Source organism: Lissotriton vulgaris, chromosome 11, assembly GCF_964263255.1.
Source record: "Lissotriton vulgaris chromosome 11, aLisVul1.2, whole genome shotgun sequence".
Taxonomy (NCBI): Eukaryota; Metazoa; Chordata; class Amphibia; order Caudata; family Salamandridae; genus Lissotriton; species Lissotriton vulgaris.
Window position 1 is genome coordinate 762202789 of NC_141699.1, and position 144179 is coordinate 762346967.

A 144179-nucleotide genomic window follows, 5' to 3' on the forward strand; every position below is an offset into this window, starting at 1 on the left:
CCTCCCTACTATTGGTGACATTTCTTCGTTTCCGGCCTACCACACGTTTCTCAAACAAAGGATATTGAGGCAAATGTGGTGCATACTCTCTTCTTAACCTATTGTATTCCTTAACACAATCTAGATCCGCACAAATGTTTGTGACATCACACTCAATCAAGTACAATCCCGATAAACTTCTGACTCGTGACAATGCTACATAAGCCATACCCTCTTTGAACACAGAACTGCCAATATTCACCAAAGCACTGTCTACACTTAAACATTGTGATTTATGGATTGTCACCGCATATGCCAAGCAAACAGGAAAATGCTTACGGCGAACATATAAGTCTTTTACATGCAAAAACCTAGCTGTGCAATGACCAATTAGCTGTACTTCCTCAATGCCATCAAATTTAATTTTTAAAAATTCAATTTATCTCTATTTCTGTATTTCTAAAAATCAACAACATTACCCATTGATCCATTTACTAGACCTCTTTCAACATATAAATTCCTTCTCAAAATGATACGGCAATTTAAGCACACATTCAGAGTCTTTTCAAAACCAGCAGTTTTAGATATAGTCTTCTTTAATGAATCCAATTTAGATTTCAAATTCTCAGACAAAATAATTGTTGCTCCCATATGCTCTATTCTGTCAATAGCTTCCAGTTTCACCATCTCTTGGTTTTCTAAATTCAACTTTTTGTTGTTGAAGATGGAACATTCTGCAAGAGTTAGCATCAAACATATTCCAGATTTCTTCTCAGTAATTTTCTGAAAAATATTCTCTGGCAGAACGTCTTCTTCTGGATACAAATTTGACAGTAATCGTGCATGTAAAGCTTCTTTCCCATGCTCGGTCACTTTCCTGATTCTAACATCTTGTAGAATATTCTTGTAATCTTCATCCTTCGTCTGACGCATATTTTCACGCAGCTCAGAATAATTGAAGTTTAACCATATGTTAACGTTGCCAATGCTCCCTAGGCACTTCCTGGTATCTTCATGCGTAAGCAGTTTAAACACTGGTTGTCCTTTCACTGGTGTCAGCTGCAGAAGATCACCGAAAACAATGATGTGTTTGCCACCAAATAACACATCATACTCTGTTTTAAGAACTTCCTGCATTCTCAAATGCACAAAGGCAAGCATGACATTGGAAACCATGCTTACTTCGTCAATGATAAGAACTTTCATCTTCTTCAGGACTCTAGATACTTCACAACAAGCATCTCCAGATAACTTGTGGTATTGTAATTTGCTATCATGCTCCACTGGTAGCATCAGCACCCGATGCAAAGTAATACCTTTAATGTTATGTGCTGCCAGTCCAGTTGGAGCGGTGACAACACAAGACAGCGATGACTCAGTCCTTTTCTGCAGATAAAATGAAATTGCTTTAATGAGGAAACTTTTTCCAGTTCCTGCTTCTCCACTCACGTACAGTCGGACAGGCTTCAACGACGTACATGAGCACTCTTTCTTCTCATGACTTAATCCATGATCAATTTGGTTGGTAACTTCGTCATATATTTTCCTCTGCTCAACGTTGAGTTGTCTTTCCAAATCTTCCAAGTTAACCGCATCCTCCTGAGCATGTGCCATGGCTCTTTCCACTTCAATCATGGCAGTGGCAGCTTCATTTTCGATAACTGGTCCTCCTAGTGGATCCTGACTCAATGAAACAGAACTCTGACTGTCCTGAGAACTGTCTCTAGCAATCTCGGCTGCAATTGTTGCTTCCTGCTCGATTTCTGCATTCAACATTTCTAGATATTTTGGAAAAACAGGACATTCTATGGACTCCATGGCTACATTGAAAGAGTCTTCGTAACAGTCTGATGCACAGTATTTTCAGCAATATGTACACAGCGCCAGGATGCCCGTAGGGTTGCAGAAGCGCTCTACAAATGCTATAAATAAATAAATAAATCTCCAAGCAGTTCCTCTTCTGCACGCCAAGGCTTGAAAAGTTGCAAAAGAGCTAAATAGAAAAACTCTTTTCTTTCTTGCGATTCGCAATTCAATTTTCGATGATTTACCAATTGACATTTTCTTTGCTTGACCAGACATCCCTCACTTCCAATTACAGCATACACTCCTTTATCAATATCTTCTTTGATGTTCCTCTTGAAAATGTAATTTTGTAGAACCTCATACAGACAAACATTCTCCAGGTGACTGCTTCTATTTGGATAATATGTATCCAACATGTTGGTCTTCAAAATATCTGTACTGCTTGGCTCCTTCTCCGCCAAATACTCAATTTCCCGTACAGGTTTCAGAACTCGATTACGCGTTGCAGCAAGACCAAGACTCGCCCAAATGATACTCCTAGATTTGGCATAGAGACTTGTTGAAGATAACCGGTCAGAACATTCGTAAGCTCCGATTTCTCGATGCGACAACATCTTCAGACTGAAACTGTACAACTTCTTACTGAGGCTCTTTTCATGGGAAATGTCCTCCCACATATCCTTCAGTTCTGTCTTTTCTTTTTTTGTGATGTAAGACTTCACATACCGAGCCACAGCCATACAGTTGTCAGCCACAAACTGTATATCCATGTTAGTATTCCACATGGACAAAATCACTGGGTTGTAGTCGTTGATGTACTTGGACTCTTCGTTTCTTTTCAAATTGTATGTATTTTTGGGTGATTTCCTCGTCACATTATGTCGCAGCGAAGACATCAAATTGTTCACTCTTCATTTAGATATCACGGATCGTGGAAAACCAAAACGACATTTTGTGTAGTACTCGTTCTTGTTTCTGAATTTACGACGGCAGTACTTTCCACAACGATGGCTTTGAAACCGTAAAACTTGTTCTCTTAGACTTTTGTCTTCCTTTGTCTTTGGAACAGCACATGTAGAATACTGTTCTATGAAACTCATCACTAAGTCATCCGGATCTGTTCCAAATTTGGGTGTATCTTTGATCCATAGCAGCATATGTATATGAGGAGCACCTCTTGCTTGATACTCCTTTCTCCAGAAGAAATCCAACACCTCTCCAAGAGGTGGATTTTTCTTGTTCGTGATGAAAGACATCATAGCTTCAAATCTATGATTGAAGTACCTGCATACATTCACTGGATCCAAAGAGCACAGTTCTCCCGGTGTCTTGAATTCAATATTTTCAATGTTTCCATTTGCCTCTCGTAGAAATTCAAGTAAGTCTTCCCAGCCATACTCAGCACAGCTGAGAGTGAGGAACCATGTGGGAGCTCCTAAGTTCCTCAGCATACATTTTAAGTCACCATGACGACGGTACCAATACTCATTAGTACCACGCTGACATGCCATGAGATTAATCAGGTGAGAATCCAAAATACTGTCTTGCACATTGACTTTATCCATAAAGTCCCTTGCCGAGATATTTCGCAGTTGTACACCACTTTTCAAGATGTGGTTCACTGCATAAGACAGTCCAGACAGATCACTTTCAAACAGTAGATGAAACAAATAGGGAATGCATTGACGAAACCTAGGATCTTCTGCATACAATCGTAAAGTCCGGTATTCAGAAGCAGGAATTTGATCAGGTCGCTCATCATATCGTCCTCCTCGACCTGTGGGAAATAACTGCGGAAAACACTGAGCTTCCAAACTTTCCTCCCAAACACTAATGGGACTCCCTTTGGCTTGTTTCATTTGAAACAACTCAATAGCATTCCCCATGACTTCCTTGGAATGCAAAGGATGAACACTATAATGTTCATATATTTCTTCATTTTTAGAGGCTTCGACTTTCTCAATTTGTCCAGCACACAAATCGCTGTCCTCTTCTTCACTTACTTCCTCTTCTGCAACACATACATTCTTGTCATTGTTTTTTATCAAATACAATGTTGCCTTTTTGACTTTCCTTACATCCACTAAATCTTGCCAGATTTTCTTACTCTTTGTCGGAACCCCATTAACTAGGATAACCAGAGGTTCCTCTTCCACTTTCTCTACTCCAATTGTATTAATGTTTTCTTCAAATCTAAAGGCAAATAAACAACTCTTCCCGTTAATCCTCTCTGTAAATCTGATGGAGGCAATTTCCCTGTCTTTGGCTCAATTCGTACAATAGCCTGAAAGGGATGCACACTTTGAATCAAAATAGATTCATAAGTATTTAAATCCTTCAATTCAGAAGGAATGTCAACCAATTCCAGATTATTATGAACCGCTCTAGCAGGCATCCTGTTTTGGTTTAATTTGTTAAAACAATAAGTACACATACGTTGGTCCGATCCCAAATCAAAACAATTTTCTACCATCAAGTATGTGGCAAAATCCTTCCATTCACTATTGTTTTCCATTTCACTTTTTGCATATAAATCCACCAACTTAGTCTGATTCTTATAATAAGTCCGTGGACAACACACACAAGTGAAATTAGGCCTCTCACTTGATTTCACCTGAAAGATGGAAATTTCCTTGTGAAACTTATCTATATTAGAAATCTGTACACTCTCTTCCACATTACCTTCTTCTACTGGGTCAATTTCAACATTGTTCTCTTTACTAGCAAAGTAACAGAACTCAATTTCTTCACAAATATTCTCCACATGTAGTTCAGAACCATGCAAAAGAGCACTGCTTAATTGTTTAAGCATAATTGCTGGACTCTTAGCATAATACAACATTCTCACTAATTTCCTCACTTTATTATGATGCACTGCTTGCATCCTGAAATGATGAAAAACACTCTGGCATACTCTTCTGGAAAGACAAGCCAGTGAATGACCATGCAAACCTGTTACTTCTCTCACTCTGCAAGGATCTAATTCTTGCAACAACTTCATTTTCTGTTTTAAACTTTTCTTATTAAATGTACGAACAAAATCACAAAGCAAATTGATGGAATCCTGTCGCACACTACAAACACTACTACACTTCCAAGTGTACACTGGACCCTTAGAACGTCTTCCTAAAACCTCATCACCTAACACCTCTTCTGCATCTGCAGACACAAGTTTTTCTTTTTCAACCGGACAACCGTCTTTCACCTCATATGCTCGACCACTGGTGTCAACTGCATGCACCAAATCATTGTCCTGGAAGTAACTCTCCTCATTGAAAAATGCCTCACAACTTGAACTATGCATCCATTCTCCTGAGAAAACTTCACAAAAATTACTACGATTAACTACTCTCTTCCATCTACTATTTGATTTGAAATCATAAATTTCCTTGTTTAGTTTCCTAATTCTATTGATTACCAAAATAAATAACTTTCGCTTAATTTCGAAAGCCTGATCAATAATTTTCTCTACATTTTTTTTTCTTATAAAATGCCACTTTCTGTTGACCTTTCTTAATATTTTTTAACAAATTGACAATTATCCTGTTGCGGAACATTCGTCTACGAATGTCCCTGAACTGATTTTCCCTTCTACTGCCATGCACAGAGTTATCTCCTGCTCTAGCAGAAACTTTTTTGACAGGCCTTTCCTTTTCATTTAAAATGTCTCTCTTCTTCTGCACTAAAATATGTTCTGTAGTGGTATTTTTTTGTCTACAAATTCTTTTTAAAAATAATTTCATTTTCTTACCCGGAGCTTTTTTGGCGACTTGAAACGATTTTATAGTAGAGGACTGCTGCAAATGTTTACCAAGGTGGAGTGTAAGTCGCTTTGCTTCTTTTTTTCTCCTCTGCCTTGAGGGCATTTTTGAATTTTTCAAAAGATCTTCAGTTAAATCTGTGGAAATGTTTTTAAAAAATTGTTATTAACCACTATTACCAAACAGTAAACCAATAACAGTAGGCAAACAATTAACACACTAGTTGTCAATTCTACCTACAGTAATTTAACAACATAGACAAATTTTAAACTCTCAAATAGTAGCAATGGAATGGAATGCTTCTACATATGACCTGTGCTCTGTTATATGTTAATCTCAACTAATTTCGAGACTCTATTTCACAGTTATATTAAAGACACTTCACACAGGGTGTTTTTGAAAACTTTTATATAATTTTAATTCAACATCTAGAGATTGTTCCTCATCTAGAGATTGTTCCACATCTAGAGATTGTTCCTCATCTAGAGATTGTTCCTCATCTAGAGATTGTTCCACATCTAGAGATTGCTCCACATCAGACATTGTTGATGTTATTGTTATTGACTTAAAATTGCCAAGCACACATGTAGGCATATTTACAAGGCCCTTGCACCAGGAGAAAGTGACTTAAAATTGCCAAGCACACATGGGGGCGTATTTACAAGGCCCTTGCACGAGGGGGAAGTGACTTAAAATTGCCAAGCACACATGGGGGCGTATTTACAAGGCCCTTCCACCAGGGGAAAGTGACTTAAAATTGCCAAGCAGACATGAGGGCGTATTTACAACGCCCTTGCACCAGGGGGAAGTGACTTAAAATTGCCAAGCACACATGAGGGCGTATTTACAAGGCCCTTGCACCAGGAGGAAGTGACTTGAAATGGCCAAGCACACATGAGGGCGTATTTACAAGGCCCTTGCACCAGGGGGAAGTGACTTGAAATGGCTAAGCACACATGGGGGCGTATTTACAAGGCCCTTGCACCAGGGGGAAGTGACTTGAAATGGCCAAGCACACATGACGGCGTATTTACAAGGACCTTGCACCAGGGGGAAGTGACTTAAAATTGCCAAGCACACATGAGGGCGTATTTACAAGGCCCTTGCACCAGGGGGAAGTGACTTAAAATTGCCAAGCACACATGGGGTGTATTTACAAGGCCCTTGCACCACTTATGCGTCACTTTTAACATTTACAATGTGGAGCACCATGGGGCAAAAACGGGTCAGAAGCAAGTGCGATATGACTCCTGCAATGCACAGGGGCGAGCCATACATTGCATGGTGTGTCGCTCCTTACGCCTGCTTCAAGCAGGCGTAAGGATTTGATTCAGCAATGCCATAAAGCTGACTCAGTGAAATTTTGTAGATTTCACTGCGTTAGTTTTACAGGACTTTCATGCAAGGGAACGCCCACCCTGTGACAGAACGGCCACATGAAACCTGACGCAGGCTTCATGTGGCGCAGGGCTTTACAGCGTGACACATCTGCCTAGATGCGTCACGTTGTAAATATGTCGCAACATGGCGCATCTTTTGCGCCAACGCTGCGTCACAAAAGTGACGCAACGGCAGCGCAAAAGAGGCGCACGGCCATCATAAATCTGCCCCTAACATTTTAAAAGATTGGTTCAGGATGCCGATAAGGTGTGGCCTATCCAGAGGTTTGTTTGAGGTGAGGCCTACTCAGGGTTGCAGATGAAATTTAGGCTTGTTGAAGAGTACAGAGGAGATAATACATGTGCAGGCCTACAGATGAAGTGAGTCATGTCCACTGCACTCTTGAACAAAGGCCAGACCTCCTCTGTCTCCCTGGACAGGCCTAAACCTCATCTGCACAATGTGATGCGTAATGTTAGGAAACACAGGTGATGTAATTGAAAAACGTGCAAATATTTTTGCTCATTTCACAATCACATTACCTGTGTTTCCTCAGCTTAGGTATCTCATTGAGCAGATATAGTCTAGCATATCCAAGAGTACGCAGAAGGTGAGGACTGTATGCAGCAGTGCAATGTACATAACTCACCTCCTTTGACAATTACAGAAGCCTCAGCATATCCATGCCCCCTAAACAGTCCTAAATGTATATCATTATTATCATAGTGACTATGAAACTCTAGCAGTACATATTGTGAAACCTAAATGTCTTAAAGTAACGATTTTTTAACCGACAAACAAGCAAATTATTCTCCCAGATTGATGGTGAAAAGTGAAATATTTATTAAAAGAAACACACACCATTTTGTCCTTTTCATAAATGTAAAAAGCATTACTTTTCTTTATGAACCATTTTCATGTCATAATTCAAAAACACAGCACAGCTCCTATGTACAAGTACACCCTGTCAGTACTTAAATTTGCCAAGCACACAAGGGGGCGTATTTACAAGGACATTGCACCACGGTAAAATGACTTAAATTTGCCAAGTACTCATGAGGGTGTATTTACAAGGACCTTGCACCACCTTTAAAGTCACTTTTAAAGTGGGGAAAATGACGTGAATGTGGCTCATAAGCCTTGTATATATGCCCCTATGTTGACTATGTAACTCTTGCAGAACATATTGTGAAACCTAAATGACTTCAAAAATGAGTTTTTAAACCGACAAACAAGCAAATTATTCTCCCATATTCATGGTGGGAAGTGAAATATTTATTTAAAGAAGCAGACACCATTTTGTCCTTCTCATAAATGTAAAAAGCATTTTTTTTTTTTAAAACGATTTTCTGGTCATAATTTGCAAACACAGCACAGCTCCTATGTACAAGCAGACCTTGTCAGTACTAATACTTCACATTATCTCCAATTACAATTTGTAAAAGAAGCAAAATCTTTTTGTAAAACATATTGCAAACACTTGACACAAAACAACATTTTAAATGCACAGCTGGCTTCCTTATTTTCTCCAAAAAGCATACTAGTCTCTTTCTAAATTAAAGGAATCTTTTCTCACCTTAGCACGATTTTTAAACACATCATGTAAGCAAATTAGTCTCCCAGATTCATGGGATAAGTGACTTAAAATTGTCTAGCACACATAGGGGCGTATATACAAGGCACGTGCACCAGGGGAAAATGACTTAAATTTGCAAAGCACTCATGAGGGTGTATTTACAAGGACCTTGCACCACCTTTAAAATCACTTTTAAAGTGGGGAAAGTGACGTGAATGTGGCTCATAAGCCTTGTAAATATGCCCCCATGTTGACTATGTAACTCTTGCAGAACATATTGTGAAACCTAAATGACTTCAAGAAACGAGTTTTTAAACCGACAAATAAGCAAATTATTCTCCCATATTCATGGTGGGAAGTGAAATATTTATTTAAAGAAGCAGACACCATTTTGTCCTTCTCATAAATGTAAAAAGCATTTCTTTTAAAAAAAAACGATTTTCTGGTCATAATTTGAAAACACAGCACAGCTCCTATGTACAAGCACACCCTGTCATACTTCACATTATCTCTAATTATAATTTGTCAAAGAAGAAAAATATTTTTGGAAAAGATAATGAAAACACTTGACACAAAACAACCTTTTAAATGCACAGCTGGCTTCCTTATTTTCGCCATAAACTATACTAGTCTCTATCTAAATTAAATGAATTTTTTCTCACCTTAGCAAATGCTTTTTGAATTTCAAAACAGTCTCAGAAACACACAAACTTTTCTTTAGCAGAGCAAAGGGTATGCACTCCAGAGGCTGCAACCAACAAAGGCACAGAAATGCTGTATTTCATCACACATATCTCTCATGGCACCCAATCAAAACTCTTCCCTCACTTTTTTCAAATCAACACCCTTCCCCCCTCTGCCCTTTCTGCCCTTTTTCCATAGCAATTACCTCCTGATAGACCTCTCATGTTTACAAGTTCACACAACAATGTTTCAAATGAACTCTGAATTCTCAGTACACCTGCTAATCCACTGCAATGTTTCTTAAAATCATTTTTTCTTAACCATTCAAATTACATCTTTCAAAGAACACATCCATGCACCCTAACTTTCTGTTTTCAGAAATGGAAATCCACCAATCACTGCTAGTGAATCGTTAGCACTGAAACTCCACAGTATTTTTTCTTTACAAACTCCTACTGTTTCAACTGCCATTTCATTCCCACACTTCATCTGACTGCAGCAGAACCTCCTCTCATCATGCTTTCTGTCTGGATTCTTGGACATAGTTACATCCACTGGGCTCACAGGTATGCTGATAACAGAAATTTACACAACCTCAATTTACAAAATGTGGAAATCAAATGGATTGGGCAGAGAGGATTGAGATCTCATCAATTGATACCATTGGTGAAAACCTTTTTGCATTTGTCAAACCCTGACCTCATAATAGTGTACTGTGGAGGAAATGATTTGGGCACTTTGACTGGGGTAGGTCTGGAAATGCTTTTAAAGGACACCTTTGAGCAATTGATTGCACTTTTTCCTCAAACTGCCTGGGTGTATTCAAATATATGCCAAAGACAGAAATGGAGGTGGTCCAATCAATTTTGTCCACAAATTGAGAAAGCGAGGAAGCATGTAAATAAGTCTGTTTCAGCTTACATGAGAGACCATGGAATGGGCTCCATCTACAACAATAACTTGCGTTACTACATGCAAGATATCTACAGAGAAGATGGTGTGCACTTCACAGATGAGGGAAACAGAGTTTTCATACAAAATTTAAGACTGTGTATTGGTACCTACTTATAAGTACCTAGAACTTACACAGAACCCAAAAGCTCTTTTCAGAGCTACCTTAACTATAATTACTCTTTAAAAATTTTGAATGTACCTTTTTTCACTAATTTTCACTTATGTTCGCTTCCCGGTTCGCGTACCGGCAGCTAACCGCGCGAAAAATTCCATTTTTTTTCCCGACATATATGAGCCTCCTCAGTCACCCTCAGAAAACCTAGGGGGTCAGGATACATCTCCCGTGCCCCCTTATACCCATTTCCCACATTGTTTTTCCTCCATCTTGTGATTAAATTCGACCGAAACACAAAATGGCGAACTCCCGTTACGCTACCGGTGAGCTACCCGGTTCGCGTACCGGGTAGCGCTTCTACCGGGAAAAATCGAAACTTTTTTAAAAAAAATGTTTGCCCCACGGGACCCTTTAATAGGCCCCACATCATTCCTAGGGGGTCAGGAGGGGTTTACCTTGCCCCCTTTCATTAATTTCCCCCTTCGTTTTTCTCCACCTCTTGTCTCTCGATCCTACCGAGAGACAAGATGGCGGCCGTTCCAGACTGTTTAGAATGTTGACAGACACCGGAGAGCCAATCAGCTTCACTTCGCGAAGTTCCGTTACACGTCAGGTACGCGAGCCGGGGCGCTAACCGGGACGCTGTCACATATATATATATTTTTTAAAACGTTTATTTCTCAAAATCCACTGGAGTTTTTGTTCTGAAAAAAAAAATCCACTGGAGCACATATATTGAGACATAACAAAGGTACGTCGGGCAAACCATATCTACAATTTTGCCCAGTTTCGTGTAAATCCATTCAGCCGTTCGATCTAAAAGTGAGTCCAACCGCCCTATGAAAAAATGAATGGGAAAAACGCGTTTTGGGACCCCCCTTTTTTCTCTGCCCCCCCTTGACGAAACCCCTCAAAATTTTCAGGGGCTGCTCAGAAACAAAATGTGCCATTTTCCTGAACATTTCAGCCAATTCCGTCCACAAACCCAAAGTTATTCGACATAGAATTTTCAGAAATCCCATAGGAAAAAAATCCTAACTATATATACCAATTGGCGACCGCCAGTAGGTAATATATATATATATATATATATATATATATATATATATATATATATATATATATATATATATATATATATATATATATATATATATATATATATATATATATATATATATATCCCAACACGATGCCTGTGTATAGAGGAGCCTCACGCCAGGATACTCTTTGCCACAATAAGCTTTAATGGAGGGGTTGAAGCCGGGAACACAACAGAAATGCCTCACAAATTAAAGTTCAGCCTGATGCGTTTCGTGGTCACTCCACTTTCTCAAAGGCCAATGAACTGAAGAGGCAGCGGCACAGCACTTGATAAGCACCACTCAATTGTCAGACCCTGCCTTCATGGGCGCTGCCACTCCAGTGGCACGCTGGTCTTTGTAGTGCTCCGTGTTTCTCCAGTGAGCAGCTGTGCAAACGCCCCCATTATGCCCAAAATTAAAACCACAGTGGGCCGTGGGACATGGCTCAAGTCCCCGCTTACAAAATCTTCCTCCAACAGCCCGGCTCCTGTCCCATAAGCAGGGGCGCATTACACGTCACTGCTGCAGTGCTGATTCAACACCGGGGCTCCGCCGCGGCTCAGGCAAGCTGCCATTACACCAAACACGATGCCTGTGTATAGAGGAGCCTCACGCCAGGATACTCTTTGCCACAAGAAGCTTTAATGGAGGGGTTGAAGCCGGGAACACAACAGCAATGCCTCACAAATTAAAGTTCAGCCTGACACGTTTCGTGGTCACTCCACTTTCTCAAAGGCCAACGAACTGAAGAGGCAGCGGCACAGCACTTGATAAGCACCACTCAATTGTCAGATCCTGCCTTCATGGGCGTGGCCACTCCAGTGGCACACTGGTCTTTGTAGTGCTCCATGTTTCTCCAGTGAGCAGCTGTGCAAACGCCCCCATAATGTCCAAAATTAAAACCACAGTGAGCCGTGGGCATGGCTCGAGTCCCCGCTTACACAATCTTCCTCCAACAGCCCGGCTCCTGTCCCATAAGAAGCGGCGCATTACACGTCTTAGCTGGAGTGCTGATTCAACACCGGGGCTCCACCGCGGCTCAGGCAAGCCGCCATTAATCCCAACACGATGCCTGTGTATAGAGGAGCCTCAAACCAGGATACTCTTTGCCACAATATGCTTTAATGGAGGGGTTGAAGCCGGGAACACAACAGCAATGCCTCACAAATTAAAGTTCAGCCTGACGCGTTTCGTGGTCACTCCACTTTCTCAAAGGCCAACGAACTGAAGAGGCAGCGGCACAGCACTTGATAAGCACCACTCAATTGTCAGACCCCGCCTTCATGGGCGTGGCCACTCCAGTGGCACGCTGGTCTTTGTAGTGCTCCGTGTTTCTCCAGTAAGCAGCTGTGCAAACTCCCCCATAATGTCCAAAATTAAAACCACAGTGGGCCGTGGGACATGGCTCGAGTCCCCGCTTACACAATCTTCCTCCAACAGCCCGGCTCCTGTCCCATAAGCAGCGGCGCATTACACGTCGCTGCTGGAGTGCTGATTCAACACCGGGGCTCCACCGCGGCTCAGGCAAGCCGCCATTAATCCCAACACGATGCCTGTGTATAGAGGAGCCTCACGCCAGGATACTCTTTGCCACAATAAGCTTTAATGGAGGGGTTGAAGCCGGGAACACAACAGCAATGCCTCCCAAATTAAAGTTCAGCCTGACGCGTGGATTGCGGCTTGCCTGAGCCGCAAAGGGAGTCCTGGGGCTGTGTTCAACCCTCCTGCAGAGACGCCAACCGACGTCCCTGCAAAGGTAGAAGATGCCGGTTCAGGGTGGAATGAACTAAGCAGCGATAGGAGAACGTGGCTGCACAACCCACTTGGGATTTATTTTAAAGTGAAGTATGGCTATGACAGCGCACTTTTGAAGGACTGGTACCACAAGTACCATGAAGCCACAGAGGTGGCCGCGCCCTGATGGGCGGGACTTCATGACTTCAAAAGTGGTAGCAAAGAATTGTTGTGCTATTTCCAGTGAAGTCCAGTGCCTTTAAAGAAGTGCATCACGCATGAAACGCGTCGGCAGGACTTACAATTTGCTGCAACCATGGCTTTCTTGCGCTGCTTTCTGCCCCGAATAAATGTTGGTAAACGTTATATCTTCGTAAATGACTCCCTTCTTACACAGGCAGACTGTTGAAATGGATTGCTGCTTGCCTGAGCCGCGAAGGGAGTCCCAGGGCTGTGTTCAGCCCTCCTGCAGAGACGCCAACCGACGTCCCTGCAAAGGTAGAAGATGCCGGTTCAGGGTGGAATGAACTAAGCAGCGATAGGAGAACGTGGCTGCACAACCCACTTGGGATTTATTTTAAAGTGAAACGCGTCGGCATGGCTTTCTTGCGCTGCTTTCTGCCCTGAATAAATGTTGGTAAACGTTATATCTTCGTGAGAGACTCCCTTCTTACACAGGCAGACTGTTGGAATATATATATATATATATATATATATATATATATATATATATATATATATATATATATATATATATATATATATATATTCACAGAAAAAAACATAGGTTTTAGGCCATATATAGTTAGGGATTAGCATTTACAAAACCTTAATATACTCGCACAAAACTATAGAAATTCACATATATAGTTAGATGCAATAACTATATATCGCGCACCCGCAACCCACTGCTGATGATGTCACATATTACATCATTCATGACATGGTCAGTGACATCACTGATGACATCACTGATGACATCTCAAATGACATCATTCATGACATGGTCAGTGACATCACTGATGACATCACTGATAATATTTCAAATGACATCACTTGTAAAATCACTGATAACATCTCATTTGTCATTACTGATCACATCACTGATGATATCATTCATGTGATAATACGATCAACCTCTTCAGACTCTAATATAACCTTAGATACAATCAGTGTAAACAGACTAGGATGGGCTTTTTTCAACCAATTAATCAATATTACAAACCAAAAGAAGCAATCACGTACGCTCTCAGGAAGAAAGTAGGCAACCAGTGATCTTGACATCCAGTTTTAATCCACACTATGCATTTCGGCGAAAGCATTGATCACGTGTGAAAGTGCACGATAATTCAGACACTGATAAAGTTACATGATAAAAATAAACATAAACAGAGGACAACGTTCTCTCACAATACCCCTCGTTTTGGCAGCCACCTTTGAATGGTACATATTCAATCAATGCTTGAACACAATAAATGTTGTATTCTGTGCGTTTAATGCGCATACCAACTGTATCAGTATAACTAGAAAAGTCAGTCAATACTTTGGCATGATAATAGTTATATATTGTGCGTCTGGCAACAGTATCTCTGGTAAATGCAAGTAATCAGAAATGTGCAACTATACCAGCCGAAAAATGGTGTTGTAAATACTGGAAGGTTGATATCCCTGCGTGCCCATGTGTGGTATATCTTTGTGCAAGAGCGCCAATCAGTCTTAGATCCAAGGTAAGTCAGGACAAATAAAGAATATTGAGGTTGAATAATGGAGGAAATTCCCAGACTCAATAGCTTGTTTGAGATATTTTTTATGCTGATGAGAAAACTCCTAATTCAGAGATTATTTTGAAAAGGTAGCCAACACGTGTTTCACCCCCTTCATCAGGGCATTAATATATACAGTGAGTCAATTCCCGTCCTGGCAAATCCAAGTTACGTCCCTAGAACTCTAGTCATGACGTAAGTGCTTGGCAAGTGCAAGTCTCTGAAACGAAAATCTGAACCGCTGTATATACTAACGCCCTGATGAAGCCCCAGGCCGGATGGCCATATAAGGGGGCGAAACCTGTTGGCTACCTTTTTGGAATAATCTCCTAATTAGGAGTTTTCTCATCCGCATAAACATATCTCAAACAAGCTATCGAGTCTGGGAATTTCATCCGTGATTCAACCTCAATATTCTTTATTTGTCCTGACTTAACTTGGATCTAAGAGTAAGTACACTATCTCCACCTCTGGGGCTCTTGGGAATGTGTTCATGAATCTGAAAACTCAAATCAGAAACATTAGAGAAATGCTTCTCTTCAAAGTGACGTGCGACCGGGTAATTAGGGTTGTGGTTGGTAATAGCCCTAAGATGTTCCAAGACCCTCTTTTTGGCAGTACACAAATGTACCAGAGGTTTGCAAAGGCACTCTATAGCATACATGACGAAGCTATTGCTGTATGTCAAACATTGTGTGATTTTCCTTGTTTTGCCATTGTATATCAAACTACCTCTGTACTTGCTGTGTCTACATGCCAATGCAATGACCGCATGGATGTAATCCAATAAGGCCATGGCTCATGGTGGTGGGGTAATGTGTGATGTCATTTTAACCACTAGATCACCAATGTTTCTATGCGTCTATATGTGATGGTTGGTCTCTCTGTAGTACTGCTACCCAGGACGCTGTCACTTTTAAGAATGTCCCAATGCTTAGCAAGTATGTGTTTCACTTTATGCGATTCTGAGTTATAGGTGAGGATCACCCATGTGCTGTCATTCTCATCATCTTGTGTTGGCTCTGTTCTATCACGGAGTGTATGGGTACGTTCTACTTCCTCTGCCCGATCTTTGGCCTTTTTCAGAACGCAATTGTGATAACCTCTACAGTGAAATCTCTCAATGATGTTATCTCTCTCTTCCGTATATGCCTCTGTGTTGTTACAATTCCTTTTGGCCCTCAGCAGTTCGCCATAAGGTATACTCCACTTGAGTGCCTCTGGGTGGCTGCTGAGGGCATGCATGATGCTGTTCCCTGCTGTGGCTTTCCGAAAGAGAGAGGTACAAACCATGCCTTGTTTTATTTCCAGACATACATCAAGGTAATCCGTCCTGTCTGCGCTGATGTTGCCTGTAAGTAAGATGTTGTACTTATTTGTGTTAAGTTTGTCAATAAATCTCTCAGCATCCTACTTGGTACCCATCCAGATGATGAAAAAGTCATCTATGTAGCATAACCACATGATGACTTTCTGGAGGTCTTCCTTCAGGGTGGTGCTCTCAAAGATCTCATGTTCCAGTAGCCCGTAAACAGGTTCGCAAAACTGGGCGCAAAGCATGAGCCCATTGCAGTACCAATAACCTGCCTGTAGAGGGCGCCATTGAAGGCACATATGTTATTTTTCAGGCAGAAATCTGTCATCTCAATAATCATATTACTATGTTCTCGAATTTCAGTGGCCTCCGTAGAAGAAAATGCTTGCACGCCTCTAATCCCTGTTGGTGGTCTATAATGGTATAGAGCGGGTGCACATCGAGAACAATGAAGAGAAATTCAGGATTTCAAACTAGGTTCTCAATCTTACACAGAAAATCCTTAGTATCTCTAAAATATCTGGGCAGCTGTATCACGAAGTCACGCAAGAATTGGTCTACATATTTGGAGATATGCTCACTAACGCTGCCAATAGATGATACTATAGGGCGCCCTGGTGGTCTAGTGCTGCCTTTGTGTAGCTTGGGGAGCAAATATAGTATCAGGAGTTTAGGAAAATCCATTTTCAGGTAACAAAATTCTTCCCATACAAAAAGTCCGTTATCTCTCCAAGTGTAAGCTTTTCCCAGATCTCAGTAACTCTGATCATAAATATCATTAGTGAGGGGTATGTAGAATTTAGTATCATTAAGTTGGCGTAAAGCCTCACTAATGTAATCCTCTCTGTCTAGGATGACAATATTACCTACTTTATCCGCAGGGCGGATCACAATGTTAGTATCCTCTTGTAATGATTTCAGTGCTTGTCTTAGGGTATAAGGCAGATTGTTGAGGGTGTCTCTATGTTGTTTTCTACTCTTCTGTCTAGGGTCCATGAGTAACAATAACATAATAAATTCCCTCATGGCCTCAACATACTTTCTCAAATGACATTGTTCATATACTCTAGAAAAGAACCCTTCAGATCAACACAGATACACTTGTTTCTTCAAGATATATTTGATATTTTATTGATTTTTTGGATGTATCTAAAAATTCTTTTTCTTCTATATATTTTATATTTTTCATCCATAATTTTTTTAGTCATATAAACATTAAAAGTGCAATTCATCATATACATATTTTACAAATCAGTTATACAAAAAAGATTTGTTATATAAAAAAGAAGAGAAACACACCCTGATATCCACACATCTATCACCATACATACATTATTCATCCATTCATCTACACACACTTCACTATGCAACCAGAGCAATCTCTTTTTTCTGTAGCTGAGGTTACACTGATAGTATTAGTGAGTCTCCACGCCAGGTCGATGCGTGTTTCAGTGGGTTTGTTCAACCTTCCTCAGGACCAACAGAGAAAAGTTTGCCTCCTTTGAGTGTGGACACAGGGAATCTGAAATCACAAATACAATGTAATGTATCCGTATCAATACATTTTTTCTGAAGGACAGCTGAACAAATCTAACATAGTATCAACTAAACAGAGTTTCATGATTCCTTAAGGGTACAATCTACACCACCGTGTTCTACTAACTAAGGGAGTGGCAAAGTTTCTAATAAAAGGCAAGGATCATAATTGATGTGATCAAAGATCACGGGCTAGTAGGTCATCTAGTCAATTAATTATTATGCAAGTCAGTCAGTGTGGTTGATACTAGCATGGATGTAGAGACAAAGAATGGGCCAATGTACAAATAGAATTATAACCCAGAGCAAAACAAAGCATTCTCACCCTCTATATATTGTCAGTGTAAAGAAGACTATTTGAATTTGAATTTGAATTTAAAGGTATTTGTATAGCACGCGTTTACCGGACGGTTTCATGGCGCTGTGGGGTAGCTCAATTCAGATTAAAGACTCCAGACTGACTCAGGTTGAGAATGCTTGTGAAAATAGAAAAGTTTTGAGTTTCCCTCGGAATTCCATGTAGGATACCGAGGTACGGATAGAGAGGGGTAGGGAATTCCAGAGGGACGGGGCGAGGACAGCAAACTTGCATCCTCCAGATCTCTTCCTCCTAAAGCGAGGAACCACCAGAAGAGAGAGGGCGGAGGATCGCAATTGTCTGCTTGGGGTGTAAGGGTGAATATGAGAAATCATAAAAGCCGGGGCTGTCCCAGCCAAGGCCTGGAAGGCGAGGCAGCCAAGTTTAAACAAAGCTCTCTCTTTGATTGGAAGCCAGTGGAGAGAGCGAAGAACGGGGGTGATGTGGTGAGATGACCAGGCGAGCCGCTTGGTTTTGCACCAGTTGGAGTCGGCACAAAGCGTAGTTGGGAATGCCATTATATAATGCATTGCCATAGTCTAATCGTGAGAGGACCATCGCCATTAGGATAAGTTTGAGGGCAGATACTGAAAAGAAACGTGAGATTTTACGAATGGTGCGCAAAACAAAAAAACAGGCTGAAACCACCGTGCTCACGTGTGAGTGAAGAGTGAGATGTTGATTCAAAGTAATCCCCAAAGTTTTAACAGAGAAAGAAGGGAGAGGGGGGGAACCAAGCAGAGAAGGCCAGAAGGCAGAAGACCAAGGGTTGAGTTTACCAACAGTCAGGACAAGCTCGGTCTTGTCAGGGTTAAGTTTAAGATGGTTGGTGTTCATCCAATCCCTGATGAATACCATCACTGACTGGAAGTTGGAAATAGAAAGAGAGGAATCAGATAAATTAAAAATAAGCTGGAGGTCATCAGCGTAATTAAACACTGTGACCTCCATCTGCTGTAACGCAAAAATAAGAGGAAAGATGTAAAGATTAAAGAGAAGGGGGGAGAGAGAAGAGCCCTGAGGGACACCACATTGTACCTTGTGAGCAGTTGAAGAAAAATCCACCAGGTGAACAGCTTGGGTACGGTCGTTGAGAAACGATCTGACCCAAGACAGGGCGGAGCCCCCGACGCCTGCCACCTCGACACGGGAAAGAAGGATGGTATGATCAACCGTGTCGAAGGCGGCAGAAAGATCGAGGAGAACCAGCGCCTGTGGGAGATTGGAGTCCAGACCCTCTCTAAGTGTATCCATAACGGATACCACCACCTTCTCGGTCGAATGCAGGGGGCGGAAACCAGCTTGAGAGGGGGCTAAGAACTTGCTAGTCTCAACAAAGGCACTGAAGATTTTAGTGACGTGCCGCTCAAGGACCTTCGCCAAGTAAGGGAGGAGGGAAATAGGGCGATAATTAGATAATACTGTGGAATCTGCCCCAGGCTTTTTCAAAATAGGGACGATCGTAGCTGACTTGTGCAAAGTGGGGACGATTCCCCTTCTTAAGGAGTCATCAAGAAAGGTCAGGGGAGGAAGAGGGCAAGTTTGAAAGATCTTACGCATGATGTGGGCAGGGCAGACATCCATCGGGGATCCAGATTTTACAGTGGGGAGAATAGAGAGGAAGGTCTCTTCAGATAGCAGAGTGAATTGATCAAGGTGACAAGTATTGGGCGGTGGAATGATGTCAACAAAAGCAGGGGAAGGAGGTGAAATGTTGGATTTAATATCTGCAATTTTACTTATAAAGAAATCATTAAGGGAATCGCATAAAGGTTGAGAAGGGACTGGTTTAGCTGAAGGCCACCTGATCGGATGTTGAGGACAGCCAACTGTTTATGGCCACTGCTTGAGATGGAGTGGACAAGTTCTTAATGGCAGGGCTTGATGTTAGAAGAGAGGAACACAAAGATGGAATATCCAGTTTACCCCAGTTGCGTGCCCAGGTGTTCTTGGGGAGAGACGGCTTCTTCGCTAGGCCCAGATCTAGAAGAGAGGAAATCAAAAAATGATCGGACCAGGGACAAGGAGAAACAATGGGAGCAGGGATGGAAATATCAAGGGACCAAATTTGGTCCAAAATATGACCTTGAACATGGGTGGGAATATGAATATGAGGAGTGAAATTCAAACTGCTAAGTAGATCGGTAAAGTCTTTGGAGGATGCATCCTCCGCTGGATCAGAGGGCCAGAAGTTGAAGTCCCCCAATACCAGGACCGATGAATGATTAACTGCAAGGGTTGCAATTAATTCCTGAAAGGCTGGGAGAAAATGAGCCATTTTTTGCGGTGGGCGGTACATTAGGACACTGGTGATGGGAGTTAGGAGCGATGTCGATCGAGCAACTAAAAAGTCGACATCCGGTATTGGAGGAAAGGAGAGTAGCTGAAACTGGAGGCCAGAGCGAACCAACAGGGCAACCCCTCCTCCCACTTTGCCAGGCCGATCAGCTCGCAAAGCATAATACGAGGAGGGTAGGGCAGCCAATAGGTTGGGCAGTGATTCCGGGCGGAACCAAGTTTCCGTAAGGAACAGTAGGTCTGGCTAGTAAGTGTCTAGAAAAATAAACAAGTCAGACTGATGCTGTACCGCCGAACGAGTATTCAGCAGAAAAGCTGCAATGGGCGGGGGAGGGGTCTCTGAAGGTGAAGAGGAAGGAATGGGATCGATGTGAGGGGGAACCCCAGCAGAAGGGGGGCCGGGTACCAGGGGAAATAGGTTGAGTGGTAGGGCAGGCAAGGACGGAGGGCGAGCGATATTCAGATGACTAATATGCTCCCTAGTGACAGAGTCTAAACTCCAAGGGCCTTCATAGGCATACAGCTGGTCAGGGGAATAATGATGAGAATTGGCATAGTGTTGTGCCCCTAGCCCCGTCTGGCCGCGGACGGGCGCAGACGGGCTTACCTTAGGCGCACCTTTGGCGCGCAAAAGGCGTGCCCGCTGCGCTTGTCCGCTGCGCTTCCGGTAACACATGGGCGTTTTATGGAGGACAGCCTCGGGCCGCTAGACCGCTGCCTGCAGTGTGCGCGCCCTTCCGGCTGCTTCCAATATGGCGCCCACTCTACAGCTGTCCGGCACGGAAGCCGCGCTGATGGAGCTGCCCTCCACGCGATCGGCACTGGGAGCCGCGCGGAACCGGGGCAAAGGGTGCCGAAGATAGGAAAAAACGGTAAGTAGAAATGCCAAACAAGTTTAAGCCAGGCGAGGCATCAAAGGCTGACAGTTAACAAGAATTGTAATTAAAAATGCGAGCAAGTTAAAACACTCAAACAGTATTAATCACTGCTAGTATTAAATGCACACAAAGTCAGCAGAGCTCTAATCCAACGTGAGAGCCCCCAATGAGCCCAGGAGCTGCCACCACCTGAGAGCCCACTATATTGCAATAGCTGATATGTCACAAGATTTCCGCGATGCTCCTTAAAAATAAGGGTATATTATCCTTTCTATTGCAGATGAGATACTTTTTTTATCTTCTATAGGCCCGATATTAAACTAGTTGCCTTGCCAAAAGGTGCGATCAAAAGGAGCATACAAATAACAAGCGTTGTCTTTTGGTCTTGCTATAATATTCAGCAACACAGGCATTCATGAGGATTTCTGCAACGAATACATATGTGTAAACCTCTCTGTTAATAAATCTTAATGCAAGGCACTATTTTTAGAGAATTATAAATTTATCCAAACTAACCTTTTTTCAATTTTAACACCTTCGCTGCTAGGTGTTTTCCCCTCCGGTGCTGGATGCTGCCCATTTCCCATTGTTTCATGATGAGCTCAGCTCGTCATCAGCACAGCTCAACTGTGCATCATGACGAGCTGAGCTCGTCATGAGCATGGAAAGGGTTATGAAAGGTCCTCATGAGTATATTCCACCAGATTCTAATTTGTAATCCAATTTGGACAATTTTAAACAAGCGACCTAAGTGGAAAAAATAAAAATAGATGTATGTTTTCTTTCTTATTCTTTACTATTGAGTCACTGACCTATTTATTAAGGATCATACATATTTAAACATCCTATCACATCTTACTTTTCATACTTAGTGTTCTAAATAAGGTCTCATTTAAAGTCACTACAAAGAATGCCAAAAGTCATGCAAATGCAGCATCAAAAGAACTACACAGCGACATAAGCATGGAGTATCCATTTTTTACAAGAACCCTCATAGTTATAGGTCAATGCTTCCATCTAATAATTAAACATACATCAGGAACCTTTGATCTTTGTACCATCAGAGAAACTGGTCATGTCACTAAAACTGTTGGCCAGACATGTTATTATGGTGGTATTATGGTGGTACTAATCTCTCATCTTCAGGCGATTGTATCTGATTTATTATAAGCACCATTCGTAATGTAATGCTAAGTATTAGACAACGTGCTAAAACATGCAGTTCTATTATCGAGAAGACTTTCCATATTATATTACACAGATTGAAGAGCAGAATCTGTTCTAAGAGTCCTAAGGTTTCTTCATTTGTGCCTGTGAAATCAATTGGGATATCATGAATATGGTAAAACATTGAAAGCGAAGGGCCTGTTTTCTAAAATTTAAAGGGCTCATCATATATGCCCACCATCGGAATAAAGCCTATGCTACAAGAAACAATTGAAGTAATTTTGTTCACAGCTAAGACGTTATACTGCACAATAACGACACTTACAGATTACTTCCTAGTTGAGTTGTCTCAATATTCCACCATATTCGTACCGCCGCAAAACTCCGTGTTGTGTGGCCTCACTCGAGAGCAGATTTAAATACCAGAAGTGGTGCGGGATCGAAAGCTCACGTGAAAAGTCACCCGGAAATGATACAATGTAGAAACGCCAGCCTGAGTGTGCGCAATGGAAACACCATTTTGGAATAGGTTTCAATTCATTATGGCCTGCGTTTTATTCTTTTCACACTCATTTTATATAAAGAAGAGGCATGCTGAATGTAATAACTCCCATTTTAATTATATTACCCTTACAGATTCTCTATTTATATGATAGAAATATATTGTCGTGAATACTAAAAGGGGAAAGATAATTCACGCTAGTCAATTCAATTCAAAAATCTTTATTCGAATTTTTTGCAAATTCATAAAAGCAGTACAGACAATCCCAATTCAAATTACATTTTACAATAATTAAAACAGCAGTGTTAAAAAAAAGAAAAACAATTTATAATTTATAAATATAGGTCTCAGATTTACTAAGGGTTCTCCATTGTTTTACGAACATGGGTAACAACTCTTAGAAAAGTGCTTGTGCGGAATATCAACTCTTCGTTATTCAGAGTCAACAACATCAAATTTGATTCCTCTAGAGAAAGTGGTCTGTGCATTTTAAAATACAGAGCTAAAAACCATTTAAAATATTTTTGATAAAATTTACAAAAGAAAAAGAAATGTAAATCAGTTTGCGCACTCACGTCATCACATGGGCACAAATTGTTTTCAGATTTTAAAAAGGTATAGCCTAATGGAAAACATAACAAAAATCTCACAGTCCCTGCCCTAAGGTGGAAATGCAAAGATCTTTCCCACTTTGTCATTGGAAGCGTAAGACACAAAGGGATTGGTTGCATATACAGATCTTTGTTCACGTAAGCCTGGATTGTAGGTTTAATTAATTCTCTTGCTGATCTTTCTTCTTTATAAAGTGCGTACAGTGCAAATTTTAAGTCGTTTTTGTCTTTGGGGTTGATTTTAGTTGGGTCAAGGAAAAGGTGTCCTTTGCCTACACTGCTCAGTTTTTTAAACACTCCAGAGAGCCAGGGGATTAACATCCCTTTATCACAGAGGAGGCAGTCTCTTATAATGTCCTAGTTACGCCAGCCATGTTATTCTTCCAAATGGCAAGCCAGAACATTGCCGGTCTGGAGGCAATAAAATCTGATATGTAATGTAAATTTAGTTCGCGATGGCAAATGTATGCCGAGGAGGAAATAGGTGCTCCAAGGATTTTCCTGCAGAAGCGGTTTTCCTCTGTCTGAATACTCGGTGTTTTTCCCAGACCCCAGATTTCTGCCCCATAATTGGCTACTGGTACACATTGTGATTTAAATTTTAAAAAAAAAGCTTTTATAGCATCTACTTTCCTAGGCCGTGGGAGACTAAGAATAGAGTTAATGGATTTTGAGAACTTGCTCGTGGCTTGGGCTAAGTGTCCACTCCACGAGCCGCTCGCAGCAAAAACCATACCTAAGTAAGGGAAGGTGCTGATAGAATAGAGTTTATCATCACCAATTGAAATAGCACTCAATTGTCTTTTACCTGGGCCACAGGACATAATAAAAGATTTTTTTTAATTTACTTTAAGATCAAGTTTTTCCATGTATTGCACAAAGTCTTTTACCAAGCTACACAGGGCATTTGGGGTTAGACCCATGAGAACAGCATCATCTGCATAAAGCAGAATCGGTAGCAGTCTCCACCTTATTTTCGGGACATCTGTGGTTATCGTTTTTAAGGATTTGTTTAGTCCATTTATGTAAATAATAAATAACAGGGGTACTAAAACACACCCATGCCTAACTCCTCTTTCAACTTTTATGGGTTCTGACACTTCCCCCCCCCATCCCGATCCTTACTTGTGCCCTTGTGTCAGTGTGCAAATACGCAAGAAAGTGAACAAGTGATTCATCCAAACCATATTCTAAAAGAATTGTCCATAATTTAGAGATATTTACTAGGTCAAATGCGGACGATAAATCCATAAAAGCTAAGTAGATTGGTGCAGACCGAGCGATAGTATATTTACCAATTACCAGATTTAAATTAAGGCACTGCTCGGTTGTTCCAACCCCACTCTTAAAACCCATTTGGCAAGAGCCTAAAATCCCTGTATCGTCTACCCACTCATTAATTCTGTTGTATAATACTCTTCCCAACATTTTAAGAGTATTATCTAGGAGGGAGATGGTTCTATAGTTCATTGGATCTGTTCTCTCTCCTTTTTTATATATAGGCCCTATTACGCTAGTAGACCATGTGTCAGGTATAGGCACCATAGGTAGGCTGTTAAATACATTTGTCAGGATGGGTGCCCAGAGTTCTGGTTTCCATTTAATGATGTCAATTGGGAGGCCATCCGGCCCAGGGGCTTTATTGCCGAGGCTTTGTTTGATACCGGCAATAACCTCTCCCAGACTAATCTCCAAGGAACGCAGATCGCCTAACACAAAGTTATTGTTAACATTTGGTGGTGTTGCATATACCTTGGAGAAATGGTTTTCTCATTGGTCACTGGAAATAGTACAGCTTAATGCTGGTGTTTGTGTACCCATATTGCGCAAGGTTTTTACAGAGGCCCAAAATATTGTACCCTTTTTACCAGAAGCTGAGTCTGATAATTCCTCCCAGCGTTCTGACAAAATGGTTGCCTTGCGTTTCCCTATTTCAGCTTCATACCTCTTTCTTGCCTCCCTGACCTTAATTTGACATCTAGGCTTAGCGTTCAGTGCCTTGCGTAAGGCCCTATTTGCGGCTGAGCAGTTATTATCGAACCACTTAGGGTCCGTCTTGGTTTTACGATTGGGGACAGTTAAAATTGATCCTATTACTAAGCACAGATTAGTAAAATCTGAGATCACCCTTTGGTGATTCCCATCAGCTATATTACATGAATCTATTAAATGTTGATGTTTGGTAGTGAGTTGATTAGTAATACTACCACTATCCACCTTCCTGCATTTCAATCTTAAGTTATTTGTGGTGGGGGTTATGTCTCTTGCCCCCATAGTAGTTTTGAATACCGGCGGGGGTCCCAATCTGATGCTTGCGACCAATGCATTATGATCTCCGAATACAGTCTCAATGACCTTGGCCATCATAAGACTGTCAATAACTTCGGATGACATAAAAATATAATCAATAGTCGAGGAATGGTCTCTACCTCGAAATGTGGGGACATAATCGTTGTTAGGAGTTGGGCTTTCATCCATGATGTTAGTTAGCATATGCTCACGGATAAGCAAGTCCAATTCTTGCCCCCCTTTGTCTGCTCGGTCGTTATAGGTATTTACCCCTGGTCGGTCTAAATTAGAAATTTTTGCATTAAAACCCCCAGCTAGAATAATCCCTTTATTTATAGTGTTTTCTAAGGGTTCAGTTAGGTTACTCAGGGTTTTGGATAATTCAATGAAGTTGATATTTGGGATTGAGTGGAAATCATTATAATAAAAATTAATAATATAAAAAGTGAGCTTTCTTTTATATTCAATAATCTGAATATTAGGGCTTTTAGTTGGTATTACCTTAATATTCCCGCCTGCAGTGACCCTGATGCCAAATAACAATCCACCCATCAGTCTACCAAAGTCAGATTTAGTCGCAATTACACTGTTACAATGGAAGCCCTCGATGTGCAGGTTACTCGTGGCCCATGTTTCCTGGAACATAATTATGTCTATATTGGAAATGATCTCTAACCAGTTTAGATCAGACAATCTACGCTCCAGGCCGGCCACATTCCAACTAAGGATCGATAGATCAGAATTAGGCTTAGTTGGTGTGTTAAGTGTGTTAGTACTGACATCTGGTATGATTTCAGTAAATACAGTCCTTTCTTCCGGGGTTTTTCTTGCAGATGGCAAGCTATCTATGCCCTGACTGCTACTTATTACTGGTGTTGTTATTTTCTGTGTTTCATTATTTATCCTCCTCGGAGAGGGATTGGGAATCTGATTGTCATTGCGTTGCTGATTATTTCTACTATTATGGTTACTATAGCCTCCCTGTTTTTTATATGGGTTGATGGTTGGTATCAGTCAGTCAACCATCTCTAAACAGCTATATCTATGGTCTGAAGCCCCATTAAATTATCCATGGGGCCTACATCTCTGCCCATATTTCCTCCCCAGTTGCCAATATTCCCTCCCCAGCTTCCCCATTCTTTGCCCCAATCTTGGTAACCCGGTCTGCTCCAACTCCTATCGTGGCCTGGCCAAACACGACTCCTAGGAGGATAGAAAAAAGAGAGTCTTTTTGTTTCTATGTGTTTGTAGGAACCTTGTGTGTTCCAAAAGCATATGTAGTCTACAGTTCGAGGATCCTCAAAGTTAATTATGACGCTGTCGTCCTGGATAGTCTTACGCTCTTTTCCTATCCAGGGTACTCTGCGAACGGTTAAGATCCTGCTAGTGTAGTGTAAAGGTAGTGGTCCGTTGACATTAAGCCAATATTGTACTTTATTTTTAAGCGACCAACTAGTTTCAGTAATGTGATCAGCTACCTCTGGGACCCCGGTCATAACTACTACCAATGAGCTGGCCTCCGGGGGTAGGTGAACCACGCGTCTATGCTCTTTTTCTCCCTTCTTCTGGTCCTTGTCCAGGGGCACAGGGGTTGCCTTAACTTTGCTTCCTACTTGTTTAGTGGGTTGGGGAGGTGCAGAATCATTTGTGGGTTTCGCAGGGTTTTTATTTACTTGGACTAAAGGTGTCTTTGTTCTTTCAATAGTACTCAACACTTGTGCTGTGGACTTCTTGGGTCCTGGGGCTAAGATGTTGTTGTTTCCAGTTTTAGTTTTAGTTTTAGTCCCACCTATCCGAGAGGGCCCGGAATTAGATAAGTTTGTGGCAGTCTTAGGGGTAATTTTAGACGAAGCATGCAACCCAGCTAGTTGTTTCTCGATAGTTGAGAGTCTAATCTCTAAAGGAGAGAGATACGTTCTAAGAAGTTCCTCCATTTTTACTAGCAGGCTGCTGGTTGCTTCACAACAGTTATGCGTATCCCCCCCTACCACAAGGGTTTCTACACTTCCTAGTTCCGAATCCTCTGTGATCTCACCAGAGATTACTGTGCTGCACCCATTTTTTACTTGATGATTTTTCGCTTTGCTAAGCTTTTTCGTTGGTGCATTTTTCTTTTTAGCTGGTGCCGTTTTAGCTAGTGACTTTTGCTTTGGTATAGCACCCTCTCTCTTACCCCGTGACTGTCTTTTCCTTACTTCATCTGGCATGTGATTAATAAGTAAATCAGGTGATTTTTCTAGAGCCAGACTTAGTTGGGAATCTGATAAGAGTTGGGATGCGGACAGGTCGACTATTTTTGGCAAACTGGGTGTTTCAGTCCTGACATCATTCATGACACATGAATCCTGGGTTTGTACAGGGGTTCTTGCTAGTGCGAGAAGTCCCAAGGATGAGCGCCTAGCTATTTGTAAATCTTGGGATACTCTGCGTTCAAGGAGAATGATGCCTTGGTCTATCGCTTCATTAGCCCTTGTAATGAAGTTATCCAATGGTCCGATTATCTGTCCTCCTCCTGCCGCAGTTTTACTTCTGCTTCCTCTTGTAGACATGTTTTCTACTGGAGCTTTGTAAGTATAATAAGGTTTTTAATTAACAAGTCTCCAGAGCAGATACGAACCCAAGAAACCAAGAGGGGGGGCCCGGTCCGGTCACAAACGGTCTCTAACGGGCTCAAACCGGTCCGCCCTTGGCCCGGGCTTCGTCCGGCGCTCCCGCGCGCTCCCGCGCAGCACAAGAGTATACTAATAATATAGGTGTGGTAATGGCGTCCAGGGGGCGGGGCAGTCTGGGGCGCAGACCAGATGCCAGAGGTCAAGCAGGGACTCCTGGGAGTGCGAGTCCCTGCAGCGCTCCACCCATGATTCGCCCTTACCTCCTTTCCAGGCAAACTGCAGTCCAAAGGCAGAGGGCTGAGGCAGTGTCAATTACACCGCGCAGCGGCACCCGCGCAGCGGCACCCGCGAAGCGGGTGCGGCAAGTCGTTGTGCGCGATTTGGCAGCAGGGTGACAGCGTCCCAACGTCCCAGGTGCAGCGGCGTGTGCGGTTTTCTAAAGTTCCCGCCAAGCTTCAGGTTCCGGTGATCTTTAAAGTGGTTTGTCGTCCAGGGGGCGGGGCAGTCAGGGGGCGCAGACCAGATGCCAGAGGTCAAGCAGGGACTCCTGGGGGTGCGAGTCCCTGCAGCGCTCCACCCCTGATTCGCCCTTACCTCCTCCCCAGGCAAACTGCAGTCCAAAGGCAGAGGGCTGAGGCAGTGTCCATTACACCGCGCAGCGGCACCCGCGAAGCGGGTGCGGCGTCGTTGTGCACGATTTGGCAGCAGGGTGACAGCGTCCCAACCTCCCAGGTGCAGCGGCGTGTGTGGTTTTCTAAAGTTCCCGCCAAGCTTCAGGGTCCGGTGATCTTTAAAGTAGTTTGCCGTCCAGGGGACGGGGCAGTCAGGGGGCGCAGACCAGATGCCAGAGGTCAAGCAGGGACTCCTGGGAGTGCGAGTCCCTGTAGCGCTCCACCCCTGATTCGCCCTTACCTCCTCCCCAGGCAAACTGCAGTCCAAAGGCAGAGGGCTGAGGCAGTGTCAATTACACCACGCAGCGGCACCCGCGAAGCGGGTGCGGCAAGTCGTTATTCACGATTTGGCAGCAGGGTGACAGCGTCCCAACGTCCCAGGTGCAGCGGCGTGTGCGGTTTTCTAAAGTTCCCTAGTCAGTAAACATGGTGTATAAGCAATTCTGAGGAATTTTGAATGTATATTTATATTCATTGGAGGCTGTATCTACCGTTGTCGTCGTATTCGCGATATTAATTCCAAATTAGGTCGACGGGCATGGGAATAGAAGAGGGACAACTTGTCCCAGCACGCATCCGCCATCTTAACTGTCAAAGCTAAATAACACCCTGCTGTTTTGCTTGCATATAGATATATCAACATTTCTCAGTGGAATGAATGCACAATATATGCATCACTTGTTACTTCTTTAGAATATAACATGTTAATTGGCCTGATGATAGTATTTAGCAAACAACATCCCACATTGATTTATAGATACAGTTTATAAAGGCTATTTTTTACAGCTACACCCACTCATGTTTTAGATATCCATTTTCTACTTCTTTCTAGTATGATGTTTCACCATTGACCCTTGACTCAAAAATGGGGGAAAGGGGGTCTGATCATATACAGACAGACAAGAGATAGGAAAGCACTTAGCATTAGTTAGTCAGATATTCTTCGTGACATACCATGCTATATTTTCATTTAATCCCTTACGGACACTATCTAAATGAAAAATCCAAAAACTCTCGTGTTTTTCACAGGTGTTTTCTATCATTTGTCCCATTTTGTGCTGTACTCTTTCTAATATACACCATTTCAGATCTGATTCACTGTGATTGTTGTCAATACAGTGTTGTACCATTGGTGCTGTCATTTTTTGTGTTCTTACAGCGGATTTGTGTTCGCTAAACCGTATCCTGAATTCGCGTCCAGTCTCACCAATGTATGCGAGACCACATGGACATAAGATTAAATAAATGACATTGTTGCTTCTACAATTGGTAAATGATTTCAGAGTGACCTGCACGTTGTTATAATTAATAGAATCAGTTGTCATTGCAGCATCACATGCATGGCATGCCCCACATCTGTGGTTGCCCTGTACCATGGGGAGGCCAGTAATGGATGTCTGAATTCCCCCTGATATTACTTTATTTCTGGTGTGGACCAGACGATCCCTCAGATTTCTATTGCGCCTGTACGCTATCAATGGTTTTGGATGTTGCGCTTTATCTTCCTCAGTATCTAAGATTCTCCAGTTCTTATTTATGATGTTTCTGATTTTATAATTAAGAGATGAATGATTAATGACACATGTCATTCTTTCTGAAGGTTTACGTTTAGTAGCACTCAGGAGAGAGTCACAGTCATAATATTTTGCTCTCTTAAATGCCTGACGTATTAGACGATGAGGATAGCCTCGTTTTACTAATATTTCTTTTAGTGCTTCACCATGTTGTTGATAGTCGCACAAGTTGGTACAGTTACGACGTATCCTAAGGAATTCTCCGAAGGGAATTGAGTTCTTCTGGCACTGTGGGTGGAAACTTCCAAATTGTAGGATGGTGTTTTTAGCTGTTGGCTTTCTAAATAGGCTTACTTCTAAAACACCATTCCTACCGTTGATTTTAATATCAAGAAACTCAACTTTCTCAGTGTTATAATTCAAAGTGAATCTCAGATTCGGATCACTTGAATTTAACCATACAATGAAGTATCCAAATGTGTCACCTCACCTCGCCATACAAAAAAAATGTCATTGATAAATCTACGCCACAAAAAAAATTCTCAAAAAATGGTGCGGCTTCGTTGTATATGTTCTTCAATTCCCACTCCCCCATGTATGTGTTTGCTACACTAGGGGCGCAGGAAGCCCCCACACTAGTTTCCTTAATCTGCTTAAATATGGAACCATCGTAGTCAAAAAAATTGTTAAGGAGAACAATCTCCAAACATTGCAGTATAAACATGTCAGGCCTGTTATTTGGATACCTTTGCAGGAGAGCAGCCACTGCTTGTAATGCCTGACATTGAGGAATGTTGGTGTACAACGCCTCAATATCAAGTGTTACTAAGATGTTTGTAGTTGGATTAAAAGCAATGCCCTCTGTTTTCGCAATCATGTTTCCTGTATCACGGATGAAAGATTCATACTTCTGTGTCAAGGGACACAGAAATTTGTCCACGTATTTTGACAATGGCTCAGTATTTGAGCCTATCGTAGAGATTATTAGGCGCATGGGTGGTTCGCATTTATTCTTATGGGTCTTAGGTAGACCATACATAGCGGGGACTACTGGGTGTGTTTTGATCAAGAAAGTAAATTCTTCATCACAGATGAAGCCCTCTTGAAGTGCTAATTGTGTCATTTCTTTTATAGTGACTATCAGTCGTTGTAGTTCCCTTGGATGTGCTGGCCTATAATGTTCTTTGACTTCCAGCATTTCCAGCATTTTTTTGTTATATTTAGATTTGTCAAAAATAGTGATGCCTCCCCCCTTATCACAGGGTTTAATTACCAAGTTCTTGTCAGTCTCAATGTTATGTAAGGCTAAATTTTCTTGTTTTGATAAATTGAAGGACAGTTTGTTTGTTCCTGTCATGGACAACGGTAGATACAGCCTCCAATAAATATAAATATACATTCAAACTTCCTCAGAATTGCTTTTACACCATGTTTACTAACTAGCATGAATTATCTTTCCCCTTTTAGTATTCACAACAATATATTTCTATCATATAAATAGAGAATCTGTAAGGGTAATATAATTAAAATGGGAGTTATTACATTCAGCATGCCTCTTCTTTATATAAAATGATTGTGAAAAGAATAAAACGTAGGCCATAATGAATTGAAACCTATTCCAAAATGGTGTTTCCATTGCGCACAGTCAGGCTGGCGTTTCTACATTGTATCATTTCCGGGTGACTTTTCACGTGAGCTGTCGATCCCGCGCCACTTCTGGTATATAAATCTGCTCTCGTGCGAGGCCACACAAAACGGCGTTTTGCGGCGGTACGAATATGGTGGAATATTGAGACGACTCAACTAGGAAGTAATCGGTAAGTGTCATTATTGTGCAGTATAACGTCTTAGCTGTGAACAAAATTACTTCAATTGTTTTTTGTAGCGTGGGCTTTATTGCGATGGTGGGCATATATGATGAGCCCTTTAAATGTTAGAAAGCAGGCTCTTCGCTTTCAATGTTTTACCGTATTCATGATATCCCAATTGACTTCACGGGCACAAATGAAGAAACCTTAGGACTCTTAGAACAGATTCTGCTCTTCAATCTGTGTAATATAATATGGAAAGTGTTCTCGATAAAAGAACTGCGTGTTTTAGCATGTTGTCTAATACTTAGCATTACATTACGAAAGGTGCTTATAATAAATCAGATACAATCGCCTGAAGATGAGAGATTAGTACCACCATAATAACAAGTCTGGCCAACAGTTTTAGTGATATGACCAGTTTCTCTGATGGTACAAAGATCAAAGCTTCCTGATGTATGTTTGTTTATTATTAAATGGAAGCATTGACCTATAACTATGAGGGTTATTGTATAAAATGGATACTCCAAGCTTATGTCGCTGTGTAGTTCTTTTGATGCTGCATTTGCATGACTTTAAATGAGACCTTATTTGGAAGACTAAGTATGAAAAGTAAGATGTGATAGGATGCTTAAATATGTATGATCCTTAATAAATAGGTCAGTGACTCAATAGTAAAGAATAAGAAAGAAAACATACATCTATTTTTATTTTTACCACTTAGGTCGCTTGTTTAAAATTGTCCAAATTGGATTACAAATTAGAATCTGGTGGAATATACTTATGAGGACCTATCTTAAAATTGAAAAAAAGGTTAGTTTGGATAAATTAATAATTCTCTAAAAATTATGCCTTGCATTAAGATTTATTAACAGAGAGGCTTACACATATGCATTCATTTCAGAAATCCTCATGCCTGTGCCGCTGAATATTATAGCAAGACCAAAAGACAACGCTTGATATTTGTATGCTCCTTTTGATCGCACCTTTTGGTAAGGCAACTAGTTTAATATCGGGCCTATAGAAGATAAAAACAGTATATCATCTGCAATTAAAGGATAATATACCCTTTTTATTTGGGAGCATCGCTGAAATCTTGTGACATATCAGCTATTGCAACATAGTCTTCTTTACACTGACAATATATAGAGGGTCAGAATGCTTTATTTTACTCTGGGTTATAATTCTAATTGTACATTGGCCCATTATTTTTCTCTACATCCTTGCTAGTATCATCCACACTGACTGACTTGCATATTAATTAGTTGACTAGATGACCTACTAGCCCGTGATCTTTGATCACATCAATTATGATCCTTGCCTTTTATTAGAATCTTTGTCACTCCCTTAGTTAGTAGAGCACGGTGGTGTACATTGTACCCTTAAGGAATCATGAAACTCTCTTTAGTTGATACTATATTAGATTTGTTCAGCTGTCCTTCAGAAAAATTGTATTGTTACGGATACATTACGTTATATCTGTGATATCAGATACCCTGTGTCCACACTCAAAGGAGGCAAACTTTTCTCTGTTGGTCCTGAGGAAGGTGGTACAAACCCACCCAAACGCGCGTCGACCTGGCGTGGAGACTCACTAATACAATCCGTGTAACCTCAGCTACAGAAAAAAGAGATTGCTCTGGTTGCATAGTGAAGTGTGTGTAGATGAATGGATGAATAATGTATGTATGGTGATAGATGTATGGATATCAGGGTGTGTTTCTCTTCTTTTTTATATAAAAAATATTTTTTGTATAACTGATTTGTAAAATATGTATATGATGAATTGCACTTTTAATGTTTATATGACTAAAAAAATTATGGATTAAAAATATAAAATATATAGAAGAAAAAGTATTTTGAGATGCATCCAAAAAATCAATAAAATATTAAATATATCTTGAAGAAACAAGTGTATCTGTGTTGATCTGAAGGGTTCTTTTCTAAAGTATATGAACAATGTCATTTGAGAAAGTATGTTGAGGCCATGAGGGAGTTTATTATGTTATTGTTACTGCTGTCCTCTCTTTTCCCTGGCCATAAAGTTTAGAAGTGGGGGTCAAAAATCTATGCTGCTAAGGCCCATGAGTGCCTTAATGGTGCAATCATGAAAGGTATCTATGTTGTTATGTGATAGTAGGGATATTAAGGTGGATTTAACCCTAAAGCCAGTCCTGGCAGCCGCCCCCTGTTCTAGTTCCATGTTGTCAAGAATCTGTGTGATGCCGATTTCGTTAGCTATAAGTTCATTTTCATTATCAAGTTCAGCTATGGTGATCAAGGTGTCCACATCACCAATCTCAAGATCATTATCACTGATCCTGGTGTTATACTGTCTAGTCTGATTATGACCTAGTCTCTTTAATTTGTGCCACTTTCTAAGTTTAAGTTTCCTCACAAACTTAAACAGATCAATTCTAGTATCAGTATAATTAAATGGTGAAGCTGGACAAAACGACAGACCTAGGCAAGGAGTTCTCTTGTCCATGTCACTGTAAGCTCTTTTCGACAAATTAACTACTGTTCTGTTTACTGTGTCCACATCCATTAGTAGTTTTTGTTGGAGCGTGTTCTGCGATTTCCCACTGCGCCTCTTCCTTTGCCTGTATTGCCAACGTTGTTTGAGTCTCTTTTTTCGGTTTCGGCATTTGCTTGTCCTCTGCCTCGACCCCGACCCTGTCCTCTTGCTCTCGTTGATGGATTGTCCCTTGTTGTTTGTCGATCCGTCCGCATGACCCGAAACTCGTCTAAAAAATTAATCTGTCTCGGAACACGTTCTTCGCCAGACACATTTCCTTCTGAGACATCGGATTCAGTGTCGCTTATAGTGGAGTGTTCAGTCACTGTGTTGGTAGTGCTAACCATTGTAGATGAAGCAGTTTGGGTTTTGTACAGATGGTCGTACTTCTTGTTAAAGGTCAATATTCTGCCACACTCATAGTCGGCATAGTCCCGGTTCATTTTCCTTTGCTTTCTTGCTTTGATCTCCTCCTCATAGTTGGTGAGGCGTTCTTTCATGTGATCCAGTAACTTATTTAAAGTTCCGCTATCCATTGAGTGTGTAAGTTCAGTCATGATCTCTTTTATGAGTTTAAGAGTTTCCTCTCTGTCTTGCCAGGCGTACTTGATTAATATTTCCATCATTGTCCTTGAACTCGCTGCTGAATGCTCTGACCATTCTTGTAACATCTTAGCGTTAGGTGCTTCGTAAGTTGGAGTGTTGAAAATTGTAAGCCCCTTGGTGCCATGGCCTGGTAGACATAATTCTGCAGTGAGATCGCCTCCCACCATTTAGATGTTTCTGTGCGTTTTAATTTGTCCAATTTCTTCTTTTTTTCTTCTACAGATTGAGTTTCTGGATCCATTTTGTCCATTTTCCCCTGTTCACCAGTAACTCCTGGTTTCCTGCTAAACAGAGTCGGAGTGGCTGCTCTCCTCTCTGCTTCCTCTTCCATGTTGTGCTCAAACTGGAATAAATGCTTCTTTGTCTGGTTTGCCTATCTTCCCCTCTTCTTGAAATGAAGAGTTCCCTTTGCCAAAGGATAAGAATTTCCTGAGGAATTGTCTCCTCTTGTAATACACACAAGTGTTTTAATATCACCAGTGCTGTCTACTGATCACACATAAAGAAGGTGGTAAACACAAGTGTCCCGGACGTTGCCCCACTACACAGGGATGTTTCCCTAATGAGAATGTCCTCAAGACACTTGTACACTTTGCACAGAACACGCACAGAAAACGGGGGAGACTGCTTGTGTAGCAAAGAAATATCGTCGAGTGGTATGCATATACCTAAAGCCCAACAGCGAGGCAAGCACTACAGAAACAGGAAGAAACACACACACTTGGCAGTTTCTACTGCTGCAGCCGCTGCCCAGGGTAAATGGTTGCGGATCCGCCGATTCGTTACCGCGGCACCTCCCACAAGGGACGGACAAAGCAAAGTAGGCTTACCTCTGTGCTGTTTTAATCCCTTACAGTCCAATCTCCTTTTTCCGTGTGTGTTCAACTTATGATAATGATGTTATCTCTCTCTTCCGTATATGCCTCAGTGTTGTTACAATTCCTTTTGCCCCTTAACATTGTCCTCTATTTATGTTTATTTTCATTGTGTAACTTTATCAGTGTCTGAATTATCGTGCACCATATTACAGCAACAAAGCAGCGTGGAATGAGGGCAGGACACTTGACTTTCACCCACTTGGGATTAAATATGTTTGATAAAGATGAAGTGCGCATCCACTTGGATTACACAGCTTAGGAACTACAGCGCCCAGAAGGCCGTGTGCGGCCACGCCCAAGGGAGGGCAGGTGCTTGACATTATAAACTGAAGCATGCTGCTACTTCATTGTTTGACCTAAAGCCACTGAAGAAGAGAGCTGCTAATTCTCGAAACGCGTTTGGCATTTTTCATGCAGATTGGAAGTGTTTTCCATGAGCATGCTGCAATAAAGAGGTGTCTGACAAACAGCTTCTGGGTGGCCAGTCCAATTTGGGGTCCTGGATTGTGACGGATATATATATATATAGGGAGTTAACAAGACTGAGTATTACATCCCTTTTTCGGACACCCCTTGCCAGATAAAGAAAAAAATCACATGCAAAAGTGATTTTTGCGTGTACATTCTGGAATGCCCATGTGGCCTTCGCTACGTGGGTAGTTCAAAGTTACAGGTGCACAAAAGGGTTCTTCAACATCTACGGGCCATCAAGTCCAATGACCCAGCATACCCTGTTGCCAGGCATTTCAGAGAAAAACACAATAGCAACAGCTCTCTGTTAAAATATTATGCCATCGACACAATTGCACCTATGAGAAGGGGTGGCAACAGGGAAGCAGCGTTGAGGAGATTAGAAACACGCTACATTCTCACGCTAGATAGCAAGTTTCCCAATGGGTTGAATGCTTCAGAAGACTTGTACACCTGTTTATAATTTTGCTTTCCGTTATCTCCATTGGTTGATTCCTCTAGGCATTGATAATTGTGTCCTTTTTGTACATCAGACAATATGGTTTATATATAGTGTTTCCAGCAAGGCCATCTATTTGTCTAAGGACATACATGCCGATATGTTGTCATTTGTTCTGCCCAGTGCCCCTACTGTTTCAGTCTGACAGATTGGATTACATCATATTTTCTAGAATGATAATGTTGATAATCTAATTTAATCTGTTGGCACATTGTTTTTAAATCACTATCATTTTCACTTGCACTTTTTTCCAACCAGTATGACTTTTTCAGTTTTGATTCAAGCTGATTTAAGTGTTTTAGTGAATAGGTTGTCTGTTATGACGGTGCACGCAATTTAACGATGGCGGAATCAAACATGTGCGCTTATAGTAATAAATATTGTGGATTTATCCAGATATTGATATAGGCAACGAATTGCCTTAGCCTTTATGTCTAATATTGTTGCACAAGCATGTTGAACATCCATTTGTTCATGTGTTTTTGTTTGATTTCATCACGGATTGATCCGGAGATTTTAAAATTTAAAATTCATCCTGTGTATATACACACATGTGATACAGATCAACTAAACATTTATGAAATGCAATGTGCGTAGGGATTTATCCCAACACTGTAAAAGACTACCTAACAAATTGTGTACATTGTTTAAATTGTCTTGTACGCGATGTCTTTGCAATACTAAGATCTCATAGTATTTTAACTATGTCTATTGCACTATGCACTTTATTCATTTCTGGTTGGTTACTGCATTTGAGCACTAGCACTTTAAATTTTGCCTTACGACTGCATAGCACCATGTGATCAAGGCCTGTGAGAGGCCGAAACGTTATGCTGCCGTTTGTTGCTTAATAAAATTACAACTCACGGAATACCTGGTCCTGCTGTGTTTCTTCGAGGTAGCGCGGCTGCATGAAGCTTTGAGTGCCTTGGTGAGGACCCGTTTTGGATATATATATATATATATATATATATATATATATATATATATATATATATATATATATATATATATATTACCTACTGGCAATAGCCAGTAGGTATATATAGTTAGGATTAATTCCCTATGGGATTTCTGAAAATTCTATGTCTAATAACTTTGGCGTTTGAGGACGGAATCGGCTGAAATTTTCAGGAAAATGGCACATTTTGTTTCTGAGCAGCCCCTGAAAATTTGGTAGAGTTTCGTCAAGGGGGGGCTGAGAAAAAAGGGGGGTCCCAAAACGCGTTTTTCCCATTCATTTTTCCATAGGGCGGTTGGACTCACTTTTAGCTCGAACGGCTGAATGGATTTGCACGAAACTTGGCAAAATTGTAGGGACTGTTAGCCCGATGTGCCTTTGCTAGGTCTCAATATATGTGCTCCAGTAGTTTTTGAGAAATTAACGTTCAAACCAAGATATATATCTGTAACAGCGCTCTGGGCAGCGATCCGGTCCGCTTACTTTTCGCGAAACGGAACTTTGCGCGCAGAAAGCTGATTGGCTCTCCGGTGTCTGTCAACATTCTAAACAGTCCGGAGCGGCCGCCATCTTATCTCTCGGTAGGATCGAGAGAGAAGAGGTGAAAAACGAAGGGGGAATTTATTGAAAGGGTGCAAGGTATACCCCTCTTGACCCCCTAGGATTGTTGTTGGGGTTATTAAAGGGTCCCGTGGGGAAAATAAAAAAAAAAAGATTTTTCACGGTAGAAGCGTTTCCCGGGCCGCGAACTGGGCCGCAAACTGGTAGCGAAACGGGAATTCGCCATTTTGTACTTCGTTTTAATTGTTTAGAGACAAAAATTATCGCCGCACATCGGCCACAATGCATGAATATCGTTGAAAAGTCAGCGATATTCATGCATTATCCAGCAAATGCTCTTAGCCATGTTATCCACCTTCCATTGGATAACAGAAAGCTGATTGGCTCTCCGGTGTCTGTCAACATTCTAAATAGTCCGGAGCGGCCGCCATCTTATCTCTCGGTAGGATCGAGAGAGAAGAAGAGGTGAAAAACGAAGGGGGAATTTATTGAAAGGGGGCAAGGTATACCCCTCTTGACCCCCTAGGAATGTTGTTGGGGTTATTAAAGGGTCCCGTGGGGAAAATAAAAAAAAAAATATTTTTCACGGTAGAAGCGCTTCACGGGCCGCGAACTGGGCCGCAAACTGGTAGCGAAACGGGAATTCGCCATTTTGTGCTTCGTTTTAATTGTTTAGAGACAAAAATTATCGCCGCACATCGGCCACAATGCATGAATATCGCTGAAAAGTCAGCGGTATTCATGCATTATCCAGCAAATGCTCTTAGCCATGTTATCCACCTTCCATTGGATAACAGAAAGCTGATTGGCTCTCCGGTGTCTGTCAACATTCTAAATAGTCCGGAGCGGCCGCCATCTTATCTCTCGGTAGGATCGAGAGAGAAGAAGAGGTGAAAAACGAAGGGGGAATTTATTGAAAGGGGGCAAGGTATACCCCTCTTGACCCCTAGGAATGTTGTTGGGGTTATTAAAGGGTCCCGTGGGGAAAATAAAAAAAATTTTATTTTTCACGGTAGAAGCGCTTCACGGGCCGCGAACTGGGCCGCAAACTGGTAGCGAAACGGGAATTCGCCATTTTGTGCTTCGTTTTAATTGTTTAGAGACAAAAATTATCGCCGCACATCGGCCACAATGCATGAATATCGCTGAAAAGTCAGCGATATTCATGCATTATCCAGCAAATGCTCTTAGCCATGTTATCCACCTTCCATTGGATAACATGGCTAAAAACCGCTCTGTGCGTGAGCTTTTTTTTTTTTTGCTGCGTGACGTTTGTTAACGTTCGATTCGATGGAAATCAGGAAGTGTTGAACACCATTTTGTCACTGCGAGTAAATATTTTGTTATAAATGAATCCTTATTGATAAACATTGTCTGCGCCATCTTGCGTTTTTGTCCAATGCCACAATTTTGTCGTGCACAGCAGCCATTTTAGATGCCTTGACCAGGGCCACTCTCTGCACGCCGTCGATTCTCAGCATGGCTCCCCACCCTCGCACGCATCTCCCCCACGCAATGGTCACCCCCGCTCTCTCTCTCATGCATGGGCCATATACTTCCCCCATCTGCGCTGCTCTTCTCTGAGAATCACACCCTGTGCCCGTTCGACACCTCCCTTTCACCCTATTCACTACCGCACCCTCTGACACTTCTCTTCCTCTGTGTCCGATTGTCCAGGCCGGACCTAGGCTATCACCTAGCCCTGCGGATGTAGTGTATGGCTCCAGCTGTAGAGTATCCAGACATGCCAACCCTCCCGATTCAGGTGTGAGACTACTGATTTCAGTGCTAGTCTTTCGTTTCCCGATTCCTGCAAGGAAAAACCCGGGGGCATATTTCCAACAACTAGCGGTAATTTTTGTCTCTAACTTGTTTAGAGACAATAATTATCGCCGCACTTCGGCGAATTTTATCGCACATAAACCTTGCTATTAGCAAGGTTTATCGCAAATGCGATAAAAAACGGCCGCAATGCATGAATATCGCTGAAAAGTCAGCGATATTCATGCATTAGTCAGCAAATGCTCTTAGCCATGTTATCCACTTCCCATTGAACAAGCGCATGGTCTTTTATAGATTTGTGAAGTACTCGGGGCGGCGGTGTGTGTGTGTCCTCTTTCAGGAGCGGGCGGGGGGGCACTGGCAGCAATTTGCAGGCCAGGCAGTGTTCAACACGTGCATCACCCTTTCTCTGCCTGCTATTGCGCTCCATGCTTCGGAAAGGTAAGAAAAAGAACGTGCATTTGAGTTTGAAATGTCCGATCTTGTAGCAGTACACTTGCAAAGCCCACACATGACAATAACCCGATTCAAGGCCCCATTCACCCGATTTTTTAAAAAAATATAGTACTCCAAGACAGTTACATTTTAAAACTTTATTAATATTTAAATATAACGAACGCAACAAAAACTGTAAATATATTTAACCATTTTTTGAAATTAACCAGAACTATAACGATAACAACAACAACAACAATAATATAACTTTTATGCCTAAATTACGCAAACATTTAGCTAATCTGCTAAAGGGGGGAGTCGCCATTTCTTTACAATAATCAATAATGAAAAATCCACATCAATAGGGTTGCCCGTTTTGTCGATGCAGCACTACAGTGCAATATACACAGCACCTGGGGTGTCAAGAGTGAACAGGTCTTTCTTTGTTCCTTAAGATGTTATCTCCGAGAATGCTGATGCATTGGTGTCTGTACACTTCTTTGTCAATTCTGTCAAGATGATAACTGCTTTATAAACAGACGATATCTTTGTTTCATCATTAGTGTTAAGTGTGTCTGAAACTACAGTGCCCTTCTGTTTTTTTTTCTTCAGGCTCTACAGAGTTTTGTGTGTTGTTCTTTTGAGCGACAATTATTCCAGAGGTTTCAGGTTCACTTGTTTTGTTCTGCAGTGAGTTAACAGCTTTAGAGAGTTCATGTTTATTTGCTATGTCCTGCTGTTCGTGAACTGCTTCAGAGACGTCAGCCTCATTTTTTATGTTTCAGTAGATCCTGGACCTGCCCGGCCGCGCCCAAAATGGCGCCGGTGTAAATGGGACTCGTAACTGCTTGTTCTGTACTGGTTGCCCAACTTTGATATCACGAGATACATATGCAGTTTTGAAGCACATGGCGGAGGCTTGTCTGCTGTAGTGGGGCGCCCCTTTATCGTTTCAGTCGCCATTCCGCCCGCTTTTGCTACACTGTGCCTCATCCGCCATTCAGCTGTTTACCGCCCGCTCTTACGGCTACAGCGTCTCGCTCACCATGTAGTTGAGTTGCTCCCACTCTTGCGGTGCAGCGGTAGGCGGCTTCCACAGGACTCTTAAAATGGCGGCCGGCTCTTCGGATTTGGGCCTGGTCCAGTAAAATGGCCCTGGGACACCTTGGAACTCGGACGCTTGTCTGCCAGGGCTTGGGTTCCATTCTCGAAAGCGTCCCCTCAGCCTTGAAGATTGTACAAAAGTCTTGGGCGCCCTCGACTCCCGCAGGCTTCCGGTGGGGAGCGGCTGCCATGATTGCTTGCGGAATGGCCACGACGGAGCTACGAGATGGTGGTGCTCTCATGGTGACGCCAGCTTCAGTCTGAAACATCCAGAAACAAGGTGGGGCTTTCATCGTTTGGGAAAAAAAAAGTTTTAATCCAATGAAAAGTGTTATTTTTAGGTCACATGACCTAGTCTTACATAATTAGGAAAAGAAAAGTAAAATGAACCAATGAAAAGTTTTATTAACAAGTCACATGACCTGTTATGCTTACGTTACGCGCTGCGCGGCGCGCTCTGGATCGTTTCCGGGAAGCTGCGCCTTGCGCACCGGAGCACATCCGGGTGCGCTAACGCGTCGCGTCATATGACGCATTACGCGACAATGCAGGTGCAGAATATAGTCAAAATGTCTCCACCAACCAGCGGTCGGAATTCCACCGCTTTCAGCAGTCCAAAAAGTTCGGTCAAATCTTAAGAGCGGGAGCAACTCAACTACATGGTGAGCGAGACGTTGTAGTCGCAAGAGCGAGCGGTAAACAGCTGAATGGCGGAAGAGGCACAGAGTACCAAAAGCGGGCGGAATGGCAACTAAAACGGTAAAGGGGCGCCCTACGACAGCGTGTCTTCAGGTGAAACGGATTGTGGGACAAGGTCCAGAATGAAAGATTCTTCAAAAGGGAAAAAATTCCGCCGGACCCCGGGAGCCGGCCACCTATGCCGGGGGCGATCTCAGGCCTCACCAGGGCAACACGACTTGGGGAGGGGGCAGGAGCCAAGCGCCCCCTCTCAGTCCGCGCCATTTCACCGCTCCTCGGGAGCCTCCGTCAAGCGGTTTAGGGAGGCACCGTATCACATTGTTTTCCAATGCAGTCAGGTCCACAAATGGACCCCACTACTTTGAATAGTGAAGCTGCAGCAGGTGCAAATAAGGTTTAAACAGTGTTACAAGAACTGCTTAGAACTCTGAAGTATGGCACTCAATAACCAGGACTTATGCCATTTATGTAAGGCAGTGACATGGAAGCAACTCAGGGACAAAAAGCATGAACGAACATTCACGTATGAAAATCTTATTTGGAGAAGGGGTAGAATCCAAACGCCCCCTGCCAGTTCGCGCCACTACACTGTATGTGGAAAATCTGAAGCCATCATTCTACAAACTCTCAACGCTTGTTATCAGTGCATGACTTTCATGCTCGATCGATTGAGCTAGCCGGATCGGGCAATAAAAAGTATAAAATAGTTATGTAAATAGTTATTTAATAAAATGTTTTATTCTGTTTCTTTGGTGGTGTGTTGTGTATATTTATAATATTTGCATAGGGTTTGCCATTATTTTGGGCGGTGTGGGTGGCGGAGTCGAGCTGTTTTGCAGCCCTCATGGTGTGGAGCTCAATTCATTTCACTATTTTCGTATTTCTCATGAAGGGTTATTACTAATGTTTGTATTTTACCGAGGTTAAAAAGAGATCGAATTAGTGGTCTACTGATTTTGCTCGATTACTTTTATTTTTTTACACGATTTTTCACTATCTGCAAAGACTAAACAGAGTATTGCGACTTTGTGCTTGTTTGTAAATAGAGAATGATCCAAAGAGAACCAATTGTAAAACAGTAAATGCTTGGATAATAATCAATCAAATGGAGAGACAAGCAGGTACGACGGATTACAACAGGGGTAAAGGTCTGCGTTAACTACCCTTCACTATCTGCAAGGAGAGAGTACTACTAAGAGAAAAGAGGGGAGGGGGGGGGCAGCGTTCAAAGCACATCAGCGTGCATAAACACGAAAACGTTTTTACCTATCACGTACTTGACATTTGACAGCTTTTGATGTTTGCTATTAAAAAACCATTGAAATTCACAGAAAAAACCATAGGTTATACTCCATATATAGTTAGGAATTTGCATTTACAAAACCTTGAAAATTCAATGAAAAAACCATTGGTTTTAGGCCATATATAGTTAGGGATTTGCATTTACAAAACCTTATTTTACTCACACAAAACCATTGAAATTCCATATATAGTTATAAGCGCTAACTATATATCGCGCACCCGCAATCCACTGCTGATGATGTCACATATTACATCATTCATGACATGGTTAGTGACATCACTGATGACATCACTGATGACATCTCAAATGACATCACTGATGACATCACTGATAACATCTCATTTGACATGACTGATCACATCACTGATGATATCATTCATGGGATAATACCATGAACCTCTTCAGACTCTAATATAACCTTAGATACAATCAGTGTAAACAGACAGTCACTCATCCATGGAGTTACTCACACACCTAGTCAGTTATGCCAAAAATCAATCACACCTCCATTTTCTCAACTATACAGTTATACACACCTTACTTATTCAAACATATACTAACACATATTTACTTTACTCTCTTATACAATCTCTGATACATGTTCACAATGATCCATACAGCCACTCACACATTCACTAGCTCTTATGCACAGTTATTTATAGATGTCAACTCTCACATGTATTGTGTTTTACATATGTACTTAATATGACATGTAGCACTGAGATATCCATTCACTCACTAATACACTCATGCACAGTCAACCGCCCATACAGCTGTTTCCACATGCAGTTTTGAATCTATACATATAGTGAATCAACTACTCACACATCTATGTACAGAGTCACACACCTCCTAGCCACCCATACACACACACTCAGTTTCCCATACAAATACTTGGACAACCAATCAATAACCCATACAGTTACTCATATAGCTACTGATCAACATATGCAGCAGTTTGTAGAACAACAGATATAATGATGCACAAATTAAAACAGTTTAGTCACTAACCCATGCACTCAGTGAGACACATTTAATCACTCACTCATACAGTCAGTCTTGCACCTACTAAATCCTTCATCCAGACACTTATACATCCACTCATTCTTCAATATGTAAGACATGTTTTAACTTTACAGAAACATACAGTCACTGGATGTTGTCATCAGTGATGTCATCAGTGATGTCACTAACCATGTCATGAATGATGTAATATGTGACATCATCAGCAGTGGATTGCGGGTGCGCGATATATAGTTAGCGCTTATAACTATATATGGAATTTCAATGGTTTTGTGTGAGTAAAATAAGGTTTTGTAAATGCAAATCCCTAACTATATATGGCCTAAAACCAATGGTTTTTTCATTGAATTTTCAAGGTTTTGTAAATGCAAATTCCTAACTATATATGGAGTATAACCTATGGTTTTTTTCTGTGAATATATATATATATATATATATATATATATAATTTTTTTCATGTCTGTAACAGATAGACCGACGAGCATGAACGATACCCCCACTCAAAAAGCAGAAACCACCAATCTTAAAAGCCTGTTTCAAAAACTAGAAAGGCTACAAGAACGAGAAGTAAGAAAATGGTGGGAGGCCACCTCCCTAGAAAGATACATCGACTGCAATAGAATCCCCAGGGGTCTTCGCATTTATACAATCCCTTCATATGAAGATAGGTGTATAAGTATATTTGATAGTGTTCTATTGATCATTGACTGCATGTATGAGTGAATCTATAGGTAAATGATTAGATGTGTGTAAAGATCTAGGAATCACTGAGTGGGTTATTAGAAACTTGTATTGGTGTGTCAAGGGATTCAAATATGGTAGTCTGTATTTTACAGTGAGTGATGAAAGGTTATACTAGTGTATGATGAGGTGTATCTGATTGTCAAGTCGAGGATGTAATCAGTGATGTCATTTGAGATGTCATCAGTGATGTCACTGACCATGTCATGAATGGTGTAATATGTGACATCATCAGCAGTGGATTGCGGGCGCGCGAGATATAGTGAGTACAACTAACTATATTGGAAGAATTTCAACGGTTTTGTACGTGTGAAATGTCCAGCTAACTATAACACCACTAAAACCTACGGTTTCTTCTGTGAATTTCTAAGGTTTTTTAATGCTAAATCCTAACTATATCAGGCCTGAAACCTATGTTTTTTTCAGTGAATTTCGATGGTTTTGTAAATGACAATTTTTTAAATGTATTCATTGTTACATTTATTTTTTTGATTTTGATTTACTACATTTTTTAAACTATTTATTTTTAAATGTTTTATTTTTTTTAATTACATTATAATTACATTATACATTACATTACAAAATATACTTTCTTAGAATGAATTACTTTAGTTTAGTAACTTTCAAATAGGCAACAGACTTTTAAGTACAATAGTTGCAGTTGTTGCAATGGGCAACACAATTTCAAACACAATGCAACATTGAATTCAATGTGAATTTCTAGTTAAATGCAATTAGTTACTTTATGGATTACTTTTCTAACCACAGGACTGGATCCTAGATTCAGTCCTTGGACATCTCCTGTAACAGGTTGAATAAAAGTGTTTTAGTTACAGTAGTGATTTTTAAGGCATATTATTGCATTTTAAAAGTTGACACAGAAATCTTTTCACATAGAATCATCAATGTTATCCTATAGCAGGAAATTCCTTTAGCAGGTAAGTAGTGCTATTGTCACTTTTTCTTACTCAGTGGTGGATCCTGGATCCAGCTGTGGTGCATCTCCTGTAAACAGTTGAAAGAATGCGCTTAAGTCATACAGGCGATTTTTAAGGAATATTTTTAGTTTGGGAAAATAAACACTTAGAAACTTTTCTGGTGAAAACCAGACAATGGATTCCTATGGAAGGAAATAGAAGTCAATTGTAAGTATGGTTAGAATTACTTTTCCGGGTCAGTGTCCGGCTAAAAGATGCAGCACCGAGTTCTCTCCTGATAACAGGTGAGTAAATCGGAATTCGTTGTTCAGATGATTTTAGGTGAATATTTAAAAGTTCCAAAACTCCATAGTTAGAAGAATTTCCAAATCAAACCAGTCACTGTTAGCCTATGGAAGGAAATTCAAGTTACAGGTAAGTATAGTTAGAATTACATTTCAGGATCAGTACTGGGCTCAAAGATGCAGCTCTGAGGTCTCTCCTGATAACAGGTGAGTAAATCGGAATTCGTTGTTCGGCTGATTTTAGGTGAATATTTTAAAGTTCCAAAACTCCACACTTGGCAGAATTTCCAAATCAAACCAGTCAATGTTACCCTATGGAAGGAAATTCACTTAGCAGGTTAGTAGTGTTATCGTTACTTTTTCTTACTCAGTGGTGTATCCTGGATCCAGCACTGGTGCATCTCCTGTAAACAGTTGAAAGAATGCGTTTAAGTCATACAGGCGATTTTTTAGGAATATTTGTAGTTTGTGAAAATAGACACTTAGAAACTTTTCTGTTGAAAACCAGACAATGGATTCCTATGGAAGGATGCGCCAGGAGGCTCTGTTGCAGAGAGATGTTCAGAGGCCATGCCCCTTTTTACAACACTCTGCAACGCAGCTCCGTGGCGCTTACTGGAGGTAGCTTTTGGGCTAGTAGGGCCCCAGGGACCCTCAGTATTATCAAGGAATTAATTCCCCAACTTAAACCGTGCCACAAACCCAAAAAAGTGAACTGGTACTAGTGATTAGCAAGCCCTATGTACAAATAAAGTATACATTTTGATTAGTTGAAAAACAGCCAACATGCACCTGCAAAATACCATCCAGTGGAAGCAGACACAAACTAGAAGCAAGGTATAAAATTGTACTTAAAATTCAGCAAAAACATTTCTAATGACAGAGGAGAGGCGTGCATTTGGAGCCCTGCACTGGAAAAGGAAAATACAGAGGGTGTTTTTTTGGCAGAGAATAATCCCATGTGATCAGACACAGGGGGCCTCTTTTACGAGAAGTGGAGCATCGCTGTGTGAAAGCAGTAATGCGCCACTTCTCAGTGCGCCCTCCATGCGTCACCAGTGATGCTTCATATTTACAATATGTCGCATCGTGGCGCAACATGGCACATTTTTTACGCCACTGGTGCATCACAAAAAGTGACGCACCGGTGTCGCAAAAGTGACGGAGGGGCTCATATATAAGCCCCAGTGTGTTTATGGGAGGTACAGGCTGAGCAAGAATGTCACACTCCTAATTGCTGATTTGGCGCACATATTAACTAAAGAGACTTAACAGCACTAAGCCATCCCTGTACATGTTCATGTTGTAGTCCCTGCACCTTCAAGCATCAGGAAGTCACCAGCGAATGAATGCTGAAATGGAGGGCATGCTGACCAAGGTAAACACACATATCACTTTTTCCAAGTACCCCAAGTGCTGTGCAGACAATGAAAATGAAATGCAATTTACCATGCCGAATAATTTCTAGACATTGTAAAATGTTGGTTGGCACCTGCATGCCAATTTGTCCTCCCTTAAGTACGGAATACTTACATACGAATAGGAAAAAGCAGCACTCATTGAACATCCTAGTGGTGTGCAGTGCTGTACATTTTAGCACTGACGTGGCTGCCCATTACCCTGGAAATGCAGACATCGTGACTCATTCCTTTTTCACCATTGTGCACTTTACAATTGACTTGCACTGTGAGTCATGGGAGACGGTTGTTTGCCGTGAGTGTCTAATTCCATGGTGTTCATACAACGAAAGCATGTACTACTGGTCCCTCTTACCCGTATGTCTAAGTTACAAGTGACAGTACACATGCCATTCGTATGTGGATCCTCACACCATTTATTAATCCATGGACACGGTGGAAGTGTGGCTACATAAGAAGACCAGAACAGTCATTGACGTACTGTTTTTTTTATATTTGTTATTTAAAGGGGAACATTTAAGTGTTTACCCAACAGTGGTGCTGCCTTGGAGAATAATCTGGATAGGTTGCAAAGTGATTGCTACTTGTGCAATACTCCACAACATTGCTATATGAAAGGGCTTTCCAGAAGAACTACTAAATGATGATCCGGATTACAAAGAAACTCCATTATCATACACTAGGACAAGACAATTTATAAGCTGCAGAGGACAGGGCACATGCAGCTGACTTCTATTTTTCAGTACAGCTGCAAAAGAATTTCAATTAATGAATACACAATAACCAAAAGAGTACTTGAAAATAACAATTCCTGTTTATTCACAGATTTTTTTTCCAACATTAAAAATAAACAACACAATTGGATCACATTATATAACAGACATGTGATGAAATAATCCGATTCTTAAGCAAAAAAGACAATGCATATCTTGTATAAACTTATATATGACTCTCTGTTTTTTCTATCCCCGTCAGCAGTTGTCCTGGTCAACCCCACTGTTGTACAGACCGTTGAACATTACAACTCCTGTTTCTGCTGTGTATACAAGTTGTATCCTCTTGCACTGAAACTCTATTCATATTTGACCCATCTTGATTCTCTGTTAGTGGTACCTCTGCCCCAACATCAGCCTCTGAGGTTCTTTATATAAAGAAATCACTTACAGCTAGATTCATGAAGCCAAATTGCGATCGCAATAGCAGCGAAAAAGCAATTGCGATCGCAATTAGAAGAAAAGGAATTCATGACAGCAATTAAACCAAAAATTGCGAATTCGCTAAAAAAAATTGCGATATCGCAAATAAATTCACAGAATCCTGGAAGAAGCCCATTAGCGATTCTGAATTGGCGAGAAACCATGGATTCTGCGAATAAATCTGCAAAATCGCAAAAAAATCGCAATCGTTATTCATGATAAATCGCAGATTGCAAAAAACCCGAAAATCGCTACTTGCGACGCGCAATTTAAGGAGAACCCAAACCAGGTGGTAACCAGTAAGGAAAAAAAAATCATGAAAAAAACGTTTCCTAAGTACCAACAGGTGCAGGCCTGACCAAACACACTTAAGGAGATGCAGCTGCAGCATCAGGACTCTCACAATGCGAGGACTCTACATGATGGTCAGGCTGCGAAGGCTACAGTGAGCAGCACGGAACAGACGTATGATCCAGGAGCGGATATTCCGCCAGCGCGTCACCCTTCTGGGCCAAACCAGGGAGCAAATATACGCTATGTACCGCCTGAATGGGCCAATGATCATCAAGCTAATCCAGGACTTAGACCCCCTGATGCAGCACCCAACAAGGAGGAACAATGCCGTGCCCACACATGTCCAGGTATTGTGCAGCCTGCACCTTCTGGCCCCCGGAAGCTTCCAGGGGATAGTCGCTGTTGCAGGGGGGATACCGCAGCCCACCATGTCCCGCTGCCTAAGGAGTTTCCTGGATGCAATGCTGACCCGGCTACACCACTACATCAATTTTATAACGTTGCACAATTTCCGCACGTAATAGGATGCATTGACTGTACCCACATCCACATCTGCCCACCAGCACAAACGGAATACATGTACCGCAACCGCAAGTCCTACCACCCCCTCAACATCCAGATGGTGTGCAATGCTAAGACATACATCACGGACATAGTGGCACAGTACCCGGGGAGCACACATGACTCCTTCATATTTCGGCACAGCGGCATCCACACACGAATGGTCAGGGGAGACTTTGGTGAAGGACACCTACTAGGTAAGTACACATGCCCCACAATGTTAGACTGTGATGATGCAGCTGCGCAGCACAGGCGCTCACCCCCTGCTCCTCTCATTCATGTGAGAGCGGCTACGCTCTCCGTGAGTACCTCCTCACCCCATACCTCAACCCTGCAACACCACAGCAACAGCGTTACAATGCAGCACACATACGCACAAGAAATTGCATTGAAAGGACATTTGGCCTTTTGAAGAGCAGATTCCGCATATTTGACAAGACTGGTGGGCCATCAAATACGAGCCTGAGGTCTGCTGCCGCATTGTGGCCGTGTGTGCAATACTAGACAACATTGCTACCAAGCGCCGGATACCTGTAGAGATATCTGGCAGTGAGTCGGAAGGGAATTATTGAATAAATAGTATTGTTGGTTGCACAATAATATGGCATTATTTCAAACAGTAACATTTGAGGTGTATTGCGTCATACTACTCAAGATTTTGTAGGGGGCATGCTTATGTCATCAGAATGTCCCTGCCCTATGAGCATTAATGTCATTGGCCACTCCGGTGCGAAGCTCCCAGTCGCCTCTCGACCTCTTCCTCCGGCTGAGCACGTGATGCTGCGGTGGGCCTGCTGCTGTGGCGTGGAACACTAACCTGTGACGAAGACAGGCTGCTGTGACTAGATGTCCCCTCACTTGTGTCATCCCCTCCTGCATGGCCGTGGCCAGTTGGCTGCAGAGCGTGAACTGCAGTGGTTACCTGCTCGAGTGCCCATGCCACGTCCTGACAGCATTGGACCATCTGGAGTTGCATGGCCAATGATCTACCGGACAGTTGGGAAGTCGCGTTGCCAATTACATAATTGGAGCGAGTGTACGCCGAGAGGCGTGTGAAGAGCTGGTGGTGGCGGCGGCGGGTGAGGTTTCTCTGGCTAACCATGGCCGCAGTGTTTGCCTCCATAGCTGTGGTCATTCGGTCCATCCGGTCAGACAGATGGCCAACATTCCTGCCTGTATTGTGCAGCTGCAGGTGTATTGCTGCAAGGTGTCGTGCCTGTAATTGGTGGATGTGCAGCATGCGGTGCTCTATTGAGAGCCCTGGCACACGCACAGTCATCCTCCTCCTGTGGATGCGTGGTGTACTTTGGTGCCGCTCCCTGACCTGCCTGCTGGACTGGGTGGGCACAGTAGGTGTACGTTGTGTCGGTGGTCTTGCGGCTGCTGGTGTTGGCGATGCCACTGGCATGGGTCTCACAGCTGACGATGGTGGTGCACCTGTTGTAGCTGGCGTTGCAGGTGGTGGTACGCCTGCTGGCACTGGTGCTTGGCCAGATGGAGCTGGTTGTGTGGATGTATCTTCCTCACCCTCAGAATCCTCATGGGTTTCATCAATTTGCAGCCCCTCACTCTCGCTGCTGGTGTTATCAGCGCCACCTGTGATGGAAAGTGGACGTTGATTAATTACATGTATCTTTCACATGGAAGGTTGCTACATGCATGCTGGCTACCATTCCCTGACTGGCTGTTGCATTGACTACATTAGGACATGTCTGGCTGTAGGGGACTTTTTGTAAATTGTGGTCAGACTACATGTCCCACAATGCAATAGGGATATTCTGGTGTGCATGGGCTGCATGACTGGGGTTTCTTATGGGTAGCTCTAGGGTCATGGACAATGTTAGGGGACAGTGTAGTAGTCGCATGGCACTTACCTTGGCTGTCTTGGGTGCGTCGGGAGGAGTCCAGCCGGGTTACCCCCACGCATGCCTCAGGTTGCAATGTGTCCTCAACTAGATCCTCCAATGAGGTGTTGGGAGGGACTGTTGGCTCTCCCCCTCCTGTTACAAGGCGCTCACCCAGCCTCTCGGCGACCCTCTCCTTGGCATGACCTCGGAGGTCGTACCACCTCTTTTTGAGATCGTCAATTGATCTCTGGGTGACTCCAACAGAGTTCACTTTTGCGCGGATGCGCAACCACAGTCGCCGTTTCTCGGCCTCTGGCACCCTCCTGGAGTCCTTCACAAACAGTTTATCATGGTCTTTACAGACTCTCTCGATGAGATGTTCCAGCTCCTGTTCGGAGAATTTAATTTTACGCGTTCTCCCTGTGTCACTGGGCCCTGCTGCTTCCTGTGACATTGCTGCAGTCTGCAGTATCCAAATACAATAACTGGAGGTGGTTGGAGTGGAGCTCTGAGCAGTGCTGCTTCTAATTCTGCCTCAGTATTCAGTATGAGGGAGGGAACTGCTTGCTTCCTGGTTGTGATGTCATCACAGTGCTCGAAATGCGACTTCCCGTTTTTGCGATCCCGCTAATAGCGAGATCGCAATTTCAACACAGGATTTTACCAATTTTGCTATTTTTCTGCGATTTCTGAATAATCGCTAAGGGCTTTTGCGGCCGAATGCGAATCGCTATATTTTCTCACACATTTACATGAATCCCATTATGCGAATTCTAAATTGCGATTTGGTATTAATCGCAATTTAGAATTCGCAGAATATGGTTTTCATGAATCTGGCAGTTAGAACCTGTAGCAGGCGTCTTGTCTAGTCCCTACTTTGATGTGTTAGCTGAGGCTGAGCACCTAAATGAGCACTTATAAATGGTGGAAGTAGTTCTTGCTAGATGCTTTACAGAGTGACCATTTACCTAAAGGTGATTGGCAGAGTGCCTTTCTCTCTTCTACCATACTGCAAAACACCTTTTATCCTGCATCTGTCATGTAAATAAACACCAAGGCCCTGATTATGATGCTGGTTGGACAAGAGTCTGATCAACATGGTTTCGGGAGTGGATCTGCCTGAAAAGTAGTCAGCAGTTCCACTCCCAGAAAAAGGCTGCAGCACAAGCTGCAGTGGTACCTGACATATGGAGCATAGATGTTTGGGGGGGCACCACATGAGCACCCTTAGGCCTCACAGCAGGGAGCAGGGGCCTAGGGGCTACAGGGGCCTTGTTGGGGCCCCCAAAGTCACTTTTCAACAGCCTTTCCATTTCAGGAAGGCCTTCGTAGGCACCTCTCCATTGTAGTAATTAGGCGTCCGACCGACTCCCTGACGGGATCCTTGATCTTGTTGGAGGTGGCGGTCGGTTTCTCCGACGACATTGCTCCGACCACCAGCATCGTAATCAGGTAGTCGGACCGATGCCTTGGATGACGGATGGACCACCACCGTCCGCCTGTCAGTGGCGGTCCGTCTGATATCCAAATAAAGCCCCAAGTGTCACGGAGACAAAGCCATTTTGTACAGTGTTTTTGTAATTCACCAACTCTGTGAGTTAGTTCAAAAACAGCTCAATTATGTTTTTTCTAAATTCCTAGCACTGCACTTTCCAGATTTTATAAAATATGCTCTTAATGCTGCTGTTTCACCTCAGGTTGCCTTTCCTGTATGTTATGTTATAGGTGCTTCTATAGCGCGCAGCTGCCCCAGCTAAGGGCCGTCCCGGCGCTTGATAGACATGAGATCCGGCTACCGCAGGAATGGAATCGCGGCTATAACATAACAGAGCAGTTTAACAAAAGAGGTAGGTTTTGGTGGCCCTTCTGAACGTCAGGAGATCCTGTAGGCCACAGACCTGGAGTGGGAGGGTGTTCCATAACTTTGCTGCGAGGTAACAGAAGGAACGCTCTCCCATCCGTGCGCGGTTTATTAGAGGAACCGCTACCAGGTGCTGACCCTCTGAGCGTAAGGTTCGCCGAGGGATGTAGGGGGTCAGAAGGGGGCAGAGCATGGGAGGAGATGCAGAATAGAGGATTTTAAACGCTAGGCAGAGGGCCTTGAATCGGATCCTCTTGTCCACTGGCAGCCAATGAAGTTTAGTCAAGGTAGCAGAAACCTCCTGGGAATGGGGGAGCCCTGTCACGGCTCTAGCCGCCGCATTTTGGACTTGTTGTAATCTTTCTACCTCGGCCTGATTGACTCCTAAAAGTAGAGAGCTCGCATAGTCCAGACGAGATAGAATGGAGGCCTGTAGTATGAGCTGATGAGTAGAAGAGTCAAAGAATTTTAGGATCGGCTTGAGGTTCCGAAGTAGCCCGAAGCATGTGGCGGTAACCTTTTTGGTGTGGTGGATGAAATTAAGCGAGGAGTCAAACCAGACTCCAAGGTTTTTTACCTCGCTCTTAGGCTCGGGAGGGTTCCAGAGATTGTCAGGCCACTATTTCTCTCCCCAAGCTGAGACATCCTTTCCTACGAGCAAGACCTCTGTCTTGATGGCATTAAGCTGTAAGTAGTTAGATGTCATCCAGTTGGAGATTGCAGTTAGGCCAAGTTTAAACCTAGAAGGGTTCAGCCCTGAGTCTTCACTCAGCACTACCACTAGCTGAGTGTCGTCCGCGTATGAGACTATGGAGAGCTCCCACCGTTTGGCAACCTCAGCTAGTGGCTGGACATATAGGTTAAATAACGTCGGACTGAGTGCAGAGCCCTGGGGTACTCCCTGTCCAATTGCTCGTTCTTTTGATAGGAACGGAGGGGTGGACACTCGGAAGGACCTTCCGCTCAGAAATGCCCTGAACCAGTCTAATGCTTGTCCACAAATCCCTGCTGCCTCCAATCGTTGTATCAGTACCTCATATGAGACCGTGTCAAAGGCAGCGCTGAGATCTAAAAGAATCAGCGCTGCCGTTTGACCGGAGTCCAAGATGGTCCGAAGATGTTCTATTACACTTAGAAGTGCCGTTTCGGTACTGTGGAATTAGAGCAGAGGAATTTCGTGAGAATGTAATTCACGTGGGCTTCAGCCACCTTGGCAGGCCAAGGTAGTAATGAAATTGGCCTAAAAGTTTCCGGTCTTGTAGGGTCTAGCGAGGGTTTTTTGATAATGGGGGATACCCAGGCCTGCTCCCATCTAGTGGGTATGATGGCATTTTTAAAGGAAGAATTCATTATAGCTCGGAGGGGACTAAGTATGAGCGCGGAAGCTTCTTTAAAATGGGCAGGTTATAATGGGTCTGCAGGAGAGAATGATTTAATTTTCCCACAGAGTCTGAAGAAATCTTCCTGATTTAATTCAGGTATGGTCATAAGTTTGTTTGTCGGCTCTCTGCTGGAGGGGGTAGGACCTGGAGTGGCTGGGAAGGAACTGTAGATAGTTTGTATCTCATCTATAAAGAGAGAGGCAAGTTTTTCACAGTGCAGATAAGACACATTTGTCGCTGCCACCACTTTATTGGCGCTTGGGTCTTTCAGAATTTTAAAAATGGTTTTCGAAGGGTTCTGGCTGTCCCTGATCTCGGTGGCATAATGGGTGGCTCTTGTCCTGCAGATATTTCTGTGGTAGTTCTTTTGTGCAGCCCTATATATGGTTTTTAATGTCGGGTCATATGTTTTCCTCCATCTACGTTCGACAAGTTTACATTCTTTCCTGAGGATACCCAACTCCTCCTTGTACCAAAAGCTGGATTCCCGAGAGCGGGCTCTGATCCAGACAGCTGGGATCAAAGAGTCTAAGGCTTGGGTCAGCCAGATGTTAAAGTTTTCATAGTCTAACTCTGTGTCGCCCTCTATTACAGGGGGGTTCGCATTGAGGAGGGCATGGAAATCCTCAAGACGTAGCTTTCGCCAAGGGCGTTTGAGAACTCGTTGGGCATTGTTCCCACTAGACGCCTCGTGTATAGGACATGACATAGTCAACATCATGTGGTCGAACCAAGAGACTGGGATCGGTCCTTCTACCGTGGCCTCCGCTAGATTAGAAAAGATTGGGTCCAGAAGATTACCCCCCTTTGGGTGGGGCTCATGACTAGCTGGCAAAGTTGAAATGCTGCAAGGTCAGCTAATAGGCTATTAATTTTATGGTCGGAAATAAGGTCAAAATGGAGATTAAGATCCCCATAAATATTAAAGTTGGCAGTTGTAATTGCCAACAAGCCTACTATTTCTACAAGGGATTTAGTGAAACTGCTGTCCTGTCCAGGATGTCTATAAATCAGGAGACCTGATAGCGTTAGGTGGGAATTTATCTTAATGCTATACCGGGCACATTCGCTACCCTGAATATCCATTTTGGTGAATTGACATAGGTATTGTGCTTTGAGTATGACCGCGATACCTCCACCTCTAGACTGTCTGTTAAGAGTATGGGCAGAGTAACCTGTTGGAGTGGCCAAGTTGATGATAGTACTCATGTCTTCATGGAGCCATGTTTCTGTAAGAAACAGGATGTCCAGTGCGTGTACCTCAACTAGATCATGGACTTCCATGTGATGTTTGGCCAAGGATCTAGTGTTGAGCTGTGCTATCAACAATCGTTGTTGTGGGGTGGTGGTAGAGGGAGAGGGAGGGACAATAGGCTTAGGGAGCATATACCCGCAGGTACATTTGAAAGCGCCCTTTCTGTATCGGGGAAATGTCTTGTGACACAATGTAGATAGGTTATTAAGGCCTATGAGTGTGGTATGTCTCGCAGATACCTTACAGCCAGGGTTCCTGGTGAGAGGCCACGTACTGGCGCGGACGGGTGCAGATGGGCTTGTCTTAGGCGCGCCTTCGGCGCGCGCCCGCTGCGCTCTAATGCATCGCCTTGCAGGGCTTTGTTCTGGTTGCCACACACTACATGTGAACCTGTTTGTGGCAGGAGAGGATGAGGTTGTTAGTGAAGTAGTGTCAACTTTTTTTTCTGCATCTGCCAATCACTCCCATGTTTGCATCTCAATCACCATGCTTGTATGGCTTCCCGGCTGAAGAGTTTTTGCTCCACTTGTATGGGTGACAGACTTTGCATTGTTCAATGATTCTGCTACTTTGTGTCAATGGTGCGACTTTGATGGGCTTGGATTCGTGTCAAGACAAAAGGCCCAATTTAAAGTTTGTTGCACAGGGTACTTTGTCAGAAATGTGTACCATGTCCGGAAAACCCTCACTATGCCCACTCATGGCTGAGTCAGGCATCTTCAGTTTTCTGTTGGTAGTGCCCATACTGGCTCTGTCCTCAGAAGAATTATCCTGATGGCGTGTCGGAGTAAAGCCATCAGACCCCTTAGCCCTATTTAGAGAGGAGAGACTGACTGGTTTTTTTTCTGCCCATCACTAGCAGAGAAAACCTGGCAGTCATGGAAAGTAAAAATATAATCATTCCCCATCCAGGGGAAAAGTCCCTGGAAATGGGGGGTTATTTGTTATTTGTGTTTTTTAAAACAAAACTTTATTCTGGGAACATGTTTTTGGAAAACAAAATGCTTGGTGGACGGCTGTTAAAACTGATGGAGTCCGACCAGCAACCATTTTGTACCAACAGGGGAACCATTGTGGCTGCAGAGCCTCTGGAGGTACAGAGATCATAGCTGGGCCAGAGGCGATTTCTTAATTTGGCAGGCAGATGTCTGTCAGGGAGGCAATCGTTAATGTTCTCCGTGTCCCTGATTGACAGGCTACCTTCCTACTTCTAAATTGGGCTGAAAGTAGTCACGGAGCGTGTTACCATTTAGACAATTGAGTGGCTGTATAGAAATATTTCACATAGTTTTATATTTGATATCTTGTGTCTGATGCCTGTATATAATAGCACATATAAATATTTTAATTATTGTATCTTGGGCTTTTGTTGCATGAATGTCAAGCTTTTTACTTTCAAAAGACATCATGTTGTACATGGTGTTGAGAAAAATGTTTTGCGGTCACATTATAAATAAAATGAAATATACTTAATTTTAATAGACGAGATGCTATTATATGTAATGGGAGCTATAATAATAATTTCTGTTTTGTACTTTTTTCAAAGTAGGACAAAAAACCTGGCAATGGGTCTCTAGGTATATATGTAAATGGTTAAATATTGCAGATGAGTGTTTACTTATTACTTTGACATGCTTTTACGTATACATTATGGCCTTGCATAAATGCACTACAAGGGCCAGGGTTGCATGTTTGTTGTGTTTGAGATGTGACTATAGGTTCTGGCGCGTGTGCATGAGTGTGTGTGTATGATGCTTTTGTCTGCTACCCACATTGACCCCTTTGACAATCAGCAAGATTGGTTTACCTGGTGTGCAGAACACTGGGGCTGAAGTATTAGTTTTACTGAGACATGTGACAGCCATCTTGGTGGAGAAATGCTGCAATCATTTCTTGCATTGGTTTAGGGGAAGGGGGTGGAGTTTCAAATTAGGACTAACATCACCACCGTTGCCTGTTACATCCACTCTTCTTGCTGTCACTCTCTCTTTGATACGTGATCTTAAATCATACCAATGCCTTTAAATTTCATTTCTGGTCCTATTGGTCACTGCCACATCATTAGTGGGGTCTCAGATATGAACTCATTTTAATATTTTGCTGGTCTCTGGAATATTTATACTGGACTTACCAAAAAATGTGTCCTCTCCTTTCTCTCTCATATTGCACCTGGCTAACTTTCTTTTTCTGATATCATCAGTGGCTGCTGGTGGGACATTCGCAGTTGTGTGTATTATACCAAATCGCAAATTGGAATTTTGCAAATCATAATTGTGGGGGGGGCACTCTGATGCTAGGCCTGAGGTACTACGACAGGCAAGGGGAGCAGATGTGGGGGCAATAATGGAGACTCACACAGCGTTCCTCTGGTGTGGACCGGAAGTCCCGAGCGCCTCCCGCCTGTTTATTTAAGCCCTCTGGCCAGGCCTGGCCAGAGAGTGCTACAATGTTTGGAGGCGCTTCCGGGGTGTCAGCATGCTCCTAAAACACTAGACCGTTACATCAATGATCTGGGATCTCAGTTTAGGGTATGTGAGTACATCTAAATTTACAAATTGCTTTTAGAGAGCAGTTGCTTTTCGCAAACTAAAATTCATAAAATCAGACATTAATACAGTAGGGTCTTGGTGCAGAACATTTATTCTTATCCTAGTTTTTACAAAACTGGAGAACAGGAACATTTCTGAAGACAGAGATAGTCCCCTTTATACTTTCATTCAATGCACTGAACTGTTTTTCATCTGTTGAAGATTTAGGTGATATTCGCCCATAGACATTATGTGTAGAGTGGAACTGGTGTGTGCCAAAATTATATCCTTCAAAAAGGTTATTGCATGCCTCTTTCATTCCTGCCCTTTCATTTCTTACATGTTTTGCTTTCATGCATGAAAGTGCACTTGCTGTAAAAATCGTTTTATTGTGAGTAAGAAATACCACGTTTTTCTGTGTATTTCAAATCACAATCCCACATCAGAGGCATTGGCAGCTTTTAGCCTCTCTAAAGGCCATTACATTTTAAGGAATGCTACAACTGTTTACTTTTTACAGGGTGAAAGCGAAAATGCTAACCTGTGCACACAAAAAGCAAAGTGCCGCCATGAAATAATGTATTTTTCCAGATACAGACCCTCTGATATCAGGCCCAGTCATTTGCTCAATGTTTTCAAGACTTGAAATACTACAGTCTGGCTTGTGTTTTTTCATTTTTATTTAAAAAAAAATATTTATTAGATATAAGACATGGTAACAAATCCATTAAAATATTTAAAATTAACATACAAAATATCCATGTCAAACATCACAATTTTTTGCAGTTTTCACCCATCCCCACACTCCCACCCAGGGAACGCTACAGTAAGATAGGAAGGAAGGAAAGAATACAATGAAAAATACTTAATTAGGTATAGAAAAAGGAAGAAAAAACATCAGAAAACCTGGCAGTTCATCCGAGTGCCTTAAGCCTTAATTTTTAAGAGTCATCCAGTTATTTAAAGGTTCCCAAATCCGTTCTCCCTCCCTCCGAGCCCTAGGTCCTCTTCTCTTGAAAACCAATACTTCCCACCTACTCACATTAATAAATTTACCCAACCACTCATACACTTTCGGGGGAGTAGGATCCAGCCAAACAGTGGAAATTGATAACCATAAAATAGCCATGGCAGTAAAGAATAATTTGCGCTCAGGTTCAGTAATATTTTGATCCACTACGCCCAGCATTATGGCCTGAGGTGTCAATGGTATCCTACGTTTAAACATTTGTTCCAGATATTGCTCGATCTTGTTTAAAAAAGGTGTCAGGCAGGGGCAAGATGCGAACATATAAATACTATCAAATAGATATTCCCCACACCGGGGCAATTTACCCCATTGTTGTATGCGATGTGGAGTTATATACAAGTTGCACCATGTCTTAAAACACTGCACCTGAAGATTTGCAGAGATAGTGGCTGTTTGACTATAGCCTAGAGATTCTTCACATGCCTCCTGTCCCGCATCTAATCCAGTCTGCCACCGACTGAAGTGTTTACTTAAATCATCGCTCCGTCCTTCATTTACTAATTTATAAATCTTAGAGATAGTAGATTGTCCCCCCTTAATAGCATCTATTAATGGAATTCGATTCCAGCTAACAGTTTTTCTGGAGAAGAAATCTCGGATCTGTAAAAATTTGAAAAAGTATCTGTTGCTAATTCCAAACTTCTGCTTTATTACTTCGAAGGTCAGTAGCCCGGATTCCGACACTATGTCCTCGATTACAGTAACCGCTTGTGATGTCCAATCTCTAAAATATCCACCCTGAAAGATTCCTGGTAGCAGGGTATTCCCTGCAAAGGGAGAATATAAATGAATCCTACCAATATTACAGAGTTTCCGGACCATAGACCAGACTTTAAAAGCCCCCCACAAGACCTTAAACCTAACCCATTTGAAATAAGCAAAATCAATATGTCTAAATAAAAGCCCCCGAGCTTCCTCTCCATAAATTAAATGATAAATTGAAATGTCCGAGCATTCTAAGTCCTCAACATCTAATAATTTGGCAATATGCCTCAACGTTATTGGCCAATAAAATATCTGAAAATTGGGTACGGACCAACCCCCTCTCTCCCTGGGTAATGTCATATATTTCATAGCCCGCCTAGGCCGTTTCCCTGCCCATAAAAAACAGGAAATGATCCGATCCAATTTTTTCAACCAACTTTGATCAAACAGTAAAGGAATAGCTCTTAGATAATACAAAATTTTAGGTAAAAATATCATTTTGACCATGTTACATCTACCCATTAATGTTAGTTGAAGATTATTAATCCGGCGGGCATCAGCATCGATTTTATCTGTCAAAGGGGTTAAGTTAATCGGTATTATCTCATCTGGAATTGCACAAATTTCTATCCCCAGATATTTAGCATGATGCAACACCCGTGGATCTGCTAATACAATTTCATCATTATGTATTATTTGGGTTTTGGCATCGTTTAAATGATACCCTGAAATCAAACCAAACTGTGACGTAATAATCTGGATTTCTTGTAAAGCTGCCTGCGGGGAATCTGTCAGAATGGCCAAATCATCCGCATAACCTAGAACTTTAGTATCACCCCCCCTTAGACCATATTGGATGTATCAGACTATTAAAAAAAAGTTTTTTAATTAAGGGATCTATATAAATTGCAAATAATAAGGGGGAACAGGGACAGCCCTGCCTTGTACCTCTCAAAATATTGATTGTGCCTTTCTGAATTCCCATAACAGAAATTTGAGTTATAGGTTGTTTGTACTTACTCTGAACTGCACAAATAAATCTTTCCCCCAGCCCATAATGCTTCAAAGTAGCCCATAAAAAAGGCTAGGAGACCCTATCAAAAGCTTTCTCTGCGTCTAGCAGAATTAAAGCCATAGGGTCTCCTGAAACCTTAGTAAAAACAAATAACGCAATTGTACGGCGTATGTGATCTATCGTTTCCCGCCCGGAAACAAACCCATGTTGTTGAGGGGAGACAAGCTTTTTAATTACCCCCGAAAACTGATTCGACAAAATCTTTGCATATGTTTTTATATCACTATTTATCAGTGTAATTGGGCGATAAGACCCTGTATAAGATGGCAGCTCACCCTTCTTTAAAAATTTAATGATTCTGGCTCTTCTCCATGATTCAGGAGGCATATCCCCATTCTGAATCTTACGAAACATTTCCATCATAACCGGTGTGAGCTGTGATCAAAAACATTTATAGAATTTCTCCGGTAAAAAATCCGGACCCACAGCCTTACCAGCAGGGAAGAAATCTATAGCTAGCCAAATTTCCTCCATTCTAATGTCTGCATCTAGCAAATCGCGCTCCTCAGAGGATAATGCGTCAAACTCAATTTCTCTAAGATATTCTTGAATTTCCACCTGTATTGCCTCATTTTCCCTGATATCCTCATTATAAAGTTTTTGGTAAAATTTTTGGAAAGCTAAAGCAATAGCACCTTCTTCAGAGACTAGACATATATCTGGATCAAGGATATTTTTAATACGCATTACAGATTCTCTCTCTCTAGTTCTAGAGGCTAGTGGATGTCCCGCTCTTTCACTATTTTCAAACATCTTTGACCTCTATGCTACAAATTTACTTGCCGCCTTGGCTTGAGATATTTCTAATATAGCTGATTTGGCTAAAGTAATCTGTGTTTGAGCAGAATCACTATCCTTAGTCCGAGATAAAGCCCGGGCTAAATTTAACTCTGCCTTCTCCAGATCTCGGTATAACGCCAATAGTTTTGCTTTTTCTTTTTTCTGGCTTTCCCATACGAAGCGGGTAGTCTCGACCCTTATTCCAGCCTTAAGTGTATCCCAGACATTTTGTATCCCAGTACTACCCATATTTTTTTCTTCTAAGAATCCTATAATCCAAACAGCCATGGACTCTGTATACAAACTATCTCTAAGCAGGCCATGATTGAATGTCCATAAATCTGGTTTATCACCCCTTGATTGCACATTAATCTCCAGTAGGAGCGGTTTATGATCCGACATCACTCTTGGATACTTCGTAATATTAGATTTTGAAACAAGAACTGAAGAAATAAGAAAATAGTCTAGTCTAGAACATATTTTATGAGGTGCCAAGAAATAAGTAAATCCAGGATCCTTAGGTCTGAAAAATGCCCAAGTGTCAATCAAACCATGAAGATCCATCATATGCCGCAAGGCCCTATAAACCTTTGGTTTTCGACCCCCATATGTTGCCCCTGATTAATTCATCAAGCCACAATCAATAGTTATATTGAGATCCCCCCAGTCTATCTATGGGGCAGGCCAAGCTACCAGCTCGAGATTCAGCCATTTATATGTTCTAGAGGCTAGTAGATGTCCCGCTCTTTCACTATTTTCAAACATCTTGGACCTCCATGCTACAAATTTACTTGCCGCCTTGGCTTGAGATATTTCTAATATAGCTGATTTGGCTAAAATAATCTGTGTTTTAAGCAGAATCACTATCCTTAGTCCGAGATAAAGCCCGGGCTAAATTTAACTCCGCCTTCTCCAGATCTCCGCATAACGACAATAGTTTTGCTTTTTCTTTTTTCTGGCTTTCCCATCCGAAGCGGGTAGTCTCGCCCCTTATTCCAGCCTTAAGTGTATCCCAGACATTTTGTATCCCAGTACTACCCATATTTTCTTCTAAGAATCCTATAATCCAAACAGCCATGGACTCTGTATACAAACTATCTCTAAGCAGGCCATGATTGAATGTCCATAAATCTGGTTTATCACCCCTTGATTGCACATTAATCTCCAGTAGGAGCTGGTTATGATCCGACATCGCTCTTGGATACTTCGTAATATTAGATTTTGAAACAAGAACTGAAGAAATAAGAAAATAGTCTAGTCTAGAACATATTTTATGAGGTACCGAGAAAAAAGTAAATCCAGGATCCTTATGTCTGAAAAATGCCCAAGTGTCAATCAAACCATGAAGATCCATCATATGCCATAAGGCCCTATAAACCTTCAGTTTTCGACCCCCATATGTTGCCCCCGATTAGTTCATCAAGCCACAATCAATATTTATATTGAGATCCCCGCAGACTATCAATGGGGCAGGCCAACCTACCAGCTCGAGATTCAGCCATTTATATATTTCAGGATCATCAAGTACTGGACCATATATTGAACATAAAGTCAGCTCTTTATTCAGAAATTTACCATGCACAATGACCCAACGACCATAATGATCCGCTGCTGATCAAGCAATATTAACCATGCCCCGTCTTACCAGTATGGCCACTCCTTTAGTCTTAGCTTCTAATTTAGTCCAGGATACTAACTGGAACCCCTCAAACTCCATAAATTTATGCCGACTGGCTTCAATATGCATTTCTTGAAGGCAGATAATATCTGCCCGCAAGAAACGAAGATCTTCTCTAATCCGACGGCGTTTGTTTGGGTCATTAAGGCCACAAATATTAATAGATGCTACTCGAATATTGGCCATGCCACTAAGAAAACATTTCTAAAACTAAACCTGCCAGTGCTTTGTATCAAATTAAACCAAATTCCTCTTTTCTCAAAAACCAATCTTCTCTCCCCCTGCAGCGCGCCTCCCCCTCTAACCCCTCGACCCCCACCACCAACCATCTCACCCCTACCCACAAAACAGGCAAAAAAGGTCCTCGGACCCATGTGATGCCTCCCGCTTCCCAAATGCCCGTGGTCATTCCCTGTCCACAACGCATCCAACCAAGAGAGCGAAAAAGAATACAGAAAATAAAGTCCTAAAGGATCAGCAGAAAAAGTATGAAAGGACAGATATATACAGCCACTCAGAGATACAAGTGGCAGAAGCCATTAAGGGATTAATTCAAAATCCTTTACACTTGAGGTCTATTAGCCTTCTGGAAGTTAATCCAGGTACTCCTCAGCTTGTATTTCCGAAGAGAATACCCGTTTCTTGCCACGATAAATAACTTTTAACCGTGCGGGGTTCATCAAGTAAACCTTGCATCCCTTCTTTTGGAAATTAGTAATCAGTGAACGGAGTCGCCACCTCCGTTCCACTGTAGCATGGCAAAAATCGGGTCGTACAAAAAAAGAATGTCCCTCTACAGATCTTTGAGCGTCAGGGCAGGCCTTTTCAAAAATGGCCTGTCTCAACAGAAAATTGGCCAAAAATATTAACATAGCCCGTGGGTTTGTTTCAGGGCCCAGATTTTTTTTTTACATAAAAGGAAACCGATGCACTCTTTGAATCTCTGATTCCCAACACCAGTGCGAAAGTTCCGGAAATGCAGCTTTAAACAATTTCACAACAAATCCTCTTATGTCTTGCCCCTCGGCCTTCTCTTCAATTCCTAATAATCGTAAGTTGTTCCTACGTAACCGATTTTCAGAATCTTCAAGCTTCCACATTATGTCTATAAGCTTTTCATCATTGGCAGTAGTCTGTAGTCCTGCCTCGAGCCCCACAATCTGTTCTTCAAGGGCTACTGTCCTAGCAATAACCTCAGAACAAGCCTTCGTGTTCTTTCGAATGGCCCCTTGTATTTTCATGGTGGCCAGCTGGGCCCTCTTATGCTCCTGCCGCGCCTCGCTTTGAATACATTTCAACATAGCATAAATCAAAGAGTTTGAGGGAGATGAATCCGTCTCTCCTCTGGAGCCCCCTACTTGTTCCTCCTGTGTACTCGGCCCCTCTCCTCCTGCGAGGTTAGTAGTAGCGTGTGAGTAATCCCATTGAAGATTATTGCCGGCCTCAGATCCATCACTGTCACATACCCTTATTCCCTGTTTGGACTTCTTCCTTACTTTGGTATGGCGAGGGGTCAGACTATTTAAAGTATCACCAGTGTTAGGAGGGCTTCAGCTTTCTTCGCCCGATGTTAAATCTTCATTGGCAGAGTCTACAGGTGACTCAGAGTCCTCTGCTAAAGAAAAGAAGCTGTCACAGTCCAGGGCATCCTGGATGCTGCCCCCAGCCGATCCTGGATCTGACTTCTCTCCAGAGGGGGTTGAAAAATTAAATGTATCACTCCAATCTGTCTCTAAATTCTGCAGAGAATTCTCAATAGTGTGTTTAACCCCTTCGCTTCCTCCAGACTCGAGATCAGCAGACATAGGGGGCTCAGAAGCAGCAATATAGGAAGCACCATTCTTTACCTCGCCTTCTACTTCTGGACTTTTAGTATCCTCCGTGTCTTTCGCTATGTCTTTTAGACCGTCTATGAATTTCACTGGCTTCTCGACATTTTTGCCGGTTTCGGTGCCTTTTACTCCCCCAGGCAGCGTTTTTGGGGGGGATTTTTCATCCCAGGCGCCTTCCCTGAGAACATCCCGGTAACAATTACTGGCTTCCCCTGTCCCGTGCCCACTGCAGCTGATGCCAAAGTCCCGGTACCCCTACTCTTACTTTCCTCACTCAAATTGGGAGGGGGCTGTGTCTTTTCCAAAGGCTTTCCCTTTAACAATCCTTTCTTAACACTCACCACCATTGTCCTGAGCACTGCTTTCTCCGTTCTTTCAAGTTTCCCGACTTTCTCTTTCTCTGGTGCAGGCATTACCTTCCGTGAAACGGGAGGTGAGTCCTCCGCAGCTTTAGCGGGAACATTCCCGTTCTTGCGAGGTGGCATTCTCGCTGTCGGCTCTCCACAGACCACACCTTCCAAGCCCAGAGATGAGCCCGGCTCGGGAGGGTGGTTACGGCGAGCCGTGCCGCCCGCAACCAGAGCTTCTGATCTTGCCGATCCGTGAGCATAGGTCTTTTTTTGCCACGGAGTCCTCCACAAAAGCACCGAGAAACTGTCCTCAGATTCTCCGATCCCTCCTTACAAAGTTTGCTCTTCTACGCTCTCAAACAGCCATCAATTCTGCCAGAGCCGGACAGGGAATGACGCTCATTCCGGTCAAGCGTCCGCCATCTTGCCCTGCCTATGGCTTGTGTTTTTTCAAGTTAAAAAAACGTTCATATGAATAGGGCTATTGAACAATGGAAAAATACTGAATCATATTCTACAGATCATCAGTTTTCATGGCTGACTTTTTTTTTATCAATCTTCCTGATCCCTATCACAAGGTTAGCTAAGTTCATCTCTGTAGTTCTTGCTGTATGTGGAATATGAATGAAAAATGTTTTGGATAAAGGTGCTAAATGATCCAGTTAAAAAATATAAATCCTTCTAAAGACCCCTTAGACCAAGGTGATCCAAAACTACAATTCAAATATCTTCCCCATCCTGATACAGAAGAAAGTCGAGAGGCATCCACGTAGCTCAGGGATAAATGCCAGATGCCAGACACACAAAGATAGATTGATAAGTGTCTTGTCCATGAATCCAGAACATTAGTGACACCTGTGCTGTGCTCTTACTGGCAATCAAGGGAAATGTATGAGGAATCTGGTTGCATTTCTAAAAGATCGACAGCATGCTACACTAGATATGTAACTACATTATTGTTGTATTACTTGACTTCTTTGAATTCAAAGATTGGGGACTGATATAAAGAAATAATTCTGAAAGAGTTTCTTGCAGGCCTCAAGTGATGTATGACGGAATAACTCATACCATGCAGTCTTTACAATGCATATACCATAACCACGTGTACCTTTACCTCACGTACCTTTACCATGCGTACCTTTACCACTAACACACAGAGGATTACAATAAGTAACCATTACCATGCATGCCTTTACCATGCAAACATTAACTGCGCAAACCTTTGCTACGCTTTATGTAAATAGTAAAAATTACAATTAAATGTAGAAGAAATAATTTCATATATTTAGCCAAAAGTTTAGCCAAAAGTTTATAAATATACAAAACACTGTTTTTACAAACTTAAAAAGTACCGCTGCGTCATGTAACACAAAACAACACATCACAAAATTAAGCAAAGCATCACAGCAGTAAGCAAATAAAAGTAATAAGATTTCCATTTCTAAACAATGTGTAACTCTGTCCTCAACCAAAATGGCAGGCAAAATCTCTGATGAAGGTCAAATGCATATGAAAAAAATGCACAAAATAATTATACTTTTAGTCACGTTTCGTTCGCCAAAAAAACAGATTACAAGAATTATTTTGCAGAAATGTTTTGTTAAATCTTACTAAACATATAAAAACAGGCATCCACCATTTTGTGATTAGTGGTACGCTGACTTCTGAAGTTACCACTGGCATGAGAGAAAGCAGGACTACTGCAGACATGCTATTCAATCTACTACCATCTAGCTGTCACACTAAGTAAAAATATAAATGTTAGTGCCTGTTAAAGGAGAAAACATATTACAGCTTTTGAATTTTAAAAATGTTTATGAAACATTTGTAGAATTTATTTTCTATGGAGATTAGCAACTATAGGAACATTTAGATTAGTCAACGTGTAGAAATTTATCAGAACTGTAAGTAAAAATAAATTCTGAAATTACATTTCAAATAGCAAAACTAGAGCTTGTAAAATAATAAAAATATAATTTACTATTATTTTTTCACAAACAAAACGTGTTCCAAGAAGAAAACGTACAGTAACTGTATGAACCAATTACTATTCCAACCCCAATAACTGTTACTTCAGGGAAGGTGCTGGACAGTAGCTACTGGGCAAATGTACTATTCTAACTCCGCCACGTACCTGCCTCAGGGAAGGTGCTGGACAGTGGCTGGGTGACAAATTTACTATTCTAACTCCACTACCTACTTACTTCCTGTAAGGTGTTAGACATTGGCAGAGTCATAGGACAAATTTACTATTCTAACTTCACCAACTACTTGCCTCAGGGAAGGTGCTGGACAGTGGTTGGGGGTAGATTTTCTCTTCTAACTCCGCCATATACTTACTTCAGGGAAGGTGCTAGACACTCACAAGGGGACCAATATACTTTTCTAACTCTGCCAAGTAATTACCTCAGGGTATGTGCTGGTTAGTGGCTGGGGGCCAGGTCTCTAATTCTAACTCAGCCAAGTGCTTGCATCAGAGAAAGTGCTGAATAGCAGCATTAAACATAACTAAAAACGTTAAGAAACTAAACTGAATTATTGTATTTTTTTCTCATACTAACATACCACACATACATTTTTTCCTCATTTAGCTGAAAAATAACTCCACAATAAAGAGACACAATTTAAAATCCATCTGTGACAGGGAGGAGGGCATAGGTGGCTTTATTCCATGGCCCTTCCTCTCTTCATACCCTTTGCAAGAGGTGTTTTTCGTCCTTCCACAGGCTCCCTGGGACGCCTGTACCTTTAAGACCTTTGAAGACCAGCCGGACAGGGGGGAAAGCAACTCATGTTTTTTGTGATGGGGAGCGCTTTAAACCAAACCCCAGGAGAGGAGCTGCTCAATACCCTAGAAGAGAAGAGGGAGGGAAGTCCATCATTGGAAGCACGAGACACTAGGAAGGAACGAGCATAGAATAGGAAACTCTGGGATTGCTGCATTCTCCTCTGGCACAATCGAAGGAGGAGTTGCCACTGATGTTAGAGGAGTGCCAAGAGGCCACGGATCCTACGAGACACCCCACCACGTACATGGAGGAGCGTGGCTAACCGAGGTACGTGCTCGTGTGCTGGGGAGAATTGGGAGATGGTAAAAAGGGAAGACGCCTGGTTGATACTGAAAGAGGGTTCCCCATGCAAAAATTTCCCTTGTCACAGCCAAACTAAGCTTATTACCTAACAGCAGTACTAACACACAAAGGCGAGTAATACTCCAAACTGTATAGAAGGTTTTTTTATTGTGTTGTCCATTACTTATGAAACTATTCAGAATATTAGCATTTTCCATTCAACACAGTGTAGTAACTGGGTTCTGGAACTTACTAAGGTTTTTTGTGAAACTCGGTGATGGGGCAGAAGCTTTTCATTTAAGGTGGTGACCTCCTCCACAAATCTCATTCCCTTCAACCTCTGCATAAACCAGTTTAAACACTTACCTGTAGTTTTCTCTTCATCTGTGGGGCGCTTCCTGCTTGGTGGTCCTGGCGTTCCTGCAAAGAAAATAAGTAGAGAACTAATTACCCCATGACCTCTGTACTTTCTTATTGGAATAGTAAAAAGAGCAAGTGAGAAACATATAGTCTGAAGACTCCTATATTAGGACAATCTGAGTTTATTATGCTCTGCTCCCTGCCCAAAACCTGCTACCGTCTTATAAGTACTTTAAGGAAAAACTTCACAGATGAAAACAATTAAAAAAAAATAGCATTTCTTTAACATAATTATTCAATCCCACATGAACTAATTAACTAAAATAAAATTCTTGCAACATAACACGAAATTTCGTATTTTACTCAATACATTCTTAAATATTAACCATTATTTTTCCATCTTTAACTCATAACAGAATCTCAAGGATCCGTCTCATGTCGAAGAACTGAAATCATAAATCAAAGTGAAAACAGAACAGACCAAACCTTCAATCCCATGAGAGTGGCTCATAGGATCTTTTAAGATATTAACATTCCTCCTAAACTTACTAAAACGTTCAACCAAGAATTTTTTTAACTATATGATATTGAAAACCCTCTCAAGCACATTCTAATTTTCAGAATCATTCATAATACAGTTCCGCTAGAGAATAGTGAAATTTGGATGACGGATGGAACTTTTAAATCAACACCCCATCCATTTGCTAAAATGTATACTATTTACAGAACTGTAAATAACACCATTATCCCATTAATTTATAGCTTACTCCGGGACAACCCTTCCTCAAAATATACTGAGTTTTTATCATTTATAAAAACCAAAACAGTTAACAAAAGTCCTAAGAAATCAATATTTGAATTAAAAATTATAAATACTATTAATAAAATTCACTTATTTACCCAAATTCAAAGATTTGTTTTCACTTTTCCCAGGCGTAATGGAGAAAAATGTATAAAAGAATCCTTGGTTAGAGAATACAGGACAAGCAGTAAACTACAATATGAACTTAAGAAACTAGCAGTATTCTGTTTTGTACCACCTGAGTGTGTGGAGAAATCCTACACCTCAATTTTCAAATTAAAAATTGTTACCCAAAATGAGGAAAATGTACATCATTTCTAAATTTCTTAAAAACATATGTGGATTGGCCATCTAATCAGGTTAGGTCACAGGAGGAAACCTTGTTTTCCAATTGAGTGGTGGAACTGCTACTCAGCCTGCTTGGAGGCAAGTTCAAAATTAAACAATTCAATAGAAGGATGGCATAATTCATTTAAGAGCTGTATTGTTAACAACCACCCTAATCTATACCATTTCTTGGGAATTTTGATAAAAGAATAACGTTTTCAAGAAATTGGAATGGCGCTATCACAGTCAGTATCTCTGAATCCCCGAGTTTCTAAAAAGTGTAAAGAAATGTCAGAAATACAATTGTGCAAAATTCAGCAATTTTCATTAATGGGTACTTCAGAGTACCTAGACAATCTTGGTACATTCTACACTATTAAAATGAAAAATATCTTATGGTGATTGCTCTCCTCTTTTTACAGTCTAAATTAATTACATTGGCATTTTTCACAATTTTGTTTCAATAAATAAAGAACTTTATACCCTACCTGCAAATGTTTTCTGTTTTCAACTTTTGGTGAGTTTCCTTAACTCCACTCACCAAAAATTACAAGTAATCCAATGAAGAAAAGAGGACAACCCAAGTCGAAAACCAAAGCATTTCCTTCCTGGGTTTGAAATGTTTAAAAAGCTGTCTCCTACTTCGAATAAACAAACAAACAAAAATGAGAAACTAAATATAAAGGAAAAAATATAATTTTTTTGTGATATACCGTCAGTGACCACTGGCTCAGCAGAAAAGGATTTAGAGAAGGCCTGGTGTAAAATACTGTTAGCAGGGTCAGGCAGGGTCCTCAGCTCCCCTGAAAGGGGAGAACAGCAGGTGCAAGCAGTATCCACGGCCGTAGTATACCGTTGGAGCAAAACCAGTAAAAAACTCCAGCAATTGCTTACAGTTAGCCAATAAAAATTGGACTAAAACAAGACCAAACATTAGCAGAAGAGGACTGAAGAAAACTGAAGAAAATTGTAAAATTGGGGGGAGGCAGCGACAGGAGAGGACAAAACACTCAGGCATACAGGCACAGCAGAGGTAAGTGGAAGTGTTGGCTATTAAGTACTGCTTAAAGTAAGCCACTGAGTAGAGCAAGCTATTTTAAACACCACAAAAGTGCAGTAGGTGCCCCTGGAGGAGTGCAAGTGAAAAGTGCTGCATAGTAGTGGGGATGTTACCTGGCAGAGGTAAATTGTGGAAAGGGAATGGCCCATCAATAGACAACGTGATGAGAATTGATCCAGTAAATGAGGTTAAGGCAGCATCAAAAGGAAAAGGAAAAAAGTCAGCATGCCAGATCAACAGCAGGATATCCCAGACCAGTCCGCAACAAGACGAGAAGGGAGGAGGGTTGGTCCTTTCTAACCCATCAAGGACTTTGTGAGCAAACATATTGAAAGAAAAGAGCAATTGCCAAGTCCACTCATAATGGCGGACGGGCAACAAACAGAGACCTAATATGAGGTCAGATTGGATTGTCTGATTCCACCAGACCCAGTTCTACCCATAATTATCAGCCAATCATTATCCAACCAAAGTGTTCATAATTTTAATCCAAGGTTGTCTTCATGACTACGTCTATTTACCCCCCAGAGAGGTGGAAGACCTCATCAACAGAAGGAAAAGGCGGGACCAATAGAGTATAGTACCTCAGGATTGGTGGGTAATGAGTCCAAACAGGGGGGCAGATGGAGAGCCTTAAGCTAAACCCAAAAAGTGCAAGTGAGGAAACTGCAAGCTCAGTATTTGACTCTACCCTAGAGATTTCAGAATATGTTGAATGTAATGGTGATTTTGCAAAAGACTTTACAAGGACGGTTGGAAGTATCTATGGTGAATAATGATATATTTAAATCCCCAAACGTACAGCTGCAGTTAATTGTGGGCGAGCTGAAACAAATACGAGGGCATATGCCATCTATAGTCAGACCAGTAAAGAGCAAAAAATGTAAATAGGGAGCCAGTAGAGCAATCTATACATACAGTAGGGGGTCACAGTGTATATTTCTCTAGGTATCCAATGCTTGTAAAGAAATCTGGAGAAGCAACCAGTTAAAGGGGAGGAGAAGGTATTGTGAAAAAAGAACATCATCAGTATCAGGGTCAGTAATAGTAAAAATAAGAAATTAGAAAGCCTGAACTCAAAAAAGAACCCCCAGAAAATTCAGAAAGACCAAAAGTATATAATGAAGGATGAAAATGATAAAAGGAGGGAAGAAGATACAATTAAGATTAAAAAAGGATGAAAGTAGGGAGCTGGAGAATGGTGGCCTAAGTAGACCACTAATTAGGAAAGAAAATGTGAGGGTGCAAGGAATGATTAGTGGGAACTTAACCACGTGGGGAAGAGAAACGAAAGAACAAAACATGGAAAAAATAAAAGACAAGGAGAAAAAGGAGGGAGAAGTTTGTGGCTGTACCTAGAAGCATCACACTATAGGGATGGGGCAAAAGATTAAGAAAACTACACCCCCTAAATTGATCTCAGCTGTTACTAACCTTTTCTATATGTGTCGGCCTAAGAGAGATAGGGACAAAAGACCTTCGACAAGTCTGGTGTATACAAAATAAAAACGGGAAGGAGGTAACCAAAGCCCTGATGTATCCTGGCTTAGTAAAACATTGAATAATAAAAGCAGAAAAGGAGCTGCAGAAGGAAAGAATAAGTTAGTCCCAAATGCAGAACTACCTACAGTGGAAAATCAAAGATCAGTATTTCTGAGCCATCATGCGCGTCTGGGGCAAAGACAAATAAGACTAATTGACCAGGAGATGGATGGAAAAGAAAGCATGGAAACCACAGTAACTGGGGGGAGGATGTCAAAGGGCTGGAGTGATGAAAAATGTGGAGATATGTTCTTGAACTGTACTACGCTAACCCAGAGAGAAGAGGGGTGGCTAGGTGAAACAGGTTTGTTGCACAGACTTGGGGTTTTTTCATGGAAGATGAATGACTTTAGTAAAAGTTCAAAATCAAAAACCTTCAAAAAAATAATAGACGCCCATGAGATCGTGGGCCTGCAAGAAACCTGGCTCTGCAATGTAACCCCGACAATAGAAAGATATGTGCCGGTTCATAAGCCTGCAACAAAAGAGCAGCAAGGATGACCAGCAGGAGGGATATTCACCCTAATATCAACCAGATTCGTTAGAAAGGTAATACCTCTATCAGTAAGATGTAAATGGCTGGTAGCATGTAAGGTGGTACCCCGGGACTCATACCCTATGAATAAAAAGCTGATAACAGCTAATGTCTATATATAGGGGGGGGCAGTCTGAGGAATATAGGCAGGAAATGAGAAGGATGTAGGATGCAATCGATTGGTTGTGTGAAAGTTACTCAAAAGATATTTTTATATTGATGGGGGACCTGAACCACTGACTGAACCCAAACAAAATGGACAGATGGTTTAAAGAAATGCTGAAATCATTTCATATAAAGATAGCAAATGATCTAGAACTAAAGGCTCTAAATGGGATATAGCACTGGGTAACTGCCTGGGCTTAAAAGGCCTAGTTTTCTTAAATGGGCGGGTAGGTGAGGATTGCCCAGCACAACAGATATTTAAAATCGGCCTACAATTATGCCCAATTGATTATATATATATATATGCATGCCAGGAATGTTGACAAATGAGAAACTTCAAAGTGGGCTCTGAAGAGGGAAGTGATCACCATCCTCTAAAGTTAAAATTGAGAAGAGGAAAAGTTGTACAAAGGAAAAAGGTGATCCCCGTTCAGATGGATTACCCTACATGACAATCCACTAGACCAACAGAGAAAAATATGTAAAATCTGTCAAATTTACAGAAAAATACATCAATGAGTGATAGCTTAGAGCCTCACCCTGAAGGGTATAAGGATATCATTGGACAGTAATACAGTGCCTTAGAGCAGTCTTAAAGAGGAAGGGATTAAGAAATGCAAAGCCCCCAGATAATCATAGAAACAAAAACAATTGGTTTACTGACGAATGTAAGATCCTGAAGGTGCAGATAAAGAAAGAGGAGAGAAACCTTAAATTAAGTTATGACAGAGAAAGCCTTAATGAGCTGATGAAGTTAATACAAAGGTTTGCAAATTTATTCAGAGACCAGAAAAGAAAAAAGAGAATTTAACACCATGGGCGCTAGCGGAATTCCGCTCGCACACGCTGGGTTTTGCGGAAATGCACTTTACGTGACGAGCTGGGCTCGTCATCAGCATGCGAGGAGGCTACGCCATGACGAGCCCAGCTCGTCATCAGCGTCGAGGGGGATAAAGAGAAGTGTTGGAGATTTATGATAGAGGCAATAGAAACTAAAACATAAAATATTTTGGGAAATTAGTGCAAGAGAGGTCAGGAAAAACTCAGGGACGGATGGTCTGTGCGATGGAGGAACAAGCTTGGGTGGACCATCTGGAGGAGATATATGGTAAAGAAGTGGAGATGGTGGGGAAACAAGTAACCTCATGGGAGAAAGTGGATGAGGATAAAAGGGCTATGTTTGCATTGTATTAGATATACAATTGCAAGATTAAGCTTTACCTGAGCTGCTGGACCCTATATTATGCCTGCAATAATTATAAACACTCACCCGGACTGGTGGGCGGAGTTATTGTATAGGTTGTTTGATAGAATTTTGGATACGGGGATTAAACCTGAAGACTGGACAGAGTCCATTATCAGGCCGATACATAAAAAGGGAGATACAAAGTGCCCCAAAAAATAAAGGCTGATTAACCTCCTACATGTGGCCGAAAAGATATTTGCAAAAATAATCCTGGGAATGCAAAAAGAGTAGGCAGATCTTAATGATATAGTACCACCTGAACTGGGGGGCTTTAAGGAACGTCACTCGACAATTGACCACTGTTTCTCACTCTGGTCTATTGCATGTGTGTCTTTGAGGCAGAGGGGGAGCCTATTTTGTTGCTTCATGGACTTTTTTTTTTTATCCTTTTTATTATTTTCAAACAAGGTACGCATGTATGTCATCGTAAACACTATAGTTCAATACAGAAAATCTTATATCCGAATACATCATTCGGTAATAGGAACTTAGGCAACAGCAGGTAGTGAAGTATTAGAGTCTTTGGTCGCATTGAGCAGGGTCTGACACATAAATGAGACTTCTGACCCATAAAAAGAAAAGAAGAGAACATACAGGTGCAGTCTTAACACTGGTATATGCATCATCTGACAACAATATCCTGTGCATCACAGCAGGGGCCTATCCTGTCTCATTTCTGGCGTCTCTGGACCACTCAAATGGTTTCAATCATTACATTGCTAATTTAGTACAGTAGTACAATGTCCCTTTTATGAAATCTATTCATAATTGCAATACTTTCATACAGTACACTATAAAATGGAAATAAGAGAAAAAGCATATGTCTCCATGTTTCAGGGTGCTATTGAGGGTGTGCTAATAAATAACATGTCAGCGGTGCCCAAATATATCTGGGTCTGGAGGCAATGGGCAATAGCTCTGCATAAATCGCAAGCTTTTCCTGACAATATATGAGATCATTAGTCCAATCTTTAAATTTGGGTTCTCTTCCCCTGCCCCAGCGACATGCTACTCTTCTCTTGGCCATCAGCAATGCTAGGGACACGTATTTACGGTGCGCCGCTTGTATTGCTTTAACATAACCCAATAGGGCCATCATCGGTGTGGGCTCAATCTGTACATTTACATTTAAAGATAAAGCTTCAAAGACAAGTATCCAGTATGTATGCACCTCTGGGCATTCCCATGCAAGATGCAGGAAGTCCGCCCCTGGGGCTCGGCATCTGTCACATCCATCAGTCTCTCTCAGTTTGTATCTATGCTTTCGGGCCGGGGTGTAGTACAACCTATGCAAATACTTGTAATGAATCATACGTAATCTACTACTATCCCACACCTGTTCAGTTTGTAAAGAACAGTATTCCCACTGCTCATCCGTCATTACAAGACCCAATTCCACATCCCAGCGTGTTCTTTCTAACGCTGACTGGTCATGAACAAATAGAGCTACTGAGGGAGTACTACCATTTTAATTAGAGATACCCACCCCGCCATAGAGAGTGGGAGTGTGATGCAGCGAGATACGTTGTCCGTTATGCGTGTCAAGGTCGTGCCATAATTAAGGCGCATCAATTTGTCTCTTGTTATGCTGATGCCCAGGTTCCTCAAGTCATCTTCACACCATTCCAATGGGTAATCTAGTGGGAATAAAATTGTTGCAGCTGTGAGGGGAACAATACAGGACTTGCCCAAATTTATTTGAACTCTGGAAAGCTTCCAGAAAACTATAAATTCCCTAAGAATAGGATTTAGGTTGTGTTGCGGATCTCGAACATATAGCGTGATATCATCCGCATATAGGGATATCAAAATCTGCCTCATATTACATCTCATTGCTTTATCTCGATGATACTGTCTCAGTTTAGCTGCCAGCAGCTCAACAGCTATAGTAAAAAGTAAGGGTTATAAGGGGCAGCCTTGTCTGGTGCCTCTCGTGACCGGGAACGCCTGGGAGACCCTACCGTTTATAAGCACCTTCACAATCATTGAACAAAATAACAGCTGTATCCAAGAAAGGAAAAGGGGTGGGAATCCCATTCGTGACATCACCCCAAAGATATAATCCCACTCTATCGAATCAAAATCCTTTGTGGCGTCTAAAAAAACAGCTGCTGAAGGCAATTCCGAAGAGACGTTATTCAAAACTGTGGCGATGAGTTTAGCCTGTATTTTCACATCACAATTAAGGAGAGACAGAGTCCTGTAGGAGTCACACTTCTGAGGCAGCTTCCCTGGTTTCAAAAGCGAGGTAATGAGGGCTTCTCTCATAGAGGGAGGGAGATGCCCAGTGTCTAGTGTGTCTTCATAGACCTCTCGCAGTATAGGGGCCATTAAATCTATGTACGTTTTATAGAATTCTATGGGGATGCCATCTATTCCTGTGGCCTTCCCAGATTGCATGAGCATAATAGCCTCCCTTACTTCATCGAGCTCGAACGGGGCACACAGAAATTGTCGTTGTACATCGCTAAACCAACCCAGTGCTACATCACCCAAATAAGTATCCAAATCCAGCACATCTGCCCTTTGTGTAGTGTATAATTTAGTACAGTGCGCGGTGAAAGCATTAAGAATATTCGCAGTGTCTCTGTACACCACCCCATCCAGTCCTTCCAATTCCAGCACATAGTTGGAGTATTGTGGTTTTCTAATCATTTTGGCAAGTGCTCTGCCCGGTCTCCCCCCTCTCCATTGCGGCGAGCCTCCCAGTATTTTCCCCTAAAGTGTGTCTCCCTGCGTGCTGTGGCCATATACGTCTGTTAGTGTCTCCCTGAATTTCGACTGTGTGACACAATCTGGTTGACGGGACAGTCTAGTCTCCAATGTTTTTAGTTTGGTCTCTAGCTTACGTAAATTATGCATGATGTCCTTAAGTATTCCAGCCCCCTTCGCTATGCAATATCCGCTCAATGTAACCTTAAAGGACTCCCAAATGGTTTCCACACTATCAACTGTATCCTTATTTTGTACAAAAAAATCTTGCACCTCCTCCCTCAATTCCTCTTGAAATACTGAGTCTTATAAGACCTGTAACCTCCAGGTACCACATGGTGGACCATAATCCGTCAAGGACAGAGTAAGTTCGACGGTAAATGGTCCGAATATGTGCGAGACAGATGTTGCACCTGAGAGATGGCTGGGCAAAGCCCCATGGACAGGAATAGACAGTCCAGATGAGCCCAAGATGCTGCATGCGCCGTAAAGTGGGTCCCCTCCCTACTAGGGGGATGCATATGCCTCCAGGCATCAATCAAACGATACTCAGTGAGCGTATTATGCAAAACCGCTCGATGGGGGGCAGGGTGCGATCTATCAGCTTCTGGATTATGTGTTATATTAAAGTCTCCGCCCCATATGATGTGGTTGGACCTTATGTCAAAAATGTTTGCCCATAATGTAGTATAGAATTGTGGATTATCTATATTCGGCCCATAGCAACAGGCTAGTGTAATTGAGTTGCTCCCCAATCTGCCCCATGCCAGGCAATACGTCCCTTGAGTGTCCCTGGTAGCCCCAGACAACGTGAATGGTGTGCGCTTATAATTATAGCTGTGCCCCTCACATACGATGAATAGGAGGAAAGAATCCTGTGCTCTGCCCATTTATTGGCAAAAGTGCTGTTACGTTGTGGGCTGAAATGCGTCTCCTGCAACATTGCAACATGTCTCTGGTGTCTATCCAGGTAGGCCAGTATTTGTCTCCTCTTACGCGGATCTCCCAGCCTTCTTATATTCCATGTAATATTATTTAACCGGTCTATGTTAGTATTAGTAATAGCTCCGTGAGGTTACCAGACAAATAGTTCCCAGCCCAGGGACGTTGGTCAATACAGAAATGTGCACAGAGACTAGTATTAACTCCGGCTCTGTCCGACCATCAAGCAAATCACACATTATTTTAGCTAAGTTGCAATCAAAAATATCATGTATACTGATGACCATGTGTAACCTCCAATTTACCCCATCCCACCCCACCCACTGAAGCAGCCCCAACTTTCCAGAAGAAAAGTCCCACCCCCCATCCCTCCCTGCAAGGAGAACAACAAAAGAAAACAAGCAACCATCGGGTCGATTAACCCACAATGAGTAATAGTGGGGGAATACCCAGTGGGGGCTTCTCCTAGGTGGCGGCACAGTAACCCCATACCTCCTGAGTCCACCTTAGCTTCACCCCGGGGCTCTAGAGGGTTGAGGGTGCCTGGTCGCTAATAAAATCACTCTCTCATCCAACAGCTGGGCATAACATATGCTTAGTAAAGGAAACACAATTGTCCTGTGATTATTGTATTTTGTCGCTGAATCCAAGTCTTAGTTGACTAATGAAAAGTCTGTCAGTGTGAATAATCCTCCGCTGCCTCTGATAAGGATTGTTGCGATGCCGCCTGACTCCCGCCTCCGCGTTGAGTTCGCTTGACATGTTTGAGGAATTCCTCCACCTGCTGTGATTTGGCTAAGAAACGTTGCTTCCCCTGATGGGTGACCCTGAGGCATGCCGGATACAGCAGAGCATAGTCAATTTGGGCTGCTCTCAACTTATACTTGAATTCTGTGAACTTTTGCCGCTCCTCCTGGAGTACAGGAGTGAAGTCCGGATATATGGAGAACTTATTTCCATCGTATGTAAGCTGCTGCTTACTCCTCGCTACACGCAACACCACATTGCGATCTCTGTAATTCAAGAGCCTTGCTATTATTGGCCGTGGTGTGGCACCTTTGGGGGTCTCGGTCCCAGAGAGCGATGGGGGCGCTCCCTATGAAGTGCTTGGAGAATGAGTCTTCTCCAATAGAGGATAATGACAGTTGTTCAACATACTCCTCCTTTCTACCTGTATTAGTTGATTCTGGAATGCCCATTATACGTATGTTATTGCGCCTACTGCATGCTTCCAAATCCTCATTTTTGGCAGCAATAAGTTTCAGGAGTTTGTCCATGTTCGCAAGTTGCTCCGTAGCTCTGCTCGTTGTGTCCTCAGCATCCGATATGCGCCTTTCAGCCTCTTTTAGGCGGTCATCATGACCCTCCAATTTATGCGCTATGGTGTCCATTCGCAATGACATCCTGTCGACCTCATCCACGATAGTGGCAAATCCTTGGCGTACTTCTTGTAGGATACTCTGTACATCAGTCGCTTGCTCGGCTGTACTTCGCTGCATTTCGTCTCCTTAGACCCTGTCGTGCTCTTCCTGCGGTCCACGTGTACCTCGCCTCGTCCCCTCGAAGTTCAGTTTAGGCTGCCTAGTATCTGGTTTGCCCAAGGCTATCTGAGAGCTCTCACACACCCTCCGGCACTTCGTAGCTGTTAGTGCACCTTGGTTGAACAATCGCTTGCCTCTCCAGCCGGGGTCTGCACTACGGTAAGTATACAGTGTGGAGATAAGCATCCACGTAAATCCTTGAAGATGCGGCAGCCCCCCAGAGTCAAGTAGGACCCATGCTAAGGAACAGCGCTCCCTGGGCTGGAAGGAGTTGTATATTCACAGAGAACCAGCCAGACGCGACTCTATGCTGTAACACTAGTGTTCCTCGCCACTGCAGGGCACTTCGACTGTGTGGGTGTTCGCGTTTCTTTTTTTTGTGGATAATTGCTCGCTCAGTAAACAAACACGGGCCTGTTGCTCCTAGGTGTGCCCCCCGGCTTCTCGGACGGCCAGCAATGTCAAAATCTTGCAGTTTTGTGTGGCACCCTCCGTCTTTTCTCCGTGACTCAAGGCACTGTGGGCCCAAGTGATCAGCTGCAGGCACCGGGGCAATTTCAGGCACTGCGCTAATGCCTCTTCCCAGCGCTAGGAGACTGCCATATATCAATTTATGGCCTCACATGTCTCTCCATTGAGGGAGCACCCCCCCGCCAGCAACTCTGCAGTTACCAGCCACTCCACTGGTAATGCCACACCTTTTCCCCAAATTGCATTCAACTCACCACTCCCCAGGAAGGCAGTGGGAGGGGGGTCCGTCCCAAGTATTCTGCCAGCAATAGTAGGCACAGCGCAATGTCGTGAGTGGGGGCCACCTCTTATCTCTACAGCTGTGGGGGGTATGCAATGGATTGCCGCCACAGAGTCAATAGCGGCAATCACGTAGAACACTCCTCGCGCTGGGCGCCTCGGCTCTCATAAGAACCGTGGCACCGATTTCAATTGTGCACAGGCTGCAGGCAGTCCGGCGGTTGTTCCGCACTTACTGTACGGAAGGTTGTGGCCGCACCGCCGGCCGTGTCACGCTCGCTGTGGCAATCAGGGCGGCCGCTTCCCATGGCCTAGCCTCCTCGTGGCCAGCCCAGGGCTTGCGTAGCTTCCAGCGCCGTCACCGCACCTCCCAGCAGCTCCTCACCTCCTCCCGCTAAACTTTCGCCGAGGTGTGACGGGAGCGGAGTAGCTTCTTTTTAGCCGAAACTCGCACCGGAGCTGCCGCAAGTTATCAGCAGGGGCAAGGCATAAGAAAATCGCCACAGCTTATCCGGACAGCAGGATAATTGTCAGATAATTGCGCCAGGCTGCAGGAGCCTCCCAGAGGCACGGCCATGCTGCTTATGCGCAACTCAGCGCCCCTGCTTCGTAGACGTCCGTACAGCTTTTGATCTTGTGGAAAGAAATCGCCTATGGGAGGCATTGGGAAAATTAGATATCCCAAAATCTCTCTTAAGGCTGAATCAGGAGTTACATAGGAGCATCCGGGCCCAGGGTTTTTTAAATACTGAGGCGACTATAACGCCAAAAATACAAGGGAATAATGTGTTAAGACAGGGGTGTGCATAAGCACCTTTACTTTTCTCTTTATTTGTCAACCTGCCTGTGACCTTAGCTGCCGCAAATGGATTCAGCCCCAAGATGAATGGTAAACATGTGGCATGCCTCATGTATGCAGACAATCTTGTGATCAGACCAGACAGAAATAGGCCTGCAAAGGAAATTAGATACATTTGAGAATTATTGTAGATGGAAAAATTTGTATTGAATATGAATAGAAGTAGGGTTCTTTGCTTTGGAAAAACTAAAAGGAAATTTATTTGGCACCTAGGCTCGGAGATACTTGAATTAGTTAATGAATATAAGTATCCTGGAGTCTGGTTTGAGCAGTCCTTAAAATGGAAATTACACCTAGTTGCTTTAAAAACTAGTGCTAATGCCTCAGTGAGTGGGCTGAAATTCCTTTTATAAGGCCTTTGGAGAAATGTCATGTAGACCAGACCTAAAAGCCTAAGAAGCAAAGATCCCCCCGAAACTTCAATACAGAGCTGAATTGTTATATATTAGTGGTAAAAACAGGTGGGTTGCAGAGGATGGGAAATGCCTGAAGTATTTACTGTCTCTTCCCAGTTCAGCCATGATCCAAGCAAAATAAGATTAGAAACTGGCATGATTTCATGGAATATATTGGCTGCAAAAGCCCTAATAAGATTCTGTGAAAAATTGAGTGGGGACAGAAAATTTCTCAGTGGTGCAAGAATTAAATTGTCCAAAGTGAATTAAAAATGGCAAAACAGACTAGGACTAACCTGGTTGCCGTTTGTACAGGTATGAAAGTAATGTTGCTCCCACAGACCTTACAAATAGAAATCTCCAAGAGTGAGCTAAAGTGCTAGGCAAAAACTGTTCAACAAAAGTGACTATCAATATCTAAGAGAGAAAAAATCTGTGCGTTTTATGTTAATTGCGATGCGGAATGAAGTGAGTTATCCGTATGTGGATACCCTACCAAACCTGCTGCTAAGAACCGAAGTGTTGAGAGTAAGAATTGGACTCAACCCTTGCAAGATAAGTAATATGGTAAAAGCAAAAATGATTGGTATAGGAGGGAATTGTTCTTGTGGGTTAAATACTAAATATCATATGTTGCATATTTTGTAATTTTGCCTAAAAATCAAACAACAGCAGAGACAGTGGTTACACCAAATATTCCTGAAATATGGAATTATGACTCAAGGGAATGCTGCAGATTTCTTAACTGATATGCGCTTTTTATTCATAGCATGTGCTATTGGAAGATTCATGAGGGCAGCTAGTGCAGTGTTTATTGAGAATTAGTAGGAGTGCGGATGTATTTTACAGGATTACCTTCCGATTTTTTGGGAATATATATTTTACTTGGGTAATGTTTTATGGTTTTATTAGATGACATTTATCACTATATATGCATTTGCTATCATATTTTAATGTTGTGCTATTTATAGGCCATTTGTCTAAATAAACATATTTGATTGATTGATCTTACTACCCCTTATTCAAAATCCAAACTGGTCTCCAAAATTTGGGGAAAAAACATGGCTAGTTAAAACATTGAACTTTTAAAAAATGTCCATCCCTTATAAAACATGTAAAAATCGAAATCAAAAATTTGAATGTTTCCTTCCATTCTTATTTTGTCTAGAATTACTTCTTACTTCCTGGAGAATCTGTAAAAAACGCAAAGCAAAAAAATCTAAAAAACATAACATTTTGATAAAATAGGATTAACGAAAGAAACATCACCTTTCATTTTCTTTTTCACACCTATATTATAAAAATAAATCTACAGTTCCAATGTGTATATACGAAACAATTTGTATGGGGATCAAAACTGGTTAAAAACAACATAATGCAAACTTTTCTTTAATATTAATACCCTGCCTCCCTGTTGCTCTCCTTACAAAAATGGTACTACTCTATAGGTTTAAAAAAGGTAATTCGTTTTTTTTTTTTTACCTGAGAGCAGCTCCTCTGTCCACCTGACCTTGACTGCGATGCTTCACCGACTGTAAAAAAGAGATGCAAAACCGAGGTAGTCAATCTAAAAACAGATTAATTTGAAAAAGGACAATTTCTACCCTTGAAATGAGTGGAAAATGTTTTCAAACAACATTTTAAAATGTGCAATAAATGATGAAAAAAAGTCTGCTCATGTTGAAAAAAATAAAAAATACTATATTTAAAAAAAAATCTTCGAGTTTTTATAAACAGAATAGAAGTTTTTAATTTTTTTTTATTTATTGTGTTGATAATTATAGTTTATTAGTCAATGTTACATGATCCAATCATACAATACAGAAAGATTATAAATGCATACAAAAAAATATAAAAAAGGTGGTCATACATGTACTTAAGCCATTGGGCATCTTGTTTCTAGGCCTTCACATATCTCTACATCCCTTCCTAACTATATAGACAAAAATGCCAAACACAGATGTTGAATGGGTCGAGATAGCTGGTCAAGAACTGAACTTATCCCTAATGGTTAAAGTGCAAATTTTCAGTGTAGCCAGTATGGAATTATCATAGATAAATCGCTACAGGTAATTAAAGTACAGGTCCAAAACAGGTATATGCACAATACTATAATGACAATGGTTTTTTTCCCCAGAAAAAGTGAAAACTACGCTTCATTAAAATGCCAATGTGCAGAATAAATAAAGGCTCTATACTAAACATGTTTTTGCCTTAGCATGACAGGAAAGGAAAGAGTCTCTGCTCATCCAATGTTGGCCCTACTAGGAGCATGTGGGGGTATCTATCCCCCTGGTAGGTGATTACTTCAATACCCCAGTTTTTTAGATGCTTTCTCTTTTCCAAGATCTGGGCTGGTGGCACCAAAGATGAGAAGGTAACCTGGGTGGGATCCATATGCTGCTCTCACCCTCTTTCTGGCATGGTCTTGATTGAAAAAAATAATCATCAGACTTGACATGGTCCATGCCCAGTAGGGCTTTGATCAACTATAGAATACTTGAACAGTTTAAGACATCTTGAGAGCCTCTTGATTTCAATTCTGGGATCCATAGCCACTTCTGCCAAGTGTTGATAAAACCACTAGGATGATCGCTAACTCTGAGATGATCTCTTGATGTCAATAGATTATGGCAGGTGATGGATCCACTTACTGCCGCCACTTGAGGTTTCGTGAGACCCTGCTACTCGATAGGCTGAGTTGGAGTTTCTTCCTCCTTTGACTTGCAACTTTTTGGAACAGAGTGTGGGGACCTGTCGAGTTGTTTCTTGTGCTCCAGATGTTCCCATGATCAGTGAGCTGTATGTCACAGGGGGTGCGCTGCATGAAGTAAAAGATGTCCTCAGTTTTACAGGAGTTATTAGTATTATTATTTAAGAGTTTTATATAGCACAAACTAGACCCGAGACATCGGGTATCAGAGCACTTTACAGGAGCACCAGTTTCGGTACATGAGGACACATTTTTTTCTTTATTTTTAGGCACGGGGATATTAAGTGATTTGTCCAGAATCACAGGATGTTGAGCGTTGTTGGTTTGTTGCGTGCAATATCATGTTCTGGAACCGAGGCAGTACTGGATGTGATCAAGTCCACTCTAATCTTCCCAGTACAGTCCTGATCTTCCTGTTGGGCAAATAACTTGGGGTGAGAGATCTCTATGTTATCCAGGAGGGTTTTGTTCCTCCTTTTCCTTGCTCATTTCCTTTCCCTTTTAGTTTGTTGAGGTAGCACGAGGGAGTTGATCTTTATACTCCCACTAACAGGAGACTCAAAATGGGGTCTTGGTTGGATTTCAAAGTTTTGCTCCTCTATTTCCACAGATTTTTCATCTGCCAGTCCGCTATTGGGATCTACTTGACCCCAAAGCGTTGTTATCTTCAGACTGCATATTTCTGCTTTTAGTATTGTTCCGGGCCGAGAGTCGGTATTGAGGTTATTTTTAACTTCTCCCAGGATAGCCCGCATGATTGCCAGAAGTTGCACTAATTTATCTACTATCTCCTTGCAAGAACAGATCTTAAAATAATGTACGTGATTTGATTGGGCCCTGGTAACTAGTGTATTTAATTTTTGAACTTTCTCATTGATCCCCGATACATACATTGCCATGGTGTTAAGTAAATCCATTTGTTGTCCATTTTGTTGGAATGGTGAGTTAGGGCCAGTACTGTTACTTGCATTGAGTTTAGTATGGTAGACCACAGGTCGGGGGGTTGTCACCAGATTTGACCGTCTGCACTCTCTTTAATAACTCCTCCTCTATAGTAGCTCCCTGGATGTCCATGTTGGCCCACCCCTGCAAGTCTGGCAGTGTAAAGTCCACATCAGTATTTGGTTTCATTTCCGGAAATGCATGAAACTTAAGCACTCCTTCCTGGGCCCATCCCTCCATGCCTCCTATTGCTGTGCCAATGGACTTCACTTTATTGGGAACATGACCAGCTATGCAATTGTATATTCTGTAGAATCAATGAGTTAGGAGATGGAACAATGCAAGCATAGCTTTCCCTCTCTGGGCTCGTGCCATCGGTCATCTTCTCCAGTTGAGATTTGCCATTCATACTTGGTTGTGGAGTACCATCCTGTTTGCATATTAACCAAAAATAATCTGTTATTTGTGATGGTGTGGCTGACCCACTGATTTTTTATCTTCTTTATCTTTATCTCTAGGCAGGCCTGTCCTCATGATGGCAATACATGCAGGACTAGTTAACACCTTGGGGCTGGCCTCTGGCCCTGGCTATGAGTCATGTATAACACTACTATTCCTCAGGGCGGAGGGATGACTGACATCATATCCTCATAGTTTATTTTGTGGTCTCCTGTTTGCAATTAAGTCTCTTAGTGTAGTCTCTCTTTGCTGCTTCCTTTTAGTGGAAGCTTGTGCCTTGCCGCACACTTCACCAGATCTCATCCTTGTTGTTGTTATTTTGTACTGAGGGGTTTAAAGAGATTCATGTCAGTCACCTTGCTATAATAGCTCCCCAGGACGGATGCTTTAGAAGATTTAACCTGCTGCTCTTTCTGGCGAATGGGCTACAGGAGGATCGTACCCTTCTCTTGCGAATGACTTTGTCTCGAAATGTAATGTATTTATTTCAGGGCAGTTAACAAATGGAACCTCTAACCTGCTATGTTATCAGCTTGATTTAAAAAAAAAATCGCCTCTGTCCTGATTAACAAGAGTTGATGGGTTGAAATGATAGCTGGATGGCAGAACAGATTACTGAAGGGTGGCCCAATGGGTGGTTCAATGTAATCCAGTGTAATCCTGTATAAGGTATAAGCATCAGGGATGGCCTCTGGATTTTTCCATGGCAAATGCAGCAATCCTACAAGCAGCTGTGTGTAGCTGTGTGAAGGACAGTGTTTTGGACACTGTGGCTTTAATAGATCCGGTAGCTATCAAAAGACACCAGGCGCGGTACTAGAGGCTGGAAGTGAGGAACTAGGAGGCCACCCAGCATTAGAAGAAGTGGGCACCTCAAACATGCAACCTGTGACCACTTCTATCCCCAACCGTCACCACTGCCAAGATGTTCCCATGGCTAGGAGCGGGGGTGAAGTTATAAAGATGCGTTGAGGGCAGTATGAAACTGTTTTGCTGCCCGAGAAGGAGCTCACCAAAGCCCCTGCAAGCCACACCCAGACCTAGCTGTGCCGCTTCCACAGGGACCTGGGTACACACTCTGTGGCAAACCACTAAAGCTGCCATACTCAGGGTGCGCTCTTGTTCAGTCACGCCCTACTGCAATCAAACTGACCTTGAAAGCTCCTCTGCAAACTATGATGAAGGGATGGGGAGTGAATGCCTTTCAGGAAGGCGGCCCACATCTTTCATGGTGTCTTTCACGGTGCCCCTCTTTCCTCATTCCCCACTGCTCAAGCCTCGTCTTGGCACCATTGATGGTGCCCACAAATCGGAGATCCAAGGACTCTAAAAGCCAATGAATAAGTTGGACTGGGTTGGTGGTCATTTGTAGCAGCGGAATTTTTTTTTTCAGTCTCCAGGGCTCCGGGCTCGCTTGCTGACACTCCTCACAGTGAATGTGATGAAACGCGTCACTCGTGGAGCATCCGAGCAGGAACAAAAATCATTAAGGGGTATCACTGATGTATTTATTGTAGCTTAAAACACTTTTTTAAATTATGGTTAACAACTTTTTAAATATAATAATTATTTTTGCTTTCGGAAATGTCTAAAAAAAAGTTAATTACTTTCATTTTGTAATTTCTTTTTTAAAATAAAATTTACATTTTCAACAATTACATTTAAGGAAAATATAAGTATTACTAGAGTATTTAGGGCCTAATTACGATGTCATGCTTAAGTACGCCTGACACCATCTTGGTTCTGTGACCGACCTACCTACCTATTTAGCATGCAACTGAACACTGTTCTGTCACTTTTCTACATATCCCCAATGGGAGCATGCATTATGGCCGTAAACCAGCGGTAATACATGCTCACATAGGGAAATGGGTGGTGCATTTCATCCCTGCAACCTGTGGCAGGCACATGAAGTTGCCTGCAATGGGGTGCAGAGATCAACAGGGGGCACCATAGGTGCCCCCTCATCCCGCAACTAGAGGCTACACACACAAGGGGGCCCTGCTGGTGGCCCCCAAAAAAGATTTCTGACATGGTTTCCATGTTGGACAGGCCATAATGGAAACCATGCTGTAAACCATGCATCATAATCCCAAGGGGATACAAAAGGGGATGATGGACGGAGCGTTTGAGCAAATCAAACACTCAACCCCAGTCAACTGATCTGGGTTTAATCCATCTCCATTCTTTAGCCCACTCAGCCACCCCAGTTCAGACATGGCCATATGCAAATCAGTCTGACCCTGTGCCTTATGGGAACAGTCCAGCCCGAACTGCCAAGCCATGTCTTCCCTGGTCCGGAAACAAGCATCCTGGGACCAGTTTCGGATTCATAATCCTCATCAGCCAGGCTATCTTGAATCCAGTGGCCAAGTGAGCAAGGGACTCACGTCTGAGCATACCCTGCCACACTTAGGGCGAACAAAGCGATACAAAAGGGGATGATGGACGGAGCGTTTGAGCAAATCAAACACTCACCACCAGTCAACTGATCTGGGTTTAATCCATCTCCATTCTTTAGCCCACTCAGCCACCCCAGTTCAGACATGGCCATATGAAAATCAGTCTGACCCTGTGCCTTATGGGAACAGTCCAGCCCGAACTGCCAAGCCATGTGGGCTAAAGAACGGTGATGGATTAAACCCAGATCTTTTGACTTGGTGTGAGTGTTTGATTGATTCAGATGCTCCGTCCATCACCACCCCCTTTTGTACCGCTTGTGGCCGCCATAAGTGTGGCAGGGTATGCTCAGACATGAGTCCCTTGCTCACTTTGCCACTGGATTCAAGCAAGCTGGGCTGAAGACGGCTGGAATGCCAGAAACCGGTCCTCGGAAGCTTGTTTCTGGTCCAGGGAAGACATGGCTTGGCAGTTCGAGCTGGACTGTTCCCATGAGGCACAGGGTCAGACTGATTTGCATATAGCCATGTCTGAACTGGGGTGGCAGAGTGGGCTAAAGAACGGTGATGGATTAAACCCAGATCTTTTGACTGGGTGTGAGTGTTTGATTGATTCAGATGCTCCGTCCATCACCACCCCCTTTTGTACCGCTTTTGGCCGCCTTAAGTGTGGCAGGGTATGCTCAGACGTGAGTCCCTTGCACACTTTGCCACTGGATTCAGGCAAGCTGGGCTGAAGACGGCTGGAATGCCAGAAACCGGTCCTCGGAAGCTTCTTTCCGGTCAAGGGAAGACATGGCTTGGCAGTTTGGGCTTGACTGTTCCCATGAGGCACAGGGTGAGACTGATTTGCATATAGCCATGTCTGAACTGGGGTGGCAGAGTGGGCTAAAGAACAGTGATGGATTAAACCCAGATCTTTTGACTGGGTGTGAGTGTTTGATTGATTCAGATGCTCCGTCCATCACCACCCCCTTTTGTACCACTTTTGGCCACCATAAGTGTGGCAGGGTATGCTCAGACGTGAGTCCCTAGCTCACTTTGCCACTGGATTCCAGCAAGCTGGGCTTAAGACGGCTGGAATGCCAGAAACCAGTCCTCGGAAGCTTGTTTCCGATCCAGGGAAGACATGGCTTGGCAGTTCGGGCTGGACTGTTCCCATGAGGCACAGGGTCAGACTGATTTGCATATAGCCATGTCTGAACTGGGGTGACAGAGTGGGCTAAAGAACGGTGATGGATTAAACTCAGATCTTTTGACTGGTTGTGAGTGTTTGATTGATTCAGATGCTCCGTCCATCACCACCCCCTTTTGTACCGCTTTTGGCCTCCATAAGTGTGGCAGGGTATGCTCAGACGTGAGTCCCTTGCTCACTTTGCCACTGGATTCAAGCAAGCGGGGCTGAAGACGGCTGGAATGCCAGAAACCGGTCCTCGGAAGCTTGTTTCCGGTCTAGGGAAGACATGGCTTGGCAGTTCGGGCTGGACTGTTCCCATGAGGCACAGGGTCAGACTGATTTGCATATAGCCATGTGTGAACTGGGGTGGCACAGTGGGCTAAAGAACGGTGATGGATTAAACCCAGATCATTTGACTGGGTGTGAGTGTTTGAGTGATTCAGATGCTCCGTCCATCACCACCCCCTTTTGTACCGCTCATAATCCCAAGGGCGGAATGGCCCGTCCTTTGGGATTACCAGCCAATTCCAACTGGCCGACAGGCTCCTTGAGCCCATCAGAATCCAGCCAGAATAACCGGCTGGTTTCTATTCTGACCAGCTGATACATAATCAGCCGATCAGAATTGAAATTGACGATGGAGGTTTCAGACCTCCATCGTAATTGGCCCCCAAATATTAATACCTGAGCATTGATACACTTCCCCACCCAGTACCACAGTACCCCTCACATCCCACTCTTAAAATTGTATTTTAAAAATGCCTTGAATAATTATTTTCATTAATACTCTGGTATTATAGTTATACTTAATTAATACTCTGGTATTATAGTTGTTGATACACTTTCCCACCCATTATGCCTATATCCCTTACATCCAACTCCTAAAATGTTCTTTTGATATTATAAAAATATTTTACAATAATTATTTGAAAAATATTATAATATTTATTAAATTGACTACTTAATTAATTCTCAGGTCTCGTAGTTGACACCTGAATAATAATACACTTACCCACACATTACCCCATGTGACTTACATCCCACTCCTACAACTTTATTTAGTTTTAGGTTAATTTGCAAAATAATTAAAAAAAATAAAACAATATTCTTTATATAGATTACCTAATATTACTCAGGTATCATATTTGATACCTGAGTAGTAATACACTTCCCCATCCTTTGCCCCTATTTCCCTTACATCCCACTTCTAAAACGTTATTTTGTTATTTTTAGGTTCATTTTCAATCAATATTTTAAAAATATTATTATATTTATTAAATCAATTGCTTGATTAATACTCAGATATCGTACTTGCTACCTGAGCATACCCTGCCCCACCCATTATCCCTATATTCCTTATATCCTGCTCCTGAAACTTCTTTTATTTCTAAATTCATTTGCAGTGAATATTTTGAAAATATTGCAATACTTATTAAATAGATCACTTAATTAATATTCAGACATCATAAATGATACATGAGTATTATTGCACTTCCCCACCCATTGCCTCTGTATCCCTTACATCCCTCTCCTAAAACTATATTATAAGATCTTATGTTAATTTGCATTTTACGTTACTGGAGTGTGGATGTTCATATATATATATATATATATATATATATATATATATATATATATATATATATTATTACCTACTGGCGGTCGCCAGTAGGTATATATAGTTAGGATTTTTTCTCTATGGGACTTTTGAAAATTCTATGTCTAATAACTTTGGCGTTTGTGGACGGAATCGGCTGAAATTTTCAGGGAAATGGCACATTTTGTTTCTGAGCAGTCCCTGAAAATTTGGGGGGGTTTCATCAAGGGGGGGCCGAGAAAAAAGGGGGGTCCCAAAACGCGTTTTTCCCATTCATTTTTCCATAGGGCGGTTGGCCTCACTTTTAGCTCGAACGGCTGAATGGATTTGCACGAAACTTGGCAAAATTGTAGGGACTGTTAGCCCGATGTGCCTTTGCTAGGTCTCAATATATGTGCTCCAGTGGATTTTGAGAAATTAACGTTTTAAAAAACAGATATATCTGTGACAGCGTCCCGGGTAGCGCTCCGGTTTGCGTACTTTTCGCGTAACGGAACTTTGCGAAGCGAAGCTGATTGGCTCTCCGGTGTCTGTCAACATTTTAAACAGTCCGGAGCGGCCGCCATCTTGTCTCTCGGTAGGATCGAGAGACAAGAGGAGGCCAAAACGAAGGGGGAAATGACCATAAGGGGGCATAGTAGATCCTCCCTGACCCCCTAGGTTTGATCTGGAGGCTTTAAAAGGGCCCCGCGGGGCAAAACAAAAAAATCGTTTTTTTTGCGTGGGGTGCGCCCGGTACGCACACCGGAAAGTGGTCCGGGGAGCGTACTATAAGGAAACAAGAATGATAGACTTTTTAAATATTGTATGTTTATTGATTGTTCGTTTTGTTGTTTTTTATTTTATTTTTTATTTAAGTAGCAAAATGTAGGTACCAATGCAGTAACATAAAAAAGTTGCACAGTATACTATAAGTCTGACTTTACATTATAATCAATTTGGTACTAGTTTATGAATTACATATAAAAATGATTAAAGACTCGAACAATTTTTGATTATTAAATATAAATTTATTCTTCTGATTCTTTTTCAAAATTTAATAGACTGTCTAACATTTGACTGTCCGAAATGTCCTCTTGTTGAGTGAACATAACTTCCCACATTTTATCGTCCTCATAATGAAGTAACAAATCCACAGATTCTACACATTGTAGAAGTTCTTGGTCTCGTGATTCGTCCATGAATTCCAAGTCAATGCTTTCAATTATTTCCTCATTTTTTATCTCTAGGGCAATTTCAAAGGAAACGTTCTGTTCTCCTTCCATTTTTGTGCTGAAATTTGCATAAAAAATATATATATCAGTAGAGATAGGGCAATGTTGGGTTTAAGTTCAGACAGGTACTTGTGAGTTTATAACAGAGAAGTTATCTATGGGCTCTGTATGGTTTCAGGCGTGAAGTAGTACTATTAAAAAGTGCTTGCGAAAAAGCCTAAGTAAATTCATAATTATAACACAGAAACGTAAATCAATCCATAATTATAATAAACAAGCCTTTCTCAATGTCTAACTCTTACAGAGGGATAGTATATAACTATCTGAAAATGTTTTCCAAATTAATTTAAATTGTATAACATAGTTCTCCGGTCAAATTTTTAAAATAACATCTTACCTTTTAAAAACAAGTTTAAGTTGTCAGTGAAAATGTTCTTGCAATGTACTTCAGGAAGTAGTAGTCAAAATGGCTGTGTTTTTCTCTCTTTCTTTATATATATTCAGGTAATAATCAATCAAATGTTAGGTTAAAAAAGTAGAAAATGAAAGTAACATTTTAATTGGTTGTCAATTCCAACACTTCAGATGTGTTTTGTGAAGTAATTTACCTCAGGGAATTTAGAGAGGTCTACATGCTAAATGGCTAAATGGAATTCCAACCAAATTTGTGAAAATGGTAGTGATTGGTATGTAGTATGAGCTAATGTATATTTGGTGAAAGTGTCTCCAGTGGTTTTTCTGTAAATTACTTTCCCACCTTTTTTAAGCGAGCGCTTCTCAGTGCGTGCCCCGGTACGCGAACCTGCAGTGTTACGGGAGTCCTCCATTTTGTGTTTCAGTAGAATTGAGATACAAGATGGAGGGTAAATAATGTTCAGAATGGGTAGAAGGGGGCACGGTAGACGTATCCTGACCCCCTAGGTTTTCTGAGGGTGGCTGAGGAGTCCCATATGTGCGACAAAAAAGATTTTTTTTTTTTAATTTTTCGCGCGGTTAGCTGCCGGTACGCGAACCGGGTAGCGAACCGGGAAGTGAACATAAGTGAAAATTAGTGAAAAAAGGTACATTCGAAATTTTTAAAGAGTAATTAAAGTTAAGGTAGCTCTGAAAAGAGCTTTTGGGTTCTGTTGTGTAAGTTCTAGGTACTTATAAGTAGGTACCAATACACAGTCTTAAATTTTGTATGAAAACACTGTTCCCCTCATCTGAGAAGTGCACGCCATCTCCTCTGTAGATATCTTGCATGTAGTAACGCAAGTTATTGTTGTAGATGCAGCCCATTCCATGGTCTCTCATGTAAGCTGAAACAGACTTATTTACATGCTTCCTCGATTTTTCAATTTGTGGACAAAATTGATTGGACCGCCTCCATTTTTGTCTTTGGCATATATTTGGAATATACCAAGGCAGTTTTAGGAAAAAGTGCCATCAATTGCTCAAAGGTGTCCTTTAAGAGCATTTCCAGACCTACCCCAGTCAAAGTGCCCAAATCATTTCCTCCACAGTGCACTATTATGAGGTCAGGGTTTGGCAAATGCAAAAATGTTTTCACCAATGGTATCAATTGGTGACATCTCAATCCTCTTTGCCCAATCCATTTGATTTCCACATTTTGTAAATTGAGGTTGTGTAAATTTCTGTTATCAGCATACCTGTGAGCCCAGTGGATGTAGCTATGTCCTAGAATCCAGACAGAAAACATGGCGAGAGGAGGTTCTGCTGCAGTCAGATGAAGTGTGGGAATGAAATGGCAGTTGAAATAGTGGAGTTTGTAAAGAAAAAAAACTGTGGAGTTTGAGTGCTAATGATTCATTAGCAGTGATTGGTGGATTTTCATTGCTGAAAACAGAAAGTTAGGGTGCATGGATGTGTTCTTTGAAAGATGTAATTTGAATGGTTAATAAAAAATGATTTTATGAAAGATTGCAGTGGATTAGCAGGTGTACTGAGAGTTCAGAGTTCATTTGAAACATTGTTGTGTGAACTTGTAAACATGAGACGTCTGGCAGGAGGTAGTTGCTATGGAAAAAGGGCAGAAAGGGCAGAGGGGGGAAGGGTGTTGATTTGAAAAAAGTGAGGGAAGAGTTTTGATTGGGTGCCATGAGAGATATGTGTGATGAATATCAGCATTTATGTGCCTTTCTTGGTTGCAGCCTCCGGAGTGCATACCTTTTGTTCTGCTAAAGAAAGATTGGTGTGTTTCTGAGACTGTTTTGAAATTCAAAAAGCATTTGTTAAGGTGAGATATTGTTTCTTTATTTTAGATAGAGACTAGTATGTTTTTTGAGAAAATAAGAAAGCCAGCTGTGCATTTAAAATGATGTTTTGAGTCAAGTGTTTGCATTATGTTTTCAAAGAAGATTTTGCATTCTTTTACAAATTGTAATTGCAGATAATGTAAAGTATTAGTACTGACAAGGTGTGGTTGTACATAGGAGCTGTGCTGTGTTTTCAAATTATGATTAGAAAATCATTTTCAAGGAAAAGGAATGCTTTAAAAATGTATGAGAATTTATTTACTTGCGATGTGACTCCTGCAATGCGTCGCTTTTGCGGAACAGATGCATGATGCATCTGTGTTGTTTTTGCCCCATGGTGCTCCACAGTGTACATGTTAAAAGTGATGCATAAGTGGTGCAAGGGCCTTGTAAATACACCCCTATGTGTGCTTGGTCATTTCAAGTCACTTCCCCCTGGTGCAAGGTCCTTGTAAATACGTCCCCATGTGTGCTTGGCCATTTCAAGTCACTTCCCCCTGGTGCAAGGTCCTTGTAAATACGTCCCCATGTGTGCTTGACCATTTCAAGTCACTTCCCCCTGGTGCAAGGTCCTTGTAAATACGTCCCCATGTGTGCTTGGCCATTTCAAGTCACTTCCCCCTGGTTCAAGGGCCTTGTAAATACGTCCCCATGTGTGTTTGGTCATTTGTAGTCACTTTCCCCGTGGTGCAAGGTCCTTGTAAATACGCCCCCATGTGTGCTTGGCAAATTTTGATTTTGATTGTTTGAGTTACATAGCCATGTTAAAAGTGATGAAAAAAAAGGTGCAAGGGCCTTAAAAAAACGTGTTCATGTGTATTAGGGCATTTTAAGTCAGTTCCCCATGAATGTAGGTATATAATTGTTTTACATAAAAGGTTTAAAAACGTTTTTTGAAATCAATTAGGTTTCTTGATATGTACTGCTAGTGTTTCATAGGGTGTTTGGTGCATATTTACAAGGCCTTTGAGTCCCTTTGATGTAATTTTTCCCATTTTAATTTAAGACATTTCCCCTGGAGCAAGGTCCTTGTAAATACGCTCCCATGTGTGCTTGGGTAATTTAAGTATTGATAGGGTGTGCTTCTACATAGGACGTAGACTACATCTGCACAATGAGATAACTAAGCTGAAGAAAAACAGGTGATGTGATTGTTAAATGTGCAAAAATATTTGCACGTTTTTCAATTATATCACTTGTGTTTCCTAACATTACGAATCATATTGTGCAGATGAGGTTTAGTCGTGTTCAGGGAGATAGAGGAGGTCTGACCTTTGTTCAAGAGTGCAGTGGACATGATTCACTTCATTGGTAGGCTTGTACATGTATTATCACCTCTGTACTCTTCAACAAGCCTAAATTTCATCTGCAACCCTGAGTAGGCCTCACCTCAAACAAACTTCTAGATAGTCCACACCTTATCGTCATCCTGAATCAATCATTTAAAGTGTTAGAGGCAGATTTATGATGGCTGTGCGCCTCTTTTGTGCTGCTGTTGCGTCACTTTTATAATGCAGCAGTGATTTACAAGATGCACCATGTTGCAAGATAGCAGCCGCGGGTCGTGAAGGGAGTTACGGTGGGGCAGGAAGGCGGGGAGGGGGAGGGGGAGGGGCAGGGTGGAGGGACCTAAACACTGGCATATGGATTATTGCAGGTAAGTGCCCAATTTAACGTGCATCAAGTTTCATGTGGGCTTTTTGTTGCAGGGTGGGCAGTCATTTGCATTAAAGCCCTGTAAAACTAACACAGTAAAATTAAGAAGATTTCACTGAATCATCTTTATGGCATTGCTGAATCAAATCCTTACTGTTATTGATTTACTGTTTGGTAATAGTGGTTAATAACATTTTTTATTATATTTTACCACAGATTCAACTGCAGATTATTTAGAAATTAGACAATGCCGTCTAAGGATAGAATCCGAAAGGCTACGAAACGTCAAAGACAGCAGATTACTAAATGCTTGCAGCAGTCCTCTACAATAAAATCTCGTCTACGCATGAAGAAAGCTCCGGGTAAGAGAACGAAATCATTCCTTAGAAACATTTGTAGAAACAAAAGTATAACTATAGAAAAAGTTTTAGTCCTGTAAAAGAGAGCCAATTTAAATGGAAAGGAAAGGCCCGTCAAAAAAGTTTCTGCTAGAGCAGGAGATAACTCTGTGCATGGCAGTAGAAGGGAAAATACATTCAGGGACATTCGTAGGAGAATGTTCCGCAACAGGATAATTGTCAATTTGCTAAAACAATTTAAGAAAGGCCAACAGAAAGTGGCATTTTATAAGAAAAAGAAAAATGTAGAGAAAATTATTGATCAGGCTTTCGAAATTAAGCGAAAGTTATTTATTTTGGTAATTAATAGAATTAGGAAACTAAACAAGGTAAATCAAATAGTAGATGGAAGAGAGTAGTTAATCGTAGTAATTTTTGTGAAGTTTTCTCAGGAGAATGGATGCATAGTTCAAGTTGTGAAGCATTTTTTAATGAGGAGAGTTATTTTCAGGACAATGATTTGGTGCATGCAGTTGACAGCAGTGGTCGAGCATATGAGGTAAAAGATAGTCGTCCGGTTGAAAAAGAAAAACTTGTGTCTGCAGATGCAGAAGAGGTGTTAAGTGATGAGTTTTTAGGGAGACGTCCTAAGGGACCAGTGTACACCTGGAAGTGTAGTTCTATTTGCAGTGTGCGACAGGATTCCATCAATTTGCTTTGTGATTTTGTACGGACATTTAATAAGAAAAGTTTAAAACAAAAAATAAAGTTGTTGCAAGAATTAGGTCCTTGCAGAGTGAGACAAGTGACAGGTTTGCATGGTCATTCACTGGCTTGTCTTTCCAGGAGAGTATGCCAGAGTGTTTTTCATCATTTCAGGATGCTAGCAGTGCATCATAATAAAGTGAGGAAATTAGTTAGAATGTTGTATTATGCTAAGAGTCCAGCAATTATGCTTAAACAATTAAGCAGTGCTCTTTTGCATGGTTCTGAAGTAGATGTGAAGAATATTTGTCAAGAAATTGAGTTCTGTTACTTTGCTGGTAAAGAGAACAATCTTGAAATTGACCCACTAGAAGAAGGTAATGTGGAAGGGAGTGTACAGATTTTCAGTACAGATAAGTTTCACAAGGAAATTTCCACGTTTATGGTGAAATCAAGTGAGAGGCCGAATTTCACTTGTGTGTGTTGTCGACGGACTTATTATAAGAATCAGACTAAGTTAGTGGATTTATATGCAAAAAGTGATATGGAAAACAATAGTGAATGGAAGGATTTTGCCACATACTTGATAGTAGAAAATTGTTTTGATTTGGGAGCGGACCAACGTATGTGTACTTATTGTTTTAACAAATTAAACCAAAACCAGATGCCTGCTAGAGCGGTTCATAATAATCTGGAATTGGTTGACATTCCTTCTGAATTGAAGGATTTAAATACTTATGAATCTATTTTGATTCAAAGTGTCCATCCCTTCCAGGCTATTGTACGAATGGAGCCAAAGACAGGGAAATTGCCTCCATCAGATTTACAGAGAGGATTAAAGGTAAGAGTTGTTTATTTGCCTTTAGATTTGAAGAAAAACATTAATACAATTGGAGTAGAGAAAGTGGAAGAGGAACCTCTGGTTATCATAGTTAAAGGGGTTCCGACAATGAGTAAGAAAATCTGGCAAGATTTAGTGGATGTTAGGAAAGTCAAAAAGGCAACATTGTATTTGATCAAAAACAATGAGTACTACAAGAATGTATGTGTTGCAGAAGAGAAAGTAAGTGAAGAAGAGGACAGCGAATTGTGTGCTGGACAAATTGAGAAAGTAGAAGCCTCTAAAAATGAAGAAATATATGAACATTATAGTGTTCATCCTTTGCATTCCAAGGAAGTCATGGGGAATGCTATTGAGTTGTTTCAAATGAAACAAGCCAAAGGGAGTCCCATTAGTGTTTGGGAGGAAAGTTTGGAAGCTCGATGTTTCCCACAGTTATTTCCCACAGGTCAAGGAGGAAGATATGATGAGCGACCTGTTCAAATTCCTGCTTCAGAATACCAGACTTTACGATTGTATGCAGAAGATCCTAGGTTTTGTCAATGCATTCCCTATTTGTTTCATCTACTGTTTGAAAGTGATCTCTCTGGATTGTCTTATGCAGTGAACCACATCTTGAAAAGTGGTGTACAACTGCGAAATATCTCGGCAAGGGACTTTATGGATAAAGTCAATGTGCAAGACAGTATTTTGGATTCTCACCTGATTAATCTCATGGCTTGTCAGCGTGGTACTAATGAGTATTGGTATCGCCGTAATGGTGACCTAAAATGTATGCTGAGGAACTTAGGAACTCCCACATGGTTCCTCACTCTCAGCTGTGCTGAGTATGGCTGGGAAGACTTACTTGAATTTCTACGAGAGGCAATTGGAAACATTGAAAATTTCGAATTCAAGACACCCGGAGAACTGTGCTCTTTGGATCCAGTGAATGTATGCAGATACTTCAATCATAGATTTGAAGCTATGATGTCTTTCATCACGAACAAGAAAAATCCACCTCTTGGAGAGGTGTTGGATTTCTTCTGGAGAAAGAAGTATCAAGCAAGAGGTGCTCCTCATATACATATGCTGCTATGGATCAAAGATGCACCCAAATTTGGAACAGATCCGGATGACTGAGTGATGAGTTTCATAGAACAGTATTCTACATGTGCTGTTCCAAAGACAAAGGAAGATAAAAGTCTAAGAGAACAAGTTTTACGGTTTCAAAGCCATCGTTGTGGAAAGTTCTGTCGTCGTAAATTCAGAAACAAGGACAAGTACTACACCAAATGTCGTTTTGCATTTCCACGATCGGTGATATCTAAAGGAAGAGTGAACAATTTGATGTCTTCGCTGTGACATAATGTGACGAGGAAATCACCCAAAAACACATACAATTTGAAAGGAAACGAAGAGTCCAAGTACATTAACGACTACAACCCAGTGATTTTGTCCATGTGGAATGCTAACATGGATATACAGTTTGTGGCTGACAACTGTATGGCTGTGGCTCGGTATGTGATGTCTTACATCACCAAAAAAGAAAAGACAGAACTGAAGGATATGTGGGAGGATATTTCCCATGAAAGAGCCTCAGTAAGAAGTTGTACAGTTTCAGTCTGAAGATGTCGCATCGAGAAATCGGAGCTTACGAATGTTCTGACCGGTTATCTTCAGCAAGTCTCTATGCCAAATCTAGGAGTATCATTTGGGCGAGTCTTGGTCTTGCTGCAACGCGTAATCGAGTTCTGACACCTGTACGGGAAATTGAGTATTTGGCGGAGAAGGAGCCAAGCAGTACAGATATTTTGAAGACCAACATGTTGGATACATATTATCCAAATAGAAGCAGTCACCTGGAGAATGTTTGTCTGTATGAGGTTCTACAAAATTACATTTTCAAGAGGACATCAAAGAAGATATTGATAAAGGAGTGTATGCTGTAATTGGAAGTGATATTTACAACAAGGGGTGGTGAGGGACAGAGTCTCTGAATTAAACAGAATACTCTCACCCAGTCAAGAGATCAGGGCTAGATCCAACACCGTTTTTTAGCTCACTGCACCATCCCAGTTTCAGAACCTGGCTGTATGCAAATTAGTCTGTTCCTGTCCCAGTGCATGATGGGAACAGGGCAAACCAAACTACAAAAGCCAATTCTTACACTGGGAAGGAAACAAGCTACCGGGGACCGGTTTCTGGCATTTCAGCCGTCTTCGGCCCGGCTTGCTTGAATCCTGATGGTGCAATGAGCAAGGGACTCACATCTGAGTATACCCTTCCACGCTTAGGGTGGACAAAAATATTTACAACAAGGGGTGGTGAGGGACAGAGTCTCTGAATTAAACAGAATACTCTCACCCAGTCAAGATATCAGGGCTAGATCCAACACCGTTTTTTAGCTCACTGCACCATCCCAGTTTCAGAACCTGGCTGTATGCAAATTAGTCTGTTCCTGTCCCAGTGCATGATGGGAACAGGGCAAACCAAACTACAAAAGCCAATTCTTACACTGGGAAGGAAACAAGCTACCGGGGACCGGTTTCTGGCATTTCAGCCGTCTTCGGCCCGGCTTGCTTGAATCCTGATGGTGCAATGAGCAAGGGACTCACATCTGAGTATACCCTTCCACGCTTAGGGTGGACAAAAATATTTACAACAAGGGGTGGTGAGGGACAGAGTCTCTGAATTAAACAGAATACTCTCACCCAGTCAAGAGATCAGGGCTAGATCCAACACCGTTTTTTAGCTCACTGCACCATCCCAGTTTCAGAACCTGGCTGTATGCAAATTAGTCTGTTCCTGTCCCAGTGCATGATGGGAACAGGGCAAACCAAACTACAAAAGCCAATTCTTACACTGGGAAGGAAACAAGCTACCGGGGACCGGTTTCTGGCATTTCAGCCGTCTTCGGCCCGGCTTGCTTGAATCCTGATGGTGCAATGAGCAAGGGACTCACATCTGAGTATACCCTTCCACGCTTAGGGTGGACAAAAATATTTACAACAAGGGGTGGTGAGGGACAGAGTCTCTGAATTAAACAGAATACTCTCACCCAGTCAAGAGATCAGGGCTAGATCCAACACCGTTTTTTAGCTCACTGCACCATCCCAGTTTCAGAACCTGGCTGTATGCAAATTAGTCTGTTCCTGTCCCAGTGCATGATGGGAACAGGGCAAACCAAACTACAAAAGCCAATTCTTACACTGGGAAGGAAACAAGCTACGGGGGACCGGTTTCTGGCATTTCAGCCGTCTTCGGCCCGGCTTGCTTGAATCCTGATGGTGCAATGAGCAAGGGACTCACATCTGAGTATACCCTTCCACGCTTAGGGTGGACAAAAATATTTACAACAAGGGGTGGTGAGGGACAGAGTCTCGTAATTAAACAGAATACTCTCACCCAGTCAAGAGATCAGGGCTAGATCCAACACCGTTTTTTAGCTCACTGCACCATCCCAGTTTCAGAACCTGGCTGTATGCAAATTAGTCTGTTCCTGTCCCAGTGCATGATGGGAACAGGGCAAACCAAACTATAAAAGCCAATTCTTACACTGGGAAGGAAACAAGCTACCGGGGACCGGTTTCTGGCATTTCAGCTGTCTTCGGCCCGGCTTGCTTGAATCCTGATGGTGCAATGAGCAAGGGACTCACATCTGAGTATACCCTTCCACGCTTAGGGTGGACAAAAATATTTACAACAAGGGGTGGTGAGGGACAGAGTCTCTGAATTAAACAGAATACTCTCACCCAGTCAAGAGATCAGGGCTAGATCCAACACCGTTTTTTAGCTCACTGCACCATCCCAGTTTCAGAACCTGGCTGTATGCAAATTAGTCTGTTCCTGTCCCAGTGCATGATGGGAACAGGGCAAACCAAACTACAAAAGCCAATCCTTACACTGGGAAGGAAACAAGCTACCGGGGATCGGTTTCTGGCATTTCAGCCGTCTTCGGCCCGGCTTGCTTGAATCCTGATGGTGCAATGAGCAAGGGACTCACATCTGAGTATACCCTTCCCCGCTTAGGGTGGACAAAAATATTTACAACAAGGGGTGGTGAGGGACAGAGTCTCTGAATTAAACAGAATACTCTCACCCAGTCAAGAGATCAGGGCTAGATCCAACACCGTTTTTTAGCTCACTGCACCATCCCAGTTTCAGAACCTGGCTGTATGCAAATTAGTCTGTTCCTGTCCCAGTGCATGATGGGAACAGGGCAAACCAAACTACAAAAGCCAATTCTTACACTGGGAAGGAAACAAGCTACCGGGGACCGGTTTCTGGCATTTCAGCCGTCTTCGGCCCGGCTTGCTTGAATCCTGATGGTGCAATGAGCAAGGGACTCACATCTGAGTATACCCTTCCACGCTTAGGGTGGACAAAAATATTTACAACAAGGGGTGGTGAGGGACAGAGTCTCTGAATTAAACAGAATACTCTCACCCAGTCAAGAGATCAGGGCTAGATCCAACACCGTTTTTTAGCTCACTGCACCATCCCAGTTTCAGAACCTGGCTGTATGCAAATTAGTCTGTTCCTGTCCCAGTGCATGATGGGAACAGGGCAAACCAAACTACAAAAGCCAATTCTTACACTGGGAGGGAAACAAGCTACCGGGGACCGGTTTCTGGCATTTCAGCCGTCTTCGGCCCGGCTTGCTTGAATCCTGATGGTGCAATGAGCAAGGGACTCACATCTGAGTATACCCTTCCACGCTTAGGGTGGACAAAAATATTTACAACAAGGGGTGGTGAGGGACAGAGTCTCTGAATTAAACAGAATACTCTCACCCAGTCAAGAGATCAGGGCTAGATCCAACACCGTTTTTTAGCTCACTGCACCATCCCAGTTTCAGAACCTGGCTGTATGCAAATTAGTCTGTTCCTGTCCCAGTGCATGATGGGAACAGGGCAAACCAAACTACAAAAGCCAATTCTTACACTGGGAAGGAAACAAGCTACCGGGGACCGGTTTCTGGCATTTCAGCCGTCTTCGGCCCGGCTTGCTTGAATCCTGATGGTGCAATGAGCAAGGGACTCACATCTGAGTATACCCTTCCACGCTTAGGGTGGACAAAAATATTTACAACAAGGGGTGGTGAGGGACAGAGTCTCTGAATTAAACAGAATACTCTCACCCAGTCAAGAGATCAGGGCTAGATCCAACACCGTTTTTTAGCTCACTGCACCATCCCAGTTTCAGAACCTGGCTGTATGCAAATTAGTTTGTTCCTGTCCCAGTGCATGATGGGAACAGGACAAACCAAACTACAAAAGCCAATTCTTACACTGGGAAGGAAACAAGCTACCGGGGACCGGTTTCTGGCATTTCAGCTGTCTTCGGCCCGGCTTGCTTGAATCCTGATGGTGCAATGAGCAAGGGACTCACATCTGAGTATACCCTTCCACGCTTAGGGTGGACAAAAATATTTACAACAAGGGGTGGTGAGGGACAGAGTCTCTGAATTAAACAGAATACTCTCACCCAGTCAAGAGATCAGGGCTAGATCCAACACCGTTTTTTAGCTCACTGCACCATCCCAGTTTCAGAACCTGGCTGTATGCAAATTAGTCTGTTCCTGTCCCAGTGCATGATGGGAACAGGGCAAACCAAACTACAAAAGCCAATCCTTACACTGGGAAGGAAACAAGCTACCGGGGATCGGTTTCTGGCATTTCAGCCGTCTTCGGCCCGGCTTGCTTGAATCCTGATGGTGCAATGAGCAAGGGACTCACATCTGAGTATACCCTTCCCCGCTTAGGGTGGACAAAAATATTTACAACAAGGGGTGGTGAGGGACAGAGTCTCTGAATTAAACAGTATACTCTCACCCAGTCAAGAGATCAGGGCTAGATCCGACACCGTTTTTTAGCTCACTGCACCATCCCAGTTTCAGAACCTGGCTGTATGCAAATTAGTCTGTTCCTGTCCCAGTGCATGATGGGAACAGGGCAAACCAAACTACAAAAGCCAATTCTTACACTGGGAAGGAAACAAGCTACCGGGGACCGGTTTCTGGCATTTCAGCCGTCTTCGGCCCGGCTTGCTTGAATCCTGATGGTGCAATGAGCAAGGGACTCACATCTGAGTATACCCTTCCACGCTTAGGGTGGACAAAAATATTTACAACAAGGGGTGGTGAGGGACAGAGTCTCTGAATTAAACAGAATACTCTCACCCAGTCAAGAGATCAGGGCTAGATCCAACACCGTTTTTTAGCTCACTGCACCATCCCAGTTTCAGAACCTGGCTGTATGCAAATTAGTCTGTTCCTGTCCCAGTGCATGATGGGAACAGGGCAAACCAAACTACAAAAGCCAATTCTTACACTGGGAGGGAAACAAGCTACCGGGGACCGGTTTCTGGCATTTCAGCCGTCTTCGGCCCGGCTTGCTTGAATCCTGATGGTGCAATGAGCAAGGGACTCACATCTGAGTATACCCTTCCACGCTTAGGGTGGACAAAAATATTTACAACAAGGGGTGGTGAGGGACAGAGTCTCTGAATTAAACAGAATACTCTCACCCAGTCAAGAGATCAGGGCTAGATCCAACACCGTTTTTTAGCTCACTGCACCATCCCAGTTTCAGAACCTGGCTGTATGCAAATTAGTCTGTTCCTGTCCCAGTGCATGATGGGAACAGGGCAAACCAAACTACAAAAGCCAATTCTTACACTGGGAAGGAAACAAGCTACCGGGGACCGGTTTCTGGCATTTCAGCCGTCTTCGGCCCGGCTTGCTTGAATCCTGATGGTGCAATGAGCAAGGGACTCACATCTGAGTATACCCTTCCACGCTTAGGGTGGACAAAAATATTTACAACAAGGGGTGGTGAGGGACAGAGTCTCTGAATTAAACAGAATACTCTCACCCAGTCAAGAGATCAGGGCTAGATCCAACACCGTTTTTTAGCTCAATGCACCATCCCAGTTTCAGAACCTGGCTGTATGCAAATTAGTCTGTTCCTGTCCCAGTGCATGATGGGAACAGGGCAAACCAAACTACCAAAGCCAATTCTTACACTGGGAAGGAAACAAGCTACCGGGGACCGGTTTCTGGCATTTCAGCCGTCTTCGGCCCGGCTTGCAGTGGTCTGCTCATTTCAGACACTCTGTTCATCACCACCCCCTTTTCTAAATCGTAATTGGAAGTGAGGGATGTCTGGTCAAGCAAAGAAAATGTAATTTGGTAAATCATCAAAAATTGAATTGCGAATCTCCAGAAAGAAAAGAGTTTTTCTATTTAGCTCTTTTGCAACTTTTCAAGCCTTGGCGTGCAGAAGAGGAACTGCTTGGAGATTTCCTCTGTTACGAAGACTCTTTTAATGCAGCCAAGGAGTCCATGGAATGTCCTGTTTTTCCAAAATATCTAGAAATGTTGAATGCAGAAATCGAGCAGGAAGCAACAATTGCAGCTGAGATTGCTAGAGACAGTTCTCAGGACAGTCAGAGTTCTAATTCATTGAGTCAGGATCCACTAGGAGAACCAGTTATCGAAAATGAAGCTGCCACTGCTATGATTGAAGTGGAAAGAGCCATGGCACATGCTCAGAAGGATGCGGTTAACTTAGAAGATTTGGAAAGACAACTCAACGTTGAGCAGAGGAAAATATATGACGAAGTTACCAACCAAATTGATCATGGATTAAGTCATGAGAAGAAAGAGTGCTCATGTATGTCATTGAAGCCTGTCCGACTGTACGTGAGTGGAGAAGCAGGAACTGGAAAAAGTTTCCTCATTAAAGCAATTTCATGTTATCTGCAGAAAAGGACTGAGTCATCACTGTCTTGTGTTGTCACCGCTCCAACTGGACTGGCAGCACATAACATTAAAGGTATTACTTTGCATCGGCTACTGATGCTGCCAGTGGAGCATGATGACAAATTACAATACCACAAGTTATCTGGGGATGCTTGTTGTGAAGTATCTAGAGTCCTGAAGAAGATGAAACTTCTTATCATTGACGAAGTAAGCATGGTTTCCAATGTCATGCTTGCCTTTGTGCATTTGAGAATGCAGGAAGTTCTTAAAACAGAGTATGATGTGTTATTCGGTGGCAAACACATCATTGTTTTCGGTGATCTTCTGCAGCTGACACCAGTGAAAGGACAACCAGTGTTTAAACTGCTTACGCATGAAGATACCAGGAAGTGCCTAGGGAGCATTGGCAACGTTAACATATGGTTAAACTTCAATTATGCTGAACTGCGTGAAAATATGCATCAGGCGAAGGACGCAGATTACAAGAATATTCTACAAGATGTTAGAATCGGGAAAGTGACTGAGCGTGGGAAAGAAGGTTTACATGCACGATTACTGTCAAATTTGTATCCAGAAGAAGACGTTCTGCCAGAGGATATTTTTCAGAAAATTACTGAGAAGAAATCTGGAATATGTTTGATGCCAACTCTTGCAGAATGTTCCATCTTCAACAACAAAATGTTGAATTTAGAAAACCAAGAGATTGTGAAACTGGAAGCTATAGACAGAATAGAGCATATGGGAGCAACAATTATTTTGTCTGAGAATTTGAAATCTAAATTGGATTCATTAGAGAAGACTATATCTAAAACTGCGGGTTTTGAAAAGACTCTGAATGTGTGCTTAAATTGCCGTATCATTTTGAGAAGGAATTTACATGTTGAAAGAGGTCTGGTAAATGGATCAATGGGTAATGTTGTTGATTTTGAGAAATACAGAAGTAGAGATGGAATTGAATTTTTAAAAATTAAATTTGATGGTATTGAGGAAGTACAGCTAATTGGTCGTTGCACAGCTAGGTTTTTGCTTGTAAAAGACTTATATGTTCGCCGTAAGCAGTTTCCTGTTTGCTTGGCATATGCGGTGACAATTCATAAATCGCAAGGTTTAAGTATAGACACTGCTTTAGTGAATATTGGCAGTTCTGTGTTCAAAGAGGGTATGGCTTATGTAGCATTGTCACGAGTCAGAACTTTATCGGGATTGTACTTGATTGACTGTGATGTCACAAACATTTGTGCAGGTCTAGATTGTGTTAAGGAATACAATAGGTTAAGAAGAGAGTATGCGCCACATTTGCCTCAATATCCTTTGTTTGAGAAACGTGTGGTAGGCCGGAAACGAAGAAATATCAGTAATAGTAGGGAGGTTGTAGCAAAAAGACCAAAAGTCGATGAACCAAAAATTGTAAGCAGAAAGAAAATGAATTCTGTTGAAGATGTTGTTGGTTTTCAATTTGAAAATAGTTCTGGTGTCAACTGCTATGCTAATGTAGTGGTTAATGTTGTCTTTTCACTAGAGACTTTAAAAGAACAGATTGTGATCAATTTGGAACAAAGTTTATGCTGTTTGTTGAATTCTGTGTTAGAGAAATGTAGCGCTGATAGAACAAGAGTAGAAAGCGTGTCTGAAATTCGTTATCTGTTAGACGAATGTTCAGGTCAAACACAATTCTCTCAAAATATTCAGCAGGATTGTCAGGAGTTTTTAATGTATATGCTTGATGTATTGCAAGATGAAGGTGTAGATGTAGATTATCTGTTTGGCCTTTCTTATCAATGGCAGAATGATTGCGAGAACTGTAGGCTATCAAGTACTACTAGTGTAGACTCAGAAAGATTTATATATTTAACTTTGCCTGACAGTAAATCAGTATCCTTCAATAAGCTAGTAAAAGCAGCCGATCAAAACATGAAGTGTAGCCAATGTAAGTCTGCAATGCTGTCCACGTTAATTATACGAAGTTATGGCCAGTATGTCCTTTTAATGTTCCAACGATGTAGGCCTGATGGAACTAAATTGACAACTTTAATTAATAATTTTGTGGCTTCGCAGTTGTCAATATCAGGAAGGACTTTTGTAACTACAGCAATTATATATCATGACGGTCCTTCAACTACTTCAGGACATTACACAGCTTATTTAAAATCTGGAAACGGCTGGTCATTCTGCAATGATTCTGTTTTAACTTTCAAAAAAAGATTGCCTTTCCACCTTCAAAATTCTTACCTGGTGTTCTTACAACCAACATTTTAGGAAAGGAATCTTGGGATTTGTTCTGAGGAATTTCAAGAGGTTCTAATGGCTCCTACTCTATATGGCCTTGTGGATAAGTGTAGTACAGAGCGAAAACTGTTTGTGTTTATAAGCTAATTCAAGCAGCAGATCAAAACAAGGAGTAGAGGAAATGTAAGTCTGCAATGCTGTCCATATTATTTATGGAAACTTATGGGTGAAATGTCATTTTACAATTTCAACTACATAAACTGGATGAAAATAAGTTGTCAAGTCTAATTGAAAATGTTTTGGCTACACAGTCATCGATTTCAGGAAGAACATTTGTAACTGCAGCTATTATATATTAAGATGGTCCTTTCACAACATCAGGATATTACACAGCTTATTTGAAATACAAAAAAGGCTAGTCTTTCAGCAAACATTACCAATTGAGTATGAAGCAATGTTGCCTTTTGACTTGTTTTCTGAAGTGAGAATTTAGGGTAGGTAACTGGACTATAATGATTCTAGGTGTTGCTGTAATTTAGTGTGCTGTTTTAAATTGCTTTGTATGTCTCATTTTTCTTAAAACGATGGAGTTTATCTTTCAGAAAGTGGCGAGCAAAAAATAGTAACAGCACAACAGAGTATAAGCTGTTCATAGGACATCCTTTGACGTCATAGAAAGTCATAGAAAGTAAGTTACTTTTGAGGAGTTCTTATTTCTGATTGATTATATTTTAAGGGTTTTTTAAACACAATCATTTTGATTGTGTTTTTTTTTCCCCGCTGTTATATGATGAATACCTTCAACTCACTGTTTTCAGTGAAATTTGATATATTCTGAGAACAGCAAAAATAAACCATTAAATATGTATAATTAATTTTGTACTTTGAATTGTGATTTATAATATGTATTCATCTTGTCTCATGCTCACTCTTTTTTTACTACCTTCTATTAATTTAAAATGTTTTGTTCGCTTCCGATTCGCGTACCGGCGCGCAAACCGGGAAGCGAATCAAAAGAAATAGAGGTTGCTAGAATGCTAAACATTCTAGCAATTTTTTATAAAGGGGAGGTAGTTCTGAAAATAACTTTTTAAAATTATTTTTGTTGTTTTATATTTTTTTTGTTTTTTTTGGGGGGGGAAACAAAAATGATTCTTTAGAAAGGGCTCAACAGGAGCAACAAAAAAAAGAAAATTTATTTTCTGGGACGTTTTGTACATTGATGATGTTCAAAAGCTCTATTGATTAGAGTTACACTCCTCTCTCCACAGGAAATTAATTTGCCGCAAGTTAAACAGGTTACTTTCATTTGGCCAAAGTTCATCTGTAGATTTGGGACCGTCTCCCTTGCCTCTGATCCCGTCACTGCCTCTTCATTGGTGGATGTACTGGCTACAGGTCGGGGGTTATCCACCAGATCACGTATTTGGGCAGCACTGTAAGTTATCGGGTGTCACCTCTCCATATGGCGATGCATGGTATAATTACCATAACTGTATTTTTTTCTGTTCCTCTGGACAGTTCATTGTGGCAGATCAGGCAGGTAACGTACCCGGCATTTATCTTTTTTTGATGTGGGGGAAATGAAAAAAATTGCCAAAGAAAATTTTCTTTTATATGGGATCTCCTTGGCTGTTCTTTTAAAAACCTCCTTGTCCCTTGCTCCTCTTCCTCTTCTTCCTCTTCTTCCTCCTCTTGTTGGAGGATGACCTGAAGAGATGGTCCTCTCTTCCTTGGAGGTGGTGGTGGTGGTGGGGGTCCACCAGCTGCAGCAATCATTGAAGCCATTTGTAAGGTCGTCAATGTAGGTCTTTCTCTCATAAAAATGAAAGTCAGAGTGAGGAAAAAAGGTGGGACTTTCATCATTTGGAAAAAAAAAATGTTCTAAACCAATGAAAAGTGTTCATTTTAAGTCATATGACCAAGCCTTCCATCATTAGGTAACTAAAAGTAAAATGAACCAATGAAAAGTTTTATAAACAAGTCACATGACCTGTTGTGCTCACGTTACGCGCTCCGCGCCGCGCCCCGGATCGCTTCCGGTTTGCTGCGCTTCGCGCAACGGTTCGCGTTCCGGAGCGCTTCCGGGTGCGCTAACGCGGCGCGTCATAAGACGCATTATGCGGTAACGCGATACGTCGCGCTTACGCGACGCATCGCGATGTTGCTTTCTAACGCGGTACTTGCGCTAACGGAACGTTTACCGGGTGGCGGACCGGGTCTCGGAACAAATTGAAGCTAACGGGAAGCTGCCTGGTTCGCGGACCGGCAAAGAAACAAAAAAAATTAATTAAATAAATATTTAAATAAAAAAATATAATACAAAAATATAAAAAATATATTTTTGAATTAGAATAAGAATACATTTTACAGCTTTTGATATTTGCTATTAAAAAACCATTGAAATTCACTGAAAAAACCATAGGTTATAGACCATATATAGTTAGGAATTAGCATTTACAAAACCTTGAAAATTCACTGAAAAAACCATAGGTTATAGACCATATATAGTTAGGGATTAGCATTTACTAAACCTTATTTTACTCACACAAAACCATTGAAATTCGCATATATAGTTAGTTGCACTAACTATATATCGCGCACCCGCAATCCACTGTTGATGATGTCACATATTACATCATTCATGACATGGCCAGTGACATCACTGATGACATCACTGATGACATCTCAAATGACATCACTGATGACATTTCTGATGACACCTCAAATGACATCACTGAATACATCACTGATGACATCTCAAATGACATCACTGATGACATCACTGATGACATCTCAAATGACATCACTGATGACATCACTAATAACATCTCATTTGACATTACTGATCACATCACTGATGACATCTCAAATGACATCACTGATGACATCTCATTTGACATTACTCATCACATCACTGGTGATATCATTCATGTGATAATACGATGAACCTCTTCAGATTCTAATATAACCTTAGATACAATCAGCGTAAACAGACACTCACAGACTGTCACTCATCCATGGAGTTACTCACACACCTAGTCACTCATGCAGAAAATCAATCACACCTCCATTTCCTCGACTATACAGTTATACACACCTTACTTATTCAAACATATACTAACACATATTTACTCTCTTATACAATCCCTGATACAAGTTTACAATGATCCATACAGCCACTCACACATTCACTGGCTCATATGCACAGCAATTTATATATGACAACTCTCACATGTACTGTGTTTTACATATGTACTTACTTTGACATGTAGCACTGAGATATACATTCACTCACCAATACACCCATGCACACAGTCAACAACCCATACAGTTGTTTCTACATGCAGTTTTGAATCCATACATCTAGTGAATCAACTGTTGACACATCTATGCACAGAGTCACACACCTCCCAGCCACCCCCACACACACACACTCTCCCATACAAATACTTGGGCAACCAATCAATAACCCATATAGTTACTCATATAGCTACTGATCAACACATGCAGCAGTTTACAGAACAACAGATATAATGATGCACAAATAAGACAGTTTAGTCACTAACCCATGCACTCAGTGAGACTCATTTAATCACTCTCTCATACAGTCAGTCATGCACCTACTAAATCCTTCATCCAGACACTTATACATCCACTCATTCTTCAATATGTAAGACATATTTTAACTTTACAGAAACATACAGTCACTGGATGTTGTCATCAATGATGTCATCAGTGATGTCATTTGAGATGTCATCAGTGATGTCATCAGTGATGTCACTGACCATGTCATGAATGATGTAATATGTGACATCATCAGCAGTGGATTGCGGGTGCGCGATATATAGTTAGGATTTTTTCTCTATGGGATTTTTGAAAATTCTATGTCTAATAACTTTGGCGTTTGTGGACGGAATTGGCTGAAATTTTCAGGAAAATGGCACATTTTGTTTCTGAGCAGCCCCTGAAAATATTGGGGGGGGGTTCGTCAAGGGGGGCCGAGAAAAAAGGGGGGTCCCAAAACGCGTTTTTCCCATGTTAATTTCCATAGGGCGGTTGGCCTCACTTTTAGCTCGAACGGCTGAATGGATTTGCATGAAACTTGGCAAAATTGTAGGGACTGTTAGCCCGATGTGCCTTTGCTAGGTCTCAATATATGTGCTCCAGTGGATTTTGATAAATTAACGTTCCAAAAAATATATATATCTGTGACAGCACTCCGGGTAGTGCTCCGGTTCGCGTACTTGACGCGTAACGGAACTTCGCGAAGCGAAGCTGATTGGCTCTCCGGTGTCTGTCAACATTCTAAACAGTCCGGAGCAGCCGCCATCTTGTCTCTCGGTAGGATCGAGAGACAAGAGGAGGCCAAAACGAAAGGGGAAATGACCATAAGGGGGCATAGTAGATCCTCCCTGACCCCCTAGGTTTGATGTGGAGGCTTTAAAAGGGCCCCGCGGGGCAAAAAAAAAAAATCGTTTTTTTTTGCGTGGGGAGCGCTCAGTACGCTTTTGTGCAATGGGCGGTGGTAATCTAAATGATGAGGAGGGTGGGGGGGCATTGTTCAAAGCACATCAGCGTGCATAAACACGAAAATGTTTTTATCTACCACGTACTTGACTTATCTCTCTGAGATGCATTCCCTTGTGTTTCGGCAATGGTAGTCTGTTCATTACATAGATCGCCCGAGGGCGGTAGTACAGACCGCGCGTAGGAAAGGGTCAAAAGCCAGGGGTATAGCAGTATGTAACAAGCGAGCCATTTAATTGAAAAAACTAAAAGTGACAAACGGTTGCAGGATCGGTGAAGGCTGATTTTATAATTGAAAGTATAACAGGATCAGTTACAATAAAATCGTCCATACGCACACCATGGGCAAGTATCATGGGTAACATTATTTCAAAGCTTTATTAATACAATACTCAATAATGAAAAATCGACATCAATAGGGTTGTCTGTATTCACAGTCAGTACCCTTCCCCGCCCGCCATGTGCACAAAGACCGCATACATCCCCCATAACGTCAAGGCTAAGAAACTAGAACGTCATAAGGAGTTGCAAGTCGCTCCCATACTGGCGCCATTTTGGTCGATGCCAGGCAGGTTCAGAGTATAGTTCAATGTCTCCAATAAGTAGCGGCAGGACCAGAATCCCTTTCGGCAGTTCTGGCTTCGTCATTACGAGCACTAGAAAACAAGACATTCTGGGCAATACCACCCTTGACGTAGCCCTTTATTCCTCAAGATGGTGTCTTTCAAAAGCCAGGTGTATAGGAGTATGTAACAAGCGAGCCATTTAATTGAAAAAACTAAACGTGACAAAAGGTTGTAGGATCAGTGAAGGTTGATTTTTTAATTGAAAGTATAACAGGATCAGTTACAATAAAATCGTCCATACGCACACCATGGGCGAGTATCATGGGTTACATTACTTCAAAGCTTTATTAATACAATAATCAATAATGAAAAATCGACATCAATAGGGTTGTCCGTATTCCCAGTCAGTACCCTTCCCCGCCCGCCATGTGCACAAAGACCGCATACATCCCCCATAACGTCAAGGCTAAGTAACTAGAACGTCAAAGGAGATGCAAGTCGCTCCCATACTGGCGCCATTTTGGTCGAGGACAGGCAGGTCCAGAGTATAGTTTAATGTCTCCAATAAGTAGCGGCAGGACCAGAATCCCTTTCGGCAGTTCTGGCTTCGTTATTACGAGCACTAGAAAACAAGACATTCTGGGCAATACCACCCTTGACGCAGCCCTTTATTCTACAAGATGGTGTCTTTCAAAAGCCAGGGGTATAGGAGTATGTAACAAGCGAGCCATTTAATTGAAAAAACTAAACGTGACAAACGGTTGCAGGATCAGTGAAGGTTGATTTTTTAATTGAAAGTATAACAGGATCAGTTACAATAAAATCGTCCATATGCACACCATGGGCGAGTATCATGGGTAACATCACTTCGAAGCTTTATTAATACAATAATCAATAATGAAAAATCGACATCAACAGGGTTGTCCGTATTCCCAGTCAGTACCCTTCCCCGCCCGCCATGTGCACAAAGACCGCATACATCCCCCATAACGTCAAGGCTAAGTAACTAGAACGTCATAAGGAGTTGCAAGTCGCTCCCATACTGGGGCCATTTTGGTCGATGCCAGTCAGGTTCAGAGTATAGTTCAATGTCTCCAATAAGTAGCGGCAGGCCCAGAATCCCTTTCGGCAGTTCTGGCTTCGTCATTACGAGCACTAGAAAACAAGACATTCTGGGCAATACCACCCTTGACGCAGCCCTTTATTCCTCAAGATGGTGTCTTTCAAAAGCCAGGTATATAGGAGTATGTAACAAGCGAGCCATTTAATTGAAAAAACTAAACGTGACAAAAGGTTGTAGGATCAGTGAAGGTTGATTTTTTAATTGAAAGTATAACAGGATCAGTTACAATAAAATCGTCATATGCACACCATGGGCGAGTATCATGGGTAACATCACTTCGAAGCTTTATTAATACAATAATCAATAATGAAAAATCGACATCAACAGGGTTGTCCGTATTCCCAGTCAGTACCCTTCCCAGCCCGCCATGTGCACCAAGACCGCATACATTCCCCATAACGTCAAGGCTAAGTAACTAGAACGTCATAAGGAGTTGCAAGTCGCTCCCATACTGGCGCCATTTTGGTCGAGGCCAGGCAGGTGCAGAGTATAGTTCAATGTCTCCAATTAAGTAGCGGCAGGACCAGAATCCCTTTCGGCAGTTCTGGCTTCGTCATTATGAGCACTAGAAAACAAGACATTCTGGGCAATACCACCCTTGACGCAGCCCTTTATTCTACAAGATGGTGTCTTTGAAAAGCCAGGGGTATAGGAGTATGTAACAAGCCAGCCATTTAATTGAAAAAACTAAACGTGACAAACGGTTGCAGGATCAGTGAAGGTTGATTTTTTTATTGAAAGTATAACAGGATCAGTTACAATAAAATCGTCCATACGCACACCATGGGCGAGTATCATGGGTAACATTACTTCGAAGCTTTATTAATACAATAATCAATAATGAAAAAACTAAACGTGATAAACGGTTGTAGGATCAGTGAAGGTTGATTTTTTAATTGAAAGTATAACAGGATCAGTTACAATAAAATCGTCCATACGCACACCATGGGCGAGTATCATGGGTTATATTACTTCGAAGCTTTATTAATACAATAATCAATTATGAAAAATCGACATCAATAGGGTTGTCCATATTCCCAGTCAGTATTCTTCCCCGCCCGCCATGTGCACAAAGACAGCATACATCCCCCATAACGTCAAGGCTAAGTAACTAGAACGTCATAAGGAGTTGCAAGTCGCTCCCATACTGGCGCCATTTTGGTCGAGGCCAGGCAGGTCCAGAGTATAGTTTAATGTCTCCAATAAGTAGCGGCAGGACCAGAATCCCTTTCGGCTGTTCTGGCTTCGTTATTACGAGCACTAGAAAACAAGACATTCTGGGCAATACCACCCTTGACGCAGTCCTTTATTCTACAAGATGGTGTCTTTCAAAAGCCAGGGGTATAGGAGTATGCAACAAGCGAGCCATTTAATTGAAAAAACTAAACGTGACAAACGGTTGCAGGATCAGTGAAGGTTGATTTTTTAATTGAAAGTATAACAGGATCAGTTACAATAAAATCGTCCATTTGCACACCATGGGCGAGTATCATGGGTAACATCACTTCGAAGCTTTATTAATACAATAATCAATAATGACAAATCGACATCAACAGGGTTGTCCGTATTCCCAGTCAGTACCCTTCCCAGCCCGCCATGTGCACAAAGACCGCATACATCCCCCATAACGTCAAGGCTAAGTAACTAGAACGTCATAAGGAGTTGCAAGTCGCTCCGATACTGGCGCCATTTTGGTCGAGGCCAGGCAGGTGCAGAGTATAGTTCAATGTCTCCAATAAGTAGCGGCAGGACCAGAATCCCTTTCGGCAGTTCTGGCTTCGTCATTATGAGCACTAGAAAACAAGACATTCTGGGCAATACCACCCTTGACGCAGCCCTTTATTCTACAAGATGGTGTCTTTGAAAAGCCAGGGGTATAGGAGTATGTAACAAGCGAGCCATTTAATTGAAAAAACTAAACGTGACAAACGGTTGCAGGATCAGTGAAGGTTGATTTTATTATTGAAAGTATAACAGGATCAGTTACAATAAAATCGTCCATACGCACACCATGGGCGAGTATCATGGGTAACATTACTTCGAAGCTTTATTAATACAATAATCAATAATGAAAAAACTAAACGTGATGAACGGTTGTAGGATCAGTGAAGGTTGATTTTTTAATTGAAAGTATAACAGGATCAGTTACAATAAAATCGTCCATACGCACACCATGGGCGAGTATCATGGGTTACATTACTTCGAAGCTTTATTAATACAATAATCAATAATGAAAAATCGACATCTATAGGGTTGTCCGTATTCCCAGTCAGTACCCTTCCCCGCCCGCCATGTGCACAAAGACAGCATACATCCCCCATAACGTCAAGGCTAAGTAACTACAACGTCATAAGGAGTTGCAAGTCGCTCCCATACTGGCGCCATTTTGGTCGAGGCCAGGCACGTCCAGAGTATAGTTTAATGTCTCCAATAAGTAGCGGCAGGACCAGAATTAATTTATGAAGAATGTTGAAGAGTAGTATGTTGAAAATCTGAAGCCATCGTTCTACAAACTCTCAACCAGCCTTGGATGGAAAAATCCTGAAGAATGTACAAACTGAAAACCAGTTTTTGTCTGCATAGCATCAGCAGCAACACTTGAGTCAGCTTTGTGTGAAGCCGCCATCTTGATCCAGTCAATACCGTCCCCTTGCACACATTCAGGGACCAGGCCGCAGGACGTGTCTTCAGATCAAACGGATTCGTACCCTTCCCCGCCCGCCATGTGCTCAAAGACAGCATACATCCCCCATAACGTCAAGGCTAAGTAACTAGAACGTCATAAGGAGTTGCAAGTCGCTCCCATACTGGCGCCATTTTGGTCGAGGCCAGGCACGTCCAGAGTATAGTTTAATGTCTCCAATAAGTAGCGGCAGGACCAGAATTAATTTATGAAGAATGTTGAAGAGTAGTATGTTGAAAATCTGAAGCCATCGTTCTACAAACTCTCAACCAGCCTTGGATGGAAAAATCCTGAAGAATGTACAAACTGAAAACCAGTTTTTGTCTGCATAGCATCAGCAGCAACACTTGAGTCAGCTTTGTGTGAAGCCGCCATCTTGATCCAGTCAATACCGTCCCCTTGCACACATTCAGGGACCAGGCCGCAGGACGTGTCTTCAGATCAAACGGATTGTGGGACAAGGTCCAGAATGGAAGAGTCACCAAAAGGCAAAAAGTTCCGCCGGACCCCGGGAGCCAGCCGCCTATGTCTGGGGCGATCTCAGGCCACACCAGGGCAACAAGACTTGGGGAGGGGCAGGAGCCAAGCGCCCCCTCCCAGTCCGCTCTACCACACCGCCCCTCGGGGGCCTCCGTCAAGCGGTTCAGGGAGGCACCGCAGGCAGCGGTTCTTCAGATCAGTGGCTCTCACCGGCAAGGCTCCCCTCCGTTAGCAGCGATCGTTGGCGCTGTGGTTGCAGCCGGAGGCCCCGCCTAGTCAACGCCCCGGCCTCTCCATGTCATAGGCCGCAAGAGTGGGCGCAACTCTGCTGGCCGAGCGAGAAATACCGCCCCCCTGCACACATTCAGGGACCAGGCCGCATTGCGAGGGCACCGCAGGACGTGTCTTCAGGTCAAACGGATTGTGGGACAAGGTGCAGAATGGAAGAGTCACTAAAATTCAAAAAGTTCCGCTGTACCCCGGGAGCCGGCCGCCTATGTCGGGGGCAACAAGACTTGGGGAGGGGGTAGGAGCCAAGCGCCCCCTCCTAGTCCGCGCTACCACACCGCCCCTCGGGGGCCTCCGTCAAGCGGTTCAGGGAGGCACTGCAGGCAGCGGTTCTTCAGATCAGTGGCTCTCACCGGCAAGGCTCCCCTCCATTAGCAGCGATCGTTGGCACTGTGGTTGCGGCCGGAGGCCCCGCCTAGTCAACGCCCCGGCCTCTCCATGTTGTAGGCCGCAAGAGTGGGCGCAACTCTGCTGGCCTTAGCGAGAAATACCGTCCATCTGCACACATTCAGGGACCAGGCCGCATTGCGAGGGCACTGCAGGACGTGTCTTCAGGTCAAACGGATTGTGGGACAAGGTGCAGAATAGAAGAGTCACCAAAAGGCAAAAAGTTCCGCTGGACCCCGACAACACCCCGGCCTCTGTATGTCGTAGGCCGCAAGAGAGGGCGCAACTCGGCTGGCCTAGCGAGACTTGGGGAGGGGGCAGGAGCTAAGCGCCCCCTCCCAGTCCGCGCCACCACACCGCCCCTGGGGGGCCTCCGTCAAGCGGTTCAGGGAGGCACCGCAGGCAGCCGTTCTTCAGATCAGTGGCTCTCACCGGCAAGGCTCCCCTTCGTCAGCAGCAATCGTTGGCGCTGTGGTTGCGGCCGGAGGCCCCGCCTAGTCAACGCCCCGGCCTCTCCATGTCGTAGGCCGCAAGAGTGGGTGCAACTCTGCTGGCCGAGCGAGAAATACCGTCCCCCTGCACACATTCAGGGACCAGGCCGCATTGCGAGGGCACCGCAGGCAGCGGTTCTTCAGGTCACAACAGAGTCTCATGCTCGATCGATTGAGCTGGCCGAATCAGGCAACAAGAAGGTGTGGGGGGGCACCTCTTGCTCAACCACCACCTGAGGAGGTGGTACTCTCTTCCTAGGAGGTGGTGGTGGTGGTGGGGATGCACCAGCTGAAGCTACAACACTTGCTATTGCTAAGTGATGAAAAAAGGTCTTCCTCTCACAAAGATGAAAGTCAGAGTGAGGAAACAAGGAGGGGTTTTCATCATTTGGGACAAAAAATACTTCTCAACAAATGAAAAGTGTTATTTTTAGGTCACATGACCTAGCCTTACATCATTAGGAACCCAAAAGTGAAATGAACCAATGAAAAGTTTTATTAACAAGTCACATGACCTGTTATGCTTACGTTACGCGCTCCGCGCCGCGCCCCGGATCGCTTCCGGGAAGCTGCGCTTCGCGCCTCGCGCACTGGAGCACTTCCGGGTGCGCTAACGCGGCGTGTCATATGACGCATTACGCAACAACGCGATACGTCGCGGTTACGCGAAGCGTCACGATGTTGTTTTCTAATGCGGCAGTTGCGCAAACAGAACGTTTATCGGCCGGGCATATGGAATATATACACATTCATATCATACAATCAGGGCATGTACGCACAGTCACACTATACCATTTTTTACGTTCCCAGTGATGGTCTGCACTCCATGCAATATCTCACAGCGCTTGTCTATGTCTTTCCTTACATGGAGCACGGTGCGGTCCATGTCCACTCCATTCTTCAGTCAGAACTCCGATGTAACCTACAGAGGAGAAAAGAAAGGGGGGATACAGCATTCAGAGGATGTCAGCGAGCGCAAACACGAAAAAGCTTCTACTTACCATGTATCAGACTAGCTGCAGGAACGTGTGATACAACAGATCTTGGCTATCCCTTTCGTATTATTTTTCTGTGTAACATATCCTCCCCTTCTTATGATGCCAAAAAAAATGTCATTTTATTTGTCTCTAAATTCGAGTTCCCTCTCCGTGTATTTGTTTCTCAATTAGTCTTATTTTATGGGACAAAATACCACACTTTACATTCAGCAGATACCTTAAGCTACGGTCGACCATTTTCTAACAATTCTGGAAAAAGGGCTGGTGTGACGGATACAAATTTCAATCAATCCAAAATTCAGGCAAAGAGTCTGCATTATCTGTCTTCTATTGTTTGGGAATAACAGCCATTATTCTAAAACCCTACCAACCTAGACGATTGTTATGACGCTGATTCTATACTTCCTTCGAAAACCCTTTTTTTTTTCAGTATACAAATACAGGCCTACAACCATGTGGGCCGGCCACGGAGCAAACTGGAATCTTATATGATGAGGGGACCTTTACACTGTAGAAAAACGTAACGGGCGGGCCATGAGGTTGCAGGAATTAAGGTGTCTAACAGTTACAATGAAATTATCTAGATATACATTTGCGGGCAAGTACCATGAGTAACGTTAATTCGAACTTTCAATAGTACAGTAATGAATAATACATCAGAACTTAATATCAATAGGGATGTCCAAATGTTCAATCAGTACCCGTCCCCGTCCGCCATGTGCTCCAAAACTGCATACATATCTCGTGATATCAAGGCTGAGCAACCAGTACACATCAAGGAGTTGCGAGTCTCATTTACACCGACGCCATTTTGGGCGAGGCCGGGCAGGTCCAGAATATAGTCAAAATGTCTCCACCAACCAGCGGTCGGAACAGAACCCCTTTCAGCAGTCCAAAAAGTTCCGTTAAATGACAACAGAAGGGACAGGCAACAAGAACCATCAGTCAAAGAGGGGAGGGCAAGTTCTTCTCTACTGGGTCACGTTGGGGCTCCACCGGAACTGATCGAATTGGTAGTCTACAGTGTTTCTGGATGTTTCAGACTGAAGCTGGCGTCAGCATGAGAGCATTCCGTGGTTACGTCGTGGCCATTCCACGAGCAATCATGGCAGTCGCTCCCCACCGTAAGTCTGCGGGAGTCGGGGGCCCCGGTGACTCTTGTAGAATCTTCAAGGCTGAGGGGACACTTTTGGGAATGGGGCCCATGCCCTAGCAGTCAAGCGTCCGAGTTCCAGGGTTGCCCAGAGCCATCCTTGCAGGCCAGGCCCAAGTCTGTGGAGCCGACCGCCATTTCCTGAGCTCCGTGGCAGCCGCCTGTCGCTGTACCGCAAGAGTGGGTGCAATTCAGCAGGATGGCGGGTGAGACGCTGTAATAGCAAGAGCAGGTGCAATTCAGCTGGCCGAGCGAGGCTCTGTGCCGCAGGAGCGGGCGCAACTCAGGTGGCCGAGTGAAGCGCTGGGGTGTAGCTGAGAAACCTCCACCTGGGGAGGTGGGGGAGGCTCGTTCGTGCCGCCTCTCCCTTCCAGTGCACCCCACGCTGTCTCCTGGCGCAGGTATATGTGATGGTTGGACCAGGGCACCGCAGGACGTGTCTTCAGGTCAAACAGATTGTGGGACAAGGTCCAGAATGGAAGAGTCACCAAAAGGCAACAAGTTCCGCCTGACCCCGGGAGCCGACCGCCTATGTCGGGGGCAATCTCAGGCCACACCAGGGCAACAAGACTTGGGGAGGGGGCAGGAGTCAAGCGCCCCCTTCGAGTCCGCGCCAGCACACCGCCCCTCGGGGGCCTCCGTCAAGCGGCTCAGGGAGGCACCGCAGGCAGCGGTTCTTGAGATCCGTGGCTCTCACCGGCAAGGCTCCCCTCCGTCAGCGGCGATCGTTGGCGCTGTGGTTGTGGGTCCGGAGGCCCCGCCTAGTCAACGGCCCGGCCTCTCCATCTCGTAGGCTGCAGAGTAGTCGGGGAGAAATCCCGGGAACGGCGGCATGCATTTTGGATCGATGTTGCAGCAGGCTGCCATGTAAATAGTTATTTAATAAAACGTTTTACCCTGTTACTTTGCTGGTGTGTTGCATATATTTATAATATTTGCATAGGGTTTGTCGTTGTTTTGGGCGGGGTAGGCGGCGGAGCCGAGCTGTCTTGCAGCCATCATGGCGTCGAGCTCAGTTCCTCTCACTAGTTTCATATTTCTCATGAGGGGTTGTTCCTAATGTTTCTATTTTAGCGAGGTCAAAAAGAGATCCCATTAGTGGCCTACTGATTTTGCTTGATTCCTTTTGTTTTTTCTAACGATTTTTCACTATCTGCAAAGACTAAACAGAGTATTGCGACTCTGTGCTTGTTTGTAAATAGAGAATGAACCAAAGAGAACCAATTCCAAAACAGTAAATGCTTGGATAACAATCAATCAAATGGAGAGGGAAGCAGGCACGACGGATTACAACGGGGGCAAAGGCCTGCGTTACCTACCCTTCACTATCTGCAAAGAGAGAATACTCCTAAAAGAAAAGAGGGGGGGGCAGCGTTCAAAGCACATCAGCGTGCATAGACACGAAAATATTTTTACCTACCACGTACTTGAAATTTTAAAGCTTTTGATATTTGCTGTTAAAAAACCATTGAAATTCACTGAAAAAACCATAGGTTATAAACCATATATAGTTAGGAATTAGCATTTACAAAACCTTGAAAATTCACTGAAAAAACCATGGGTTATAGACCATATATAGTTAGGAATTAGCATTTACAAAACCTTATTTTACTCACACAAAACCATTGAAATTCCATATATAGTTAGTTGCACTAACTATATATCGCGCACCCGCAATCCACTGCTGATGATGTCACATATTACATCATTCATGACATGGTCAGTGACATCACTGATGACATCATTGATGACATCTCAAATGACATCACTGATGACATCACTGATGACATCTCAAATGACATCACTGATGACATCTCAAATGACATCACTGATAACATCTCAAATGACATCACTGATGACATCACTGATGACATCTCAAATGACATCACTGATGACATCACCGATGACATCTCATTTGACATCAATGGTCACATCACTGATGATATCATTCATGTGACAATACAATGCATCTCCTCACACTTTAATATAACCTCAGTTACATCCAGTGTAAAATACAGAATATAATTTTTTAAACCATTGACACACCAATACTAGTTACTACATACGCACTCACTGATTCCTATGTCTACACACACATTCACTCATTGACCCATACAATCATTCATACATACAATCACTCATCTTTACAACACTATCATATGCACTCATACACCTATACAGACACTCACACTCTGCCACTCATCCATGGAGTTACTCACACACCTAGTCAGTCCTGTAAAGAATCAATCACACTTCCATTTTCTAATCAATACAGTTAAACATAGAGTACCTTACATTTTCAAACATATACTAACACATACTTACTCTCTTATACAATCCTTGATACAAGAACACATTGATCTGCACAGAGTCACACATCTCCCAGCCAGCCACACACACACTCAGTCTCCCATACAAATACTTGGACAATCAATCAATAACCCATATAGTTACTCATATAGCTACTGATCAACACATGCAGCAGTTTACAGAACAACAGACATAATGATGCACAAATTAAGACAGTTTAGTCATTAACCCATGCACTCAGTGAGACACATTTAATCACTCACTCATACAGTCAGTCACGCACCTACAAAATCCTTCATCCAGACACTTCTACATCCACTCATTCTTCAATATGTAAAACATATTTAAACTTTACAGAAACACACAGTCACTGGATGATGTCATCAGTGATGTCACTGACCATGTCATGAATGATGTAATATGTGACATCATCAGCAGTGGATTGCGGGTGCGCGATATATAGTTAGTGCAACTAACTATATATGGAATTTCAATGGTTTTGTGTGAGTAAAATAAGGTTTTGTAAATGCTAATTCCTAACATTATATATGGTCTATAACCCATGGTTTTTTTCAGTGAATATATATATATATATATATATATATATATATATATATATATATATATATATATATATACTCTCCACAATCTCCTCTACTCCAAAAAGATTGCTCAGTCACCTTCCTTATGCAAGTAAAAATATAGATTTATTTGGCAAAAAACAACTCGTTTCCGCTATTAAGCCTTGATCACGCTTGTAAATCTCCACGTACACAGTGAAATTTAAACCCATAAGTATAAAAATAAACATAGGACTATTTCGTAGGTAACTTGTAAGTGACAATAAACATTTCGGCCATCTTGTAGTGTGGTTGAATACCCAAATACTACATAATACCACGCAGTCAGCTCAGAAACATACAGACAGAGTGCAAATTAATACTTTCATAATTTTGAATACATTCCTACAATTTCATTAGTGATATGTCTATCGACAAATGCATCAGTGATGTGGTACTACATATTTAAATGAAAAAACAGGGGTAGGGGAAACACACAGAAAAGGGTCTTGCCCAAGTGGGCTTATCACCATTGAGAATTCACGAAATTTCTCATGCAGTGGCCTGAGAAGGGAACAAGAGGCCGTAGGGTGCTGGAAGACGGTCAGCCTCCAATCCAATCTAGTAAACACAGTAGAGACCGTTCCCAGATTAAGACCAGATCAAAAAGAGTGAGGTGCCCAAAGATAGTTGGGCATCTCACAAAAAGTGATAGACTGGCATCACACTCCACCCGGAGTCATGCTTCATCATCTGCCAGTCCTCGCCCTCCAAAATCCTCATTTGAGGGAGGGAGCGCATACACCTGAAGACAGGGATGCACTTCTAAGTGAGTGGGGGCCCAGAAAAAGAAAGTGAATTAAAAAGCCATCACAGTACACCCATAAATCCTTTATTCAAAAGGGAGACTGTGTGGGATTAAAATCAGGAATGCGGTGAATAAGGATACTATCTTCCCATCACCGCTGTGAAGTTTTGTAGATGGTCAACATGTTTCTGCCTATTGTCCACATGGGTACATGGCAGTGCCACTCTGTGGGAGTAATCCCTATTGCTCTCCACTAGGTGGGTCCATAGACCCTGCAATGAGGTTGATTTGCCCCATGGGAGGGGGGAGTTTTCTCAGGGATACGCCCGACGACAGCAAACCCGACTATACCGGAGATCGGTGGGAGAAAGTGTTGTTTTGTCGGAAGCTGAACCCCCCAGTTGCAAGCTTGGAGTCGCGAACAAGGAACTGTTCGGCTGACCAGGATTGCCATTACGCCGCTGACCACGCTGTTTATACGAAGATTGCCGGCTCCTCGAAAACTTGGAGGGAGAAGACGCCCAGCGCGAACTCGCCGATGTAACGTGGAGGTGAGCGGATTGTAGCCGTTTGAAACAACTAAGCCCGCACGGTGGTGGTTGTTATTACTATCGGCTTACGGCTGCGTTAAGGGCTCGCACACCTCGCGGTTTAGGGTGGAAAACGCGCAAACGGAGGGGCAGGGAGCTGGTGGTTACATAGAGCGGGCGTGCTCGTAATCCAGCATTCCTTTTGCAAAGAAGTTATAACCACAATCATGTTGGCAAGTGCTTTAGAGTCTCGTAGAAAGCAGACTGCTGATAAACTGTTCTTTGCCCAGAACTTTTCGGGCAAAACGACTGCTAATAACACCACATGCATAACTGAAGAAATTAAAACCCAAGCCCTATTTAACACCTTGGAGAAATTGCACAAAATAGAATTAAATAAATGGTGAAAAGCGGAGTCCCTCCAAAGGTATATCGAAGTGAAGAGGGTTCCAAGAGGCCTACGGATATTTACGATCGCGACCTACGAGGATCCTGACTATGAGATGCTAGAGGAATGGTCAAACAACTCATCAGCATGCTCATTAACTATGATGCGTATCTTGGTGAAATATACCATCAAGGATAGAGCCAAACTATTGATCGAAATAGAGAAAATAATGGAAGAACTCAGCCAATTAGTGACCAAGGAAACACTTGAAGAATTCATGAAGAACTTAACTTCAAGGATGGATAAATTGGAAACGGAAATAAGCGCTAAAAAGCAAAGGAAATTTTTGCCAAGACCAGGGAGCCCAAACGGCCAGAGGGCGAGGAGGCAGAGGAAAAACAAGAGGAACAGGAAGGCCAAAGCCAGGAGGAAAAAATGAGGTGACAGCCCCAATGGGAGTGGAGACACGGGGCAGAAAACAATAGGACTGTAGTCAACCTCTTAGAGCGCAACCTGTCTGGAGATGAGATTGATGTTCTCTCTCTAGGCCTGTCCTTTTGCCCTACCAGCAATATGAATTTTGCACGCACAAGAATTGATTTGTTTTTCTTTTCAAGAAAATTTAAACTAAAGAAATGGTACAACACCAAACCAGGAAGACACACTACGGACGAAGCATTGAACACTGTAAGTAACCTCAATGCTGAGGATTTAGCCCTGTGCAATATAATGCTTAATGAGACACAAGACACTGTGGACCAATGTTCCCTCTAATTTTTTTCCTCTGTGTGTGGCACTGTAATGTCTTTGTGCGCTGCAGCCAAGGCTATGTGCGCCAGAAACCAAACCGACCATCTAAAGTAAGGGGCGTGGCCAACATTAAAGGGAAAATGCCTGTGGGGCGCTTTTACCCAAAGTGTAATAAAAATAAAGAAAACTTTTGTAGCGCGGCCACTGAGGTGAAAGTGATCGCGCTGTGAATTAACTAAATAAATAAGCGTGGCTGCCAAAGTGAAAGCGGCCTGTGTTGTAAATTAAATAAATGAATAAGCACAGCTGCTAAAGTGAAAGCAGACCGCGCCGCAATTTAAAGAAATACGCGCAGACACTGTAGTTAAAACGGACTGCACTGAAATTGATAAAATACATGAGTAAATGACATGATATAAAAGGTGGCGGCTTGCTGTAACATCGTAGGCGAAATAGGGAAGATCATTAAAGAAAACAGTGCTCACCCACTAGATAAATCAGACTGTGTAACAACACAAGTAAAAAGTCCAGTCCTTATGAGAGAATACAAATGCAGACAAGGCAGTACCAAGGAGGGACTACTAAGCCTATTCACAAATGAAAAGCAACGATTTTGTAAGGACATTACCAGGAGCCAAGTTCTTTCAAGCCTCGCATTTATCTTGGTCTGTGTGAGTGATGTATTCCACAACATGGATCTTGTCTGTTAGGAAGCTTGGTGTGATGCAGCATATCCTGGAATCGAATTTGGCTTGGAGGAGAAGCCGAGCTGGCTCCTGTTATATTTCCGTAGTCCTTTCAGTCTTGCTATTGCATGAAGTACATGCTTTAGTGGTGTGAGGTGGAAATCTGATATGTTCATGAGCTGAGCATTAGCGCTGTCAATGTGTGACTGTGCCAAGGTTTGACAGTAGTTACGAAGTCTTGCCCTAGTAACTTTACTTGAAAAGCGAGAGCTGGACCTCACTATGTTGTCTTAGCAATGCGAGTGTTGAAGTAGAGGCAGCTGTTGATGTGGAATTCCAGCAACTTGGATCTTATGATAAGTTGGGTTTGAATCCATGATGGTTTACTGGCATGAGCCATTCATGTATTTTTTTTATTTTTTATAACATATTACTGATTTTTCAATAATAATAACATCTGAAGTACATTGTACAGATAAGTCAATATAATACATTCTATGGAATTCCCAGTAGCCAAAGTAATCATAAAGAAAAAAAGAAAATTACTGCTTCGTAAATGCCCCCCCCCCCCCCTGTTCTTCCCGACAGATTGATGAATGCCCCGGTTCTCCATCTCTGGAGTGTGGGTTGGCCCTTCTGCTTGAGTCCTGTATGTCAGCATGTCATACTCTAGGACATCGAGGGGAGAGATGGGATGTATGAGTGTGATCCCTGGTATCAGGATTAATCCCCCCAGACCATTTCATGCTTCTGTGAGCAACCTCTGGCAGTGCAAATTGTTTATTCCAGATCCATGTATCTGTGCACGTTTTATTTCCAGTCCACCAGGGACCAGACTCTCTCCCTTTGCCAGTATCTTTCTATGTCCAATCCACAGTAATACTTGTTTTGTATCTATTACCCTCAACACTGTCTGAACTGTGTAGTGGAGTCAAATTGGGATCCCTTGGAATGGGCCAACCCAGAACCTCTACCAGATGGACCAGGACCCCAGTCCAAAAAGAAAAGAGGACTGGGCATCCCCACACTGTTTGGAGAAAGTCACCCTGCTGAGCAGAGCAAAGTAGGCACGTCAGGGAGGCAGTCACCCCACCTCCCTCAATGTAAAATGTGTCACCAATATTGGGTTGCAGTAGCTGCCTCTCTCTGGGAGCTCAGGGTCTCTGGACAGTTGTCTTCAATCTGTTCAAGCTCTCGTGTCCATGTCACTCTGAGGGTGTGCCGGATAGGAATGGTGAGGAGTACCTGCACCTCCAGAGGGCTAACTTCTAGAAGCTCATTCATGCCGTAGATGCAAGGGTTGGAGTACATGTTTTAGCTGTAAAAAGTGGTAATTTGAGGTTGGGGGATGTCGTGTTCTATTTGGAGGTCGGGGAAGGATTTGATGGTTGTCTCTGTCATAACGTTACCTGCAGGAGCCAGCATCCCGCCCACAGTGCAGTTTCGCCTTGTTAAGCATTTATTACATGCTAAAAGTAAGTTGAAGAGCGTTCAGCTTGACCTAGAACACCACCATCATCGAAGGGGGACACGCCAGGGGAGGGGCGCCTTAATAGAGGGTATGTGCAATTGAAATGGTTTGTATGGCCCTTCTCTCTGAGTATGCTGGAGTGTCTAATCTACCACACCACCACTCACTAAGAACCATCAGGTGCGCTACTCTGTATAGGACTGTATGTCTGGTGTGACCAGGCCGCCCTCAAAAGTTGTTTTATAGCATTTGGCTAGTGCGATTCTAGCTGGTCACTCCTTCCAGAAGAAGCATTGCGGAGCTGCATCTAGGGTAGTGAAGAAGATCTTAAGTATGGGTTAGCGAAAGTTTTGTAGTTGAAATTAAAGACGGGGAGTCCGACCATTGAAAATCGCAGATCTTCCAATGATTGAGAGTGGGTCCCAGAAGTCAGTCTTTATGCAGTCTAGCAAGGTGAGGCCGCAGGTTTTCATATGAGGCCTTCTGGCTGTCCTCTGTGATGTATAGACATAAGTATAGAAAGTCCAGTGCTCACACCTGGAAGACACTTGCCATGGTTAACATATGCGACTGATCCCCCACACAGTAGATTTGGAAGTATTGATATGAAGACCAGAGTATTTACAGAAAAAATCGCAATATCTCTTGGGCTCGTGGGCCCGACAGCTGCGGGTCAGACGAAAAAAGGAGGTCGTCGATGGCATACAATGCAGTTTCATCTGAGATTCCTAGGCCCCATTCAAATACCCGTATGTCTGTCCTCACCCACTCCACGGTTAGCTCAATGGCCTGGGCGAAGAGCAGAGGGAATGGAGCCTACCAGGCTGCTGAAACACTGTCTCTCCACCTCCCCCCACACACAGTCATTTTATTTATAACGTTTTATACAGCACAAACTTTATCGCGAAGGATATCAGAGCGCTTTACAATTTGAGGTAAAGGAAACAAATCAGAACATTAGTCTAACATTTTCCCAACTGCACCAACTAGGATTCAATTCTGTTTCAATCTGATTATGCACAAACACAGGGGCTGACTGGTCTGTTGAGCAATCAGAGCAATCAAGCATTGCCTGATGGGGTGGTCTGACATAATAGTGTGCGCACCATTCGTTTTAACAGGTTTTGGGTTGATTTTATGCCAGATGGGTCAGTTTTTGCTGTTGATCTACCTGATATTCCCATAAACCATAAACATTGCCTGCAAGAAAACACAAATGTATGCAGTCTTCCATATCATGCATAACACTCATACAGCATGTCTTTGCAAGTTCAAAACTTCCAAGCGTGGGCCAAATTGTAGCTATCTGGTTTGCTGATGTGGGCCCAGGACAATATTTTGACCCAATCCGACCCTGCACACACAACATCTGCAGTGATTACCTTAACCAATTGAGTTTTCATGATGTAAAGGTACAACAAAAAGTACATTTCTTTAACTTGCATGATTTATCTTTCAGTTTATTTTATACATAGTTTCCTGAAGATGAAAGACCAACAAAATAGTTATAGAATACTTTGTGCTGTAAGCAGAGCCATGTTTTTTGATCCCACTCTCACATTCTAACAGACATCGATCGCTTTCATTGCACTCATCTTTAGTGGAGTGCCCTGGTGCTGACTCACCTGTGACATTGGAAGTCCTTCAGAGATCGTCTTCATCCACCGTATTCTTGAGCAGATGGGCCAGTGAGCAAACTGGTCATGCTGCTGATTGTAGGGTCTATATGGCTGCTGTCTCATTGTGGTCTGGTACAAACAGGCCTTGCTCCGCTTGTCTATTTGTTGCACACTGCTCTGGCATCTCACTAGGGTCTCTGATAGCCGGTACCTGTGTGTATTTCACAGCCTCTGGCTTCCTCATCGTCATCCAGTCAGCAGCCCAGACACTGTAGGTTTCATGGCAGGCTGGTGCTCTGCTGGCACTTTTTAAGTATGCGCCTGAAAAACGTCTCTGAAGTCTACAAGCATGACGTGTTCTTTCAGGTGTTTATAAAAGCACTCATCATGCTTGTAGACTTTCTGCATTTCATTTGTAAATAGAGCCTGGCATACAATCTGCCCCGCTTTCTTATAAAACGAAATGCAGCAAGTCTACAGGCAGGACGTGTGCTTTAGGAAACCCCTGAAAGCACACATCATGCTTGTAAATTTGCGACCTTTCATTTGTTAATAGGGCACAGCTGCGGGGTAGAATGTGTGACTTTGTTAAAGTAATCAGGTTAATTGCAGCGCACACAGGCGCTGTGATTAACATGATTATTTTTTTAAAAAGCACAGAATCTGCCCCAGAACCGAGTCCTTTTAAACAAAAGAAATGCAGCAGGATACACTTGCTGACAAACTTTGAGTGGTCTCCCTCTGCCTTTCGTGCCGCACGCATTTCAAAAGCGGCGGCGCGAACTGTCCTCAGCTGAGTCTGCGTGCTTCGTATATTACACTGCGCGCTCTGAGAGACATATGTGCGCCCAGGCGCGCAGGTCAGCGGGAACAGTGCTCTGGACAATCCTGATCTGATTAATTGGGGGTTTGAGATTAATGTGAATCCTGGGAGTAAGTTTAAACCCAAATCAACTTTTCTTCCAAATGTACAGTGTGAAGCAATAGATCTTTTCAAGAAGGGTGTTCTGACAGATTTGAGAAAATTAAGATCAGCCAAGACTCCGTTTCATCAAAAAAACCTCACCATTTCCCAGTATGATGCGATTGAAAATCTGAAGGCGGATGACAGTATTGTCATCCGTCATCCGTCAGTCAGATAAAGGGAGAAACGGGGTAGTTTTAGAGAAAAAGAAATATTTGGAGGAAGGCATCCGGCAATTGCAGGATATTTCCTGCTATCAGAAGTCGGACATGGCAGAGATATTAAAGTCCAACATTACATTCAGGGAATTACTAGTGGAATGGCGAGAAAAAGGTCAGTTGGAGTGGGAGGAGTTTTATTATCTCCATTGCCCACACCCCCGCATCCCAGTTCTATATCTTCTGCCCAAGCTACATAAGAACTGTCGAGATCGCCCGGGGGGACCAATAGTCTCCTCAATGGGATCCTTTCTAGAGAACACCTCTAGATTTATTGATTACTTTCTAAGACCATATGTATTGGCACTTCCATCTTACCTTAGAGACACCACTCATTTTCTCACAAGTATACATGGTATACATTGGGAAGATAATTTTGTCTTAATCACTCTTGATGTTGGTAGCCTGTATACCAGCATCAGGCACCAACTAGGATTACAGGCCATCAGACATTTTTTCAAAACCCGATCAATCTCCCTGTTGGACCACTCCAATATGATCATTAGTATGATCGAATTTTGTTTGAGAAATAATTCTTTTGTCTTTGATGGTTCCATCTATAGGCAGTCACAGGGCACCACGATGTGCACCTGCTTCGCCCCCAGCTACGCAAATCTTTTCATGGGCTGGTGGGAGGAGCAGGTGGCCGCACCTATGGAAGAGTTTGACATCAATGTTGCCCTGTGGCTGCGCTATATTGACAGCATTTTCGTCATTTGGAGTGGGTCTGAAGAATCAGCCAGGGAGTTTGTTAAGAAACTCAATAGTAACGATTTGAATTTGGTCTTTACTGCAGACATTAGCAAGACCAAAATCGAGTATCTCGACATCTCCATCACAATCAACGGCCACAGCATTGAAACCAAATGGCATTGCAAGGAAACTGAAGGGAACAGTATCCTAAGGGCAAACAGCTTACACCCCCGGAATTTTGTACGCAGTATCCCCTATAGGGAATTACTACGTGCCAAAAGAAACTGCAGTACAGCAGAAACATTTGAATTAGAGAAATCCACAATTTGCAAAAGATTCAAAGAACGTGGTTACAGCACACAAACTATTTCTGGGGCGTGTAAGAGGGTTGAAGAGACCGCTAGAAGTGATCTGTTGTATCCAGCAAGGGAGAACACTAGTGCTGAGACTGTGAGATTTATCACCACTTATTCAGGACAAGCCAACAAAATCCGTGAGATTTTTAAAAGACATTGGCATGTCCTACTCACTGATGAACACCTGAAATCTGATTTGGGGAGTAATCCCCAGATCACCTTTTGGAAAAGCAAATCACTGAATGATGAATTTGAGCCACAATCATGTGACACAGGAGAAACGAGGGCAACCGGGTATGCAACCAGGATACAAGTGCTGCAACAAATGCAAAGCGTGTAGAGGAAGTTTTAACTGTGACAGATTGGTGGTTCTTAGCACAGGAAAGGAATTTGTGGTAAAAAACATTTTACCTGCAATACTACATACTGTGTATATATTTTGATCTGCCCATGCAACAAATGGTATGTGGGGAGTACCAAACACCAAGCTAAAAAAAGAGTCTTGGAGCACCTTTGAGCTATAAGGAACAATAACAGAATGTACCCCATAGCTCGGCACTTTCAGTCACACCATTACCAAGATGAGACGGGAGTACGGATTGTTGTGATTGATAATGTGGATCTTGGGGTGAGGGGGGTAATTAAGAACTGTCCTTACGTAAACTTGAATTGACTTACGTTATTGATTTTGAGAGCATTGTGCCGAATGGATTGAACATCACTGAAGAATTAGCAGTACACCTACATGAAATATGAATATGATTTTAGTGTATATGAATTACAGAATCGCAGCTGCTGTTTTCGTAATTTTAAATTTCTATTTTTTAGGTGCTTCTACTTGTTTATGACTATATGGCCACACGAATGTTCATTTGCATGAAGGTTCTATCTGGAAGAGGAAATATGAGATATGTGTCTTGTGTTGGAATACCTTGCCTCCCTTTGCCCACTTGGGCCAGAGGACATGAAATACTATTTGTGATCTGTAATACTCAGTGATGTGTCAATGGTGATAAGAGGTTAAAATGAATATGGATTATCATGGAGTACATTGATGAACTTGGAAAATGGTTGCATAAATAAATATACACTTGCGAAATTCGCACATTCAGCAGTGCGATTGTCTGGGGCGAGATGAAGCCTCACTACAGTGATGTCAATGGTGATAAGCCCACTTGGGCAAGCTCCTTTTCTGTGTGTTTCCCCTACCCCTGTTTTTTCATTTAAATATGATGTACCACATCACGGATGCATTTGTTGATAACAGATCCCTAATGAAATTGTAGGAATGTATTCAAAATTATGAAAGTATTAATTTGCACTCTGTCTGTATGTTTCTGAACTGACAGCGTGGTATTATATAGTGTTTGGTTATTTACCCACACTACAATATGGCCGAAATTTTTATTGTCCCCTAGAAGTTACCTATGAAATAGTCCTATGTTTATTTTTATACTTATGGGTTTAAATTTCACTATGTACATGGAGATTTGCAAGCGAATCAAGGCTTAATCGCCGAAACGCTTTGTTTTTTGCCAAATCAATCTATATTTTTACTTGCATAAGGAAGGTGTCCGAGCAATCTTTTTGGAGTAGAGGAGATTGTGGAGAGTATATTCGGGACTTCCGGTGTCCCCGCTCGGACCGCCCGATGACAGCAAACCTGACTATACCGGAGATCGGTGGGAGAATATATATCTATCCTACTATTATAAAGAGAGAACTGTGTCCTTTGAGGCGGGTAAACTCGAAAAGTACACCACCAATCACAACACCCAATACAGCGTTGGAAAGGGGAGGTCCAGGAGATGTACATAGGCTATATATATGGACACCATATACATTAAAAGGGGGGGGCGCCCTCAGTGGTAAAGTAGTCCCTTGTGGGTGTTGGGCGTTAACATGTGAAAAGATGTGGGGTTAACATTGTCAGAAGGGCAAGATGTGGGCGTTAACATTGTCCACGATGAGAGGAGACGTGGGCGTTAGATGTGGGCATTAACATTGAGAGGGGCAAGATGTGGGCGTTAACATTGTCCACGATGCTAGGAGATGGTGCTAAACCAAACAGTATTACAGCATAATTGCAGTGCATCGTTCAAAGCCGCAATATTCACTTGCACACACATTCTTCCAACACCATTCACGCTCCATTCATTCTAACGCTCACAGTGATCATGTACGGAGTGCGGCTTGCAAGCAACATTCGTGCGCTTGGGGCCTCGCATACACAAAGGGGCGCGGCTTTCACAGCCGACCAATCACGCTACATAGCTCTCCAAACACATGCAGGGCTTGCGAGGAATCTTTTCAAAACGTTTTCACCATTAGTCAAGCTCCCGCTTTGTCACGGGGGGATGACCTCAATCAAAAGAGGCGCAGCTTTCACACAGTAGATAACAACGCCTTTCACATTACGCGGCGTTTCAGGGCTTGAGCGAGTCAGCGTTCTTGCGTTCTGAAGCTGAAAACATTGTCACACGGAAATGAGATAAATTAAAAAAGGCAGGCTTTCGCACGTTTTAGGGCTTAAGCGAGTCAGCGTTCACCACTATAACAATCACAGTACTTGCGTTCAAAAGCTGCAGAAACAGCAAGGGATTCATTCGCTGCTATGTGTGTTACCACTGTAACCCTCCCAGTAATTGCGGCGCTAAGGATAAAAGTTGAGTTCAGTGCTTAAAAAACGTCCTAACAAACAAATAAACAGCACTTTGCAAGCTGGCACTATATCACAGTGTTCTTCACTGTAAACAAGATAAGCCACTTTCACAAGCAAAAATTACACTCAGCAACATCACCAAGGACTAAATAAAAATTTGTGTTGTCACAAGCAACAACATTCTCACAGGAGGGGGCAAGGACAAACAAGGAAACACGATTACCATTAACCGTTTAGCACGAAATATTACTATGATTCTATATTTCTTCAGTAACAAGATTACACAATTTACTTTTCTGCCCTGGACAACGTCGGGACAGGCTGCTAATATATATATATATATATATATATATATATATAAATATATATATATATATATTTCCCCAAACATTCTCCCATCAGGAAAAATACGTAAACGACACACCAGGAGTTTGCTGTGCAAGAAAATTTAATTGGCAGCAAAAACAAACAACGCGTTTCACCTCACGGCTTGTTCACGTTTGCTGTGAACTCCCAAACCTAGTCCTTTTACATTGTCAATTAATTGTCATGAAAGTAGGACTAATCGTGTACACCCATACGTGAAAGTATAGCGGACATATTGGAACAAAAAATACATTGTTAATTGTCAGATTCTTAAGGTATTTACAATGTTAACATCAAAAGTGGCAACAGATTCATAACCATATGCAATGTGTCAATGTTTAACGAAAAATATATAACGTAAAACATAATAGTTCCAACCACGGACAACCTTACATATATCAATAGTTGTTGGCTCTCTGTGGTCTATCAGCTCATGTTGAGCCTATGTTTATGAGCCACTCTCCTGCAATTCTTCCCCAGTGGGCACCTAGTTTAATCCACGATATGTAGTGTGACAATAAAGTCAATTTATCCGCTGGACAAGAGTACTGTGGGGGTGCGGAGAATTCATTACGTCATAGAAAACACATTGAAGGACTAAGCCCAAGTGGGCATAGTCAGTGTATTCATATATGTATCAACACACAATTCTGTTAATGACCTCCTTATTGTCAAATGTCACATACATCAGAAGTTGAGCCCTAGTGGGCAAAGTATATATTAGATGGGTTATCCTCATGGTCCCAATATTTGCAGGGTATTCCTATAAATTATAAAGTTCTCGGCATCTTATAACACATGGTTGATTACAATCAGGTTTTCTGTTAATCCAATCCTCCAAGTGGAGTTTCTTCAGTGCCACATAAGCTTATTAATTAGAACTGACATTTCTGTGAATTATGGTTCCAATGTCCAACATCGTAGAAACAAATTCTGTGAATTTAAAAACATAGAAAAATGGTTTAAAAAAGACGACTATAAGCCGAGCAGCTCAATATTTCCAATGTTATTCAACAGTTTTATACAAGCTAGTTTTAATTTACATTTCATCTACCAAGGTGCACTGACAGCTCCTCATGATTATTCAACCCTTGAGGAAACGTGGTCTCGAAATCGATGATATATCTGGATTCCATTTTTCTCAAGCATGTTGTTATGTCCGCACCCCGTACTCCCAGATCAACTTTATCAAGCACCACCATTCTTAGCAAATTTTCATTTTGAAAGTGTTGTTCAAAAAAGTGCCTGGCCACCGGGTATTGCACATTGTGATTCTTAATGGCCCTGAGGTGTTGTAGCACTCTTTCTTTTGCTTTTAATGTGGTGCTTCCTATATACCACTTATCGCAAGGGCAAATAAGTAGGTATACACAATACATGGTGTAACATGTTACATTCTTTTGTATAGAGAACACTTTCCCAGTACTTGGTACAGTTACCTCTTTACAATTAATGCTGTTGAGACATGCTTTACACGATCTACAGCACTTGAAACCTGGTGTATCAGCGGGTTTGTTTGTACTGGTCACTGAATTCGGACTGAGCTCATCCCTTAGAGATTTGCTCTTTCTGAATGTGACCTGAGGGTTCTGCCTTATGTGGGATTTTAAATGCTGATCTGTCAACAACACATGCCAGTGTTTTTTTAAGATCTTTCTCACTTCCGTCGCCTGGCCTGAAAAGGTAGTAATGAATCTAATATTAGATTCGGTGTTGTTGGCTCTGTTGGTATCTAAAAGATCTTTCCTTTCTTTAGTATTTACCCTCTTCACGGCCCCTTGTGTGGTCTTGTTATTGTACCCACGTTCTTTGAAACGTTTAATCATTGTTTCTTGTTCAATTTCAAATGCCTCTTTTGTACTACAATTGAGTTTGGCCCGTAGCAGTTCCCCGTAGGGGATACTGTCAACGAGGTTCCTGGGGTGTGCACTCCTAGCATTGAGTAGACTGTTGCCTGCTGTTATCTTCCTATACAGACTAGTGGTTATCGAGGTCTCTTTAATCTAAACACATATGTCTAGGAACTCTATCTTAGATTTGTGTATATGTTCAGTAAACCTAAGATTCATTGCGTTGTTGTTAAGCTGGCACACAAATCTTCTCACTGATTCCTCTGTGCCGTCCCAAATCACAAAGATATCATCGATATACCTAAGCCACAGGACAACATTGGTGTTAAAATCGGCGACTTCGTTGGACGCCTGCTCCTCCCACCAACCCATGAATAGGTTGGCATAGCTGGGGGCGAAGCAGGTGCCCATCGCCGTGCCCTGTGACTGTCGGTATATCAGTTAATCAAAAATGAAAAAGTTGTGATTTAGACAAAATTCAATGAGTTCAAGCAACATCTTGGAGTGCTCCAGAAATGCAACAGATCTTGATTTCAAAAAGTGTTCCACTGCTTGTAAACCTAGGCTGTGTTTAATGCACGTATACAAGCTGTCCACATCAAGGGTAACCAAGATGTAAGTTGGCTCCCAAACAATGCCTTCTATACTTTTCAAAAAATGTGTAGTATCCTTCAGATACGTGGGTAAAGCTGTTACAAAGGGTCTCAGATAGTAGTCGATATATTGAGAGGTCTTTTCAAGAAGTGAGCCCATTGAAGATACAATGGGCCTCCCTGGTGGATTTGTGGCGTTTTTATGCACTTTCGGGAGAAGATATAAAATAGGGATTCTGGGATGGTCGCATTTAAGAAATTGATATTCCTCCCAGGTTAGCAGACCCTTATCCCTGAAATTGTGTAACTTAGTTTCAAACAAACCTTTGGTTTCTCTGAAATCAGCGAATGAGCTTGATTCATAACAGTTTCATCTTGTAACTGCCTATGCCCTTCTGCCAGGTAATTGTTTCTGTCTAGCACAACCACATTGCCACCCTTGTCCGCATGGCGGATAACAATATTAACATCCTCTTTGAGGCTTTCAATTGCTTTGTGCTGGTCAAATGACAGGTTTTTCTTCTTATTAGGCATACGATCAAGTCTCAATTTTTTAAGGTCTTGCAAAACTCCCTTTTCAAACACTTCAACTGCCTCATATACAATCTGAGGAATAAACTTAGATTTTACTTTAAAGTTACTTCCGGGATTTTCATTGGTATCAACATCATCATCGCATAAGAACTCATTGCCATCAATAGTGCCCAAAGAAATGATTTCCATCAATTCAATGTCATTCAAATACAAATTGTTTTCAAGAGTATTTCCCACCACTGGTGGGGGCCTAGGAGGATGGGTTTCAAACCACTTTTTTAGTTTTAATTTCCTTGCGAAATAAAACAAGTCAATTCTCGTTTGAGCATAGTCTAGATTATTGCAAGGACAAAATGATAATCCTAGCGAAAGAACCTCATGTTCATGTACAGTTAAAGGTCTAGTAGATAAATTGATTACCGTCATAGTTGTGTCTTGCTGCCCCTTGTTGCCATTCCCATGGGCTGTTTTCCGGCGTTGTTGTCTGATTTTTGCTTTCTTGTTCCTTTCGGTCTTCCCCGATTTCCTCTGCCGCGTCCTTTTTGATTTCCTTGATCCTGTTGTTGATCTGTCCGTCCCTGATATATCACTTGGAACTGTAACAAAAAATGCTTCCTTATTTCCTCCTGATCATCCACAGCACTCTGATTTAGACCCACGGTAGTCAGGTCTTGCAGACTTCCATCCGAAACATCACTTTCTACCGGTTCTGCTTGTGCCATTGTCAGAGTATTTTTTGTCATTTTGGATTTATCATACAGGTGATCATATTTTCGGTGGAAGGTTAAAGTGCGCCCCGCCTGGTAATCTTTATAATCTCTCAGGAATTTACGTTGTTTCTTTGCTGTTATTTCTTCCTCTAACTTGTGCATTTTTATTTCCAGATTCTTTGCATGCGCACCAAAGGCATCCTTCCCCATTATCGGAGTTATCTCCGCAATCAAGGTCTCGATCTGCTCCAGTAGTTTTTTCCGGTCTTTCTCCGCATATTTCACCAGAATGCGCATCATTGTCATGGAACATGCTACTGAATTACTTGACCATTCATCTAGCATGTCTGGGTCTGGATCTTCAAAGGTGGGGACAGTAAAAATTCTCAGACCTCGCGGCACTCTTCCTGCGTCAATATATCGCTGCAGGGAGTCTGCCTCCCACCATTTGCCAAGTTCTTTCTAGTATCATTTCTCAAGTTTGGAAAGTAGCATTTGTTATTGTACCTCCTTGCTTAAATTCACTGCTTGCGTTTTTGGATCATTGATAGTTCCACCTTGCATGAAAAACAGCTTGTCCGCTGCCGCTTTGCGTCTTGAGTCCATTGCTGCCATATTGGATGTTATGCACTTATTCGATTCTAGCAACTCCTGCCGACTTCGGAGGACGCCTCCTCCTTTTAACAGTCAGTCTCTACCTTCGCTCACAGCGTCCTGTGCCAGCCCACCTTCAGTATCCACACGTATTCCCAGAACACCGTCACAGTTCCAACCCATGCAAGAAATGCACCGGACAGTGCGAGTATCACAGTACCGCAATCCTGTTCACACACACGTCACAGGCACACTCATGTGTAGGTAGTCCGCGGTCAGTGACCCTTCTTCCGTGTCGGAACTTGTGGCGGCTCCGGACTACCAGGACCACAATCCTTTGCACCTTACGTCGTCATTCCGATATTGGAAAATCACCAGTTCTTCTTGCTGGATAGCAAAGCGCGGTTCTCTTATCGTTGGTACCGCTTGTGAAAGACGTACGTTAAGGTTGGCTTTGAGCAAGGGAGCGGACCAGCAGAGGTAAATAGCAAACACAGATTCCCGGTGAAAGCCAGTACTCGCTCACGAGTGGGTCGTTTCCAAGGTTCCGGAAGCCCAATATCTTTCTCCAAACATTCTCCCATCAGGCAAAATACGTAAACGACACACCAGGAGTTTGCTGTGCAAGAAAATTTAATTGGCAGCAAAAACAAACAACGCGTTTCACCTCACGGCTTGTTCACGTTTGCTGTGAACTCCAAAACCTAGTCCTTTTACATTGTCAATTAATTGTCATGAAAGTAGGACTAATCGTGTACACCCATACGTGAAAGTATAGCGGACATATTGGAACAAAAAATACATTGTTAAATGTCAGATTCTTAAGGTATTTACAATGTTAACATCAAAAGTGGCAACAGATTCATAACCATATGCAATGTGTCATTGTTTAACGTAAAATATATAACGTAAAACATAATAGTTCCAACCACGGACAACCTTACATATATCAATAGTTGTTGGCTCTCTGTGGTCTATCAGCTCATGTTGAGCCTATGTTTGTGAGCCATTTTCCTGCAATTCTGCCCCAGTGGGCACCTAGTTTAATCCACGATATGTAGTGTGACAATAAAGTCAATTTATCCGCTGGAGAAGAGTACTGTGGGGGTGCGGAGTATTCATTACGTCGTAGAAAATACATTGAAGGACTAAGCCCAAGTGGGCATAGTCAGTGTATTCATATATGTATCAACACACAATTCTGTTAATGACCTCCTTATTGTCAAATGTCACATACATCAGAAGTTGAGCCCTAGTGGGCAAAGTATATATTAGATGGGTTATCCTTATGGTCCCAATATTTGCAGGGTATTCCTATAATAAAGTTCTCGGCATCTTATAACACATGGTTGATTACTATCAGGTTTTCTGTTAATCCAATCCTCCAAGTGGAGTTTCTTCAGTGCCACATAAGCTTATTAATTAGAACTGACATTTCTGTGCATTATGGTTCCAATGTCCAACATCGTAGAAACAAATTCTGTGAATTTAAAAACATAGAAAAATGGTTTAAAAAAGACGACTATAAGCCGAGCAGCTCAATATTTCCAATGTTATTCAACAGTTTTATACAAGCTAGTTTTAATTTACATTTCATCTATCAAGGTGCACTGACAGCTCCTCATGATTATTCAACCCTTGAGGAAACGTGGTCTCGAAATCGATGATATATCTGGATTCCATTTTCTCAAGCATGTTGTTCTGTCCCCACCCCGTACTCCCAGATCAACTTTATCAAGCACCACCATTCTTAGCAAATTTTCATTTTGAAAGTGTTGTTCAAAAAGCTTTTTGTATGGCATGATGTATTTCGGCGTTTTGCCTTCTTCGGATGCCGCAAGCTTTAACTGGGAACAACCTTACAACCTTGATATTCTCAGGCCCTCCCAATCAGAGGAGGTCAGCTGGCTCCACCTACTGAAAGGATTTGGCTGCAGTTTGTAGGACTGCAGTTCCCATAATGCAGTATACTGGTAAGTACCGTGTGTGGAGCCATAAAGTTCGTTCTTGCAATGAAGGCTGTAAATCCTGGCAAGGAGTAGGGGTAATGTTGATATGGAGTGCTCCCATGAATGTTAGTCCAAGCAATTCCCCGGGTCCCCACACGTTCAAGCCCCATCTCCAAAGTCCGACCGAGCCATGAAACTAGGGTACCGTGATCCTGCTTCCCTCATGAAGTCACGGGCTGTACCTGTCAGTGGCCACATGTCTGATTTGAATCTGAGGCGGTCCTGCAAGATCCGATTCCTCGGGTAATTAAAATATATATATATTCACTGAAAAAACCATAGGTTAGGGGGGTTATAGTTGGCTGGGCATTTCATTCATACAAAACCATTGAAATTCCTAAGTTATAGTTAGTTGTACTAAGTATAACTCGTGCGTCCGCAATCTACTGCTGAGGATGTCACATATTACATCATTCATGAGATGGCAATAGACTCTGAGGTGAAGTAGTGTGGCTCACTGGTTAGAGGCGGCAGACCCGAGAGCAGAGGATGGCCCGGGACCAGGGTTCGATTCCCGGCGCGGCAGGTTTCTGGACCAGGGTCAGCGGACTCGATAATTCTCTCGCCTCGGTGCCCACTCTGATCAGCGATCACACTCGGCAACTCTGGGCATTAGCTTGCCTCATCTTCACTAACGGCCCCACCAGACCGGGGATGCCTGGTCTCACCCTGGAGATACCCATTAAGGGACCATCTCTCAGGGAAGCCAGGAAGGGTTTCGCAGCGGTCGAAGCGCCTTGGGACCCTACAGGTAAGTAGTGCGCTATATAAATGCCTATACATTTATACATTTATACTTTTAAGTACAGTAGTTACAGTTGTTGCAATGGGCAACAAAATGTCAAACACAAAGCAACTTTGAGCTCAATGTGAATTTCTAGTTAAATGCAATTAGTTACTTTATGGATTACTTTTCTAACCACAAGACTGGATCCTAGATTCAGTCCTTTCACATCTGTAAACAGTTGAGTAAAACCGTTTTGGTCACAGTAGTGATTTTTAAGGAATATTATTGCATTTTAAAAGTTGACACTTGGACATTTTATTCACATAGAATCACCAATGTTATCCTATGAGAGGAAATTCACTTAGCAGGTAAGTTACTTTTTCTTACTCAGTGGTGCATCCTGGATCCAGCAGTGGTGCATCTTCTGTAAACAGTTGAAAACATGTGTTAAGTCATACAGGCGATTATTAAGGAATATCTTTAGTTTGTGAAAAAAGACACTTAGAAACTTT